This window comes from Calidris pugnax, unplaced genomic scaffold (genome assembly GCF_001431845.1).
Source record: "Calidris pugnax isolate Ruff unplaced genomic scaffold, ASM143184v1 scaffold44, whole genome shotgun sequence".
NCBI lineage: Eukaryota > Metazoa > Chordata > Aves > Charadriiformes > Scolopacidae > Calidris > Calidris pugnax.
Genome location: NW_015094506.1, coordinates 4,458,170 through 4,590,131, shown reverse-complemented (window position 1 = coordinate 4,590,131; position 131,962 = coordinate 4,458,170). Strand labels below are relative to the sequence as shown.

General features: G+C 42.5%; 2 protein-coding genes across 4 annotated transcripts; both read right to left on the bottom strand.

Annotated features, from left to right (window-relative positions):
- Nucleotides 1-11,494: 11,494 nt before the first annotated feature.
- Nucleotides 11,495-33,659, bottom strand: FAM83F (family with sequence similarity 83 member F). Its single transcript, XM_014963229.1, has 5 exons — nt 33,167-33,659; nt 29,238-29,405; nt 21,599-21,720; nt 20,316-21,028; nt 11,495-15,414 (listed from the first exon to the last, which is right to left on the bottom strand). The coding sequence occupies exons 1-5, from the start codon at nt 33,620-33,622 to the stop codon at nt 15,350-15,352; spliced, it is 1,524 nt and encodes a 507-aa protein (XP_014818715.1). The 5' UTR covers nt 33,623-33,659; the 3' UTR covers nt 11,495-15,349.
- A 20,553-nt stretch (nt 33,660-54,212) lies between these two features.
- Nucleotides 54,213-128,297, bottom strand: GRAP2 (GRB2-related adaptor protein 2). 3 transcript variants are annotated; one of them, XM_014963472.1, is made up of 8 exons: nt 128,183-128,297; nt 70,181-70,283; nt 67,032-67,123; nt 64,541-64,660; nt 62,615-62,783; nt 60,868-60,999; nt 57,996-58,115; nt 54,213-55,457 (listed from the first exon to the last, which is right to left on the bottom strand). In XM_014963472.1, exons 2-8 carry the CDS (start codon nt 70,256-70,258, stop codon nt 55,278-55,280), a joined length of 891 nt encoding a protein of 296 aa, XP_014818958.1. In that variant the 5' UTR covers nt 70,259-70,283; nt 128,183-128,297; the 3' UTR covers nt 54,213-55,277. The 3 variants fall into 3 exon arrangements, with proteins under 3 accessions (XP_014818958.1, XP_014818956.1, XP_014818957.1); XM_014963470.1 differs by lacking the exon at nt 128,183-128,297 and adding an exon at nt 95,899-96,009; XM_014963471.1 differs by lacking the exon at nt 128,183-128,297 and adding an exon at nt 75,441-75,498.
- Nucleotides 128,298-131,962: the final 3,665 nt, after the last annotated feature.

Here is a 131,962-nt window from a genome sequence, read left to right as displayed (position 1 = left end):
CCCTCTTCCCCCCGCTACTTGCCCCGCTGGGTCCGTCGCCGCCTGTCCCCCCACACCGACGTGCGAGTACCGGCGCGGCGAGCTGGGGGAGGGAGTTTTGTGTTTCGCCTCTCTCCAGCCGGTAGCCGCGTTCCCTCAGGGCTTGCCCTCGGCTGTGGAGGCTGGTCCCCGGCAGCCTCAGGGCGGCCCGGGAAGTGGCCAGTGCTCCGGGCTCGCCACCCGAAACGCGTGTTACATTTCTTGGGTGGAATCTGGGGTTCTTAGGGGTGAGAGGAGCTCGGCTGTCAGCGTCCACGCAGCAGTGTTCTGCCCTTTGTGCTTTGGGAGCTGGCTGTGGTTTCCCTTGGAAGGAGGCCTGAGGCCTTGCTGGCCACAGCGCTCCAGGCAGCGTGTCTACAGCCCCTTCGTCGTGCAGGCACTCTGGGCTGAAAAAGACTTTGACAGTTTTCAGGTGGAAGCTGTGAATAGCAATCAGGAAAACCTGTGAAAAATGTTTTTGCAGTGGCTACGTTATCATACATAAACATAATTCTGTATCAACAGAGCTGGCTGAGCCAGAAACAGGGCTGTGGGGATGGGGCAGTGGGAGAGTGAGGCGGGAGCTGACCTGGAGGACAGTTTCCTGGGAGGCAATGTGAGGGCGGTGGGGGTGAGGTGCAGCAGTGTTAGCCCTGGGCTGGACGGGCCATGGGGTTGGAGAGTGGGCATGGGGCAGCGCTGCTGGAGCCCAGAAAGGGAAGGAAGAAAGTGAGAGATGTATAAGCAAGGACCCCACATGGGACAAAAAAGGGTTTAGGATTAGCAGAGCAGAAGAGCATGGCCAGAGGAGTGTGTAAGTCTATGAAGCTGACAGTGAGAGAAATACATGGAATAACAGAAACATGGAGGATAAACTATGAGGAGAAAAGGTATTCTTGCTTGTACCAAATTTCTGTGCTCATTCCCCAGTATTTTTGAAGACTGCTGTTATCTTAATGGCTGTCACTTCCTGACCTCACCCAGGGCTGCATGCCAGCGCAATGTTTTCATTTGATCCGCTCTGGAGAATCCTGTTACAACCTGACCAACAGAATAGTGGGGCAGCTGAAAAATACCGTTTTGGTGCTGAACAGAGAACTATAGAGATGTGATGTGCCTGACGTATCAGTGAACAGGTCTATGGAAGTGTTCAGTGAAAACACGATCCGTCTCAGACGAGCCATCGAGCCCTTCACGGGTTGGTCATCACAGGAGGGACAGCCGCCAGCACGGGAAAACCTTGTGCACTGCTGGCACGGACAGCAGACAAGATCTGCTGGCAACACAAGTCAGTAAACAGCACTGAATCCTTTGGTGCCTCCCCTGTTCAGTAATGGTAATTGATTTTTACATTGATTGGTGGGGGAAAGAGCCACATAAATTTGAATATGACTTTTCACTTGGTTTGTACATACTTGTTACTGTAGCGCTTTGAGGAATGCAAAAGGTACTATATAAATCAATATGAAATAGTGGTATAAATCGGGGATGCACCTTGACTCTGTTCCTCATTGTTTATTCACGGAGCAGGAACTGTCTGTATCCTGTCTGTATCCACATGCGTTTTCCTTGGTGTGAGCAGAAATCACTAATGTCCTGAGAGTACAGGTTGCACGCAGTAGGAGAGAAGGATATGTCCAAGATGCCAACCTTGTCTTTGCCATAAGTAAAAAAAATATTAAATAATTTCCCTTTTTAGATTCCCTTTCTGCTTACTGGTGTTCTTTTTGCAGGTTTTGCACAGGGTTTTGGTGCACTTGTAGCAGGACACAGGAAGCCAGGTGAATATGATTTATTTGGCATAAGCCTAGGAAATCAGACATTTTAATTTCAGTAGAACGAAAGATCATGCTCCAATGTCCCTGTACACTAATGCCACAGAACAAATTTGAGCTGTAGAAAGCAAGCAGATTTTGTTGGTTTGCCTGAAATGATAATGGATGACTCGGAAGTTCCCACTTGGGTTCACCTGTGGATTTGGGGGGGATCACAGCTCCCAGGCTAGTTTTTGGCTCTCATAAAAGCCAGACACTTAGGAACAAAATAGTTCTTCACATTTTTTTTTCATACCTCCCCATTGCCACTTCTGTCCAAAACTGGGACCGGGTTGACTGGTGAAATTACATTTTTTCATCCACTGGATGTCAGTGTTACACTACGGCTGTGGTGCAATTCCAGGTACTGGGAAAGGTTTTTTCTTCTTCGGGGTGAGGACTTTTGGAAGACCTTTCCTCTGTGGTGGACAAATGACGTGAAAGACCATTGAAGCTCAGGGGAAACGGTCTCACTGCAGTAGGAATGTGCTCCCTTTGGCTTCTGGAGAAGCAGGCTGGGACCCAGCCTGCAAATGTCTTAAAGTACCAAACCTCACAGGGACTGTAGCTTGAGAAAGAGACGGACGCAATTCCACAACATATTAACTATTCCAATCTCACCTCCTTATACTGTGAAAATACACGGCCACTTCTTTTTTAAAATAAAGTTTACTTGTGATATCAGAGAGACAAAGAATGCTGCACCTGACAGGGATACAGTACACGAAAAGGCTGCTTGAAGGGACTTCTCTGAACAAACGAGGGGTGCTGCCATCTTGGGACAATTCCGAATGCAGGAACGAGAGGGGAAAAAACACTAGAAGCAGCGTCAGGGTTTTTTAGATCTGGTACTGGTTTATTAGTCCCAACTGTGCTGTAGCATCTTTTTTATAGGCTTATTGGATTTTTTTAAATTAATGTACCTGAATGGACTCTGGATAGTCACTAAAAGCTTCTGATACTGAAAAATCGTCTTTGCTAGCCCCGTCCTTTAGCTGCCGCTTAAAGTGTCTGAAGCAGAAGTCTAGTGGGCACAGAAATTAACCAATTAGTTACCTGTGGTACAGTTAAGAGATTTGGAAAGCCACAGTAAAATTCGTGCTGATGCTCTTTATGATACATTATGTTTAAGTGTTTTGGTATGAGATGTGGCGTTTAACATATGATATAATGCTGTATTTTACCTTTTTCTGAAATGCAGGCAGCACTGGAAAAGAAGATGGCTGTTGTTAAAAAGATTATTCGTTAAAAAGTAATAAAAGAATTGATGTTCTCATTATAAATAAAGACAGGCTGATTAGGTTATTCTCTTGCATAATTCTTTCCCCTGGAAACTGCTTTTTTATCTATCCTTTTCCTAGAAGACTTCAGTGAAGTTTCAGCAGGCGTATTACATCAATGTACAAAGGAATAAAACATGGATATTTGGAAACACTTTGATACTGTTTAAAATACCAATTATCCTTATTTAAAAGTATTTATCCTAATAATTACTTGCAGAAAAGATATCCGCTAAGGGTTCGGCATTTCCTGTTCCTTCAATTGAGTGGTGAAAGATTTCTCAACTATTCTCCTGCATCCTTCACGTAGCTTTTCAGGGAACAATCGAGAGAGAGGAAGTAATACTTTGTATGGCTGGGAGCTGTAAAAATGGGGATAGGAAAAAGGAATTTTTATTTAAAAAAGAGACGAGCAGATATCAACCCAATTAATTTTTCCTTTCTAGGTCACCTACAACAGCAGAGAACAAACACAAAAGAGCAGTTTAAGGAAAAAAAGAAGTAATGAATACTAGAATTACATGGAATAACATGAGGAAATTAGGGGGATAATGTCAAATGTAATTTTCAAATTTTTATGTTGGTCAGATGATGAGTCCTAACATTCCTGCTTTACAAAAAACATGAAAAAATATCCTTAATGACTGTTAGTGTTCAGGATCATTCAAGAATCCGAGCTTTAAGTCCCAGTCAGCCACCTTCACACCTATAACTGTTCTTAATATAATAGGCTTATTTTGACATTACCTATTTTTATGTGTCATACCCAGGAAAGACATGCAGTTGCAATAGAAACAAGAGCGGATTATGCATTTCTTGGGCAAAGAGCTCAGCAGAATTTTCAATTTGTTGTGCTCTCGTGCTCACATAATTCTATTAGAAGGAAAAGGGAAAAAGAGAAGGTTGTCAGCCCACAGCTAAAGGGAAAAATTACCAATATGATGGCAATGTTCTTAAATAAAGAACAACTTGTAATAGTATTTTGGTTTGATTTTTTTTTCCCCCTGGAGGCAAAAATAAAACAATGCTTCATTAACATTATTTGAAGCTATTTTAAATATTGCCATTTTCAACAAAACAATGTTAACAGTGGGTTTTTTAAGTGGAAAAAGGCAATTAGGAAAATGTTTTGAATAATACTGTATTCTTCTACCCAAACAGTCTTTTTTGGTCTATTTTTTCACTGTGTTGGCTGAGGAAGATGCCTGCTTTGTGCTTTCAGAGCTGAAAGCGAACCAGTGTGCATATATGACTTATTGGCGAGGAGTGGAGCAGTTATGCTGAGGCTAGAGGTCATGTGGCTCTTCAGATTTTATTTACCTTTTAACCTCCCCGTTCCACCAACTTGGTTAGAGCTGTGAGACTCGACACCAGCAGCAGCCTGTTTTGAGTCACCTTTAGCTGAACCTAAATGAAAACTAAAGTATAGGTGTGTGAAAGCAATTAGAGTATTTTATTGTCACAGGTCCACCTTCATCATCAGGAGAGCATTAGAATTTTACAGCGAGACGTCAGGTAACTGCTACAGGCACTTTCTCCCTCCATTTTCCAATGTTCAGCTCTACACTGGAGGTTTTATTTCTCCCAAGTTAGCCAGTTTCATGTGCAATGCCCATTTATGTACCAATTTATGTCAGCAAGCCCCATCACAACAACACAAAAATCAGGTTGGGAAGAAAGACGAGGGCAGGGCACACTCCTGCCAGGTCCTTCCCTGTGCCACAGGAACGATGGATACGGATGTGCCCGTGCACTTAAGAGAGGGAAATAAGGAACATACATCTGATAATATCATGCATGTACAATCAATACAGATCTTGGGGGAAGCTCCCACCTGTCTTTCTATCCCAAACTCTTATTAGGACAGCAGAAGCGTATTATTATATATATATTTTATTATTATTATTTTCTGGGAGTCGTAGCTGTATCGTAATTCAAGATGGCAGCTCGCCAAGGCTTTGCTGTGGTTCTAATTAATTGGGCATGCTGTTTAATATTTTATTTGAACTCAAGCTTTTCCCCCTGCCTCGTATTCAAAAAGGCTCCCATTGTCCCTTGTTATTAATGAGATCAAAGCCAGCAGAACGGCTGCCGTTTCTCCTTACTCTGCGGAGGCGAGACTCTCCCTAGCAAGAAAAGCGCGCTTCTCAGCAGGACTGAAAGCAGCACCGTCGCCCAAAGTGGCTGCCCTTCTTTGGTCTAGTGAGCTGGACACAGACAGCGAGCAGGAATAATGCTCTGCGAGGAAAACGTTAGGAGAAAAGGAGGAGCAGGGCCTGGAGAAGAGGGGATAGACTGAGGAGCTGCTGGAGGATGGGGCGGTGGAGTGTGCAGACTGCCGGGCAGAAGACCTGGGCTGGGGAGGGAAATCAGTTTCCTTTTCCAAGGTGTGGAAAATTGTGTCTCCTTCAGGCAGCCCAGGTGAAATAGAAAAAAACCAAATGTTGCTGTCAATTTTGGTTAGGGATTTAAAGCTACAATTTCACTGTTTAAATTCTTTCACACTTTGGATGGTGGCTATATTATTCCCCCTTCACTGGCTTCCTTTTCTCCCCAAAGTTTCCAAAACTTGTTCTTGATGGAGAAGCATAACAGTTACATTTGTATTAAATAAATAAAAAAACCAACCCAAACAACAACAAAAAAACCCAACCCAAGCTCCAAAACCAGCACCAAAAATCCCCACCTCCAATGTTTAACTGGACTGCTGACACTTGCACAGGGGCCTGGGGTCAATTGTGGCAGGACTTGAGGACAGAAAGTAAGAATAATTCCAGAAGAGAGCATCATAAGTAGGAAAGAGGAGAAAATCAGCTGAAAGACAGCATAAAATCGAAATCAGTAAAAAAATGTGGTTACTGAAAATGTCAGTGCAAGGAATAATGAGGTCATGGTGGTGGGAAAAACGTAGGGAAGATGTTATGTGCCAGGGAGTGGGAAGCTACATGGGAGGTTTCTCGGATCTAGGGCCAGTGTTGCACACAGAAGGGCGTATTTTGCCTCTGAAGAGACAGAGCTCTCAGCTGCAGTCTCCTCCTCGCCCTTGCATCATCCCTCATCAGCTGCAGGGAGTCCCTGGCAAAGACCCTGCAGAGATGGCTGTGTGGGGATGCAGAAGGGAGATCGACAGTGACAAAGAGATACACAAGTACAAGGAAGAGGAGCAGTGAAGGAAGATGGCCCAAGGTCACCCCACATGCGAGATGCTTGGCCAGCCCTGAGGGAGGCAGCACCAGCCATTCCCATGACTTGGCCTCCAGCAGCTGCAAGAACAAAGAACAGCAAAGCTGGGTGGGCCAAACTCTTTTTCTCTTTACTACTCAAACCTGATGACATGCAAAACCCGTGACTCACCTGCTGTCCCAGCTCTTCTTCTGCAACAGTTGGCAGCAAAGTCAAACCCCGGTTCGTGAGTACAGCCTTCTGGGTCACCTCCTGGATGGAAACCTGCCAGCAGCTTCCCTGTGGTGGCCACGGGATCTGCTGCTGGGAGTTCTGGGTGGGGTTGTGTGGGCAAAAGCCCTTGGGGCGACTCCTGGGAGTGATTATAAGACTTCTTGGTACCAAGAGATGATCTCTCTTTGGAGACACCGATAAACCGCGCAGAGGCACCAATGGAGAGGGCTCGTTTGCTCAGGACCTACAGCAGCATTTGGCCTGCTGTGCCGTTTCCTTTTTGCATGAGGAAGGAAAGGTCATCGGGATTCCAGTGGATTTCCATTGTGCTCAAACAGCCCCTCTCAAAACACCAGGTTCTCTCTCCCTCTCTTGGGAAAAAGGAAGCAAAAATCCAGGGCTTTCCTCCTAACCCTGCCCTAAAGTGACTCCCGGTTTGCTAGAGGAAAGTCAACAGTTTGTTGGGGCTTGCTTGCTTTTTTTTTTTTTCTGAAAGCAAGCAAAATGTTCTTTCTTTCATGACTGCTATTCTGGATTCAAGGACCTCGCTAAAAAGAAAGCGTGTTCCCTCTCAAGAGCCCTCAGCAGCTCAATTTTAGTCTGTTTGCTTCCACTGCTTGGACCACGCTCGATTTTCTGCTGCTGGATTGGAGAAGGTGGATTTAGGCTCTATCAGGTCCTAAACCAACCCTGTTCTCTGTTGTAACCTGCGGCCCTGCTTCCACAGGGCAGTGCTAGCACACAAAGAGCGAGGCAAACACACATTTAAGCTGCTCTTCCAAGACATTCCAGACCAGGGCTGTGTTAAAGATGAGAGGGAGCCCATGTTTATGAAGGGCAGCCCAACTCCTCCAGAAGACCTTCTATTGCAGCAGTTGCTTTCGCAGCAGTGTTCAGTGCAAAGACCCTGCAGCGTTTCCAAAGGTTTCCTCACGTTAGCCAGGCTGCCGTGCATGGGTGAATTCCCAGTTACTTATACTAAGCACTACTCATGTGGAAGATTTTGAAACAAGATGGAGCCTGCCTGGAACGACACCCTCCTTTTGGCTGCAGGGTACCGCATCTGTAGCTGGCGCCTGTGCTTGTCTGCCTCTCTCTTTGTTCTGGTGAGTCTGTCTCCTTGGATGCAAACAGGAAGCTGTTGGTCATACTGTGCTGTCAGGAACTCCGGTGTAAATCCGGCACAACCCCACTGGGCACAGGGAAATTAATCTGGATTAGCAGAAGCACAACTTTAGCTCTGTAGCTGAATCAACATCTTTAAAAGCGGTTTGGAAATTGGTGAGAAACCCGTGGAGACCGCTCCAACTTTTCCTTCCAGAAAACTTTTGATTTATTGATATGCTGCAGTCATAAATACAGAACAAAGGAAGTGAATGTATTATAGTGTCCTCATTGTGAAAGGGCAATGGCAGATGCTTTGATAAACCAGGAGACAGGTCGTTATTCCACTGCAATGCCTGTCAGAACTTCTGCCCAGAGTCTCTCTCCCAAAAGTTATTTTTTAACTTCCTTCCTATGAGATCTATTAGGCTGTGAAGGAGAATCTTAAACAAGGGCTAGAATAATTTACCAAGTCCTAAAAAAGGCACATTGGTGAATTGCCTTGCATTGTAGTAGGGCAATGGACTGGACGACCTAGTGGCCTTTTCCATTTCTAATGTCTATGATTATTGCAGTTATACCTCAGGACACTAAGCAGAGCCATTTTCTTCCTTTCAGTGGCAGCAAAATGTCACTAATGGTCACGCTAAATCAGAGCAACTGATCCTTCTGCAGATGTGTTGTGCACTTAGCAAGATGACTATAAATGATCCCACTTTGTTTAGACTTGCTATTTTCTGTTTCTGCAGTGCTAGTGCTCAGCACAAGGAGACTGCCAGCCAAGGGAAAGAATTTCTGGTAGGAGATTAAGGATAACTAAGGAAATGGTTGCATGACCTATAAAGAGAGGATCATAAATATTGCAACAATAAAACCAATAGCTCTTTCAAAGTTTAAATAGCTTTTCTTTTCAAACACTTGAAGTAAATGCCCTTTTCCCAAGGTTGTCTAGCATCTCCACCTCGAGATTTCACACAGAGTTTCACCAAATATATTGTAATTTTGCAGGGAGCTAGCTTTTCCTTTTAATTATCTTTCTTTGTGGAAGTGTCCCCTCCACAGACATTAAATCCCAGCTACCTGGAGGTTCCTTATTGCTTCCTCTAGCACTGAAGTTTCAGAAAAGCCAGAGCATGATGATAATAATGAAACAGCCCCTGCATTTCTTAAGCACAACACCCACCACACAACGCAAGAAGGGACAAGTATTAATCTGCCCTTTATAACCGAGGAGCAGCACTTACACCTTTTCTTGTCTCCAAGGGGGAACCTCAGACACAAGGGTCTGCCTGCATGAACACTCAGGTATAACATTTGTATTCTTCACAATCCCAACTGTGCAAAAGCCCAGACCTGGGCTGCTGCAGCTCCGCAGATACAGGGAACTGACATTCCTACCCCACACACCCTGTTGGCACACAAAACAGCCTTTGTTTATAATGCGCGGTGGAGGATCCAGCTCCAGAGCAAGCAGCGCACTCTCCTGTGTGCTCATTTCCCCCCGTCCATTCTCCATCTTAACATTAGTCTGTAGCCAGTTCAGAGGAAGCATAGACCAACACGTCCCACCAGCCATATCACAAGGATGCAGAGCTCTCAGAAGTGTTTCTAGTCCTTTGTCACCCCATGGTTTCAAGTTCATTTAGCTAATATGTCTTAGCCCTTGGCTTGGGAGTTCTGCTTTGGGCTCTCTGAAGTAACAGGGTACAACACCTGTCACGGGACAAAGGCTGGAGAGCCTTGATATTACTGCTCCATCCTGCAATCGATCGGCTCTTGGTCCAATTGCAGAAAGCAATATCCTTCCTGTTAAAACCACTCCAGTTTGGTAAATCAAACAGCTGAAGAAACGAGGATGTTCATTCAGCCCACAGCAGCCATGTGCCAAATCCACCCCTGTGCCCCTGCAGAATGCTGACCAGTCCACAGCCCTCTGGTGCAACATACTTTTCTTTCTTGCACGTTGGAAATCCACTACTTTTTTTGCTTTAGATAAATTAAAAAGGCAAAGGGCCCCCTGAATGCAGTCAATACTCACAAGTGGGAAATGTCCTTAACCTGACCTCCCTGATCCTTCCTTATGCTACTGTATGTATATGCATTAAAATCAGCTCTCATTTTTCTGTGCTAGGTTTCAGTCCCTCTAGAATAGCCACAATCCTTATTATTCAAACATTGTACTTTGCTTCTATGCTTTCTGCACAAATTCTTTTTGTTGTGTTTTCCTGGTTATGTGCAATTTCACACATCCAGTGTCTGTAAAATCATGGCTTTCAGCCCTCCCTATCATCTAGAAGTCACTGCTTTCTACCTGAGACAAGCAGAAGGGCTATTTTATGCTTACAGTTTTCCTACAGGTGACATACCTAATGCTTTAGCAAAAGAAGTTGATACTGCAGACAGACAGGCTGAGAAGAGAAAGAGAAGTGGGATTAAAAACATCTCCAAAAATTGAGACATCCACACATTATGAGTTTAGGATAAGGATACAACAGCTACTCTGCCCCAAAGTTCTTGTGCAGGCACTTCTCAGCTACTGTCCCTTACTTCCTGGCCTCGCTGAAAAGCATGACAAATTTGCCCTCACTGGGAGTGAGAATGGAGTAACTGGGGTGCTGTACGTTATGCTGTGGTTTTCTGTACCCTAACTCCCCAAGTACGCGTGCCCAGACTTGCAAGAAAAATCAGAAATAGGTGTTGTGCAAAGAATTAGGTAAACATCTGCCAGCCTTGCTACATGCATGAAAGCCTTACCATTTCATCTACATCCATAGGTTTCTCTTCCAAGATGGTTCCTACAGTCAATGATTGTGCTTTTCCTAAGCCTTGCTTATTAATGAGGATTCCCGCATTTGCATTTCTTCGGCAGGCTGGGGACAGAAGGTCTAAGGACACAAAGAGGTCATTCATTCCTGGACTGCTCTCCCATTTTAAAAGAGCACAGGCAAAAGTGTCAAGAAACAAGAGAAAAGCATAATATTAAAGCAGCAGCAAAGCGGAGGGAAGGACAAATTTATCTTACTTTCTTGCAGAACCTTCCTAAAACAAGTGCAGAAAGAGAAAAGGCACAAAGTGATGTCAGTGCTAATACTATGAAGAAAGAGGCTCAGGATCCACAGAGCCCTGACATACCCTGTGAAACGAGCTTGGATTAGACAGACTCCTCTTAAACACTACGAATGCAATCACTATGTGGACTTTAAACACTGGAAGCAAGATGAAGATTTTGTTTACTGCAAATACTTTTTCATGCACCTTAATGCCCAAAAGTAAAATAGTGGCTGGATTTATTCTGAAACATGGTCAGGAATTTTAAAACAGGCTTTTGTATACACAAACAAAGGGAGCATGGGAAACAAGAGCCTGGGAGTTACTTAAATGTCAAGGATTACATTGTACCAGGTAAAACTGAAATGTAGCAGAGGGACTCGGTTTCATAAATGAAATGTCATTGCTGATGGGTACAAATTATATAAGAAAGATGGAAAGGGAAACAGAGGTGGCACTTTGTCAGATGCATTTATAGCTGCAGCAAGGTACAGTTCAGCCACAAAGCGAGTGGTAGTAAAAAATACAGAAAATAAAAAAAACCTGAAGTGGACATCTGCTTACAGCCTACTCCAGCAACAAGAAAGCAGGAATGAATTAAGTCTCTGAAAGTACTCACAGCCACGTGACACTGTACTTGTGGGGAATTTAGCAGCCCACACATATTTTAACATGCACCACCAAACATTGGCCAAAGATGTTCATGTGTTACACAGAAACCTGCTCTAATCCAAACAGTACAGGTTCCTGACAAATAAACAGAAAAATCCCCCAAGCCCAGGAACCGTAGCTGAGAAATTAAAAGTGACACCAATGAACAAAACTACCTGAATGTAACGTAGTAAAGAGTTTATTCGCTTGACATAGAAAAGGTCTCCAGCATAATTCACTGGACACATATACAAATGCATACCAAAAGAAACCCAGAAGGCACGCATTCAGCCAAGAGGCTCCATTCAGAACCTCTCACCATTTCACGCCAGAAAGAAAGAGCCATGAGCTCCAGCTTCTTTACTCACTGTCCAAAACCAGGACCACAAGTGTCGGCCCCATGGTACACCACACGGATCAGCAAACCTGGGCTGACAAGCCATAGAGTAAACAAGATCTGGAGAACTGGCGTCCTCTTGGGATTATCCAGGGTCAGGACACAGATGCCAAAGAGAGCTAACCTTGTTCTTTAAAATAGCAACAGAACAACAAATGTCTCCCATCCTTCCCACCCCCTTGGGAGGTTAGTGACTTGGTTGCAAGAGGTGGCATCTTGGGCAAGGAACAAATGATTGCTTATTTGAAGACTGCTGTAGGTACTGCTGTACCTTCAGTCTCTGCTAGCAGACCTCCAACAGAATTCATAATGACTGCTCCTTGCCCCTCTGCCCCCAGCACCATCAACCACAATTTCTCTGGAGAGTGACAAGAGCCTACAGGTCACAGCCTCGGGTGTCTAACACTCATCAAGAACCACAATTAGCAAAAGAAGTCAAAATAAATGTGGTCACCTCACCCAGACTCAGATCTGTTGCCATAGGAGCAGCCAAATAGTCCAAGTTCAGCTGATCTTATCTTCAGGGAAGAACAAGTTCCACCAGAGTCTGAAACATCCACTCTGGATCAGCAAGGCTGCACGCATCCCCAAAGAGTCAGGCTGAGTTTAAGGAGCAGATTCATATCATGCAAGAAAGCAAGTTTGCTCTCTCAAATTAAGTAATTAAACAGTGCGTGATAAGCCTACGGAATTCTACGAGCCCCTGGAGTCAAGGCATAAGACTCAACCTCTGTGATGGGGAAAGGAATTTAAAAACACGTGAACACTACCTTTCAGGAACTGGTGTGCCAACAAAACAGAAGAGACTCTCACTGGAAGGGAGATCCTGTTAGTTGACAAGGTTAAAGAAAATCTCACATCCATCATAGGAAAGAGAAAGTAAAGCATGCTAATAAGCAAGCACAGAAGGAAAGGAAGGGCAAGTGAGCTCAGCCTCTTGGACTATTTGTGAAGTCACTCCACCCCAGATGAAGCAACAACGACATAAAAACAAAGAGATAAAGGACTTCCTGGAAAACCTGACCATATATATCAACGTGATACTAATTAGTTAATTAACCTATTGCACAATTAAAAAATAAATAAATATTTTAAAAGTCTGGAAGAACAAGGAAGCACCAGATGACAATGTTCTTATCAGAACAAAAAGTGGAACAATGTTCGCCTTATAAATTTATCTTTTATCTCTGATCTCTGCTAACAAAGTGAAATAAATACAGGGAGAGAAAAAAAATAATCTCACAAACGTCTGAAGAATAACAGAAACATGGCAAAATCAAGCCATTTTAGCCAATCCCACAAACATACTGCAAGTAGTTTTTGGCACATGAGCAGTACACCTGAAGCCAATAGGATAAGTCATATATTAAGTTACTTCTACATCCAAGCGATGGTGTAATTTCCAACACCTCTTTTCTCCCATTACCAGGAATAATTGCATAAAACACTGCTGATAATAGGAGCTGACAGACCCAGCTGTAAAACTACAGCTTGTTCCCAGAAGGCTATATAGAGTAGCTATATAGAGTAACAAGCGTTTAACCCACTGGGTGAGAACGCCTAACAGAGGGCACAATACCTGTGGTATTTTAGGATCTTAAGACACTCTGAAGGGTAAACTCAAGACTAAAACAGATCTGCTTGCCATTCAAGTTAAGTACACTTCCGAGAAAGACAGTCAGTTAATCAATCAATCAATCAATCAACCAATTAATCATATTTTATCTCCATTAACAGGCACCTGTTTCAGTGTAACAACCACTCCTGCAACCCAGCACCTAGAAGAGTCTTTGGAACAGCTTCTTGTGTGTTGGGAGTGCAGCAGTTGCTTTTGCTGCAAATTCCTTGTGAGGTGAAAAAACCCAGATGGTTTCTCTAAACAAAAAAAGAAAGGAAACTAAACCTGTGTTTTTCTGATGTCTGAATAGTTTTTTGGCAAGTAGGTATGTTAGCTTTCAAGTGTCTACTTACAATTAGGATTTATTTTTCTTGTGTATCACAAGAGGGCTTATTTATGACAGCAGAGTATGTAATTTAGATGGCAAGAAAGCAGAGTGAAACATCAATCCATGCACTAAAGAAACAAAAACAACCCACTTCTCTACTCTGTTAGTGCGTAGAACTGGAAAAGGGCCAGTAAACAAGAGGACAGAGGTGTCAAACAGGTCCCATATAATGAGTAGCTACGTATACCATGGACCTGCCACTTGGAAAAAGTGATGACTGAGGACATGATATAGGTCTGTAAAATCACAAGTAGCAAGGAGACAAGGAATAGTGGTGGTCATCACTACATGTGACAGTGGAAGAATTAGGGTAACTCAATGAAATCATCAAGAAAACCATTAAAACAGCCTGAAAACAGTTCTTTTTCATACCACACAATGAGCTCAGGGTTCATTTCCACAGAACACTGTGGAGACCAAAAGTAGAAAAGGATTTTTAAAAAGGAACTAAGTGCATTCGTTAAGGCCAGGTCCAGAAGGAACTGCCAGTTCAGAAAGTTCATAGACTGCTGGAACGGTGTCAGAGACAGACCGCTGTATACAAGCTTTATATTTTATATTTTATGCTTCTGTGATCACCTGTTACTAGCTATCATCAGAGACAGGATAGCAGATTAGATGGTCTTTGGTACGATTGCATACAGCGCTTCTTATGGATCAAAGCTCTCAATTTTGGCATGACTTAAGAGTTTGGAAAGGTTAACAAAAAAAAAAGAAAAAAAGGAACATTTGAAAAGCTTGTATGCCTCCTCTGCTTCCTCCTTCAGCCCTCAAAGATGTGCTCCTTAATCCTTCAGTTCCCATGAATGGTAAAGTATTGGTGAATTAGCAACAAACAGGATTTTGTAACAGCCACTGAAGGCTCCATTATTGCTCCCAGATCCTGCCCAGTCCCCCTTATAAGGCGTTTCTCCTGACCCAGTCTCAACTGCAGGTTAAACATCCTCCTATATTCCATTTTTTTTCTTTTTACTACACTCTTGCTAAATCACTTTGTTCAGCTGCTATATTTATGACATGAAACAGTTAAGATAGATAGTAATCTGTCGGCCTCTGTTAGCTAAAGCCCTTCTCCCCGACCACTCATTTCTGTGTGGATAAGTGACAACAGGAATCTACAGGAAGACTCCTTATGGACAAAGGATCGCTATGTCCTCTGTAAACATCCTTAATTTACCCAGAATTTGCCACTTCGATTTGATTTAGCCTTCCAGCCAGTCAGAACAATACATTTCTGCAGTGCAGTAGAGTAAACAATGCAACACAGTGATTTTGAGTCTGTAGCAAGACAGACTGAAGTAGCAGCACGAGTAAGTCAGAAAATCTCCTGCATTTATCTGGACACAGAGCGAGCTCTGAGACCACTCATCACAGTTGTTTTTATATATAAAATATGTGTGCACACAGACATAAGGACTAATACATTCATCACTAACCCTTATTTAAGGGACCGACCATCCAAAGTTTACGCCTCACCCAGTAAATGTGCTTTAACTGGGGGTGCCAGGTACATCCAGGACCACGCAGTGGCCTGACAGACCATTGCGTGAGGACGTGGCTGTAGATTCAAAAATCATTCAAGAGGTTACTGTTCCAGCTTGTTCAGTCTTCAGGTCTCCAGACAATCCTTCCCAATCAAGATAACACACAGGCGGATGGTTTGTTTTTATCGCTCGTAGTGGAGTTTGGACCCAGGTTACCTGGAATGAAATGAAGTTAAAAGTAATGTTAACGTTAAGTAAATAAATAAAACCTGGATAAAGTTTGGACTGACACTTCAATCCTTTCTCGTTATTTACTCTACACCTTGTGTTAGACCTACATTATTCTGCACTCTCTTGTGGTTTTATTTCCTGCTACTGTGAAATGAAGAGACATTAAAATAAGAGCAAATTCAGAGTATACTGTGGAAAAAACCATTGGAGAAATATTTCCAGGCTTTGGCCTGTACCCAGACCAGCTTCAGTGGTATTCTAAGGTACCAGTTGGCGCTGAAAAACATTCTGGCCATGACTTGGGTGGGAGGTTTTCCAAAGAGTGAGGGATGAAAAAAGTAATTAAAAATAGTCAGGTCATCTCATCCATTTGATCCCCACATTCTCAGTACAGGTTTTATCATGTCCCACATTTTAAACATCTCAAGTGCAAGTACTTCCACCATTTCCTTTGCAAAACAAATCCCAAGGTCTCAGGGTCTGTCACTTAAGTAGCACAGTATGCTGCCCTAATTTTTTATCATCTTCATTTTTTAAATTGCTCACTCTATGTCTTCCTTCTGCTCCCAGTATCTGTACTTTTCCAGGCTTGCACTCCTGCCTGATCTCCTTCGTTTCAGCCAACTGTTGGTCTGGATGCCCCAGCATATATTTTTTCAAGCACTGTACTAAAGTATGTTTGCAGAGGCTTTTGCAAGTAAGGGAACTGTTGTGCTCTGAGCTCAGCAAGGCTTACATGACCTATAGCCCAGGGCAGTACGTACTGAGAGGGGCTGCCACGTGGCTTGCAGTCACTCTGAACAAGGACAGACCCCACTCACATATTTGTACAGAAGGAAGATATATATGCATCTCCCAAGCAGTTGGTGCCAGTGGCCAGCACAGGGTGAGAACCGGATGGAAATACTGCCACATGTTATGGTGACGTGCTACTGAGAAGTCTCAACCTTACTAAAATGAGGGAACTTTCAACCCAAGCACTGCCTCTGAACTGGGCTTCAAGAGAATAATTTTTCATGTCACTCTCTTGCTTGTGGGTATTTGATCAATGTTTTCCCCATCTGTAGGTGACAGGGAAGAGGAGAGCTATCTCCTCTCCCCCTCCTGCTCTCCTTCTTCCACACTGCAATTCACTGCTGTCCACGTGGGAGGCTGCACTGCAAGCCTGCCCTTGCTTTTGTGGCTGCTCTGTATGTTACCGTCTCCCCCCCACATCTCCCTATGGCATTTCATTCTATCTCCTGTCCCTCTTTTGACTCATTCTGTATGTTACTACTTAGTTTACCATTAGTCTTATCTACTCACTACCCCTGTTCCCCTCCCTGTCTCTATCACATTCAAGACCCCCATGTCTACTTTCAAAAGTGTCTGTTCTCCTCTGCTTAATCTCAACTCCCAACTCCTTTATTCTTCCCACTTTCTACTCTTGTCTTCTGACCTTTTTCTACAGATCCTGCTACGGTTAGAGCAAACACCCCCTTGTATGTACCGAACAACATTCCCCTCCTTCTCTTTAGAAGAAAGGCAGAAAATTCCAGCTATTGCTCATCCATGATCCCACTTCAGCTGAAAAACACTGGTGATAACTAAGCAGCTGGTTCTGTGGTATTGCAGTGCTCTGTGTAAATCCCATTTCTTGTTGCAAAAAAGCACCCAAAAGTGAAACATAATTATTAAGTATAATTAAGTATGTGTTCTGCAACCAACACTCATAAGGAACAAAGGCCGATGGATGGAGCAACTTGGGAGAGCAGACTCTTCTGAACAAGCCCACTTTGCTTCTTGCAGGGTAGAAAACAAAACAAAAAGCCAGTGCCTTCCAAAGGCATACAGCTTTCAAATCCTTGCAAGATTTCCCAGAAACTGCACACAGATGTCAGTGTCTTTGCTGATCACGCTCTGCCCAGCAGCAGCTTAAAATTAACAAAATTCCGGTCAGGTTCAGAGCTGCTGCTGTTGTGCTCCTAAGCGGGCAACAGTGAAATTCAGGAGTTGTGTCAATTTGATGACGTGGTTTAAGAAAGCCTTGTAAGACAAAGCACAGCGTGCTAGGACAGCACTTCAGAATGTTCATCTGGACACTTAGTTTGAGTCATTACCATTTGTAGCCCTTGTATTTTCCAGACTCCCAATTCTGACTTGTAGGTATCATTTTCTAGCATGCAAATACCCTGACAGATTTTTCAGAACTGTCCCAGTTCTGTCCCAGAACACACTTTCATCACTTCCCTTCACAGTTTGGTTTCTCTTCATCACCATTTGCTCCTAGAAGACTGAACCTGACCTTTAGTCTGCTTGAATAATGTCTTTCAATTACTCTGCGAGCTACGCAGGGTGTGGATCTGGTCTTTCTATGCATTTGCTAGGTGGGATGCGTCTCTGTGGTGCTACAGAATTAATAGTGACTTTGGAGGATGTGTGCACAGGCAGGCCCACAGGGCTTAAGTGTGCTGTTTAATCTTTACAAAAGGTAAGGGCAGCTATTTCAAACTGTGAAGCTCTGAATAATTGCATCCTAACCTGCCTGCGTACCAAGCACCTTCCCCCTCCTTCTTTTCCACTTCTTACCTCCCTTCTGTCACCCAGAGAATCACAGCGTCAGTTTTTACTACACCTGCTCAAAAACAACTTAAACTAGTCAGTCATACCGTTACCCAAGAACAAAGTGCCTCCTATTTTTATCTTGAAGCTGGAACTCTATTCCACGCCCATGTTCAAGAGTTTTTTATTGAATCCTAACGAAGCATGTCCTACTCATCAAGTAGCTGCAGGATCCTCTGTGGTAACTCTTTTTTTCCACCTTTCTCACGAGTCTCAATCTTTCTAATATGCCCTCTACCATTTCTGTTCACATGCCACTTTGAGACCTCTAGACTAGAGAAGCTTTCTCTCAAGAACAGCGATTCAATTCAAAGCAACAAACAAGCAGTGATCTTCCTCCAGCCCTTTACAACACCAGATGACCTAAGTCCACTTACACCATACTTCAAAAGCCATGGAGTCTCCCATTGCTATCATGAATGAGCATTCTCGACTTGCATAAACAAAAAAAAAAAAAATACTTGCATGGACTCCTTGGAAAAACTTCTCAGGTGAGGAAGAGCACAGTGGGAAGGCTGGTGTGCTGGACCTCTGTGCCTTCTCTGTACCCGTTCTCAATTCTTCCTTCCCCTTTATTGAAAAAGGTGGCAGCCCTCAGGAAGTAGCAGTGGCAATAAATAAAACTTGAACATAATAGCATGATAGTGTCTTTGTGGAAATGGTCCAGAGCAAGCATCAGACTGTCTGGCACAGATCCACCGTGTTAAAAGGAACAGGGACATCCCTGCTGCCCAGACTGTGCAATGCCCCAGAAGGGCGCAACGTCCCACTGTTCAACTAGACCTATCAATGTCTTTTGTGCCTTAATCTGGGCCTAATTTCATCATGACATTGCAGGAATGGCAGGCCGTCTATTTTAAAACAGCTGACAGAGAGAAACGTAGGGAATCTCTGATATTGGAAAGTGCTGACAAACCGGAGATTACACAATTCTCTACTTTTGTCACTAGAGGGTAGTGCAAGCCCTCAGGTCCATTCCTACACCAGGCAAAGCCCGTACATCTCCCTATAGGTATTCACCAATTGTTTTGCTTGCTCTGAGAAATGCGGCCCAGCAGCACATACTGTCTGTGCTCAAGACATAAAGTGATTTGGAGAGAGGACCTCTTTAGACCAGGGTTTACTTCTGCCTCCCCAAATGCCAAACGCACATCCTAAAATGGGTCTACTATAGTCTTAAGTAAACTATCCTTGCCTTCTTACAGTTCCTCTTTCTTGTGTTCATTTCGCATTTTTGAGTCTGTTCATTCAGCCAGAAATATTTCTAAGAACCTAATCAATCGCTGTTGTTGACCTTCCCAATATCTTGCTTTTCTTTTTGGTCTCAGGAGAATGCCTTACCATTTCACATCATGGCAGTCTGAAGGGAATTCAGTCTCTCTACGCCTGCATTCCACATTCATCAGAGCACACGATGGTCTCTGGCCAGACAAGTTGAGGAGAAATTTTCTCCCTGGAACTAGTTTATTTTCCTGCTGGCGCAGGATGTATTGACACCCCGAGAGGGGAAGACAACCAGGCTGAATAGTCCACAGATTTACTTCAATCTGACAAAACATCTAAAACTTTGGGAAGTTAGCTATGAATCCACAAACTGGGAGAAATCTTTATCATTTGTGTCTTCAACCAGATGAAGCCTTGCAAGGACTTGGTGAAAATATCGATCATGTTAGCGAAGAAAGAAAAGTTGAGATCTAGTACTTCTCCATAGCTTCTATTTTCATGACCTTCTTCCCCATTTCAGAAGGTGATAAAGGAGTAAACTAAAAGGCCTTATATTCTCTCCTCCAATCCTTGCCGCCTCACTTCAACATAATCATGTTTTCCACTCTTCTCCACTAGTAACCTTGCCACAGTAAACACACCTGACTAAATCCAAATGAGGAAAGGAGGGATTACACTGGAAATCTGTCTCCACCATGCTACCCACTACAACACTGAACATACTGCTCTTAGGGCGTGCCCTTCAAGAACTGCAAAAGCAACTTGTTTTACACAAGGAGTCATTCACCTTTCTCCCCCTTTGCCCCATACCTTTTTGCTGAGAAGCATCAGAAAACATTTACACGGGAAGTACCAACCTTACAATAAGACTGCCGTTAAATTGCCTTCAGAATTACACTTCATTTGATAAAACTTCTACTCTTCTTTGATCCCACTCATTTTAATACAGAGGAAATAACAGAACCTACTCACAGGTGCCTAAGTTGAGTGTGTTTGAACCAACCAACCAAACTCAGAACTAAAGGGACACAGAAGTAGAATATGCTGGTAGAAGGTTTTACCTGAGATTCCTTCAGTGCTCCGAACACTGCCACGGCCAGTGCTGAGCTGCTCATATTCCAGTTTCATGTTCCCAAGGTCTTCTCCTGAATGTCCTTCACTGGCAAAAGAATTGGCCTCAATGCTTGAGCCGGGAGACCGTTTGGCCTTGCGACTGAAAATCCCACTGGCAAACCGTTTTCCTTGCTTTGAATTGGCCTGCACATCTTCTTTCTTCACATCACGAATAGACTCTCTGGATTTGGATTTATTTTTCAGGTCCATCTGGAGCCGGGACAACAGTTTCTGAGGGCTCCGATTCAGCTTGTTAAAGTTCTCCAGAGGCGGATCAATTTCTGGGAACTCTTGCTCCAATGTGACTAAGTCATTCAGAAACTGATTTAACCGTTTCTTTGACTCACTTGTTTCCTCCTTTTCCATGTTCCCATCATTATCCTGCCTGTGTCGTGAAGCCCAGAGCATCATATCACCACGGGTTGCCCCTGCCACTAAACCATACTTGGGGTTAATGATCTTCCGAGCCACAGTGGAGGAATGAAGGCCCGACTTCCCAGTTCCAGGACGGAATGGGTTAGCAATACCCAGCTCCTTGTAGAAATTAACTTCCTCAGAGATGGCATAGAGTTCACGAAACTCAACGTCAAACATCTCCACGTGCTGTCCTGTCAAGACCAGTAGGATGTTTCTGTCAATGTGGGATGAACTCCATGTGAAGCTGAGAGCAGGAAACAGATCAGACATTAGATTTTTGGGTGCATACTTGACCCAGCCCACCTAACAATACGTAAGACACTGTATGGGAATATATAGCATTGCGCCATTTGCCCATGTGTCCTTGCTGAGATGGGTCAGGCTAGATATGCAAAGCTGTCTTTTATTGTTCTTCATTAGCCATGCAGATCAGATCTGGAAGAAAAGGCCCTAAACCTCTGAAGGACAGTTTACCCTTTTATAAAAGCAGCACTGCATGAACAGGAGGAGTCTCCAGACTGAAAACCTCACTTAAGAGTATTGAACACAGTAGCTAGTGGGGAGTCCTTGCAAGCCACCACCTGATGCAGCATGGAACTATCTCTGGCCCACTGACATGGTCCACAAGCATGGGCATGTTTTGTTCTCTGCAGAACAGCTTGTCTGTCATCCCACCCCAATTTCTACAGTTGTCAAAGAGACTACAGAGGCTAGGGTAAGAAAGGGAATGACATGGGAAGAAGATTCTCAAGCAAAACCACAAGCCATTCTTTACACAAAGAATATGGTTTTGCCTTAAGCAAGAGTGACCTACCTATATGATCCAGTGGCCACCTTTTCACCATCCACCATCAGGAATCGGGATGCCAATGTGCCTTTGATCTTCCCTGCCGGCATGTAGAACCCAACTCCTGTCACAGAACGTATCCGGATATTCTAACAGAGAAGTGAAAAAGAGAAAATGTCACAATAAATAGGGCAGAGAATTAGATAATTGCCAGCTCCAAGTCTTAACATGTCACTCACATTATCTCTCTACTTCTGGGACTAGAGCTCATTTTGTATCAGCCACCAGAAATCAGAAGGGCTGCAGAGAGGAAAGCACAGTGCCATGAGACCTGTTGTCATCCCATCTATGCAAGTTACTCTCCTCCATCAGTTTACAGCCCTGTCCAATAGGTCACCATCTTTGTAACCCTGCCTGCTGTCTTCAGCTATTCATCTTGGCCTACTGGCAAGACAATGGTTTCAAAATCAAATAATCCTCCATCTCCAGTCTTGTGATGTAGCTCAGAAGGCCCAGCCCAGTTCAGGGGAATGAATCAGAGAAGCTCTGAGTCATGTCTGCGCTCCCTGAATTCTGATCCTTATTCCACGGCACTCATGAGCTCTTCTCCAGACTATGTTAGCAGGACCACAAAACCAAGGAATTTTGCAACACCTGGGCAATGCAAAGGACACGGTTACGTCAAGGGTAATGTATACGACAGATCTGTATTACATTCTTTTTGTGCTTGTGTTCTGATCCCAATAACACATGACTTGACAAAGCTGGGCAAATTAGAAGACTGGAGAATTTGATTATTACAGAAGAAAGGAGGAAACAGTTCTATTGCTCAAAACATAGATGTTTTCTGTCTGTTGTAACAAAAGGAGGACCCCAAGCTTTATCATTTTGCTAAGAAGCCCAAACAGTTACAGTGTTCACCCATATTCTTCACTGTTCAACAGGGAGTGAAAAAACACAGAACTTTCTTTGAACAAAAGGAGCAGGATAAGAGCCTCTACTTTCAGCAAAGAATTTCTGAAGAAGAAGGAAAAACCTTTCATGAAATGAACAGAAGTAGTTAGAAAAAGATAATACCTCTCCCCAAACCTCCTGTCTCGTACCCTTTGGCCAGCAAACCTACAAGTAATAAAACAAAGCACTACCAGGGACAGAGAAAACACTGATTTAAGGTTACATGATTTTCTACAACAGATGTGTGCCTGCACATACTGTAAGAACATAACTGCACATTGGACTGAGTGTTATTCTGCTCATGGGTCTTGGCTGCATGAGGTTGAATTGCCAAACAGGTATATGTACTGTCTAACATGAAAAAAAACAACCAACAAAACCCAGAAGCATTGACTGTCAGTGTAAGTTTAGAACAAATTATCTTGTTGCTCTGACACACAAATTTAGACCATTTTATTCATTTCACCATCTGTTTCTGTAAGAATTCTTTAACAATGAAAAGCTAAAAGGTATTGTGATCTGGAGTAATAAATCCAGGGTTGGGAGTCAGATAGTCCCAACTGTAATCCCATTTCTGACACTATTCCCTGTGATGTTCTGGGAAAGTCAATTCACCTTTGCCTCAGTCTTCACCCATCTGCAGAGCAGAAGAATCATGAGGATTTGGCTAACGCTAGCACAGCCTCAGATCCCACAGAGCTATGTCCTATTATTATAAACCTCACTGACAGCTTAAATATTGATAGGCTATAGAAATCAGCATGCAGGAACGAGTCATTATAAGAATACAGATTTCCTTCAAAAAAAAACAGTTCTCTGAATATAACTCTTACCTTTTGAACCTGTTCCTATTTTCCCCACTAAAATACAGCAGTGGCAGTACAAATTCTGACTAACAGTAACTGATGATACTACTATTTTGCATTCATCTTTTGCTTGATCTGTCTGGAGCCCTGTGTGGGCATTAGCTAATTAATGCTCCCAACACTGCTGAAAGTATTATTACCCTGTTTTAAAGACGAGGAGTCTGAGAGAGAAAAAGATGAAGTGACTTGCCCAAGGCCTAGCAGTGAGTCATATGTGTGGGATGCTGAATGCAGGTTGGGTAGAGCACAGGAGGAAGGGTGCCCTTTCCAGTATTTAGAATAACATTTGCAGTTGGCTGGCTGATCACCTGAAATAATTTTTTGCCTTGCTGAGTAAAGTTGGATGTGAGATTTGCCAAATCATGGAATATTGACTGCGAGTCAAGAAGGACCTCTGGTTCTTCAAATCAGTCACCAGCTCTGACATGTCATGCACCTTTGTGAATCAAGCATTACCAGCCTGTGTGAGCAGGAAGTTTCCTACCATGTAACCAGTGTGGATTTTATTGTGTTTGTATGCTATATCACCTTCTTTTGGTGGAAAGAAAGCACATTTGAATTTCTGCAGTAACTGAGCTCCACATAACACTTCGAAAGGCACAGAGGGGATAGAACCAAACAGCCGAACACATAAACCTCCTTGAACAAAGTAGGCACAGGAGTGCATAAATACATCTTGAAATGCAGAAAACAAGCACAAAGTCATATAAACATCGAGTCACTTAACAGGTTATTTGTATAATGTTTTCTGCCTTGAAGGATCTCGGAGCATCCGTAGACTGATATATCAAGCTGTACAGAGGAGGAACAAGCCTGGGTTGATGTGCTGAAGACTACACAACAACAAAATAGGGACTATAAATGAGGTGAGATTGCAGCAATTTTTGGGGGGCACTAATGTTATAGTAGTAACAAATATGTTGGGTGGAAGACAAGTTAGTTCACCAGACAGAAGTTACATGACCCCTCCAGATCTGTATTCTTGCAGAAACCTGCGTAAGGTTTGTCATATCCTGGCTTATGGAAGCTGCAGTCTGCATTAAATTTCCACATTTCCTTTACACCACTCCTCATCATACGCAGTGACTAACGTCTCCCTGGCAGCAACTTAATACGGACTGGTAACACTCAAGCCTGACAGAGCATCCTAATACAAACAGTGAAGGAATCAGTCTTTCTTGCTGTATCGTGACACACTTTTAAAACCTCACCCTGAATCCACAGAAAGTTAAATTAGACCCAGTTTAGAAAGTCAGTAATAGGTTGTGTTGTGACTGACACTTAGTTGTCCCTTGACAGACCTGGGCAGCGGTGCTCACAGGCTGGGGCTGAGTAGGGGGGACATACAAGACAGACCCTAAAGGCAAGCATTGCAAGTACTTCCACCAGGGAATCCTGTGTGTACCTTCCATCCTAGAAAAAACAACTGATATATACGTTTCAAAGCAAGAGGGGATCTTTATCTCAAGTTGGGATGGATGGCATTAAGGACTTGATAAAATAACAGATTTAAAACAGATAAAGGAGAGACAACAGACCGAAGTAGTAGATGATAGGTGACAGTGACTCAACAGTCCCTCATATAGACTATGTTTTTCAAAATGTAGAGATCCCCTTTCTGCTGTCTCTGGAAAAATCAGATCCCTTCAGTCAACAGTATCATCTGCTGAGGTAACTCTTGTTCTCCGCTTTCTTGTACCACTGCTTCACCTGAAAACAGTGCTAAGGGGAAGGCCACACATGCCCGTTACTTCACACTCTAAAATCCTATATGGAGGTTTCACAGAAGAGGGAAAGAGAAGGAGAGATATGGGATTCATGTGAACATGACCACATTAACAACAGACAAGAAATCTTTCTTATTCATGGTCTGCAATGTTCTCATTTCTGGTGATCAGATCTCTAAGTCAGAGAGGTGGGTGGTAGGTGTTTATCTTACACAGAGACACATAAGCAGTCACCAGGTAATGCTGGGAAATATTGTGGAATAATCCTATGGGTTTGCCCTGAACAGTTCTGGAAAAGTTATGTTTGTGACAAAGTCGTAAAACTTTCAGGTATTCAAGTAGAATAGGAAGGAATGCAGCTAGCTGGACCTGGCCTGCCAAGTTCATTACTGGGTATTATTTATTTGGATCTCTGCAAAAAGAGAGCCTTGTAAGCTCCCATTTTTAAAAGGTCACAAGCAGCCTAGAAGAATTCTCTAACAGATAATTAAAAAACTAACAGCACTGCATCACATTACATTCAGCTTCTCCTTCACTTAAGTTAGGACTGGATGAGGAAAGCTCAGAGGTAGAGACATGAAATACTGAAATGAAACTTTAAAAATTTCTTAGGCAGAAACTTCTAAGAATTCCCAGACTGAGGGAAGGAACTCCTTACATGTTGGGAAAATGAATGTAAAAATCAACATGAAGGTGAACTTGCTGCAGATAACTCATTCCCTGGGTTTGCTTGGAGCTCTAGGTGAACTCCTTGTCTTTGTTCAGGAGTGTTTGTTACTGGGATCTTTGTTAGCAGAAGCACGGGGAGGAAGAGAACTCATCTAAAAACTGGCGAGAACACTCACCCTCAGGTCAATATAAAGAGGACTTTTTGTGGGGCTATGAATTTTAGCTCTATGAGAACTTTGATTCATTGTGATCTCCAAAGAACACTCTTGTGTCTAACACAAGAGAAGTCTGGCAAACCATGTCCTGTAGTCTCAGGAAGCCATATGACTCATACACACAAGACACACTCTTACTAACATCCCAGGATGAATGTGCCAATGGTTGAATTTAAATGCATTTCTAGCGATCTCTGGCCTTCAGACAAAAATTGAGGTTTTTCTCATTTCATGCTTGGAGTCAGTAAAGAACGTTTCGTCTTTGCAGGGTGAGATACTGTCTTCTTACAGCAGTTTTCCTCTTGAGAGACTGTCAGCAGATCATGACACCTTGCCATCTCAAAATGATACAATAGCCAGGAATTTTGTGAAAACGCCCAGCACTGTATGTAGACAAAGGGCAAAATCTAGTGCTAACAGTAAATCTCCCTGTATTAGGACCGTTGAAATATTCACTCTGCGTTGGACGAACAGGGCAATGGAAACAAAAGGGCAGGAATCGCAGAACAATCTGAGCATCTGGTGATGACAGAAAACAGAATAAGCATCCTGACCCTGCAGCAATGACAGCCCACGGTAGCGTGTCATCTCTCTCTGTCTTTCCCTGGGATCAGAACTCGCTTCTAAACCTTGAAGCTACAACCCAAATCGCTGCAACTTTCTGAGAAAAAGCCATCCCGTAAATCTTGCACAAGCATTCTAAAGGAAAGATGAAAAGAAGGGCAGGAAGGAAGAACATGCAATTCCTTTGCTGATGTAGGCCGCTGGTGAAAACCTTTTAGAAGCAAGCAAAACAGTTACACAAAAAGACAGTGGAAGGAGAGAATTTTGTTGCTAAAAATCTGTAGAACAAACTCGACATCAAAGCAGATGTCAAGAGGAAGACGCATCATAAATAAGAAATGGGTGAATGATATAGAGTTAACTGCACTAGAGCTGCTTGTTCTTCCTCAGCAATTCCAACATCCTCTGTGATCAAGCAATGAGGACAAAACTATTTTGCCTGAACTAGCCAGAGGACCAGCTTGCTTTCTTGTTTTAAATCTGCGTCTTCAGCACTAATAGTTAAAACCAACCCTACACAGATTAGATCAATGAGGTGGGGGTGAGGGGAGTCCTCCAGGAGAAGTCTAAACCTTGCTTAAGGCTCCTTGGATATCTAAAGCCTGCTGTTGGGGGAAATCACTGTATGAGGATTTCTGCATACTGACCCAAGCAGCAGCATAGATACATCCAAGGCAGCCGTGGGCAGGATACTAAGAGGCTATCTTCTTTGAGAGGCAAATGACCTGTTTCCCCTTACAGGAAGACTCTTCCCAGTCCTTCCATACTACCACAGACAAGAATAAACTACATTGACCTTAACAAGATTAACTAAACCATTAGCCGTACTGGAAAAGGAATACAGCAACCTTAAGGGGAATTTAAGACACAACAGTATGAGGTGGCTGGGAAAAAAGAAGGGAAAAAGTTCAAGGACAGCAAAGAAGGACGTTAAAAAGTTCTTCTCAGTGGACTTCCTTCAGCACAGCTTGTATCTGGACATTTTTTAGTTGAAGGGGTCTAATGAAAAACATAGCACGGGCTGCTGTGAGAGAAGGGAAGCACAGAAGGGACACAGAAGAGTTTTCTACTCTTGGCATCAATTCCAACTCTGCCTCTTTGGAAAAGGTGACCTTGTAACGCAACTAGGCTGCTGCAGGACCTAGTCATTACTGCAGAATGCCACTGTGATGATTGGTTTTGGTGCATAAAGTCTGTGTAGATACCAGCGGATAAAGAGGTAAGAAGAAGAGTAGAAGGGAACTGCTTACTGTTTAACGATGGAGAAGGCAGACAAAAGGCAACTCACCTCTCCAATAGCATTGCAACTTTTTCTAAAACACCAGGGCATCTTTTAATTCACTCTATCCAGGAGTTAAAACATGCAGTACTGAAGTCATCATTCCTGCACATGATGACATGGTAAGAAAAGTACTGGAAAACAGGCACCAGAGCAAATGGAACTACTGCTGTGATTTCACAGTTTTATACCAAAGAGATTCGAGCATAGGCCACAGAATAAAGCTTGAAACACATCTATTAAAACGATGGCTGTGTCTTGCTTTCAAAGACACAAGAAGAAAGAAACCTCCATCACAGTTTTGGAGATAGATGAGAAAGCTGCTCGGCTGGATGTCTGTTTTGACGAAGAAGTCCAGAAACTCAGAGCAGAGTGGCAGTTCACAGGAGCACTGTTCAGATCCATGCAAGTCATTTTCATCCAGATTTAAGATGGATCTCCTAAAATGGTTAATATCAGCTTCCAGCTTCTAAAACCTTCAGAGCTTTTTGAGTTCTGGTTTGGTTTTGTTTTGGTAGGGTTTTTTGTTTTGGTTTTTTTTTTTAAACTATTAATTGAGTGTTTATGGGAGATCTGCCCTTCCCCCAGGTAAAAAGGCACTTTTTAGAAGTTTTTTCATTGCCAGAAGAACAGCTGGATAACAAGAGGGGCGAGTCTTGCATCCCATAGCTTGTCTCCAACCTAGCACCTTTTTCAGTGTTCAGAACAAGTCGTAGTAGTGACAGTGACTAAAAAACATGAAAAAAGCATGGAACTTAAACTATAAACACACAAAGGATTTCACTCTGTATGGAATGGAATGAGATCCTACAGAGGCTGCTTCTGCAAGCTGAGCTAGGCTGACTGCTCTGCTGTGCTGTATGTGCTATATGAAGGCATACTCTGATATGGAACTGGGGAGCAGCTACGCTCCCCAATCCCTTGTGTTCTCAGGCAAAGGAGGGCTGCAAGCTCATTCGCTCCCAGATGATCACTGCTGGATAGGAAAGTCTTGAATTCACAGAGTATATGTGTCCTATAACTGGGATCCATGCAGACAACAACTCAAAGCTACTCTGGACTCTAGTTTGAATCCCTGCATTTCCACAGGAATTTCCTCAGACAATTTTCTTCCCAAACAGGAATTTTTAGGCTATAAGAGCCAAGAAACTACATAGATCCCTGTCTCAAGTGAAAGGCAAAAAAATTCAAATCTTTCCTTTCTTTTTCCTTTTGTATTAGCAAGCCACTATCGTACCCTTCTGTGTTACATCAACCCCTGTCTAAGTGCTGTGATGCGACTTGTAGGTAGAGGAGATGTGTTTGCCTGTCCAAGTGAGTTCCAAGATTTCATTACAACTGAAAAAGGTCACTGATCTGCAGGAGATAATAGTTCAGTATTGAATAACTTACCCGGATCTGCAAGTCACTGAGGTCAAGGCTTTTGCACATTTCCAGGAAGAACTTCACGCCCTCCTCATCTAGAATGATATAGACTGGGATCCAGCGCTTATATGCTGCATCAACTATATCACGGAAGATGTCCCGATCTGTAAATACATCCATGACCACTGCAATAATCTGGAAACAAAAAGACAGCAGACAGACAACTGAATAAAACAGTAGGAACTGAAAAAGTGGCCCATCACACTGGTGCAAAATAAAGGAGGGCATTGATACCACAATATGGAGGAGGAGAATATAGGAGAGACAAAAGTACAAGGATGTACATGCCCAAGCATAACCTTGTAATTTTCTGGCATGGCTCCTGCTGCACTTTGGAAGGAACTTAATAAACGCCTTTAAGAGTTCTTCTTCTAGGGGAAGATGGCTTATTTCAGCAGCCTAAGGAATGCCAAAGCTAAAGTTTTTCCTCTGTATTGTGAAACTTTTGTTGTCTCTGTAAGGATCAACCTAAACAAAGAACATTGAAAATAGATTGAAAAAGACGAGTGAAAAACACAGCTCTAACACTTAATCAGAAGGTGAGTAATGGAAGAACGAATGTGGAGAGGAATCAGAGCCTGAATCCTCAGCTATAGCGCATAGTGCAGACAAGAATAATTTTATCTTGCTTTTTTCCCCAATTCCCCATGAGAAGTCTGCTTTCAGGGCTGGCTTCCCGAAGAAGGTCTTATGGAGCTTAAACATAAACACCTCATATTCATCAGAAAGGGACTGGAGTGTGTATTTGAAGGTAAAATGATCATTCCCTCTTTCACACATACATTTTTTCTGGTATAAAACCAATCCTTCTTTCCAGGCATAGATTCTACATAAAAACAAAAGGCTGTACTGACATGAAACAGACAAGCCTGAACATTCATAGGATGAGTAACAATAAACCCAAGAAGGTTATGGGCAACTGTAATGCTGATCTTGTAGGTTTTGTCTCTCTCTCTCTTTTTGTATCTTTTACACCATTAGGAATAGAAATTCTCTTTTCTGCCTGAAAGAGTTATTCTCCTCCACATTTGGAAGGCTATGAAGGATACTATTGCTTTCCTAGTCCTGCCAGGAAACAACAGCCTGCCAGGTCAGAGCTCTCATGCTGACCATATGCTGGGAATATAGGTCCCTAAATTTTAACTTCCCAGGCGCTGGGGGTCACAGTGATGATCCAGGCTGTGCTGGGGATGGTATGTACAGGTGTGAATGGAGCTGAAGACTGGATCAAACACTAGGGAATTTCTTCAGTTGAAGTCTGCAAGAGGGGCAGCTCAAGTTGCAGGAGACCTCTGTGGAAGGGGGAATAATTCTCACTAGATACCTCTTTCCTTTGAATAAATTGCTTTTGACAAAGGGATGCCACAGCAAATGTCCCCTACTGTGTTTGCTGAGTCTCTGCTTGTACAGACCACAAACACCAACACACCTGCCCCATCAGGCTCCTTCTATCAACACAAGCTTTTCTTTGTTAGAAAAAATTAAAAAAGAGCTGACATTGTGTTTACGCTCATCATTAACATGCAGGTTCCCAATAGAGGTGAACTATTGTAGAGTTACATTATAAACTAATAGTAAGTCCCTTGATAATTTCTGGTAGACAGAACTGGATTTCAGGTCCTGCCTTGGTTCTCACTTCCCAGCACAAATCAGGGACATACAGGGAATGGTACTAGAACCTCTGAAAATCAAAATACAGTGAACTCGTGCCACTTTATTCCTGAACAACTTCATACACAGACAGCTTATAATTAAAGGTATGAAGAGTTCATGCATTAATTCAGGCCTGCTATGCTTCCTCTCCCCTCCACACACTGTGGTAGGGATGTAGTTATTTAGGAGCAAGGATGCCAGATAATACTCATTTGAAGTAAGAACATCCATGTAGGGAATTGATCAAGAACACATAGCAGAAGTATGAATTTGTTTTCTTTCCATCCTCTCCATTTGTAATGAGTCCTATGACTGCAGAAATTACACCACATCCTGGACGAACCATTAATTGTTAGTATTGGCCTTGCAATATGAAGGATGGTTCCCTCCAGGCTTTGAGGCCCTGGTTGAGTTCAGGCTTCTCTACAAGACTGTGAACTAAACCCATGAAAACTGCAGTCCTGTATGAAAAGCAGATGAGCTGCCCTGCAGATGGCACTTCCAAGCCGGCAAAATGTGAGGTGGGTAACCCCGCTGCCGGTACGTTGGTCTTCTCAAACCCCTGCCACAGCTGGTGATCTGTCAAGATTACCTAGGGGTGTTCCCACATACAGCAAGTTGGAGCATGAGTGTCTAGCCCTGCAAGAGGTTTTCCCCATTCCTCTACCCATCCTATGGATAACAACTTATCTATAGGGCCCATAGGTGTGCCTGGCTCTTCACAGGTATTTACAGATTGGCAAGCATTAACTTGCCAATCTCATTGCGGCAAGGTAGCTTAATTAACATCTGTTTGTAAAACACTGATGATAAGCCACCCACAGACATGTGCCACATGTTACAAGTATCTGCTTAGACCCCTCTGCCCTCCCCAAAAAATCCAAAACAACCAAAACCTACTCTCATCTGCTGAATAAAAAGCTGCTGCCTGGAGATTTCTTTTGCCAGGGCCAGCTCAGCTGAATACAATAGTTATCTACGAAAAGGACCATTAAACACTTAAATGGCTATTGAACATGAAACCACCTTTGGGCTGGGAGGGGCACAGTTCGTCCAGTCAGTGAAAAAATAAAAATCTAGAAAGGAATTAATTACTTTCAGGTGCCTGGCACAGCTATCAAAAAGAGCAAAGTTTCCTAGCCCTTGCACAACCTGTAGAGGCATTTGCAGCAGCGCAAGAAGGATGTGAAGTTGCAGTAAATGGGAGTGTAAGCATTTTACAGCTTCTGGCTCTTCTAAAGGACTGATCACACCAGTGGCTGAACAGGATTATGGGGTGTGCACCTATTTCTGTGACCAGGTCGCTGAGGAGATCACCTGCAGGATTAATGCCTCTCTGGAAAGCTTTTTGTGGTTCCCAGCAGATTTGGTTTTAACAAGTCTGCAAAGGTTGTGCATATAGTGTGTGCTGGGAGGGAGCAGGTGGAGGAGGAAATAACTGCTGAACTGGAAAACAGAAAAAACAGAAAGCAGCAAAACCAAGCAGGAATTAAGTGTCTTACACTATTATTCCCTTTCCTCAGGGGGATGTCAGCTCTGAAGGTGATCATTTATTGGGTGGTCTTCCCTGCAAACTTCAGCCTGACCTAGAAAAACCTGGTCATTAACCCCTACCTATTCAACACAAGCTCCTGCAGCATCACGGCTGCTTTGTTTTCTTGCCTGTCACCACTGACAGTCCTTTCCAGCCAAAGATAAATAGGAGGAGCAGCCGCATATTGTCTGGACTCTGGCTGCTGGATGGCGTTGAGACCGCAAAAAATAAACCCTAAAAAAAACACCACCCCACAAACAAACTTGCTGCCCTGTGTTTAAGTAGGGAAACCTGCACGTACAGGAGGGGTGGCTGGCACAGCATCATGACCTGTCTTCCCCTGAGCCAGGGAATTACGAAAAGCAAAACGTGGGTACAACATTTTGCTTAAAAAACGTTTGCTTTTTACGTTAAAACCCCAATTTAGGAGAGGGGCGTGCAGGTGTTTAGCCCCATCCTGGCCATCAGCCTAGGCAAACCCAAAGGTCACAAGGCAACAAGCTGCAGGGAGAGCCCTGCCTGGTGGACGCCGACCAGATGGAGGACCAACACCCTCCTCCTGCTTTGGCGGGGGAAAAGCCCGGCCATGGTGGGGTCTCCCCGGCCTTCCATCCCCACCTGCTCCCCAACCAGCTCCTCCACCCGGGTGTGAAGGCGGGCAGGGGCGGCCCATCGAGGGGCCCTGCTTCGTGTGGCGGCCAGGCCCTACCTTCTGCGCCTGCTGGATCATCTCCCGCACCACCTCCTTCAGGTGGGGCGCGTTCTCCTCCTTGCGGGGGTGCGTGAAGAGGGCCACCCGGCTGATGCCCCGGTAGAAGGTCTTGTCGGTCCAGCCCAAATCCAAGGGGGGCACCTCCGTGTCCGAGCACTCGGGCCAGTAGGCCAAGGAGAGGGCCTCGCCGCCGGGACCCCGCACCACCTTGCCGCCTTCCCGGGGGTCGTCGTAACCCCGCCAGCCGCCCCGCAGGGCCTGCAGCTCCCGGCTGGAGAGAAAATCCCGGAGCTGCTCTTTCCTCAGCGCCTCCCGATAGGCCGCGTCGCCCCGGGTCACCAGCGCCTCCAGGGCCCGGCGCTGCTCCTCGCTGTAGTAGAAGCGGGCCTGGGCCTCCGTCACCTTCTCGTTGACGTGCGAGTCGTCCAGCAGCAGCACCTGGGACTCCGCCATGCTGCCGGCACCCCGCAGTGCCGGCCGGCCGGGAGCCTGCGGAAGGAGGGAGGGAGGGAAGGAAGGAGAGGCAGGGCCCGGCACCGCCTCACCTGGCCTGCCCGAGCCCGCCCCGACGGGTGGAGCGGCCTGCGCCGGCCCCTCACGCTCCCCCGGCTTCCCGGAGACGCGGCTGTCCCCTCTGCCCGACCCTTCTCACGCACCCGGGGGTGGCCCCTCAACTCCGGTGCCGGGGAGTCCGAGGGTCCCAGGCCCAAGGGTGGCCGTCCCCCGGCACAGCTGGCACCAGGGTCCCTGAGCAAGCGCTTGGAGGAGAACCAGGCCTGGCCCACTGGTGTAATTTGGGGTGCAAATGCAACAGTCTCTTTAATAAGAGGGTTTTCTCCCCGTTTTCAGATGTGGCAGCCACCCCAAGGGTGCTCATAGAATCCATAGAATGGTTTAGGTTGGAAGATCATCTAGTTCTCCTTAAAGATCATGGAGTTCCAACCCCCCTGCCATGGGCAGGGACACCTCCCACCAGACCAGGTTGCTCAAAGCCCCATCCAGCCTGGCCTTGGACACCTCCAGGGATGGGGCATCCACAACTTCTCTGGGCAACCTGTTCCCGTGCCTCACCACCCTCATAGTAAAGAATTTCTTCCTGATATCTAATCTACCTTCTTCCAGTTTGAAGCCATTTCTCCTCGACCTATCTCTACATGCCCTTGTAAAAAGTGCCTCTCCAGCTTTCTTGTAGGCCTCCTTCAGATACTGGAAGGCTGTTATAAGGCCTCCCTGGAGTCTTCCCTCCCCCAGGCTGAACAACCCCAGATCTCTCAGCCTGCCTTCATAGGAGAGGTGCTCCAGGCCTTTGATAATTTTCGTGGCCCTCCTCTGGAGTTCTGCTCCCACAGGTCCACGTCGTCCTGGACAAAGAGAGAAAGATGGATACTCGTGGGGAAAGGGGGAACATGAGTGGGGGTGGGGGCTCAGGCAGAGCACCATGGTGGCCACAAGCCATGGTCCACTGGCCGCAGCTGGCTGCTAGCCATCCCTCTCCAAATCCACTTCCAGAGCAGCAGTAGCAGCTCAGCGACTCCCAAAAAGCAAGAGGTGGGGACCCTGTTTACAGATGGGAAGATGAGGGAGCAATTTGCCCGAGGCCACCCAGCCAGCTGGTGTCAGAGCTGGGAATAAAACAGCCCTGCTCCTCATCTCTGGCTGGGAGCGTGCATAAATAACCCCAGCTCAACACACATGTCCCAGCCAAGAGACAAGGGGCTGTAGTCTTAGAGTATGATTTTTGTGTGGCATGTGATAGTTGCTAGGGGCCCTAATCAAGATTCGGGGCCCTAATCAAGATTCAGGCCCCACTGCGGTTTGCAGTGCGTATACAAAGGATAAAAAGCCGTGCTTCCCTCGTGCAGCCCATGGAGAGAGCTGGCAGGGATGAGCAAGGAAACGGGGATAAAGGAAAGGCAGTGGTGAAATACAAACATTCAGAGGCATTTGCAGCGCTTTACATGTGCGATTAGCCCTAAGCACTCACATGCACAAAAAATTAGGGAGAGAACTGCTGAAGTTGCTGTTTGTCTCCTCTCTATATGCAATCACCTGCACTCAGCGTGAGTTAGCTTAAATATCCAAGGATGAGGTGAGGCACTGGTGCTCGTCCTGTGCCTCTCCTTTAGGTAGAAGGGAGAATTTTAGTATTCCAGGCTGTCATCACTAGCTTTTCCTAGCATGAAATTCACTTAAATTTTGAAATTGCACTTTGCAGAGGTCTATCCTCTGCCTATCAAGTCCCCTTTAAAAATTAATTTCCATATAGGTTCTTTTAGCCTGATTTCCAATGGAAATGAGGCTTATATGGTCATGGTGTCTGCATCTGTCTGCCTGTCTGTCCATCTCTCTAATAACTTTTTGAACCCACTGTCTTGATTTCAAACAAGTTTGGCAGAAGTGTAATTACATCCCTACCGATTTTGTGAAAATAAATGGCCTGACAGCAAAAAGAGACCCTATCACAGTCCCCAACATGGAAAGTTGCAATGTGGGTTCATGCCTTATTAAATTTCAGATATTCCATAAAAGTGAAAACACTAATAAGTACCTGATCTGTATGAAAACCTTCAAATGAAGTTTATGCCATCTAAGACACCCTAGTCAATCAACCACAATACACCAATACACCAGAGATGCGGCTTTGTTAGTTCCAGTGCTCACTAAACTACTTGTTGGGGCTTTTTTTTTCTGTACCAGAGGTTGCCATCAGCTCTGCTATTTCATGTGTGGCTAAATAAAATCTCTTTAATCCTAGGTGCTCTATGCAGTTGTAGCTGCGCATTGTAATCCTTTGTGTTCAGCTAAGGCTCCCACATGAAAGCAACAGTAGATTCACAAATATATGTTTAGTTTTTATATTTAAAAGCAAGCAAACATTTCCCACATCCAAGGAAAAGCAGCAGAGATTTCTCAGTTTGTTGTGATGAAACACTTAGCCCCTATCTCTCACTCTAAAAGACAAAGTGTTGTCTATGTGTTGATATGATAAATAGGGGCAAGGAGCCGCGCAAAAGCTGAGAGACCCTTTCCCAGTGCTTGCATGTGTCCCATCCTGTCCCCCCCCGGCCATGTTCCTGCAGCAATACAGTCTGACTAAGCATGTTTCACTGAATTTCACTGAATTTTTAGAGTTGGAAGGGACCATAGAGATCATCTAGTCCAACTCCCCAAATTTCCTATACGGAGTTTTCATAAGGACTAATGATTCAGTCCCTTTTGATATACCCTGACCCTCCGGCTGAGAGCCTCACCTCAAAGACTGCTAAAAAGGGTTGTGCAAACAAACTGCCCTCTCTGCCACAGAGGTGACCCAACCCTTCAGGACTGGAGAAGAAGAAAGGTGGCAGGCAGGGTGCTGGGGAAATACTTGTGCCTGGCCCTACCCCTCTGGCATCGAGGGGTGAATTCCAGTTTCCACTCTAGAAGAGGGTCATTATTGTTTCAGCTCAGGTTTTCCTCTCTGCCCTTAGCACTGGCTCAAGAGAAAAAAGAAAGGGGATGCCTGCTTTTGAACTGGGCTGAGGCAGCTGCAAATCCACACAGAACTACAGTATCAGTCCTTTGATTTATTTTGTTCCTGGGGATTACTCGCTGGAGGGGCTGCCTGTGCGTAGGCAGGGTTGGGTCTCTTTGCTTTTCGCCTTTCTTTGGGTGTCGTCCCAGCCAAGTCCTGGTTAAGGTCTTGCTTATTTTTCTGGTCTGGTTCCAAAACGTTTTCCCAAGGATGTAAACTAACCTATCAGGAAATATTACCTCTTATTGTAACCCTCCCCCAACCCCATTACAGTGTTTTAAATCTTCTGCCTTCAAACACCTCCCACGTATATTCTGGTTACTTGGGCCTAATTGCTTCACTTTCCTTTGCGAGGCAGTGCAGGTTGTGTATTAGATAAAGATATGACACCTTATATTTAGCATTAATTGTAACTGCACTTGTCCTGAGCATACATCTCTCTCGCCAGTCCTTCCTGTGTAATTTCAGTCCCTAAATAGCCCACCTCATGATACATTCTTTGATAATTTTCCCAGCAGTGTTTTTCTTGTGACATAAACTGCTACAAGCTCTTGTTATAAACCTTTGGGTACTCGGCTCTTTAGGAATAAAATTCTGATGCCCTCCCCCTCACCTACATCTTATTTCTCCCATGAGCACGCAAAATAGGAGTCAAAACAGGGGCAGATATTAAAAAGGAAGTATCATTTTGTGATACAGTGGTTGAGAGCTACATTATAGTAGAAGCCTTCTTTTGAGGGGTGGTATCCTCCAAAACAAAACCACCATTTACCAAAATATCTCTGATCAACCATACTACCTTTTAGGTTTCTGTTTTGTTTGGTTTGTTTTGCTTTTGGGTTTGTTGGGTTTTTTTCCCTTCATAAAAACAGCAACTGGTTAAAAATAAGTTTTGCAAAGAAAACAGGGATGGAGGGATGGAGGGATGGAGGGATGGAGGATACAAGAGAGCGTATTCCACTCCTCGGTGTCCGAGCTGCAGATTAGCCTGAGGTGATGGGGCTTTGCTGTCTTGAAATGGAAGAGTAAACAAATAGGTGCCTGTGTCATGGTTGTTATTAAACACTACACTCCTCCTCTGTGCTGGCTGGCACCACAGAAAGGCTTGCAAAGGCTTGGTGAAGATCACATCTTCTTGAGTCTCTCCTCTGTAGCTGGGATCCAGGAGTTTGTGGGAAGACTATTACGTGCTTGTCCCGAGTCTGAAATTTCATTTGGAAGGGCTGCCAACCCGGGGCAGGAATGGCTGCATTAGTCACGTCCAAGTATTGGCAGAGCTAAAAAGCCTGAAACAAGGTGATTTCAGGGTGGAGAGGAAGAAGGGTTTGCTTTCACCGTTCTCCCTCCAGCGACCCACAGAGCCGCCGGCGGTGGAAGGCAGGTGTGTCACTTCTGCAGCAGCAGTGACAGACTGCAATCCGGAGGATGAAGAAATGCTTTCAGATGCTTCCTTTCTGTCATATTACATTGCCTCAGGGAGAAAAACCTAGCTGCTGAATTGGAGAATTGCCGCAACTGAGTCAAGTGGCTCTGGCCTCCCACTCAGTTTTTTGGCTGTTGTTTCCATGTGAGAATAAATAGGTAAGAGAGTCTTCTGAAGAGAGCAGAAAGGAACAGCTGTGATCACGGGCTCATTTCTTGCAGCAAGGTATTTGCTGACAGAGCGAGCGCAGAAAGGCCTTTGGCCATTTTCCCCGGTTGCTCCCATTCACAGGGCGACAGTTTGAGGCAGTTTCCCGTAAGAAATAGTGCTGACCCAGGTCTCTTGCTTCATCTTTCAACTCCCATACAGGCAAGGACTCAAAATTGGTTGCAATTCAGAATTCAGCTGAGCTACCCTGTGGGGCCTTGGCCAATCTGTCTGCTCTGCCTTAGTTCCCTGTCTTGCAAAATGAGGAAAATACTGCTCTACTTCACAGGACTGCTACAGGAAAGAGCTTAAAAAATAAAAACCCAAGCCAACATGACCTATGTTTACTTTGGTTTCTCCTGCAAGGGCAAGAGAAAAAAAACATAAAAAAAATACTGCTGTAGAGTCCCTTTGCATATGAGCCAAGCCCTGAATGGAAGCTCTTGCTAAAGAAAATAGAGAGGAATGAGGAATGCAGTCTCTGAATAGGATGCTTAATTGCAGGTATAATTACGTAGCTCTCAAATCACAGTGTGCTTTATAGACAAAGGAACACCAGGAATAGGGGCGCTGGTAAGTTAAGGCAGCAAGAAGTCTCCAGCACTGTGTGCTTACCTGTGTACTGGCCCCCATCAGTGTGTGTTGCTGCCACCTCCTTGGAGAAGAAAATGCTCAGGTGAGGGTTGACGGGAAGAGGAACGGAGAACAGAGGGAAAGCTGGGGTGGGTGTCCCAGGCAGAGGCCGGAGGGACGGGGAGCAGACTGGCAGGAAGTAATTAATGGGACAATCTTGGAGCAGGCCATCAGCCAGCGCAGCAGGATGAGGTAGGAGATGGAATTACGTGCTGATGGCAAGATGTCCCAATGCTATGTGGTGGATAAGAGAGAGTCAGTGGAGGAGACGCAAGAGAGATGTGTCCAAGAATGAACAAATTCATTTGAAAAGCTGCATAATCAGTGGAGGAAAAGAGCAGTGGGAAGCAGAGATGGGGCTCTGATATCCACAAAGTTTTAGCCATCCCAGAAGAGGGCTAAGAAAAAGCCATTGCAAAATAGGAAGCCCTGTTCTTTATAAGGAGGGGGCAATAATGGAACTGGAAGGCTTGACTATGCAGGGGGAGAAGTTAGAAGTTGGCTCTAAAACTACAAAAATGAACAGGTAGGAAACAGTTCGGCCTCCACAAAAAATGCAGAACTATGTGAAGGGAGCAGCATAGGAAAGAAAAAGGGAACCCTCTGAGGGGAGGTGGCTGAAGCATAGGCTTAGACCTGGAGACGGAACAAGGAGAACTGTGATTCATGAACATAAAGAAAGATAGAGCTAGGTTTTAAGATGTGGCAGAAGTGTGTTTATTGGGTTTGGAAGATGCCCTTTATTGATCAGCATGCATTGGCCTCTGATAACTTAAAAATATCCATAGAGGCAATGGAAGTCAGCTGCTCAGGACCTTATCAGGAGCACTGCCAGCTCCAGATGATCCCTACCTTTCACTGACTGGTGTTTCTGTCTGGCAGTGCCACAGCGAAGGCAGATCGAGTGGGTACAAGTGACTCCCATGAGTCAGAGAAAACAAATAAAAGGAGCCGACCAGACCTCCCTCCTGAAAGGCTGTTTCCAGAGAGACGTGTTGTAGGTGTGAAAGCAAAACTTTCCAGGAAGTTACGCTTCAAATCTGCTGGTTAATTTTTTGCCTTATAAATTCAGAACTAAGGCCATAAAAGGCAGACTAGATGACATCCCCTGCCTCTGTTCTGGCAGCTCTTTCTGTGGACAGATCACCCCTTGGCTCAGCCAAGACACTGCACAGCAGCATTTATCCCAGGTTATCACGTTGCTCCAAGTAGGGGTGCACTCTGGCCACCCCAAAACCATAGAAGGAGCAACCAGCATCGTGCCTATGTTTTGATATAGTTGATACTCCTACCTTGGACTTCAGTGGGGAAGACCTTCTAAGCCAGCCAGCCAGCCTGAGGCATTGGTCCTGAGACAGAGTCACAGCAACAGTGACCCACGGACACCCGAATTCAGGCTTAGAATATCATATTTTCAGATCAGCACTGGGAGAAAGATCTGGTTTTGAATTCTTCCAAAAGCAAAACCCAAATGCATAATGCAGTTATGTTCCTCCAGTGCCTGTTTTTAGATCCGTTTCTTTTGCAACTCAATTAATCAAGATTTCGCTGCTCATTTTAAAATAAGCGGCATTTCTCTTAGGAAGGTTTATAGCTTTCAGTCTTAGAGGTTTAAAAATAATCAAATGGATTCTGAGCTAATCCAGATTCATAAACCATTGTCGTCTGTTAATATCTGAACACTTTGATCATCGTATTTAAGAGATTCCTTTCTCCAGGCGCATATTTTTCTGATTGTCGCTCACTTCTCTTTGGTTTGAGGCTGCAGTAGGTTACCATGCTGTACACCCTCATGCAAGGCACAGAGGAGGAAGGGAGAGGGAGGAGGAGCTGCAGCAGAAGTAGGCCATGGCTCTGAGCTTATCCATATTCCTTTTCCCCCCTCTTCTCCTGAGGATAGATCTCTCCTTGTGTTTAGCCTGCCCTCCTCACCTGCTTTTTCCTATTTGCCCTGCCATCCTTTTGTGGGATCTTTTAAAAGTCCTCCCTTAAGAGTGACCTTAGGCATTTTTCCTTTTACTCTCCCAGCAAAGCTGGCTCAGTGATATGTTTCTGCTTGTCAAACCCTCCCCACCTTCTTCCCCACCCTCCTGTATTTATTTTCTTCCCTTGGAGAAGCAGCTGTATCCCCTGGGGAAGAGTGCAGCCTGTGGCAGATCTCCATCCCTACCAGAGTATTTCTGCCCTGACAAGCAGGATGAGAGTCCAATCTTCATGGCTCTACTTCCACATTGTTGAGGCTGCCAATTAGTAGAGGAAGCAATGATTGGATTTTATTATTTTTTTTTCTTTCACATGCTGACAATTGACCTAAGCCACAGCGAGGCAGGAAATGCAATTAGACAGCGGATGATCTTGGGAAGGACTGCAACTAATAGCTTAGCATTTTGCATTTCTCACAAACATTTAATTTATCCTTCTACTCTTTCCTGCAAGTTGCATATAGGATGTAGTGGGGTCATTTAATCCTCTCATGTAAGATAATTGCCTCGTGACCCTCTTTCAACACTGCAGAGCAATGTGAATAGCAAATTACAGCTCAAATATCTCTCATGCCAATGCTTGGGGTAACACTGTGACAAATAATGTAAGGGATGTACTGGTGGCCATGGTCACCAGGTAGCACAGTGGCTTTCCAGTTAGGCTTCATCTGAAGGGCATCAGCTGCAGCAAGGCTCTTTTGAGCATAAGGACAAATCCACCATGGCAAGGCAACATCACAGCCTCTGCCCACCACCTCCAGGAAGCTCTGTCTGGCACTCAACATTGCAGAATGAGAACAAGAAGCACCATACATGAGTCCCAGCATGGGAGACTGTGTAGGCCTGACCTGGATGATGAAAAATGGATAGGGTCCTGCTTTGGGTGTCCAGGACATGCAGCTGTGTACTGCTGTGGCACTATACAGCAACGCTGGGGAATTAATTCAGTCAGCTGGAAGAGGGCAAGTTTGGATTGGGTTGTTTGTCTGCAGCACTAGGTAACCTACTTTTATAAAGACTGCCCTGGCAAATTAGTTAGATCAAGGTGATTCCCTGCCTTCATTTACTCAGTGGCCTCCCAGTCCTTTTTGTTCTGAGCTCATCTGCGTTTGGAAGGTAAACACAAGGTACGCCCATGGTGACCTTTAGAACTAGAAGCCTTTACAGTTTGCATAACACTGCAGATATATATGCCATGATAATAAATAAGCTAGACTAATTATGGAATAAATCCCTGCCCCAAAGAGATACCCAGATGCGAATGGTGGAGCCATTTGGTAGCCATGCTGCCAAACACAAAGTATGGCTCAAGCAGAGAAGAACATGCTGCAAACAGTCAAGGTTTTTGCAAGAGGAGAGAAGAAAGCCTGGCCAACATGAGCAGGCTCCAAGGTCAAGGTGAAAGAAATCGAAAAGCCAGAGGGGATGAGAAAGAAAGCAAAGGAGATGTTCAACCACTACATGAGGGTGAGGGCCCAAAGACAGGGATTGTAAGAGATTATGAGAAATGCTATGTTGGCATAAAGATACTCATGGAAAGGCAAGAGGAGCTTTGAGTCTGACATCTGTGGCTTTTCCATTATCCTGCTACGCTACCTTTGGGAAATCACTTCAGCTTCATCTGTCTTTACTCCTCACCTTCATGTGTCTTGGCACTCTGACTTGTAAATTCTTTGGAGTAAGACTGTCATTTCTACAGGTATATGAAGTGCTGACTACAACCAAGCTTTGAACTCAGTTGGTGCATCTCTACCTTGAAGGACAGCAAAATCCAATGGGAGATGAAAAGCTGTTGCATATCCCTGAACACAGGCAAATCTCATCTATTAACAGGGTCCAACAGCCTATGCTGTGGGGATGATGGAGAACAGGATGCTGGAGAGGGTAACACCAGCCACCAAGAACACAGCTTGCTCATGGCAGCAGGGTAAGAGAAAGAGCAAGAAGAGAAAGAGATGTTAAAATCACGTGGGTGGAGGTGGAGAAGAGACAAGCAATGGTTCAGTAGAAAAAGGCAGGTGCTATTTTAGTCAGACTCGGTTAATTTCAGCTCTGATGTAACTCCATTTACGTCAATTTTAGTCAGTTGAATTACACAAAAGATTAATTTAGGTCGATGAGTTGAGGTGAGAGTGAGTCAGCCCAAAATAAGTTTTAGGGTGCAAGGAAGAGTGAAGAACCAAGGTGAAGAACTGGAGCCATGCTGGATTTGGAGAGATGTTGAAGGAGGGAGGATGAGAGAGGGCAAACAAGAGGGAGCAAAGGCAAACAGGCCACAGGACCCTGCAGGGATGTTTTCCAATGATTTTCATTCCAACCCAGAACAATTTGCAGAGCAAAGCAGCCTGCTCCCTCAACTCTGTGCTGTAATGGTTTATTTGTCCCTTACTCCTTCTCACGGTCCACCTCCCCTTATCAACTCCCCTGGTCAGCTTGCTCACCAACATACCATACTCACTGAGTGATCATAACAATTAAGCTTTGTTTTTTTATTTTATACATTTTATCACAAACCATTCCAAGTTTAACCTAAAATACACTTTGGATCAAGGTTTCACAGGGCAACAGCTGCATTTAGCAGGGAGAATGGGTCTGATTCACTCCTGGTACAGCTTCATTGGAGTAGATGGAAATGAATTTGTTCCATTAATTCTCCAGAGAATTTTTCATTTGGCATGAAAGCCAAATGAAACTAGACAGGGACATTCTCAGGCTGACAAATGCATCCACACCTTAACTCTTACCAGCCTGTGCATGGAACACATGGAAAAAGTGTCTGAAATATTTGATACCATCTTTAAGTTTTGCAAAGAAGTGCCTCTCAACACATAGGAAATACAAGAATTACACCATTACACTTAATGAAAGGAAAACAAGAAATAATTAAGCACATCTCTTGCTTCTTTCCCACTCACTTTTTCTTTCCCTGCACATGCTTTCCATCAATTGTTTCTGATGCCCCTTTTAAACTGTTTACTTTCTTGTAATTCCATGTACTGAGAAAATTTAACACCATGAATCCCCAAGGTTTCTTTTCCCTGGCCTCATTTGCCCTAGCTTTTATTTTCTCATTCAGTTTTTACATTTTTGTTCTTAGAAATCATGATTTTCAATTATATTTTATTTTCATTCCCTTCCTCCATAGCTCAGCCCTGTTTTCATTCCTCTTTTCTTTTTTGTCCCTTGTTCAGCATCACCTTTAGCTAAGAGAAGAAGGAAGTCAGTAGGCCATAAAGTTAAAGATGAACTTTAACCATCTCTTTGACACCTACCCCAAACTCAGCTCCCCCAGTTTCCCACCTTCCACAAATACTCGGTACTGCACAAGAAATAAACACCCACAAAGCGCTCTTGTCTCATATTCAATCACCCTAATAAATACAAACTCTCTTCTGTAACATTCAATCATTATATTTAGTCTTAATATCATACTTTTCATCTGCAAACACCCACACAAGCATTGGTTAATTTGTCCTTACAACAGCCCTGCAAGGTAGGTAATTACGTGTTATTATCTCCATTTTACACATAAGGAAACTCTAGGAGAAATTATGAAACTCCTAACAAGCACATATGCCCACAAATCTACAGAGGTACTAACTATATCTTCTACAAACGTACACATACACACAGTAGTCTACATACATATTAGTGTACACTGAAAATAAGGGACCAGCAAGCTTGCTGTAGGACAGGAGGGAGGCGCTCGACACATTACATTCATCAAAAAGGAAACTATTTAGAACATCAGAGCAGCCTGGACAGCAGAGGAGAGGTGCAGGAAGCAAACACGAGCTCTCTGCAGCACGCTCTGTATTTTCTGGGCAGCACTTCATGACCTTCCTTTCCTGCAGATGAGCAAACGTGGAAGGCGAACACCTCCTTGCCCCCGTGTACTTTTTCTGAAGCCCCACCAAGGTTTGATTTCATGTTTGCAATTTCACCACTGGTGACCGCCCTCACTCTATCAACACTTGTTTCTGACAAGAAGTTGGGAAAACCCAGTCAAGCACAACCCCCAAGTGAGCTCCTGACCTATTTGAACGCTAATTACCTCTTAGTGCTCTATCCAACTTGTTCTACTGCCTATCGAGATGTCAGGATGGGAAGATAATAGACCTTGTGGACCACAGGCAGCCACACACACAAAACCATAGAAATATGGCCAGAGAATGAAAATGAAGACACGAGTAATTAACTGTGTTCGAGGATGTCAGCAGCCTGTACCAGAGTATCCTGTGTGCAGCAACTCCCCTCCACCGCAGGGACAGGATGCTCTGTTCCCATCCCACACGGTACTCCTGCGCAGCAGCCCTTGCACAGCAGAAGCTCCAGGGACTCTGCAGGGCCCGTTTTGGAGGGTCAGATCCTCAAGTGTAGTTAAACATTGAATTCCCACTTATACAAGGGAGCTCCCCTGCAACTAACGGGCATTAGATGCCATTCATGTAAAGAACTTTGATGCAAAATGTGACTTCCCATTTCATTGTCCTCCATTCAGAGCGACACTGAGGCTCTCATGGACTTGGGAGTCATGTTTCAAGGAAAACTACCCTCTTCCCACTCTGTTGGTCCTCCCATCTTATTTTCTGAACCTGTTACATCCTCTCTCAGCATAGATATATGTAGGCAAATGATTTCAATACTGGTCTTCCTTTCACCCCTTGTGTTTTGGGTGGGACTAGGGACAAAGCTATAGGACAGTTCACCAAGATGAATGTACATTGCTTGTTCCATAAAAACCTAACACAAGGCCCTGTGTTTTCTCTGTACTAATAAAAATGTTGTCTCTGAGTTTTTCCTATTCCAGATTTTCTTAAAATCCCGTACTGTTTTCAGCTTTTCTAGCCAGGGTTGTGTCCTTGATGTATTTGGTTTTCCATGTCAGTGTTCTGCATTTCATAGTTTCTGCTTCAGAACAATTGTGGTCTCTTTTTTTCTTTCCCCTAGTTGGCATATGTTACTTTTTTATTTCTAATTGCTGTCTGAGCTCTGCCACTGAGCCAGCACAGGCTGCTGCTTCCTAAAACACTGACATCGATGCCAAGGCTGAAACCTCTCAGAGCTCTGCCAAACCTGCTGACTCTGGATTCCTGCATCACAGGGGTCTTCTCAGCCTCATCCCTTATTAATTGCAATCAATCATTCGTACCACAGGAGCGATCCAAACTTCTAGATTAGTTCATGACCCGAGTGTCTATGTGCTGTACGGACAGGGAGGGAAGGCCAGCCCTGTCAGTTTGTAGCTTGTTAAGACAAAGTGAGGCAAAACAATGGTTCCAGGTAAAAATTCTGGTCCTACACAGATAAGTGGTCCTTGCTTTAAGGATTTATCTTTCCTTGGTGCTCTTTACCTGGGGGGTAAGTCATTACCAGGGAGCACCAGCAGTGAAGTTACTACTTGCATGGTGGTGCCACTGTAGGTCCTGCAGCACAAACAAGTCTTAAAAGGTATTTCAGGACAGGGAGGGAAATACTTTACTCATGTTCAGACGAGTCAAAAATGCCTGCTGCTTTGGCCATCACAGTGACCTACCCTGCCTCTTTGCTCCCTTGTGTGACTCCTGCCCACTAGGCTGTACCCATCTCTTACCACCAGCTGGAAGCTGCAAGGGCTCTGGGTCACGGCCACAGCACCAGCACTACAGGGCCTTGGTCTTGGTCTGGATTTAGCATTCCCAGGTACTTACGGCAACTTGGGAGCAGTGCGAATAAACACTAAAATAACACTGTCAAAATTGTAAAAAAACCCAACCACCACACACAAACGAAGAGGGAGCGCACTGATATCCACGATAGGTGTAATGAAATGGAAAGCAAATCTACACATCTACGCATTCTTGAGAGATAAGGTGATGGGGACAGTGAACTTGAGGAAAACTGTAGAACAAATTCCAGGATCGTAATAAAGCATTTGAGCTGGGGATGCAGGATGAAGGAAGTAGAAGCTACGACAGTGAAGACAGGAGCTTCCAGCTAACGTGGGAGTGCAAAGGGAGCCAGCGGTGGGATGCAAATAGGAGGCTGATGTGATTGCAGTGCTGAGCCAGCCAAGCCTTGCCTATACTAGCAGTACACCTCCTATTAGAAAGAGTTTTGCACCCACGCTTTAGGTAACAGAATGCTCAACATAAATTTGAATTTTGCATCAACAAAAGACAGCCGCATTAGAAATGGGTTAGTCAGTCTCAGTTAATGCTCTCAGAGCACAACACGTGTCTTGTATATGCCAGGCTTCAGCCTCCTTTGGCACTGTATTCCTCAAAATGTTCTCTCTTCTTTACATGGGATAGCCATTTACGTACATTGACAACACAGTCATTCTTCACTGACTCCCCTGTGAGGTCTGTTACTCTACACTGGATGGGCCTCCACCAAACACAGTGTCCTCTCCTTCCACTGGATGCTTGTCTTGACCACTTACTGTGAAACAGTCATGCCACAGTCACTAGCTTCAGTTATTTACCAAGCTGAACTAGCTCTTAAGTTAACCAGCTGTTTTTCCTAAATGACACATTTTCCCTGTACAAACATGGCTGGAAAAAAACCCCTTTTGCAGCAGCTTTCTCAATAAGCTGGAGGTTGCAGAAATAAGGAAGGTAGAAACAATAAAGCATAGTATGAAGAGTACATTGAGAAGAGCTTTGGAGCTGTGGTCAGCCTTGTCTGAGTCATGAGAGAAAAGAAAACCACAAGGCTTTGACCATATTAGACTGTCTTACACAGGTAAATATAAGGATTCTTTAAATAGATGAAAGATGATGATTATAATTTCAAAGAGGAGTAAATCACTACCCACACCCTTTGGCTCCCTACATGAAGATCTTATCAAATTAAAGTATGATCTCTTTCTGGAATAATGAGGCAGAACCTCAGTTGGTAAAAATCAGAATAGCTCTGTGGACTTGAAATGTACAACAGTGACTTACTCAGACAAAGCACAGTCCCACTCGCCTGCTCAGATGCCTTTTCAGGTCCCTGGCCTCCTCCTCCCAGCATCACACTCAAGTCTGCATGTGCCACAGCTGCACGCTCAAGCGAAAACAGGCAGCTGTTCAGAGACAGCTTCCTCTAGACTCAGGGAAGCCAGCACTTGAAAAAAATAGGCTTCATATTTAAATGTTTACTGTAAGGACAATAAACATGACCAGTCTTTTGTTAGTAATGGTATCTCTCATCATAGTGGTTGGCCTTCAATTCACTGATGGAACCAAAGGCTTCAGAAGACTGAAGGGACAGTCATGACCATGTTCTCCAGCTTCCCATAACCAAGACCAGAGTATTTCAGCCAGTAAATCCAACCCTCTTACCAGGCTTGAGCTGGAGACTGCGTGGTAGAGACCACAGCAAGCTTGCTATGCTGTTTGAGTGGTTATGAACCTTCTCTTTTAAATACGCATGTTTTATTTTTAGTCAGAATTTGTCTAAAGTCAGTGCAAACCACCCATTTGCGTGCCTTGAAGCCTTACCTCTTATTTTTGGCGTCCTAAATTCAAGATGTTTACCACTGGTGTTCCAGAGTGCATTCTGCTGTGTAAGTGCTTGTGAAATATCTGTGCTCTTCAAGTCATGCACATTTTAAATGAGAATATGCAGCTATCATTTTGGTCAGCTGATGCTGAAGATTTAAACTCATAAGCACTGGTGTGCTCTCCAACCTGATAAACACGACTGATAGCTGCACTCCACCCTGAAAGAGAAGCATCAGCAACAAGTGGCACTAATTTAGCTATTTCACAGGGCAGCAAGGTGCCTCTTGCTATTATTTGTTTTTCCTCCTGAAAACTGCTGTGCATGGTCCATTCCCCTCAGAGGTAACATTGAAATAGTTTGAACGACAGAGAGTTTTACTCTTGTGACCATGCGAGGAATTAGGTTTTTTTCCTGTTTTAATTTACATTAAAAAAACCCAAACCCAAACTCTTAACAGCTTTGCTGTGTCAATGAAAAGATTTTCTGTGAGCTTCCATGGAGGAGATGTAGGATGCACTGTTTGTAGCAGATCTGAGTTCTTTCCCCCTTTTCCTGCCCCCACCCTGATCTCCCCAAACAAGCTTTAAAGAAAGGATTCCCTACTCATGCAAAGGCATTATGGCAACCTCAAAGCCAAATAAGTTTTTAATTTTGCTGAGTCTGCAGCCCAGGATGAGGTGATCTAACAGCTCCTGCTGCCAGCACTGGGAGGTTCTGTCTTACCCTCCTGGCTGTGTATTCTCCCACTGCTCACCCTGCGCTGGCTCTGGGCCTCCTTAAGCTGCCCTGGGTGAGCTGACTCAACTCATTAACCTGGCAAAACTCAAGTGGATCGTTTATCTGCAGGGTGGCAGCGAGCTAAATTGACTCACCTGCTCTGACAAAATCATGGCCATTGTTATTAGCAGACCATCTTCATCCAATAACAGCCAAACAGCTGCCATCACAATGGCAAGCTCAGATGTAGAGATACGCAGCTACAGATTCTCTGCTCTGTCTCTCTTATTCACGCCTCTGCCAAGCAAGTTTAAAAGGCTGCTAGATCAGAATGAGCTGTTGGTGGTACGTGTGCATTCAGCTCTGATAAAAACATCTCTAGAAGGGGCAGAGCAAAGGGCAATTCCCCTTGGTATTGCTGGTGCTGGCAGCAAACTGGCAGTTGATTTTTTTTCTCCCCATAAATTTTGATGAGACAAAAAGAAAATAATTAAAAGGTTGATGCAGTCTACTTCTAATTCAGCATTTTTCAACTGAACTTTTGGTGTGCTGCACCTGGCAGAAGACATACAGTGGTGAGAAGGGTCACCATGAACTGGTTCCTGATGTTTGTTACTATCTGTTGGTGCTGCAGTAGTACTGCTGTTAGAATTTGACAAGGGAGAGGGACTGGCCAGTACCACAAGGAAGTTATGGTCTGAGTCAGTACAGCACAGACATAAAAGATACAATGCTAATGACCTTTGGATCAGTTGAGAGGGTACCTCTTCTTTTTTTTCTTCAATTTTCTTCTTTTCTTTATCTGTGGCTGTGTATCACTGAATGGTTTCCCAGAAGTGCCTCTTAAACAGGGAATTGAACTTCAGTCATGGTATCAGGACACTGTCGTCATTTTATAGCTTTAAGTACACAGTACTAGACTCATGTCCTGAACTGCATTTTTTTTCCCTGCAGATTTGCTCTCATTTTCATTTGTGACCAACAGACTTGCCATGGCTATATCTTTCATATATCCTGGTGGAAATGAGCCTGCTCTGACTAGCGGGGAGAAGCCACAAGATATCTGGAGATCTTTTAATTTGTTTGTTTCTTCTTCCTCCTTTTGTTGCCTGAGTTAATTTATTTCTGCATGTCTACAAGGATCCCTGCACGCCTGCCATTTGTGAAATTTTGCATTTTCATGTTAGCAGGCTGGACACCCGCCAAGCAGCTCTCACTTGCACAATGACAGTAGACAATGTACTTTGAATTGTCCCTCCGCACAAAGGTCAGTGAACTTTTCCTACTCACTTGCCTGTTCCCCTGCTGTCCTGTAGCTTGCAGATAAGTCCTTGGCTGTTTCCTACTGTCAGTTCTGCTTATGTAAGAAACTTCTTTCGCGTTTGATGCAAATTAAGGCTCCTGAATTCTGTCACATGAAAGCTGCGTCTAAAAATTGGAGAAATTGGCAATGCTCTGCCCTCTTCCTCCGTGCTATTAAAGGCTTTATCATACACACAGCTCATGGTTCCCCAGCAAAATGCAAAGCTTTCAGCAGCAAGGAGTGGCTGGGTGTCAGAAGCTCTTTAGTCAATGCATATGTTTTAACCAGTAAATGTTACTGCCTGGATCATCTAGGGAACACTAATGGTTTCAAACGATCCCTATAGAGTTTCATTTAAAAGCAGCAAACCCAATTGCTTTGAACGAGTATTTGAAATGAGATGTCTGCGTGCTGCAGAAGACTTTCTGTCAGCACAGAGGCAAAAGCTGGATGATGGGCTTTCTGGCACATCCAGGGACAGTGAGGTGATGCACTGCAGCTGCAGGGAGGTGTGGGCAGGCTCCTTGGCTGCACTGGGCAGGGTCGGGCAGCATTGGGAGGAACAGCATTGCCAAATGCTTCTCACACCTAGTCTGGTGTAACCCTTTCTCCTTGGCAAAGAGCTGCAGAAGAAGAGCAGAAGTTTGAGTATAGCCCTAGCCCCGATGGCCACATCTCTGTCCCACCAGACATCCTTGTTGTCCCTATGATGTGACAATGCTATAATTGAAGACCCGCTGCTTCCCACTCACCTTTCACCTCACTGCCGGACTATAGCTGCTGGGGTGTTGCTCCTGCAATGCAAAATGTCCCAGCTGATACCACCTTTCTCTTTAAGACTGATTTCTCCTGACCACATAGTCTTGGCTGCTGGATCTTTTGCTTCTGCCATCCTTGGTTGCTCTCCCCAGGGGCTGAAGGCAAAATGGCTTTCCAAGAGCCTGCAGCATCAGGATCCCATTGAGGAGGAAGGATGAGATGTGCTGCTGAATAGAAGAGATGATCAACAAGTGCCTATTGTGAGAAGATACAAATTTCCTGCACAGCCCACTGAAACGGAGAACTACTTTCAATTAAAAAAAACCACCAACCAACCAACAATAACAACCCAGTAACCTCTTGTATCCCTCTTGTAGAGGGGGCTAGCAGCCTGTCCAGGTGCTGATTTTGAGGCAGCACCAAGGATCTTCTCCCTGGCACTCTTATGCTGCCAGCAATAAGATGGGAACCAGCCATGTTCCTGTTGTTTCTGCAGCCGCGCTCCAGTGAGTGCAGCTGTTACAGTCAGCATGTACACCAAGACAGAGACATCTCTATTTTGTGGCACAGAAAACTGCCTGGGCAACTTTCACCTGAAAGGAGATTTCCATTTACTGTTTTTCGCTCAGCCTTATTAATCACAGAGACATTTCTAATCAAAATATGGAAGGCGAAAAGTTCATCCAGACAGGAGAAAGCATAGCTCAGCTGTGATCATCAAACTTATTTTTCCATGCGCAAATCCAGCTTCCTCTGTTTCATTTATTATAATAATGTTTGCCTTCCCACATACTTTCCTACTTTTATCTTTGTTTACAATCTCTTTTCTCATGAACTGTCCTTCTTGCTTAAGAAAAATACCGAACAAAATACTTCTCTGGGTTCCTCTTTATTCCTTCCTATTTTGGCTTCACAGGGGCTCTCTCAGCACGTGTTCTGTAGGGTTAGTTTTTCACAAAACATTGATAAAAGTCAGGCAAACTTGGTACACCACGCTGTCATCTTAAGGCTCCTGTCCTACATTGCTAACATGTGCCTCTTGCGTGGGCAGCAGAATTTGAGTTTTTCACAGCACAGGTGTAAGTGAAGCACCACAATATTAACAAGGATTGTGTTACAATTAAAACCTGTTGGAAGAAGGAGAAGGAAGGTTTGCAGGATGTATGCGTGGAGGCGAGGAGTGTCTCTCTTTCTTGCCTCATTAAGTGACCTGATCTATGGGAGATATCATTTCATGGGCAGAGCACAGCAGAAAATGGCACAGGGCATGGAAACGCCTCCATCCTGTGGCTACAGCACCTTCTACCCCAGTGAAATTCCCTCTGTTGCCCACACCTCTCCTTGCATCCAGAGACTCCATTGACTTGGGAAGAGCCACGGTTCTTCTCCGCGCTGCTGTTTTGCTGGAAGGAAAACAACTTCTACCGTGGGAGGGTACAAAAATGCAGGCTGAGGCCCGTGCCTCCCAGGTACTGGCACATACAGCCAATGCAGGGAGAGCAGGCAAGGACAGAAGCGGAGGGAAGCAAGGCTGGGTCTTGAAGACCAGAGCTTGGCCAGCTGCACAAGGCAGTGCAGAGCATGGCACGAGCCTAGTTATCACAGACGCCATGATACCTTTGCCTCCTAATAATTTTGGTGTCATCAGGTGCTGCTCATAATGGGAAATCATGGCTTTACTGTGGTTCTGGTATGTTGTCCATAATTAGCGTGCAATCCCTTAATGCTAATTACCTTAAGTATTAATTCCTTAAACATCAATTAAAAAAATCACGTGAAAATTTACCTCTTCCTCAAACGAATCGTGAGTTAACATGGGGGTACTTACAATGTGCTACTTAGACTTGCTTAATTAGTTAATCTCTGTAAAGGGGTTTCAAATGTGTGAAGAGCTATCAAACTGCTAAGTGTATTATCTCCAATTAATTTTGTGCAACTACATCTTCACTACCAAGAGGGTCTTTAGAGTGCTGAGGAAAGGAGAAGAGACATTGCTTCTAATTTAAAAAGTAACTAATAAAAAGAATTAATTGAAAGATGATTTGACATGGTGGGAATAATGGTGAACATACCATTTCTTCTGTTTCAGCCAGACCTGAATATGAAAGATTAATCATTCACATCCCTCCTCTGCCTTTGCTCATCTTTGGGTTCATTGCTTCTATCTTCCCCTGGTTTTAATCCTCACTGAATATTAACCCTCTCTCTTCAATTTTATATTACCTTAACAAAACCAAAAAAGTTAAAAAGGAGTGAATCATAAACAAAACACTCTTCAAACTGTGGAGTCACTAAAGTTACACCCACCCAGTAATAAAGTAGCTTGTTCCAAAATAAATTTCATGGACTTCACTTCACAAGGAGATGCTAAAGGCCCAGAACAGACCACCTGCAAAAGAACAGGGCCAAGTCCACCCCCCAGAAGTCATAAGGTATTTCTCCATTTCCTGAACCACCCTGGTAGCCAATGGAGATAAGCTCTTAATGTGTCTTGCAAAGTTTTCTATTCTATTTAGAGCTTTTATGCCTTATTAATTATTCTCATTTTACTTCATCCATTAATAACATGCTTTTGGTGGAGTTCTCTCCAAAATTTGACAATGTTAATACTTGGTCTAGCTGGCAGCTTTATTTAGGCCAGCTACATTGAATTGGTCTTTACCAAAACCTATTTCCTGGATTATTTTTCTCCTACTGGGACTAACAAAAGATAAGAACATTTTGCTTGCTGGGTTTGATTTGTTTTTAGAGTTTTTCACTTGCCTTTTCTTTCTTTCCCCAAAATGATAAATCATCACTTCCTTGCTGACTGCGGAGGTCCCACATGTTGAGAAAAATTCAGACACCTTGTTTAATATCAACTTGTCTGAGCAGTGGTTATGCAGCGGCGTCTCCTTCCCAGGGTTTGGATCATTTTTTAATGTGCATCTGCAGTATATTTTATCACATCTGGGCATTCACTCAGCAATGATTTGAAAACCTCTTCATTCACCTTTTTTCATCCAAAAGAAACTGGAACAGAGAACAGACTATTTGATGGCCACAACTTTATTCTCTGCACACTGTAAAGTAACAGCTTAACCTGTTGGATGATGCATTCACTAGCAAGTCAGCGTTGTGTACACAGTGATCCTGAACACCCCCATTTCTCAGAGAAAGAACTTCTGCCACCAAACCAGAAAAACTTCTTCTCTCCAACCCTTCCCCTCCCCAGTTCAGTTTATAAAAGGAAACAGTGAGGGATATTCATTGTTATCTGATCCAGAGGATATTAATTTAGCTGAAGGGCCTGACCTGCTTTAACCAGGATTTCTAACAGAAGTGTAGGTACCTCAGAGAGCAGCTTGAAAATGGGACAAGTCGTTGTTATGAGGTGCAGAAAGAAGAGCAGGACTATCAGAAGAAGCAAAAAAAAGTAGCTTCTCACTCTCCTATACCTCCACCACTGTTTTTTTTTTTGTACAGAAGCTTAGAGGATCGTTTCCCTTCATCTGGCGCATCCATACAGTCCATACCCACAGAAAGTTCTAGAGGGGTAAGCCAGAAACTATTTAGAAAAGTCAAGGTTGCCTTGCACCTCAACTTAAGGCCCCCTCACTTTCCTTCCTTACCTGAAGGATCAATGTGATTACCAATGATTATTTAATTCACCTGGGTGTTCCTCCTGCCTCTGAAAGGAAAGTGAAATGGAGCCTGAAGAGACTATGAGTGCCAAGATCCAAAGGGGAAGGGTGGGGCTACCTGAATACTGAAGCCTGACTTCTCTGAGGTGCATTTCCACAGAACAAACCTAATTGCAGGATGTTATCAATACTTGGCCAAAGAAGAGACAGGGCAGGGAGGATCCAGCAAGGTCTCAATCAACACTCCATGATTTTTGCTTCATAGACGTGAAAAATAGGGGGAAAAATTCCTATCCCTTCAAAGGGTTCCCTTTCTTACCAACACTTCCAAAGATCAATTGCCAATAAATTAAGACAAAACCGAAAACACTGTATGTCCTGGGGGCAAGGGAAGATGCACTCCCTTTCTGCCTCTCTGTCCCTGTCATGTCAGAAGAGCAGCTCCAATATGGCCTTCTGGGGCATATGGTGCCCTCACAGGAGCACTGGTGTAACATAGTTGGCAGGGAAGAGACCCAGTTCCCCACGCAGACGTCCTTTCCACCATGATGGGTTGGAGCTGTCCAGGACCTCTAAGATGTCTCCGCTGCGGAAGCCCAGCTCGTCATGCTCCAAAGCATCGAAGTCGTACAAGGCACGGACCCATAGCGTTCGCTGGAAAGGACACAGAATCAAGCAGGCAACAATGAGCCACAACTCTTAAACTTCATCCTCTTCTCACCCCTCTTATGCCCCAGGATGTTCACTAAGAGACGTCAAGCAATGCTGAAATTCAGACCATCTTGCAATTAAACCAGGAAGTGGCCAAGATGCCAGGAAGGAGGGATCAATTTACTGGGACACCAAAGGGACAGTGTTTGGGTTCTCAGCAGCCTCAGTATATTCATGGGTATTCGCACCACAAGGTGAAAAGTCAGACTGAGAACAAGTCCTTAGGAAATAGCGTTCATGTGGCTCTGGCTCTTCTGCCCTGTTAAGATCAGCCATGGTAGCCATGTTTGAAACCAGTTATGGGAGCACAGAGAAAAGCTCCTGTCTGAATCCTGCTGGGCTGCGTGCTGTAAGTGAATGGCTCTAGGGAGGTGAGCTGGTGCTTACACGGGTATAGAAATGCGTCCTTGGCCAGCAGAGGACTATGATGATTACATAGAATCATAAAACAGTTTGGGTTGGAAGGGACCTTTAAAGGTCATCTAGTCTAATTCCTCCTTCAATGAGCAGGGACATCTTCAACTAGATCAGCCCCGACCAATCTGACCTTGAATGGTTCCAGGGATGGGGCATCTACCACCTCCCTGGGCAACCTGGTCCAGTGTTCCACCACCCTCATCGTAAAAAATGTCTTCCTTATATCTAGTCTAAATCTACCCTCTTTTACTTAAAAGCCTTTACCCCTTGTCCTGTTGCTGCAGACCCTACTAAAAAATTTGTCTCCATCTTTCTTATAAGCCCCTTTTCAGTACTGAAATACACAATGAGTTCTCCCTGAAGCTTTCTCTTCTCCAGGCTGAACAACCCCAACTCTCTCAGCCTGTCTTCATAGAACAGGCGCTCCAGCCCTCTGATCATTTTTGGGGCCCTCCTCTGGACCCGCTTAAACAGGTCCATGTCTTTCCTGTACTGGGCACTCCAGAGCTGGACACAGTATTCCAGGTGGGAGTCTCACCAGAACAGAGTAAAGGAGCAGAATCACCTCCCTCAACGTGCTGGCCATGCTTCTTTCAACGTATCCCAGGATGTGGTTGGCTTTCTGGGCTGCCAGCACACATTGCCAGGTCATGTCCAGCTTTTCACCAGTAGCACTCCCACCTCGGGTCATGTACAATTTGGGAGGCATATTTTGTGGCACCGATGGAGAGATCTGTATGAAGACAGACCAATGTTTGCTAAATCTTCCATTCAGAGCCCTGCTGAGACATGGCTCCAAGTTACTTGGGTGGGCACATAGACTTTCCTATAATTGGGTTTGGTAGCTTCTAGATCACTGTGGGGGTGTGGCAGGCAAGGGCATTTTTATTCATTGCCACAGTCTCTGAGGGATAAAAGCCATTGTATTTTGAGCTGGATTATAATAAAGATTTGTAGCTTTTGCTCAAAGGAGGCATGTCCCTGTTTCTCAGTTTGTTCCAAATTTCCTAATCCAATCTGCCCTCTTTCTCTGACACTTGAGAAAGTTCTGCTGTCCTTCCCTTCTAGCCTTGGATCTAGATTCTGTGGTGGTTCTGGGCTAAGATGTGCATTTCCTCAAGGAATAGGAGCATGCCTTAGGTTACACTCCATGAAGATGATGGAGGTATACTTTGGAGTTGGCAGTGGAATCATGGGCTGAGGCAGAGAAAAACATTGTGCTCTAATGCAGACATTCATATAGTGGGAATTTGCTGAGCAGGTGGTTACTTAAGGTCAACTGCCAGGTACGGATCCAGTTAGGGGAGCAGTCTGACACGTCTGCAGAGACATAGCTGGATCCTGCCCACATACACTGTGCTAAGAGGCTCTGACAGATAAGGGTGACAGGTAAGGAAGTCCCACTTTGATGGCATAGTAGGTCTGAAAGAATGTGCTAGGTGCAGACAAGTAAAACTGAGCGATGACAGGTCTTCTCAGGACTGAAGCAAAAGGTGTTGGAAGAGAAAGTGTGACTACAAGCACGTTGCAACACAGAAACTGCTGTAGAATGGCACACTATCATGAGGCAACTCTCCATAGAACTCAAAGAGTACTGTACATCTAGCTACTGTGCTTAGGAAGGCCTGGCTGTGGTGGCAAAGATACTTGATAGTCCCTTGCATCAGTGGACATGAAGCCCTTCTAGGAAAGATCATTAGGTTTTCAGAAATGTCTTCTGCTGGACTGGACCCATGCTTGATCCAAACCCACGGATGAGCTTGGGCTCATTCACCATGTCCCAGATGCCAACTGTGTTGAGCTCATACTAAGTTCCTTCTTCTACTAAGTCTGCATGTTAACCAAGACTGGCCTTGAGAGTGGTCTTACAGCTGCGCTGATACAACACCAGAGTCCTACCCTGAGAGTGCCTGGGATAGAGTCTTGAGATTCAGAAACATATTCTAAGATATCCCAACAGGCTTAATATACTATTCGTTATGCAGCCTCTGTGCAGGTGACATTACACACATTGAGCTTACACATTGAGTTGCGCAGATGGGGACTTCCAGGTACATCACCTACCGGTGTCTGCTGGTGCAGTGGGTCTGTGTGTCTCCGTTGCATAGCTGCTGCGCTTCCTTGGCTGTGATCCCTCAGTCCATGCAGCCCATCTTTCCTGTCCAGACTCCCACCATATCTATCCTAGAAATACAACAGCAAGAGACAAGTCATGAATATGCCGAGATGTATAAAAGAGCCAATAGTAGCCAGTGAGTCAGATTTCAATCCCAAAGTAAATAATTTTAGATGTCTGCTTCCAACACAGTCCCCGTGTGGAAGTAGTCCTGCAAGCAATGCCCCTCATGGAAGAAGTCACCTTAGACTGTTTTATTTTGGATTTTTCTTCTTAGAAGTTGAAAGTTGACTGTCCTCAGCTGTGTTCCGCAGCTGCTGGGAAAAGTGGTCAGAGAGGGGTTTTTTTCACCTCTGGGACTTTTGGAGGAAAAACTAAGGCTGTTCTAACTCACAGGTGAAAAGCCATGCCTGCCAAGGGAAGTTTTGCCTATCTGGAGTTATTATGCCCCAGTCCTGCCCACTCCTTGCTCTTCCTCTGTCCCGTATGCTGGTGGAATGGCAGTGATGCTGATGCAGCCAAATGTCTATCTGAGGACTCGCTACTTTAACTTTTATTTGGGCTGTTCCAGGCTGTACAGGGCAGGGAGCAAGTCTGAGAACCCAGTAGTCCAATTAATGAAAGAGGAAAGAGACAAAATCAGATTCAAAGAAAAGAAGCCATATGACCACATATCTGAAGTTATACCAATGCAAATCAGCCCAGACAGATAGGGAGGAACTAGGCAAGATCTAGGCAGCAAGTTCTCTTTTGTCTGCACAGTGAGAGGTGCTGAGTGTCTTCATTCCTCCGGGCCCTCAGTGCATGCACTAAGCTTTTTTATAACAGTACGACAGAATCTGTTATCACGTTAGCTCAGGTTGCAGCAGTGCTTCAGTAACACTGGATCTGACCAGCTGTGTCAACAGAGAGAAGGAAGAACAGCAGCTTGTACTTGCTGTTGCTTGTACACGGCTTTTGTCCTCTCCATCTTGCTGCTTCCTTTCTTGCACTCACTCTTCCAAAAGCTTCTTTAGTCTCACTTGTGCTTTTCTCAGCCTAAAGATTGCTGTGCAGTTTGTTCCTCTGTATCACAGAATCACATGGGGTTGGAAGGGACCTCTGGAGATCATCTAGTCCAACCTCCAAGGGGTGATGCTGAGGCTGCCTGAGACTGAAGCACAATTTTGCACCTCACCTGGCCCTGCCAGAAAGTGAGTGAACTCAATCTGGCTTTGCAGCTGCAAGACGTGCTACACGGACAATTCACTCCTATGAGTGTTTCTCTTCTGTATCGAATGTGATTCATGCATAGACCGTGCTCCAAACAGTGAAGACTCTCAGCTTTGTCAGAAGGTGTATTATTCCATCAGCAGCTCCATGACACGCAACGCTGCTTGTTGGATGAGAGAACAGCCATTTGATGATTGTCCCTGGTCTTGCTATATGGGAACTCTTATGCCTTAAGTGATGTGGTTTTGGGTTTCTCCCCTCCAGTAGGTCAAGCCCTTTCCTTGGATGATGCTATGCTGTCTCTAGCTAGAGACATGAGCCAACCCCAGGAAAACTATTTCACCCAAAATTAATCAGGAAGAACTTTGAAGACAGCACCAGGTACTGCTGTTGTCCTCTCCATTCCTATGCAAGCAAAGGAGTAAAGAAACCTCACACATCAGGGATGCAACATGATGAAAGAGTTCAGAGAGAACCCAGAACAGGGAGGAGGAATGTTCTGAAAGAAACCAAACTCTCCTGGGTTACCATAGTCATTGCTCATCTGCGATGTGTTTTGTGGTGCTGAATGTCAGTAGCAAAACTCAGAAAAAAGAAACAAGCAGTAAGGTTTCATTTGGCCTACAGACGAGAGAGGAGTTCCTGAAACCACGTATGTGTGTGCAAGATTTGGGAGTGTTTTTCTGCACTCTCACTGGATGATACTTTATATCCTTTCCTACACAAAGCAAGAATATGACACTATTCCTTGTTGTCCTCGAAGCACCCAGAACTCCCTAGGATTACTCCTAGGTTCCCAGTTAAAGGGCCACTGTACACTGACTTCTGTTTTTTGCTGGTTTGTCAGTCAGTCATGGATCACAGAGTTAAATAAAAGCTCACATATTTATCATGGAATTGTCAGAGTTGGAAGGGACCTCTAGAGATCATCTAGTCTAACTCCTCTACTAAAGCAGGGTTACCCAGAGCACATTACTCAGGAGCATCCAGGTGGGTCTTGAAAATCTCCAGAGAAAGGGACTCCACAACCTCCCTTGGCAGCTCGTTCCAGTGCTCTGTCACCCTCACCAGAAAGAAGTTCTTCCTCGTTTTTGAGTGGAACTTCCCATGTTCCAACTTGTGCCCGTTGCCCCTTGTCCTATCACTGGAAACCACTGAAAAGAGTCTGGCTCCATCATCCTTCAACCCACCCTTTAGGTACTTGTAAACATAGATAAGGTCTCCCCTCAGCCTTCTCTTCTCCAGGCTGAAGAGTCCCAGCTCTTTGAGCCTTTCCTCATAAGGGAGGTGCTCCAATCCCTTAATCATCTTAGTTGCCCTACGTTGGACTCTCTCCAGTAGTTCCCCGTCTCTCTTGAACTGGGGAGCCTAGAACTGGACACAGTATTCCAGTCGTGGCCTTACCAGTATTACATATCAAAAGAGCTCCCCAGGCTGACACCATCATTGCTCCTACTCCCATATGAAGACCTAACTGACTCTGCCTCCTAAAGCAGGTTCAAGGTCGCAGATTTTTGACAAAGTGACCATTCACTTGTTACCAAGTAATTAAGGCAAACATTCCATGTGCCTGGGCTTGACCTCCCAGCCGCTAGTTCCTGGTAGTACCTGTTGCTGCTGCAGTATGGGGATAGGATGCTCCACATATCTCTTGGATGCAGAAGAATGATCTTCTCCAACTGCTCCTCCCAGGTGGAATCCTTCCCGGGCCATCCGTTCCAGGCTCCCACCACGCCTCTCCTAATGGAAGAGAGATCACAAAAGTGAGGTCAAGTTTTGCTTTCCACCACATCCTTGACTGAAACTTAGAAATTGTTGCATACAGATCACTACCACTACACCCTTTACCTTGGAGACTTTTCCAAAGGAAAGCTCCTGCCCCTCTGAACAGAATGACAAATCACAAATCCCCTATTTTAGATCTTTGTCATAGCCGTTACCCATCTGAAGAGTGGATAGTAAGGGGAAGTGCTGGGGTGGTGTGAGGACCATCACAGGACCCAAGCTCTTTTTGGAAATAACTGCCCTTGGACTTCATTTGTCTGTGCACTGAAATCCATATATTACTATCATTCTATCATATGGCTGTAGCATCTAGAAATTTGAATTGTGAACAGAAACTCCGCTGTGACAAGTGCTAAACATACCCTACTAAGCCCATCACCATAACAAATGTACAGAGTGTTTGCCAAAGCAAACTTGACTCCTGTTCTTTCATTTGCCTGTCTGCATCTTGGAGCAAATGCTGTTCCCTTTCCCTTCCCCTTCCTGCTCACAGTCAGACTAAACAGGTTGTTTTACTGATATACATGCATGCAGTCTTCCTTTCTCCTTCCCCAGACAATTCTTTCCTGTGATCTCTCTCATAGCCTCTGTTTTATACCTTACTAATGCATTTCTAAAGCTCTGCATAAGTGGTCTAGAATGAGACAACAATACAAGCCCCTTTTTCAGAATGAAAAATAAATCATCTCTCTTTTGAAGCCAGCATGAATGACCCACATGCAGACTATAAAACTTTACTGCTGCAGTGACCAAGTCACATATTTTCTGCCTTGCCTCTACCTGCACATCCTGGTAATTTAATACCAGAATCCGTTTCCCAGTAAAGCAGGACTTTTGTTACTGCAGTGACCAAGCATGTTCACTCCCAGCACTGTGTGTGCAAGCATAGCAGTCTCTGCTATGTCATTTGCTTGTTCTCCTGGCACAAAACCAGGAGTTCATTGGACTGGGATTCCCCTGCCTTCTCAAACATCTACTACATCTTCCCTGAGTGCACAGCTTGTTCCCATGTCTGCTATGTTCTTCTCAGTAGTATTTTTCAGTTCCTACCAGTCACTGCTCCTGGTTCTGCTCTTGGTTCCTCCACACTCCGTACTGTGTTTGCTAGGTAACAGAAGATGGACAATTCTTCTGAGCAGCCAAACTTTCAACAGCTGCACTCTGAGTACATTCAAGGACACTAGGAAACCAGACTCAAATTCTTCTCAGACACAACCTCCCAGTTGGCTGTGTACCTGCCCTTATGAAATTTAGGCATTTCAGTAAGGATGTGTAAGGCATCTTAGGATTTCAGCTCTGCCTTAGCACACCTTTAGCAAAGCACCTCTATGCTGATTTGCAGCACTGCCTGTTGCTATCCAAAACAGAATCAGAAAATTCTGCTCAATTATATAACTGTACATACCACTGAATCCACTAAAAATCTATATTGCAGGGCCCACCAGCGTAGTGATGTGACTGGGTTTCCAAGAACAGACCCTCCCCCTAACCCCAAGACATTTTCATGGTCTGAATTTCTTCCATGGAAAGGTTTCTTACTGAGAAACTCCTAAAGATAGTTTGTGTTTACCTTCTCTTCTCGGCTGTTGTCCCTCAGGAAGATCTGCTTCTGCCTGGAGATGGAAGTTGTCTTGTAGTAGTCCACCAGCTTGTTTAGTGAGTGGAATTTCTCTGTCCACAAGTAATAGTTACCCTTTGAATCCCTCATAACTTTGAAGTGTTGCACATCATCTTCATGCCTGGATCCAATTGGAAAAGTAAGAGATCATCAACCAACATCACTTTTATCTTTTTTTGAAAAAGGTATTTTTCCAGAAGGGCACCAAAGCTTCTTTCTTGGCCAAATCTAGACATATGGAAAGTAAAGCAATGGCAGTCCTTGTGTGTACTGGACCTAGATATAGCTCTGTATTTCAAAAGACTCATCAACTTAAAAACATGGAGCACTGCAGGACTCCCCAGTCACAAAGCACTACCAGAACAAAGCATAGGGTTTTAAAGCCTCTCCTTTGAAATAAAGGCAAGAGGAGCTTTCAGGGCCACAAAGAACTAATAGCTTTATTCTGTAATTTCTATGAGAGACAAAGGTGCAGTTGTAGCCCACCCACTAGCCTCTGCAGGATCCTGTTAACATCCAGTCTGCACTGACTATAAGAGATGCATTATACCTTTTCACACCACAGGCATCACCACTGCATACAGACACAGTCACATGAAGTCATACACTGAGTTTTATAATTGTATAATATCTAGTGTAGTACCATTACTACTGGTTATTCTTCCTACCCAAAAGAAAAAAAAAAAGAAAAAAGGAATTATTATTTGCTGTTGCAAACCAAATTAAGTCTCAACCTTCTGCCCCTGCTTCCCCCCTGCAACTCCCCTTGTCTTTCCTCTTGTCTGATCGGACAATTCTTCTTTGCATCAGATGTGATCTGGTTTTGGTACACACCTCCTTGCTCTGTGCAACTCCAGGAACTTGTCTCAGAGGCTACATCTGCACAAACTTAACAGGGACCAGGTAGGGACTGAGTGCTCTCTTGGAGTGCTATAGTCACAGAAGTTAGTGTTAGCTTGGCTTTGGTCTAAACCAAAAAGCTCTCTCCTAGATAGTGCTGAGCCACCGTTAGGGGGATAGAGCGGACCAGGAACTGTTTGCAAGGAGCTGCTTGAAAACAGCTGTTCTGTTCTGTTCTGCAGGGTAAAGAAGGTTTAGCCACATGGATCAGAGCTCTGCCACATTTCTTGACCCCAGGGCCAGAGAAAGAGCCTAACTGTACTTAGTTTATTGGTGTTTACTGGTGTAGATGTAGCCAGAATGTTTTCCTGCATTCCTCCCAGATGCTTTTTGAGCTCCCTGAATCAGAAAGTGCACACTGCTTAGAAAAGACATTGCTAAGCGCTACTCTAATTTAAAACTGATTATCAATTCTTTGACTGAAAATTGGGAAACCAACTTTCTGATTTAAGAGCTCTGCTTTGAAGCAAATGCTCTGGGGAAGGGCTGGGCTACAATAAGTTGCTGAAATGCAGCTGGGCTGCAAGCAACTAAAAGCCATTCCTGTCCAATGGCTGTTTAGTGACCTGTGGGAAATAAGTTAACAATATAATAGTCATCTCTTAATGGGTAGTAGTGGAATTCCTCAATTCAGTAACCAGAGCTGTCAGGGAAATAAAACAAATGGAAGGCACATGTTTTGCACTGTGGGAGACATGCCACGTATCGCTCTGCTTAGCTGCAGCTGTTTCAGAGAAACAGGTCACCAAGGGATGCAGCTTTGGAATGGGGCATTCACTGTGTCACTTGAAAAGAGGCAGAAACATTTGGGAAGCAGATGCCTAATTTGTTCTCATTCACAACACAGCAGCACTGCCAGTGACTGGCAGCATGGAAACTTCCCAAGAGGCTACATCACATTAGGAATCCTGTCAAGAGGAGGCCAGGGACACCATTAAACAGGAAAAGCAGCAAGAAAATGCTGTGAGAAGCGGATACCTGACAGAGATGGAGAAGTCACCGTGAGAGTTCTGACTGGCTCGGACGATGAAGGAGCCAACTCCTTTGCTCATAAGGATGTTCTCCGCTTCGTGGCGGGATATCCTTTCATCAAACCAGCTGTCAAGTGGGAAAAATCATGGACACGTGAATAAGGAAGGTGAATTAAGGTAAGGAACAAAAAAGTTGAGGGTAGGGAGAATGTGAATAAGCAGGGTGGAGGAAAGACAAAACAAAAGAGTCAGAGGTGCCCACATGACTACTACTGGTGGCCAGGTAGATGCTAAGGTACAGGGTTTTGATGGGTGCAGACCATTTTCTTTGAGCAGTAAAAGCATGTAAATGCAAAGAAAACAATGTAAGCTTTGGCCTGCTAAGAAGCAGCACTCAGCTGAAAATGTAATTACAGGCATAGTACAGTAAGGTGTTAGTCAAAGGAATTTTAAATTACAAATGCACATGTACATATACATAATTCTCTGACATATATATCAAATTGCTTTTGGTAAACTGATTGAAAATTACTGGACTATGATGGATATATTGCAAGGGACACACATAAATTTTTAGCAGAAGCAAGCCATGAAAGTTTTAGTACTAATAAATTGGTTCCTGCAAGAGTTATAATACCACAAAATTGTAGAAACACTGAATACATAAGCACACTTATGTAAATTTAGCCAGGCATAACAAACAATACTCTAAGGCATTGGACAAATAATGAGAAAGTCACCATAAACAGTAAAATAATACAGTGTCAATAGGAATTTTTCAGTAGAGAAAAAAATCGTGTATACTGATATATGTCCACTCCACAGTTAGTAAGATCTACAATCTGCAGTCTTCCGCCTTTATGTAATGCTCAATTGCCTGTACTGCAATGAAAATTAAGGACGGATAGTTTCATAAGCTCTGTCACTTCCACTTTGGAGTGTTCCTATACTTTTCCTTACTATCATCACACGTACATCATGTGCTAATGATACATCACCTATGTAACATTAGCAAAGGGAAATCAGACTTTAATCAGCGTTGATAACTGGTCTCAACAATTACTGAACAAGACAAAGATGGGAAAAAATGGCTCATCAAAAACAGGAGACAGCTTTCTTCCCTACATCTGGTTCTAGCATCTGGCCTGAACTGCTTCAAAGTGCAGACCTGATACTCTTAGAAAAGCGTCAAAGTGGAAATACTTCTTCACAGCTCTTGCACAGACAAAGCATCACGAGAAAATGTGTGTGAAAAAAGAAGCTACTAGTGTCCCTGCGTGATGCCACAGCCCTGTGAAAGAGCAAACAAGAACAACTATCTGGGAGATCTCGTCCCCTTGAGGCCCAGAAGTACAAGCTCATATTTACAGAGCAAACTAATAATGTTCTTCAGCTCAGCCAAGCAGGCTAGTTTATGTCCTAAAGGGCTCTTAAGTGCCACCTCCACAGGGGACAGTGGCACTTATTTGTACCCTCAAAATCCCTGTATGCTTCCAGTTTGCTTGCTTAGGGCACCAGTGTGTTAAAGCTAGCAGTACTGGGCATGCTCTGCTTGCTCTCTCCTCAAATGCTGCAGCACTTTTTCAAAAGAGGAGACTTAGAGGGGCTTCAGGCAGTGTTTCTGCCAACTGAATGGAAAAGGTTGTAAAAATGCCGTGCATTGTCATATTTATGGCACAGGGCCGTACAGCACATTTAACATGCATTTAAACACCTATCAGTCCTTTCTGAAAGCCCAGGGCCACCTACTCAGTGGGAAGGAAGAAATGAAGGTATGCCTGTCCTCTGGCAGACCTACGTTTGGGTGTGCAGTCACGAAACATGGAGAAGGGTGCGTGTGTGTGTGTCTGCATGCGTGTGGGAGCAGGGCGGCACGTCTGGTCTATCATCTCCGTCAGTCCATGAGTAACACCAGCTGTCACAGTTCGTGTAGCATTGCACTGACCTCTAGTGCATCGAGAGGCACTCACACGCACTTTGGCAGGGGGAGGGAATGCGGATGGCAGGCTTGGGAAAAGGGACTTGATGTAGTTAAGAGGCAGGGGGAGAGTGGGGGGAAGCGGGGAGGGGATCACATTTTTATAATTCATTTTCAGAGAGATCTCTTGCTTTTCCTTTTGTGCTCAGCCTGTGTCTCTGTTGCCAAGACTTCACATCGTGACTATTCTCCTTCTGTCCGAGGAGATCTAAATGCGGTTCCTGCCACATCCCAGCGACATCCCTCTGAGCAACAGTAACAAAGGAGTCACTTGGGAGTGACAGACAGCACTGAGAACCACTCAGCTCTGAAAGAACAGAGGATGCTTCAGGATAGAAATAAGGTGCGCTGGCAGAACTTCCTACAGCATTATGGCAATCCTTGCCAGCCTTAAACTGTAGGATGTTATAACCAGTGCTTCCTCCGTCACGTCATCCTTCGTGCGTGCACACACGTGTGCTCTTGCCAGCACTCTGTGGAAACGTGCAATGGTGGTGCACACAGTTTCTGTCACACTTACGGGGGAACGTGAAAATCAATGAAGTTCTTCGGAACGTAGCCCTCTTGACTTCTGAGCTCGGCCTTGTACCACTCTTCCTGGGAGCTCAAAACCTACAATGGAGAGATGAATGGAATAAACATGTCTCCTGAGAAGGGCAAAAGTAGCCAAGATTCTAGAATTTCCTATAAGAATAGAACTCCACATATGCTTTACTTCCCACCCACCATGCAGCAAGGGTGGTGGCTGATGACCACTTCAGAGCAAACGAAGCAATAAAGGAGGCCAAGTAGAATTAGAGGGATTGCCTGTTAACTTTATGCCTTCATCTGAATGCCTGTCCAGGTGGCTGGGGATGCCATCTGCATTTCTCTGATGCCTGTGAAATGGAAAAATTCAGCTCTGAAGGACCTAATATGGGTTTAAGGAGTTCTCTGTGCTGCTTTTAATAGTTGGCATCTCAGTTTCACAAGGGAGAAAAAAACATCTGTGAAAACTCCGCTGACAGGTATGGAAGGAGATACAGCTATATCTCTCTGTGCGTGCGTTATGACTCCACAGATGTTACCATGTGCTCTCATTTTGCAAGAGATTATTTAGCCACCCTGAGCTTTGCCAAGGTAGATAAAAGGGAGGCAAAAAGTATTTTTTTTTTTTATTACACTTTAAGAGATTGTAGGATAGCAGGAAGCCAGCCCACAGTGCACACTGGAGCAGCTTCAAGTGTGCTTACATTAATGTTGACTGTAACAGTCCTTAGGGACTGCACTGCTGACCAGGGACTGCCCAAATTCACTGCTCCCTGGCTGATGGCCCCTGACACAGCCCTAAGCTAGAGGAGAAAGGACAGGGATACAACCACATTGTGATTTTACTGCAAATGTTGCGGTCTTTGGTGTTTTGTTTGACATTCCAGCTCCTGGGACAGAACTCTACTTTATGAAATAGAACATTTCATTTCTCTCTGGTTTTGGAGAGGAGCCTGAAAGCATGAGCCATGACAGTTTTAAAAGGAGAAAGCAAGTGGAAAAGACTTAATTTCAAATCTATTGTTAAGAATAATAATAGCTGTTTTGCAAGCCAAACACACATTCTAACTGCTTGGTGTTGGCAACAGGATGCTACTGTCTCTGGGGCCGATCCTCCATTGCCTTGCCTGCCATGTAGGCCTTTTTTATGCATTTGGATACATAATGGTTGAGGAATAGAAAGCTGTGGAATTCCCTGCTTGTATAGTCACTGCTTCCCCATCCCTGGGTGCCGGATTAAGACTCTTTTTTGCTGCTTTGGCCAACCAAAGGGGATGATAGCTACTCCCTGCTCACACTCAGGCCCTGCTCTGTTGGCAGCAAGGTTTCTAGAAAGACCCACCTGGTGGTTCTTGGTGCAGGGCTGGCAGGTTTCTCTCAGTGTGTCATCCTCTCAGAGAAGGATGTAGGGGGGGGTGAGAGGGTTGATTTCCTCCTGTCACTGTTGGTTGAGGGCCTCATGTTTCCTGTTTTCTAATCTCTACATCAATACTGTTCATCTTATCTCCTTTATAAATCAAAAAAGACAGCCAGCAGGTTGTGCAAGCAGCAGGAGGGGGCTCATGACAGGGTATGAACGTATGTGTGCGTATGCCAGAAGAGAGATGTTACTCAGGTTAATTTACTGTTACTACAGCTTGGGCGGCTGAAGTGTTATTTTGCTTACCTCAAGGACGTTAAAGCAAGAGGCAGTCTGACTTTTCTGGTAGTGAACTCTAGTAGTGAAGAATAATAATACCAATGTGTGGTGTTATTTGACACTTTTCATCAGTAGCTTCCAACATACTTTGAGGGAAGTTCTAGCTTAAAATGATTTTACAGGAAAGCAAATTGAGGAACAGAAGGAAAAGTGATCTGGCCAACACTATCATTCCAGCCAGGGACTTGATGAAACCACAGTCTCTTGAGGAAGAAGGTATCAGGTAAAGATCATAGGACAATAAGGGTGTGGGGACTACTTCTGACCTAAGGAAGAATTACGAATGAGAGTGTTCATCTACACTGAAGAGAGGCAGTGATTTCCCCAGAACCTTCTCATAGCTCTCTGGAAAAAGCTGGTATTTGATCTTAATGAGTTCTGGATGCCATCAGCTGTGTCTAAGAATCAAGGATTAAAAGGCCAATAAAATAAAAAATGCTGGTGATGGAAGAGGCAAGGTTGAGACCCAATATCTTATTACTAACTGGAATAGCTGGGATTGTACAGGGAGGCAGCAAAGGCTCCCTGGCCAAACAAGGGTTTAAATCCATTGTTGTACATCATCTCTTTGGTGAGTGGAGGAGTTAAGGCCTTAGAGGGGAGTTACACTCAGGCATTTTCAACTGAAACAGAACAGCTATGCTAGGGGCTGAGAAGTGGATAAATAATTAGGGTGGAGCAGTGTGTGACTTCATCTGTGGGACTTTGGTAGGGTTAACAAGAACTGTTCTACCATAACACATGCAAATTGGCTTCAAAGAGACTCTCACATGCTCTGCATTGCCTATGATCAACTCTACTTCTGCCATTCCCCCACTGCTAAATTCCTACAAAGGTGTATATAATATTATTAGCCCAGGACCTCTTAAAGTCTTACATTATGCGTGTAACAGACTGTCTCATAGACTTTTCCTCTTCTATTTGCAATTGCCTAAAACCCCTGTGGCAACTAACAGTAATTACTTACAGTGAAAAGTTACACATAAGTTCTATAATGCATGATAACTATCTTTTAAACAGTTTAAGAGCTAGAAATAAGGAAGACAGAAATCTCTCTGGACCACACTCATCCTGCCTGCCTTTAGACATATCCTAAATGTAGTCACTCTAGACCTGTATAGTCAATGAAAACAGACAGAACCCTCAAAATCTGTCTACTGAAGAACTGGATCTCTGCCTCAGCAAAAGTACTTACCCTTCCCTGCTAACTACTGGAGGACTGTAGGGCAACTAAATCCATAGTTTATGGACCTAATATCAAGTGAAGTGGACAAAGACTCAAGCAACTTGGAAATTGTTTGTTGACTTGATAGCAAGTCCCATGGGAGACGAGTAACCTGCATTTCCATCCCAGTTTATAGGTGTCTGTCAGTTTTGTCAAGGCAAATGGGAGTATAGAACTCTCAGAAATGCTGTTTAGTCAAGTCTGGGGCTGTACTTACCTTCAACATATCCCCAGCCTGGAAGCTCAACTCATCCTCTCCAGAAGCACTGAAATCAAACTTGGCGATGGCTTCCATACTGTGTCTTGATGGAAGAGCAAAGCTGGAAGAAATATATGCTTGTCAACATCTATGAGCTGCTGGGACTGCTGAGTCTAGCCTCTAGAAAGCTTATAGGCAATGCTGTGATTTGTACATGCATGAGCATGTGCCAACTATTGGTAGACATTATTTACTAGACATGGAAAGAGATTAGCAGGTAGAAGAGATGGCATGGCTGAGAGGCTATAATTAGTTCAAGTCAGTAGTTTGAACAACCCATTATGCGTGCTTATTCCAACAGATCCCTTTCTCTGCAGCAATCTCATGGAGAAGTTTGCACACATCACCCAAATAAACTGGTAGCACGGAAAAAAATTTCTGTATAGTCCAACCGCTACTCTGTCACAGTTCCTAATAAAGCAAGTGATTCTGATATGCAACAGAAGAATGCATTTGCCCTCTGCAATGACTTACTCTTTATCTCAAAAGCGAGACGAATGGCAGACAAAATGAACAGCCTGCAATAAATATAATTGTTTCTTGGACAGGGGCCACAATGCTGAAGGATGAAAGAGTCTTTTCTCTGTGATGGCTTAGCATGGGTGACCACAACTTTCAGCTAGACAAACTGTTTGCTGAAAGGCTGTATTCCCTATAATGGAGCAGGCAGAGAGTGAAAACGTAGCACTGACAAATTTAAGGCCTGCACTTAACCCTACCTAAGTGTTGGTAACCCAGGAGCCTCAAACGTACCAGACAGCCTGCGAATCAAAGCCCGCTTTTCATCAGCACAGCAGATGTGGCAGGGGAAGCAGCAACATGAGCATCGCTTCTTCACCACTTCCTGCTCATGTAACTCAGATGTACCCCAGCAGGACCACTTTCATAATCAAGAGAGCTACTCATTTCCCATGGCTGGCTCCATAGACCCTGCAGCCCAGCAATGAGGCTGACAGTGACAAGATAAGAAATAGTTAGGCAGTGCCACATTAAGCAAGTGCACTGCTGGTAGATGCTCTTGCAGCCCAGCTTGTGAAGACCATCAGACAGCTCCAATATAGAAGTTATTTTTATGATTGTTAAGCTAGGTTCATCTGAGAACAATGATCCTGAAGCCAAAGATTCCATTACCTAACTTCACCTCTCACAAATACACCCAGACTCTATGACCTAATTAAAACCAAAAAGCCCTAGAAAGAAACCATATGAACAACCCTAGTTAGGGGGCTATTTCTTGTCTACTGTTACAACTGAGACAAGAACCCCAAAACACAAAGCTCTGATACTGAGCAAGCTCCAAAATTATGCCACTTTAAAATCACAGACTTCTCTGCAATACCTGCTGTAAGCTTCCTTCTTTGACACACAGCCCAGGGATTTAATTACCTGGGTACCAAGGACCCAGGGCTCAGCTCTGATACAGTGCAACTTGCAAACTGCTGAGAATGAGCTGGAAGAAAGTCTGCAGGGCAAAAATTATAGGCAGAGGTAGGGCTGTTGAGACAGCACCGGCAGTAGCTCGGGGATTCAAGAGGAAAAACACCAACATGGAAAGATATAAAATCTCAGAGGAAAAACAAAACCACAGGAAGTTTAATTGGGATAGTCAATCTAGCTGAGGACCAGTCATGCATCACTGGGATCACCGAGTGGTGGTGTCAGTGCCATCAATCCTGACCCAGCCGATGGCAAATGGCAACCATGGAGGCTGACTCTTCCCTCCCAATTGATGCCTGCCTCACCAGCAAAGACTCTTTGGGTGCCTTTACACAGGTGAGGACTATGCTAATACTTAGCCTAATATTTCATTAAATCCTAGCTAGCTTCTCTGTTTGTTAACTGTATAAAGCAGTTGTTTATTGGCTAAATTGTGTCTTTCTTGCTTGCACTTTGCACTTGACTTAAGATGCCCAGATAAAGTGATCCACAAGAGGGGCATCACTGGAGATCAGTTTTGTTACATCTCATTTCCAACTATAAAAAGATCTTCACACGCTTCCTATTGGATTCTGTTAGCACCCTCTTTTTTTGCTGCTTATAGGTGAATTTGCATTCATGTGACTGACGTGAGCTAGGTGGCACCAAGGCAAATTTTTTAGCAGTCCACAGGCAGCTCTGCTTGTTCAGCATGAACCCATCCTATAGCAACTGGGGTTGGGGCCTCCCATGTAGGTTGGAATACATAGCTCTGTTGTGATCTGCTGTGCACCTGCTATTCCAGCCCGCTGCCTTAGGTTTTTGTCAATATACATCAATATTGAATAATACCGTATGTTTTACCAATGTGCTTCATTTCCAGTCTTTCCAGCTATTCCAAACATTTCCACCCCCTTTTCTCTCTGTCAACTTACCAATTCTCCTTAATTCTTACTTTGGATACCCTTTGCAGATTTGCAAATATAGCTTAGGTTCGCCCTCAGATTGCCGCACTCTTATTCCAGGCATTGGTGTAACTCTGTGGATGCAACTCAGTCCTGATTTGAGAACTGTCCTCTATTCTTGCATTGACATTTTTGGAGCTTCAGTCTATAACCTCCCACAGCCAGCGTGAGCCCCTTGCATGCTAACAGAGTGTACGGGTATTAAATTAGAGGGGAATTAACCATTGAGGGAACTAGTTAAATGATGATACTCTTTCATGGAAAAGAACTGAAGAAAAAGACTAAAGGAGAATTACTTCAATAAGGGATGTTTTCAGTGTTTTGTCTTGCAGCGGTGGGCTGCTGCAGAGGGATCAGAGCCAACAGTGCTGATGAATCCTGGAACTCCTAAGTGCAGAGCGTTAATCCCATTTTGAGAAAAAAAATCACACTTAAAAACAATAAACTGTTTAAATACAAATCCTTTCTTTGATTTTTGCCCCTTAATCACAGAAGAGACAGTGGGGGTTCTCTCTGCAGGGGGCAAGAGGGGAAAGAGTCTTTCATTCTTCAGTATCCCAAACGTTAAAGATGCTATTGGAGATTTGATCCCGTCAAAAGTAGAAGGGTTTGTGAAACAGTTAAAATCTCCTCTTTCACCTCCTTTTCAATTTCAGCAATCCCAACCTCGGGGAGAGACCTGGAGACAGATACCTCTTCAAACAATCTAACACATGGATTAAATGTGCTTTTCATTGCCAGCGGCTGGATTTAGAAGTGACTCAAATACCATACACAGTGTTGGCTGTGTTGATAAATCAGCAATGCAGTAATGCTGTGGCCTTAAGCTCTTCCCCCACCAACTACTAAAGCAACACTAGCCAATAATCCTGTCTTTGAACTCCAGCCTGCCACTTTTCATCACCTGAACTTCAAACCAGTTCTGTTTTTCTGATCCTGTTCCTCCCACCATCTGTAACTCGAGAATCCTCACTCCACATGGGTCAGTGCTGGGCCCTCATGAAAACTCCCCTGCCGGGAGCCCATTCTTTCCCTCTCTGCATGTGCATGACTTCAAGTACCACCCCACGACACAGAGAGACAGGAATTCTTTCGTTATTGTCATAACTTACATTTCTCAAGCACCTTTTATCCCAAAGGACAGCACTGCAGTTTGCAGGGAGCCAGATTCTGCTTTTAACTGCCTGATGCAACTCCTTTAAGCTTTCGAGTAACCAAGGACAATTTTAGACCATGCATAATGTTCTGTGTGAAAATCACCTTTGTACAGAGTTTAGCACGAAGTCTATGCAGTGTTCAAAGGAAGATTTTTCAGTTCTGAGTGAGAGTTGACCAATACCCTCCATTTTGTGCTGGCTCTCTGCAGGGAGGTGAATTTTCTCTGTGGTTCCCCATTGTAACAAGGCAGATCCAAGGGGCATAAGGCTACCGCAATTCTCTGGGATCAGTGCAGCAGAAGAGTCATAAAAGGAGAAGTGAAAAGCAGCAGGGCTTTGGGAGCACTAGGTAGGTATTTTAGTTTGGCAGACTGCCATTCCTTCAGCAAGAACATCAGCGTCTCTCTGTTGATGAAAAGAGCCAAGGCCTAAATCATGTCAGCAAGCAACACAGTCTGACCCCATTGTCCCAAAGAGTTTAACACCGTTACCCTACACCAGGTTGGATCAACATTCAGTAATAACAATACCAGGGAAGGTCACCACCTATGAAGAGTTTACCACTCAGGGACCGCTCAGTCTCAACCCTGCTCAAACTCACATATTAACATCACAGAAGGAGGGCATAGTTGCAAACACGTGCCTGCTTAAAGGAGCCATATGAACAAAAGTTTTTACTTTTATACCCGCAACTTGCACATCTGCAGCCTGCAGCTCCATCCAGTGAGGTTTTGCACCAAGATATACAGCGCGAACTACTGTGCCTTTGTTTGGCTCCGCAAGAACAATGTATCTGACTGACGAGCAACCAGGGACAGAATTCAACCCTGAACATCTCTACAAAAACTCCAGATGACATTTAATCAGAAACAATGGAGAAGGGCCCCGTTATCTAGAAGAGCTGTGATAGATAAAAGCTTTGTTTTTACCAGCTAAGCCATATACAAGTGGCATGGGAATATTTCGTTCCAAAAACACAAACCTCTTGCTCCGGAGTTAACGGTGCAGCTCTGCTGACTGTCAGCGATAAGAAGGTAAAATTTATAAGGGAGAACAAGTCACTATAACACAGCACTGTCACATTCAAGTCTTGGCTATCCTGCCAACCAGCGCAATGCACAGCACTTGGGCTGAGCCTCTATGGGCAGACAAGCCTCCTAGGAACGGGATTCACAAATAAACTCTCAGGACTCTATATCCAACAGCAGATGTTAAGAAAGGCCCCAGACTAAAATGGTGCTTAACCTCCCTGGGGAACCTTCTGTGCTACTTCCAGTCATGACAGACTAGAGCTGTGCAGCAACACGGGAAGGCAGTGCAACAGCAGCCCCAAAGAGAGCAGCACGATACCGCCCTGTATTCTGAGAGTATAAAATCATGAATCTTGGCTGTGCTGGAAGGGTGGTGTGGAGGCCCAGGGTGAGGGGAAGCACCTCCTTCTGTTTGCCCACATCCTCCCTCAGTTTCCAGCTGGTCAGATTTGGCTGAGGCACAGGGATTTGTCCTGCAAAAGCACCACCCTGTTGTGGAACCTGACGAACAAGATGGCACTGGGATGCCATGCTCTTCCCGTACCGCGCAGTATTTTACCTCTCCTTTCCAAACCCACCCTTCCCTCCTTAGTACCTTCCCCACACAGCTCCCCCCACCTCGAGTCTCAGAGCCACGCTCACCCCATACCTTGTAGCAGCTCTCCTCTCCTCTGGCACTTTGCTAGAAAGCAGGAGGCGCGTTACCCTCTAAGGGAAGGAAGAGAAGGAGAGCTCAGCCTGTGTCAGGCTCCTCCCTGCAGTGACAGCGTGCCACATCAGTAACGGGTCCACACGTGTGGACGAGGACAGTCAGGAGTGGGCACGGGGGGCAGAGACACAGAACAGTCTCTGTCACAGGACAGAGTGGGGCACTGACAACTATCAGCCTCTAATGTTGGAAATATTTGGTACACCACATATTTAAAATGGTGGTGTCAGTTCAAAAGGACCTGCCCTTTGCTGCTGCCCCAGCCCAGGTTGGTTTAACAGCTGAATAAAGGAGGGTACTGTCCCTCAAAAAGTGCAAGTTCTACCCAAATAAGGAAAACAGAAAAGAGCACAGGTCTGGTAAGTTAAATGAGAAACCATAATAAGTCTGTTGAAACGCATATCTCGAGGAACAAGTAGCTGAAGACATAAAAACATGTAATAAAATTATTTTCAAAGACAACAGAAGCAGGAAGCCTGCCAGAGTGTCTGTAGGGCTGACAGATGATTGAGATGTAAAAAGAGTGCTCAAAGAAGATAAGGATGAAGCACAAAAGCTAAATGAATTCTCTGCATCCGTGCATCTTCCGTAGGGAAGTAAGGAGGTCCCCACACTGGGGTTTTCTTTGCAGAAAAGAGCCAGGGGAACTGTCTCAAGCTGAAGAATTGGAAAAGAAGGTTTCAGGACTAATCAGTAAATGAACAAGAGTAAATTTAAGGATTTGATACTTTAGAAATCTTGACTGAAATCTAAACTGAATGTGAAATAGTAAAGGCTGAACATTGTATGCCACAGCTTAATTGCTAAGACCTAATCCAGCCTCAGTACTTGGAGAAAAAACTGAAAACACAATGCCAAGTTCAAAAACATTCTGAGGTGATGCAAGGGGCAGGAGTTCTAACTTCTGTATGCCTGAAATGGATATAAAGAATAATAATGAAAAAAAAAATTGGCATCAGAGAGAAATGACATAGCAATTACCCCTCGCATAGTGTTTGCAGAAGGAAGTCATACTGCTCAAATCCTGGTTCTTTGAAGGAACCGATGAACATGTGGATATTGGTGATCACTTGATATAAAACTTGCATTTCTAAATCCCTTTTGATGAAGTCTCTCACTGAAGACTGTTAAAAAAACTCCTAAGCTCTCTAAGAATAAGAGGGAAGGTCCTATAGAGGATTAGCAACTGATTAAAAGTTAGGAAACAACTTGAATGAGCTGTTCAACATATTCATAAATGATCTGGAAAAAAATGTAACAACAAAGCTTACTGATGAGAAAAATAAAAATCAGGGTAATACAAATTAAATCTGATCACAAAGACTTGCAGATGATTTTCAAAATACTGTTGAAATGCAAGATGAATCTCAGTGTTGATGACTGCAAAGTAACGGACATGGGAATAAACAACCATAACTATATGAACACAGCAGTGAATTTAAAATTAGCAATTACCACTCAGGGAAGATACTTTTCAGTACCTGTGGATAGTTCTGTCAAAGTGTCAGCTCAGTGGAAGTCAAAAAGGCAGGTTAGGAAATGTCAGGAAAGCGATAGAGAACAAAACAGAAAGCAACATCATGTCGCTGTACAAATCCCTAGGGCACCTGTTTGAATATTTGTAACTTGAATACGGCAGCTAGTTCTCATCCCTCCATCTCAAAAATGGAAACAGTAGCATTAGAAATAGTAGAGACAAAGTCATTAAGGATGATTAAAAGAATGGAAGGTTTCTGAACAAGGAAGGACTAAATTAAATAGACTAGGATCCTTCACCCTAGGAAAAAAGTTGACAGAGGAATAAATCCAGAAGTAATGTAGAAAATAATGAGAATCGTGGAAAACACAAACAGGAATTTTTTATCCGTCATTTCTCATAACATAGCTAATTCCCAAGGGTGTTGGGATCTGGTAGACCCTAGTGAAAAGAAGTTTTGCAGTGTAGTTGCCCTGTTTTTACCCTCCTTCCCCAAATTGCCGTTGCTGGGCACAGCATCATGGGCTGCGTGGAACTGTAACTGGACTCAATTCATTCCTTCTTATGAGCCATGGTACTTCACAAAAAATACCACAACATGCTAGTCTAAGGCAACCGCAGGCAGTGGCAGTCCCCTGTCCTTCCCCACTTTGGGGAGGCAATAATCTCCCTGGCATTTATTTAAAACAGAGGTAGGCTGTAAATTATGAAGTACTCAAACCAGTGAGGGGTAGACACAATGAGAATTCCCTCTGAAAAAGAAAATCCTCAATATATTTTGCTGCAAAAATACACAGGTACTCTCTACAACTACTTGAAAGGACATTGTAGAGAGGTTGGTGCTGCTCTCTCCTCACGGGTTATTAGTGATAGAACAAGAGGGAATGGATTCAAGCTGCAACAGAGTAGGTTTAGACTGGACATTAGGAGAAAATTCTTCACTGAGTTTAAGAATCGTTTAGATGTGGTGTTGGGGGATATAGTCTAGGGGAGAACTTTGTAGAGTAGGGTAGATGGTTGGACTTGATAATTCTGAGCGTCTTTTCCAACCTGGATGGTTCTATGATTCTATGAAAGCAGGGGGCTCTAAGATGAGTACGGCATCTAGGTCTTGTCATGTTGTGAAAAGTTTTACATGTGGTGGTCAACATACACATCAGGAATATAAACCTCTGTACAGGCAGAACAGACACAGGTGAGACACAAATTTTCACAGTCTTCCTGGATTTAAACTATGTTTTTTCTTATGCTCTGTGAATGGCCCGGCAGATTACATTACATTACACACCAGACCAACCTATTTTCTCTGTTTCTACCATGATGTGGTCTAATGGGCCCCCCAGCAAGAGCGCTGCTGTGAGCTGTCACTCATGGTTGCTGCCTTACAATGCTACAAAATACTGTCTGGATTCCTGCTAGGTACCCAGAACTATTACAGGATAATATTAAATCTATTTAATGTCAAGCCATAAAAGATGTGGCTTTCTAAACCATAAACTACATACTCAATAGCGGCACCCCCCCAACAATGAGAAAGGATATGAAATAGGATAGGACAGGAAATAACTCCCATTTCTATACTTCACCATTTCTATATACTCCTCCCCTGTCACAGTTATAGTAGCATGTTAACCACTTCACCACATAGAATACATGTATCAGAGCTATGTTGAAAAATATGAAGGAACATCCAGATACTCCAGCCACAATTAATGGAATCAAACCTTATGGGAAGGGTGTGAGGCTCTATGTTTCCCTGTTTTAGCCAATCTCTATTAGACAACTGACTAAAGCCTAACCCAGGCAGACAGGTTATTCCACAGCTACCTGCTGCAGACTTCTTATGTCATCATCTACTACTGGCACAATCCAGATGGGACAGCTAAACCATGGCTATGATGCAGTCTGGGAAGACCAGGATTTAAAAAAGCTTAATGTAGATAAACTTATACCTGCTTTTACAGTTAGGTGAATGACCCAAAATAGATGTGTCTGCAAACATGTCTGTATTTTATTCACTTTAGTTTCTATCTGGGAAGCATGGGAGCAGCTAGAAAGAAAAGAAAACAAAAGGAAAGAAAAAAGGGAAGAAAAGAAAAGGGAAAAAAGGTTATTTCCAATAAAATGTGAAAATAAAATATTTTACTTACTCTGAATTGTTGGGTTTGATAATATATGAAATATTAAGTAGCTAGGTTTTGTTTGCCCTCAGTGTAAACTACTTCCCCATGTTCTTAATTAGTTTGCCTCCAGAAAGTAACATTGCCAACAACGGAAACGGAAGTCAAGGTGTGGAAACAAGGGAGATTTCAATTGCTATATTTTACTGTAAGTAATACCTCAGCATCTGTGGATTCAGGAGCATCAGGGCTGTAAATCCACATAAAGCTGAATGTTATGAATGGAAGCTGTCTAGTCTTTCCTGATCTCCCATCTATTCCTGTCCCCACATTCAGATATGCTCCACACACAGTAATTCATCCTCTCTCCCTGCTTTGCTTTCTGCAAACAGCTGCTCAGGCTGTCCACGCTGACAGGTCATTAGTGGGCAGTTATTTTTTTCAGGACTGAGTGCACAGGAGTGGCAGTGCTATAAAAGCTCTGCAGAGCTCTGTGAACTGATCTGGGCAGAGCTGTGTCCCAATTTGCTATGCTTCCCGTTAGCAAAGACTGTCTTGAAAGCTCTGCACCTTGTTGCTCACCTGCAGCGGTCCTGTTTGATCATGTTCGCAGATTTTCAAACAGCTCAGTCAACAGTACCAGCTGCGGAGCTATTGCTATTCTAGTACTGGTCTTTTCACCATCACCCTCATAAACCACACTCAGTTTAGCTGGTATGACTACATCCTACCGTGCTTGCACATGTGGGACAACTATTTCAATGAAAGGTGTGAAACCATTTCTCTTACAGGAATAAGCTTTAACTGTAAGAGTACCTTCCTAATTCTACAGTTGTGCATGTACTAGGAGAGTGCGAAACTTTAACTGCCTGTTACCATCAATGTAGCACCATTTATTGCAAGGAGATGTGGCTTTAATCCTAAACAACAGCGTTATTTTGTGATTTGATTCATGCAGTCCTTCCCATCATTCTGCTAATTCATCTCCAAAGACACCTCCTACCATTCCAGCTGATGAGCATCTCTGCGATTCTGAGAGACTTTTCTTTGGGAATATATTGCTATGATCCTCTAGTTTTCTATTCTAAAGAAGTACCAGTGAACTTGATGATATTAAATATTTTCTTCAAATCCCTCCAAACCAGCCAATTTTCTCTTCTACATTCTCCACACCGTAAATAATGATTACTGAATTATTAGTGTCTCACTAGCAGCTTTTTGCATCTAATCAGTTAGCTTCTCCACCTTCTGCATTTGTAGAGTGATTACACTGAGCCATGTTCACGGCATCCCAGATTACCATCTTGACAGCAATTACAAGATCACAAGAACTGAACTGTCACAGAACTGACTGGATTAGCAGACGACGAAGGAGCAGATTACAGTGGAGAAAGGGACTTCTTTTCCTTTACTGCCAAACTGTTCTCCCGGATTTCCGTGTATTTCCTTTAACTGCTGCATTGCTGCCCAAGAGCCCAGACAGAAGCAACTGCCTTACAGCCTCTGTGTTGCCAGCTGCTCCAGACACATAGCCAAAGCACGCCCGCTGTGTTGTGTAGTGCTCTGCATCAGACATTTTCAGCTTGGGCCAATGAACTACATTTTAAGGCTTGGCAGATGAGACTAAAGAAGATCCATCCCACAGCAGTTTGTCCTTTCACTGGGAAATCCGGATGAATCTGCAAGCCTAAAGAAGACTGGAGACCACAGGAAAAGATGAACAGAATGTGCTCCTCCTAACAGCACTTTTTCCAAGTCTGTTCTACATTTATCTCGCCTAAGAGCTAAAGAGGGCCAGGTACTCAGGGCAGGAAACCATGGATCTTGCAGCCCGACCTCTGCTCTGGAGTCTTTTCCCAGCGTGACTAGTTTCTGATCACCCTCAGCACTGAGACAGATCTAAGAAAGCTTTATCCTCCTTCCTGCTCTCTTGGGAGCCAGCACCACCTCTTTCAGAACTATATCAAATTACACCAGCAGCAAATTTGGCAAATCTGACTTTATAATACAGGGCTCACTCATCTTTACAGTGGTCAAATCCAAAAAAACCAGCCTGATGAAGACAAAGAGAGAAGCGCTTCTACTGACAGAAAAAGAAACCTCTTCCCAGTCTTTACAATTTGTTTATTATCATCCCTTCTGAACACTAAAAGGGAGCAAAATAAGGCTGTTGCAAACGTGCCCTGTGTCCCCCTGAAAGATAAACATGACAAAAATAGAGGAGTCAGATATCTAGGCCATTATGACGATAGCTAATTTTGTCATCAGATTATTAGAATTTGAACTACAGATAAGTTAGGCAGGGGCTGCATGCCTATCAAGCTATCAATGCTAATTTTCTTTGCTACATGCAAGCAGTAGAGGGAGAAAGGAAGCGAGAGAAAGAAGAAGAGACTCTTCTTCAGCAATTTGAATCCAGTGCTTGAGTGTTCAACAAAACATTCCTTTCCAGGATTTAAATTCTCCCTTTGATGAGCACCTAGTGACTCAGTGGGATTTGCTAAGCTTCCATTTGAAGCTAGAGAAAAGTAATCTCACTCTTTATTTCTTCCCCCTCCCGGTGCTACACCCCTCTAATCATGATAAATATATCTAAACATGCCTGATTAAGCCAGACAGACAATGTGCCCCTAATCTGAACTGATCAGGGCTCTGGAGCTGCCAAAGTGAACCCGCTGTCTCTCTATCAGACAGAGCAATAAGGGGTCTGTAATGCAGCTCCATTAACTGCTTCCCACAGAATGAATTTTCCCCGACTGCTCCTAAAGAGCAGACACTTGAGGAATGCCGCCTGATGGGAAGTTGCTTCGAATGGTCTCTTCTGGCACAATTGTCGAGCAGCTCCTTCTTGAGCCCTCCAGACAAACAACTAAAGTATGAAAAATGTAGCCACTTCCTTCTGTGCTACTTTTTAAAAAATCTCCTCATACCTTATCTAGCTAACTGCCTCTCAATTTTTCTCATCTTTTCTTGGTAAGCTTCAGCGCTGGCTGACATGCGTTGTACTGCAAAAGTGTGTGGTTATCAGAATAACAATCCTGTTCCCACTGTGCATGTGCGTATGTATGCAAGGGATCTGCTTTTGTGTGCAGGTGGAGCTTGCACTTTGTGGATTCACAGAATTTAGGGCTGTGACAGACCACTGTATCAATATACCATATCAATATATCAACATACCATGTGCGTTTAGCGTATTTGCACTAATACTGCAGGTTCGTTGGAGGATAAATTTTATATAAACCAGAAAAAGTGCAAGAATGTACACCTCTGAATTTGTTCTGGAATCTACATGCCTGTACCTACATCTGCTTTCACGCAGGTGTAGCCCTCTACGATCTTTATCCTACTCTTAGTACTAAAAGACTGCATTCAAGAGGGATCAAGGGGGGACTCAGACCGTGTTTGGGCTCCATGAAATCCTGGGACTACTTATCCTGAAAGTAGTCTTTGGTATAATTACAAGTACCTTCAAAGCCCCTCTGTATCACACCAGCTGTGAACAGCTCCAGAGAACCATTCTGGCAGCAGCAAGTCCCATGGAGAATTATAGTTCTCAAATTGATCATACAAGAGACTGGAATGAGGAGTGACGTTACATTTCAGACATGTTTCCTCTCAGGATGGACTTTCCAAAAGCCACTTCTAAAGCAAAAGAATCAAAACGCAATGAGACTTGACTTGATGCTATGAGACTTGATTAAAAACAACTAACCAACGAACCACAGACCATAAAACCCACCTACAATTAGACCCAGATATTCCAAGGTGCTTTCCTTGTATTTGGGTATCTAAATACGGGAAAGAATACTCAAGATTCATTATCTCCAGCTTTAAGAATCAGAGAGATTTCTGAAAAATGTATAGTATCCAACATACTGTTCCGTAAATCTGAGTGCTAGCAGCTAAGAGCTGAGCAACTCTAGCGTTCATGCAGGTCTGCATATGAATACACACTGAATGTGCATGTGACTGGCAAATTCCCTTTGCCTATGTACGATCACGCATTTCATAATGTGAAATGGAAATCGAGAAAATAAATCTGTAAATATTTGTGCAAAAGTAGGAGTAAGTTCACCTTATGTCTTTGGTTCATTTCAACAGCAGTTAAGAAATGCCTCTTTTCATACATAAAAGATAAAGAAATTATAGCTTTCTGGTACATCCTTCATTTCTGGGAACAGCACAACCTAGAGAATTCATTACATTATGGTATTAATCCAATCTGGTAAAAATACTTTTTAATCTTATATTGGACTCTACTGTATATCAATACATTTGAGTGGGATATGTGAACAAAATGGTATGGAATTCTGCTGGTATATAATGCTGGGTACATAATATTATGTTTCAAATCAGCTACTGCATGTTTCTTTGATCAGGCCAGCTGATAGAATTTTGTATAAAATGGGAAGACCAAGTGATGAAACTGCTATTTCACTTGGTCGTTTTGGTCGTGGTTTTTTGTTTGTTTTTTGTTTTTTTTTTTACGTAAGATTAATCCTGGCAGCACAGGTAATTGTGCAAAATCTGGAACTCTAGTACTAAAATTACATTCTGTGCCAATAGATATGATTTTGCACAAAAGTAGAACTACAGTTAGCTCAGTAAGAAAAGGTAATGTTTCTTTGTCCTTTTAACCATAAATGTGTTTTTGTACAAAATCGAATCTGACTGCACAATTTTGCCTTGCCTCTTTTCTCTTGTATATTTTTCCTCTTGTGCTTTTATGAAAGAATGAAATATAAAAGTCTACTACATTTAAAGTCTATATACATTTAAAACATGATAATCTAAACACAAACATAGGAAATCTGACAATTAGGTTCTCAGAGCCCTCTTATCTTGGACATGTTATACATAATTTCAGCTCACAGACACCTTTGTTCTGAGAAGAAGATCTGGACACTTTATATACAAAGCTTCACTATATTTAGTGAATATTTAAATATATTATATTATACTATATCTAAGTATAGGATAGAGAAATTGAAATGCTGCTACCCGTATCTGCCATGTGATATAATGAGCACTGCTGTGGTACCTTCATTGCATAATGTCACCACTTGCACATTTACCTTCTGAGCCCCTGTGTTGTATTAACTATGTTTTTCTTCTGCTTAATGGATCTTCATGGCTTAACTTCCATTTAAACACAGAACCCCCTTTACAAAGCCTAAGTGCTACAAAACAGCCTTTCTAAAAATTAAAGTCAGCCCATGTGCATCTGCATTTGGGAATGCTTCTGAAAGGGTTTTAAAAGCAAACAATTACAATAATTCATACATTTAAAGATGCAACTCCAACAGTCCATCCAAATTTTCTTCTCATTATAAGGTAAATGTGAATGCCAGCTTGTTACTCTTCCTGGGGTTTATCTCTGCACAGCAATCGTACCATTTTAGGTGGAAGTGTGGAACATATTTCGTGTTTGTCAATGCATTTTTTAGTTCACTTGGATTATGATACCTTTGAAATTCAAGTGCAGCAGCAGTTCCTGAATGATTTAACATGTAGACATTTTTACTCTGAAGCAGGAACAACTCATTCTTGTTTATCTTAATCCAAAATTGAGTCCTATCAAATTGGAATAGGTTCTCACCATCTGGAATAAAAATACCCAGGTCATACCCTGAGGTAGGTATATCAGTTACTGAACTAACCTGCAGACTGAGACCAAACACATTAAGTTCCCTATAGGTAGATCAGGCTTGACATCCTACGTTTCCCGTTCAGGACAGTGTGGGCACCTTCATGGCAATGAGGCTTACTGGAACCTCACTGCGTAACCCCACTACACCCTGCAAAAATAACCATGGTCCCACTCTTTCAGCAAGCAAATGATTGATTGCTGCTCTGCAGCAGGGACCCGCACAGCCTTCAGACTATTCAGTAGATTGCATGTGGCAAGACGGGAACACTGTGCAAAGGGTGTGAATGAGTCATTCGACATTTCAGGTTGACTGAAGTCATTCTGCTACATTTATTTCTAATCTTGATGCGCTATCCACATTTGCATGTTAAGCAGGATGGGAAGATATTTAAATTATTTGCTACAATACACACGTGGAAAACAGCAGACTCTGCATATGTGTGAGAATATGGGATTACATGCATGACTGGGTGAACGCAGCATCATGTGAAGTGCCTCTTCTGCCCTCGTACAGGACTAGTCATTCTGCATGCAAGTCTGAATGCCTCTGAGCAAAAGTATGTTTGAACATGTATATCTCTAGGGATCCGATTAGAAATGAAAGATGTGCATTTGCAGTATGCCTCAGTGGAGGAACGGAGGTCCCACGAGCATAATTCAGGTGATGTGTGTGTTGTGTTTTCTTTGGCAAATACAAATGAGAGCAACTGCGAATGAGGTGGTCTGCATACACTTGGAGGGCAGGTACGTGTGCTGTGCCTGTGTGGGTGATAAGGAGCAACCACGAGCAGGTGTCAGCTGAAGCTGGAATTTATACCGAGTCAAACATCATCAGCAGTGAACCACCTACTTGAAGATTTCCACGGAAAGAATACATGGCAACCTCTCAGAGTATGATCTGGCCTAACCCTATACTGCTTCACTCCTGGTCATAATTCCAGTTTAAAGTGCGACTTTACAGAGAGTCTGACTTTTTATAGCTCACCCTGAAGTCTGTTTGATCCATGCATATTTAGCAATTTTAAGCATTAAACCATTTTGAAGTACACGCTCACCTCTGAGACTTAGGAGCCTCAGTTCAAGCACTTGGGTTTGAAATTCTGGGCAAAGACACCAACTTAGCTCTCATTGCAGAAAAAAACAGCTATCAGTATGGAGACAAAAGATCCTGGTTAAATGCTACACAGAAAATATTTTCCAAGGTTGAAGAGGCAAACATAAAAGATACTTCACAAGATACTCAAGGCTATGTCACAAGAACTCAGCGCTTTAAACTGAAGGTGGAGAATCTCACTGTGAATATGGAATCAGTGGGCCGCCACATGAACTAATTCTTGAGAAGATGAAATATCACTTGGGTGGGGCAATCGGAGCTCTGGTATCTTTCCTCAAGCTCAAACCACTCAGGTTTGGTTTTGCACAGAGCGAATGATATATCTGCATCCAGAGCAACAGAGTTGCAGCATGTCGCGTAGGTAAAAGGCAGTGCCAAGATCTGTGGTTTTTTTTGTTTGTTTTTTTTTTGGTAATGTCCAAATTACGGTGTCCTTCGAATTATTAGGATTTGCTTAAAGCACTGCAGATCCTCTCCCTCCACCCTGCCTCTATTCTGCAAGTTATTGATACTCGATTAACCTTGGTGAGTGAATATAAGATGGACATTGTCTCTCTCAGTTTCAGTCATTCTTGCACACTACCACAGTTTGCATACAAATCACTGAATGGCAGTACTTCAATCTCCAAGTAAAATTGCTTTAATGGAAACAAAAATGCACATTCATGACATTTATATTCATAATAAGCTTCATATGCTTCATTATCTGAAAGCCTAAACACTGGGTCTAGTCTAGGCAGATTCTGTCCTATTAGATAAAGAAGTGAATGCAATTCTATTTGAAAAGTTGAGGGAAAATGTATTCTTACATTTCTTTGGGTGGCAACTGCAGGCGTATTATTGCAATCCTAATTTACACACTGAGCTTGTATTGGCTTTGTACAGAAGATAAAAAGGAATGAGATGGAAATCCAATTCTTATTAGTGACTCTACTCCAAGGCACTTATTGAGGTACATAAAGGTCTAGCAGCCATTGGAACTGGTGATGAAATGATGGGAGAATCCACACAGAAGGGCTCTGTATAACCTGAAAGGGTCTTGAGTAGCAGTAGGAACTCTGGATGTGCTGAGGACACCATAGCATAGGTAATCAGGGCAGAGGCACAACATGATCTACAACAGCTACGACCCAGTTCAGAGATCCCCTGAATATTGGCTTTGGTCCCACCAGCTCACTTAGCGGTGAGAGAACAATCATTTTACCTTGGCTTTGTTCTCAGGCTGAGAAATGAGGGTGTACATATTTAAAGAAGCCAGCTGTGGCATTCAACATCACATTCTGGTTTACGAGGGGAGGACAACATGCTATTTCTTCCACAACACAATAAAATATCATCCTCAGTTATTCCTACAGTTATGCTCCAGAATACACTGTGCTGATGGCAGCAGTGTCATGTAAGAATCATCTCATGCAAAAGAGTTGAAAGGAAAAAAAAAAATAAAAAAAAAAATCAGGGAATTGATACTATATTGACAGTCTGTTGGATTGGTTATTGTGTGTTGTTGTGTTACATCCTTTTTCCTCACTCTTTTGCTGTTTTTCCTATTTGTAAGGCAAACTACTTGAAGCAAATGGTATTCTTCCATACAGGGGAACTTAACCAAAAACAATGGATCACAGCTGTTTATAGAATCATACAATATTTAGATTAAAAGGGATCTGTGAAGATCATCCAGTTCAAGCCCCTGCTCACAGCAGGGTTAACTTCGAAATGATGCAAGATGAGATTGTAACCTGATTTTTCTACACTGACTAACGGAACACCAGTCTCACTCAGGCAATGATATAAATTATGTGCATGTCTACATCAAAGACATATGGAAAATCATTTAGGTAGAAGATCCACATTAAACGATTTGAGATTTCTTTTCAATACACATTCATAACATGATACTGACTTCAGTACTAGACTCCGATTATACAGCGGCTTATCATCAAAACACATTAAAATGAGGCTAGCTCCTGGCTTCTGTGTGCTTAACATGCTCATTATGTTACTATAAAAAATTATTATTCATAGAGGGAATTCAGAAAAAAAGGCAAAAGAGGAAAGAAGGAGAAAATTCCAGAATAGAAAAAAAAAATTACTTTGTTAGAGACTATGGAAAAGAATTACCAGGCTAGACACTGCAAAGTGCTGCACATCATGTACCTCATACAGCCTTCAAGAAGATGCTCCTCTTCTAAATATCTTAGAAAGTCTGCAGAAGAAAGTTTTGAGAGCTGCAAACTGAAGGAACTGTGCAGCTCATACCCTTCAGGCTACATCACAAATGTGGAAAGGGCTCTGCAGTGAGAGACATGCCAATGGCAAGAATTACTTTTCACAAGACTTAAACAAGGCCCGTGCACTGCTACAAAGAAATTTAACCCCTCCAAAGAGGGATTAGTGTCATTACTTCTGTGATAAATAAGGTTAATTTAATCCAATTTGCATACATCTAAAAAACATTTTCAACACTGCAATTCTACTGTTTTCTTGGTTGCTCTGTCTGAAAGTGGTTGGACTTTGCTCATCTCTGCAGCTGGTGATGGGAAGAGGTAGATGTTCAGCCCTTACACAGCTCAAGTCAATTAGACATGTGAGATTGCACAGCAGAAGTTGATGTATTCAAAACCACCCCTTTAAAAAGAAAGGATTGTTTAGACTGAACAGGAGAACAACATTTCAAAAGAACATCCTGCTCAAAAGCTAAAAAAAACCATTGCAAACAAAAAAGTAAAACTAAACACACCAAAAAAACCCTGTTCAAAACGGCAGTAATTCATTAAGAAAATAACCACCCCAAGAGATTCCCAACACATTTCACAAATCATGAATTAAATTCAGACTCACTTTGTATTTCTGGTATCCTGACAGGCTTCCTCAGAGTGGGATGCAGGAGTGTTGGGCAGGGCCCACACACTGCTGTAGTTTCTCCCTGGTCTGTTATAAAGGATCACAGCTGTTCCTCTGGCTTCTCTTGCTAAAACTAACCAGCACTTTAATTAAGGAGCCTTATTATGAGCTCCTTTTTTTGCCACAGCTTTCTGAGATTAACACTACTCTGGACAATTCTGGTACGGGTTACCTGAGCTGCTAAGCCTGAATGTTAAAATACAATGACTGTGTCCTTTGACCCCACCTTTACTCTGGAGTGTATTTCCAGTTGGGCTGCTGCTTTCCCTGATTTTCTATCTATCCCTTCACCTAACAATGAAATCCATCCTCCAGTGCTTTTCAGCCATGCACAGCAGGTTAGGAGCAGAAGCAACAACTGCCCAATTAAAATCAAAATGTCAGATGTGCAGAAGGCAAACTGAAATCTGCCTGGGCAATCAGGGCAAACACCTTTACGCTTATGCAATTAGCTGAAGGATAATTGATGACCACCGGCAATCAACCTACAGTTGCTGGTCTCATGTGCAAGAAATGTGCTAGAGCATATAATTCAGTATTGACTCAGAGGAAAAAGCTTGATTCTCTCTGAGTCACTAACACTGTCTCCTGAAGTGCTGAGGGTTTTCTTAAAAATCTCCCCTAAATTACCAGATGAAATAACAAGGTGCTTAGAAGACTCATAGCAGCGGCTACAAGTGTGCTACCATTCCCAGTTTCTCTGTAGGTTACAAAGAACAGTAAAAGCTCTTTAACTTGCTGCAGAGAGGAAAGGAATCCTTCATTAGAGAGCAGTACCCCTGATGATTTATTACAGCAAGACAGTAATAATACAGGTAAAAGCAGGTGTGGTGAGCTTTGAGGCAGTACCAAAAAGAGAAATCAAGCCAGAAGGAGGAACTCTTATTCTGGAGTACCAAAGGCTATCCAAAGAACTGTCCTGAAACAACTGCCCTGGTACAACAACACTGGCAGAGCTCCTCATTCAAACAAGTCCTTCATCTTTCCTCCCATCTACTTCCTACTATTCATTTACCTTTCTCTTTAGATTGAGAGCTTGCTGAGGCCCAGCTTTTCTTCTGCTATGACTTTGCCTGCACCTCAAAAACTGATGTCTGGGAGTTTTTTGTGGGTTTTTTGTTTGTTTGTGGGTTTTTTAAATCAAGACAGCTGCTGCATAGTAAATTCCCAATGGAATTACTACCTTGTTGTAGCTGTTTGAGGTACCTTCCAGGCAGGTGTATTGTATTTACCACAGCTAGCCACATTGCCATAAAATCACCTGTACTTTCTCTTTCCTGAGATTCTACACTCAGGAATATACCTGGAGTAAACCACCTGAATATTAAAGCACTGCTTGTTTCTGGCAATGCAGACATAACCTCTGTCAGTGCAGAGCATCCAGTGTCAACAGTGTCTGAAAGCCAGTTGATCCCTTTCTCTAAAAGAACTAGTTAATAATAAAGCTCAGGACGCTTAAAGAGCTGACCCTCAAAAGCCCTGGAGATTTGAGAAAATATTTCTAAACCCATTCTGCAGTTGCAGTTATTAATGAATGATTAATTTTTACAGACATCATCTTGTGGTTGCTTCAACCCTGTTTCCCACAGTGACCTTAACAGTCGAAATGAGCAAATCAGAACAGTGTTGAAAAACAGTTAAAAAATCAAAATAAAATTAATTAGTATATACTACAGAGGTACTTGTCATGTCTATGTACTTACAGTTGATCTGAGTTTTGCATTTAAAATAAAGATTAGTTGGTTTGGCTATGGCGTACATTAAGAATTACAGCACTAACTGTAAAGCCACATAATGAATTTCCTGAGAAGCTACAAGTAAACCTATTAACTAGTTTATTAAGTAAAAGTATTCTTAAGTATGGGTTCCTTAAGAAACTTGACACTTTGAGTTTGATCTTTTGTTTCTTTCTATAGCCTCAATAATTAATTAATCCATATTTACATTCTACTTAAAGATCCTCTACGATACTTCTTATAAAAAACCTTCCCTTCAAAAAAACGCTGGTGCTTAATTTATTCCTTCACACCGGGATTCTTGGTAGACAGCAAAGCCTCCACCATTTTTCAACAGGGACACTTGGCTTCACTTCTGTTGGAAACAAAGAGAAGCAGCTGCTGCTCTGAATGATGAAACTCTAACTGTGAGCAGCAGTATCAGCCCCACTGAGAACTGCCTTGTTGTGATGTCGTGGGAAAGGAAAAATATTTTCTTGAACATCATTTAAAGCTAATCTGACAACACAAACATTCAGAGGCTTTGATTATTGAATGGGCTCATTACAGCAGAAGGAGAAGACAGCATTAAACCATTTAGGCATGTGCTACAGGTGTAATTACTTAGGATACAGGAGATAGCAATATACGCTACATCAAATCAGTAGGCAAAGGATGCAACTGCCGTACATGGCCCCTGCTGAAGGTAATGACATGATTATGATGCCTATATGATTTTCAGCAATGTAATATTGCATGTCTATTCATCCCCTTCCACTAAGAATGTCAAAGTACTTGATGACTTCAATGAATTAAGATTCACCTTCTGTTGAAGACATGAAAGTATTTTCAGACTAGATTCAGTTCTCTTCGGCAGGAGAGTAAATCAGTAGAATTTTTGTTTGGTTTGACGGATTTCATCTCAGAGATCTGTTGCACTAGTAGGATTACCAAGAAAGGAGAATCCAAGCACATAATGCTTCAACCATGGCATTACTTCTGTCTGTTGGTGTAATGATAATACAGTTTGAAACTTGATAATACACCCTGAAACCGTAAACTAATCACCCGATTAGAGCTAGAAAGTCCCTGTTCCACCTCTGCATAGACCTCTGCATGCTTGCTTGACAGAGGGTAAGGACACCTTTCTCAGAACCATTATGTTTTGATCATTATGTTTGGGTAGCGTACTGGAGACAGACCGATAGTCTCATCTAGTACAGCCAAATCCCATGTACAGTCTGACAGAAGGCCTCCAGTATCCTATCTGTATACACTATACACTTCTGCATGAAAAACAATTACCAGGGCACATTCATGCACAGAGACAATTTGAGAAGTTTCTCCATATCCTAAGATAATCCCCGTTTAGATTGCAGGGTTATGGAGTCTTTCTCCTGTGCCAGAACTCAGCTGTAGCTTGGAATGGCTATGACCTGGAAATATGACGCTATTTATGTAGCTAGTTTTTTAAAAATAAAGAATGCCAGAGCTCTAAGGGTTAAAGTCTCTACTCTTAAGGATTACTGGTGGATTTGTCATAATGAGATAATAAAAAAAAAAGTTGGGGAACTAGAAAGGGAAGTCTAGAGAACGTGAAGCATACAGTCAGTGCCTCAGGGAAAAGAATGGCTTGTAATTAGTACTGTAAACTGCTCCGAAAAGATAAGGCCATATATAAAAAAGGTTATCAAGTTGGGGAGAGGAAGGAAGGATGGAACGTGGAGCTCCAAGAGAGGGGAAAAAAGAGTTTCAGCACGTATTGTTGTATCCTGTTCATTTAGGCATTCCAATCATTTTCTTTCATCTCATAATATTTTGCAGCACTGACCTGTGATCTTAGTGCCAGGATAATGTATCCATTCTCAGCAAGGTTATTCCTCAAAGATTACTCTCTCCTGCTTAGATGTTATTTAAACGGCACTTTAGCACAATTCTCTGATCAACAGAACAATTAAAAAAATTTAAGGCTACAGGAAGAACTTTCCAAGATCACATTTTTCATTCTCATCTATTTGAAATCATTCTAGAAACAGTATTTACAGCAACTACACTTCAGAAACAGAGTTCTGGTCTAAAGCTAAAAGAAAAATAAGATGCCCTTCTACTTACTCCGATTACGCAGCTGGGTAAGCCTAACAGCTGTGGGATAGTAGTGACCAAACATTAGAAGCATCAACCTGTTAGAATGGCTATATCATGGGAATCAGTTTGTACCTCAAAGCATGAAAACTGTAGTACATACACTTTTAGCCTAGCTAATATCGCTACCAATTCTGCTCACATTTGTGCAAGTCTCTCCCCCCTCTCTCTTTTAAAAAAGTGCTTATTGGAAATCGTATTTAAAATTAAACTGTCACTATAAAATGCAAAATCAAGGCAGCCTTGCCCGGTGGTGAAGAAACAAGATCAAGAATCCTGTTTCGAAGCCCAGCTCAGCTAAAGATTTGCTCTGCATCCTTGGGCGAGTCACTTCACCTCTCTGTAGGATACATCTAAAAAGTACAGTGTAGTCATACATGGAGATACGTAAATGGAATGGGGTACTGAAAACCATGAAGCTGCATTCTTGGAAGGCCGGTTTAGTTTTGCAGATTGTCATTTTAGTCAAGCTAGTACGGCTATAGTGCTTCTGTCATCTCAACGTTGTTACATTCATGTATGTGGGCCTGATTCAGTTATAAATTAAACCAAATGTATAAATATATAAAATAACACAAATATACATAATTAAATACACAAAAAATTATAAATGTAAATAAAAATAAATATATATAAAATATAAATAATATAAATTAAAGTTATAAATGAGCATTCATACTCACCTACCTTAAGGGCAAATGGGGAAAAGGCCCATCAATAGGCAAAAATGTGTGTAGACATTAAGATTAAAGACTTATACAAGAAAGGCAAAGTTACTGCAATATAATCCCTGATGGTAATACACTTCCTTTGCCGCCCAAATGTACAAAGGATGTTGGAAAACTCAGCTGAAAAGACTAAAAAGTCTCCTTCAAGGGAGCTGTGAAATAAAGATTTTTGATAGATATCAAGGGATTTATGGATACCATTTGTGCTGACTGGAATATGGCTTGCAGCCAGCCCTGAGCTTCAGATCAAGCATGTGACAGTCATTATATTGTGTATAGTGATTTGAGGAACTGAAAGAAAACAAAATAACTACGCTCCTCTTACACAGAAACCAGACGCTGGAGAGAAGGGAGAAAGCTAGAGGAAGATGGGGCCTTATTATATTGTAAAAACTAAAGAAACTAAAACAAGCCCCAAAGACATAGGTATATCAAGTCTTGATAGCAATACTTCATTATTGGTAAAACATACGGCATTTTCTCAGCCACAGTGGGTAGGCCATTCAGACTAATATCAGAGACTGAACTTGCCAGTGAGTGTATTTTATGGTATATACCTTACAGCTCCACTAAGAGGAGAATTTCAAGTGAAAATACTGTTAAGGGAAGAAACGTAGTGCAGGGAATGAAGATCATTTTCATTATGTCAGGCAGTAAAAATAAACCAAAAGAGACTGCCTACAGCAGTAGTTCCAGACCTGTGGCTTAATAGCAACCTCTTGCCTGCCAAACTTTCAGATATTGCTTGTGGCCAGAGAGAGCTGCTGTCAAGCTGCAAATTGATGGGGAGGACAAAGTATAACACTGTACAGAGGGCATTACATCCTCACTGCTGTTGCCCTTGAATCAGCAAAAATGGCACTGGTGTATGGCTTCAAAAGTAGAAGTTAAGTGGGGGACAGGGGGGAAAGAAATTCTGTAAAGGAAGACAGTTTGAAGAGAGAAGTGATGTATTTTATTAGAGTAATGGCTATAACTTAACAAAACCAGACAAGATCGCAGACATGCTATACCTTCTGCAAACTAATGTAAGAAGGTGTAAAAGAGATCAGGACAGACAGCTAACTTGAGCTGCAGATCCCTGGTTCAGTGGCAGTTGTGCAAAATTTTATCTTGTGAAAGACCAATTTCTGTTCTGCCCAGGCAGATCCCTCAGTCTTAACAATTTGAGGAGATGTGTGCGGCAGGTAGAGATGAAAACAAATTCTAAATCCAGACAACAAAATTAAGCTTAGATGTGTACATTTCCTATTGCCTATCCATCCATCTCCAGGTTATTCTGCTTTCTTGATAAAAATGGGAATGACACACAGCGCTATGTTGTGTTTTATCTCTTATCTGTGGGGTTGTCAAGTTTGGACGCAAGAAAGAAACAGAAAAAATGTCACTAGATAGGAAAGTAAGAGGAATTGCTTCACTGGGACACAAACAGCATTTTTTCACCAAGCCACTACTAAGGGAACATGTTTTCTCCATATGTTTTCCCTGGCATCTTTCCCCATCATATCAAAGCCAGGGTTTATGTCATATTCAGAGACATGAGAGCAGAGGCCAAAGCACAGGCGCCTTTCTCCTTCCACTTTTAAGTGAATGACCAGCACTGCTACCTGAATCACTACAGGCTTCCATGCCAAAACATAACTGGTGGGCAACACTTTTTCATCCCAAAACCCAGCTCCTTCTGCCGTGCCCATTAACTAAAAACTCAGTCATTATAAAACCTTTCTTCTCCAGACAAATATAAATGTGACAGCTTCTCCCGCTGCTGCTGAGGAGAGTTTAGATTATTATTTTTTCTAAGAAAGTTTTGTGATGATAGCGTGCTACTAGATCATATCTTGGAGACTGATGCCCTTTTTGCTCACAGGTTAACTGCAAGACAAGCCAAGCATTATGAACTTTCTCTATGTACACAAACACACATGAAACACACACAGATCTGGCCATACAGCTCTATAGCACTCCATTCTAAAGAAATGTGTTTTAACAATACTGCCTATTACGCTTACAATGCACCAAAAAACTTTACAACAACATTAAAAAGCAATTAAGGAAAAATTAAATTCATGCCTGTCCCCCCGTGACCCCACCAGATTCCACAGGAGACATTAAAAGGAGGGTCAACAATGCCAGATCTACAGTTGCCCGAAGCATTTTTCTTTCTAGACATCTTGCCCCAGTAGGTATGATCACACTGGGTGTCTCAGAGACACAATAGTTTGATCTCTGTCACAGAAACCTTAAAGTTTCTGGGAAATCTGGATATCTCTTTGCTTTGTGCTTCTGACTGAAAAAAATAATAATTCCCCATTCATTATTTTCTTTGCTCTGTTCCGATAAATACCCTCCTTCTGAGCACAGTCCTGATCCCCCATTGACAAGGAGAAAAACTTGATGCACCTGCGGTGGAAATGAAGACACATTAAATCTCAAGCCTTGCAGCTAAGACCTTACTTGTTTAACTCCACAGAAAATGTGATGCTAATTTAGCCAACACATCTACCCTTAAAACTTCACAGTGAAAGAAGCAAGCAGTAGAGCAGATCTGTACCTTCGAGGCAGGTGGTTGCACTCTGCTGTTTCAGGATCTGTGTTGAGACAAAGCAGTGTGGAAAGGCACGAGCCTCATAACAAGATTAACGAACTCGCCTCCTGTCTTCAGCGCAAGCGCTTAGCAAGGGCTGAAGTCTGCGGAGCCATGCGGGACGCATAAGTCTTCACTGCGGCATCTTCGCCTCTCCCTCGCAAAGCGCAGCCAATCAAGCTGGCAGGGTGCAAACCACAAACCGCACAGGAACTCACAGGCACGGTAGCTCACCGAGCTGGGTGTGGGACTCAGCTTACTGTGGTTTTATTCTCTTACTGCAAGGGTTATGGCTGCTCTAGAGCAGTTTGAATGCTACACAGCTGCTTGCTGCTCCAGCTGCATGTCATGCGCTGGGGCACCCCATAACCTGCTTAATACTCAGATATTTAATATATCTGTCTGGAAAGCACTGGCCCCTTTAGACACAACTAGGGATCCGCAGGAGCAAGCCGTGAAAAGTCTCCTAAAATGTGCTCTCTTCTCTAATATGGAGTGACAGTGGTGCTCATAAGCATTTGAACTTGTGGAGCACATCCCGTTTGCTGTGACAGAGTCCATGGGTGCTTACACACAGCGCACCCACACGTGAAAACGTGTTTGTATCTCTGTAAGCCAACACAGGCAAACACAAAGACCATCTTGTGCCTGGGTAGGCACAGGCCAAGAGGGAGCTGATGTATGAAAGAGTCCAGGATTTCACCAGATTCTGTGGTTAGTGTGAAGCAGGGGCTGTCCTCAAGCTGTGAGAAAAGAGGTATGAAAATCTGATTATTTTAAGAACACAGAAAAGGCAGATTTGCATATTTAGTTGTTGCACCGGTTTAGTCACTAGCAGGGTTACCTCGCAGGAGGACAGTGGCCTGGACTGTGATCTACTCAAAGCCGCAACCACTTGTCTGGCCAACACCTGTGTTATGGCTTTTTCAGATGGCAAAATATTTATAGGCCACATAAATACCGGGAAAAAAAAAATAAATAATTAAAGCTTTCTCCTCAGGTGAGTAAAGGCTGAAAAGACACTATTGAGTTACCACACCAAGCTGACCCCCTCTCACCTTCCTCAGCTCTTCTTCCCGCCAGCCTGACAGAAAATGGCAGGGGTCTCCCGTCCCCCACAGCAGGGGCTGGCGAGAAAGCTGATTGGGCAACAGAAGGAAGTGGTGGGCTTAAGAAGGTGATTGACAGCAGCTCTTCAGGGATGAGGAAGGCTTGGAAGGCAGGGAGGGGTGGGGCTTGAGAGGATGATTGACAGTCCCTTTTGGACTGCAAGGACCCTATGGGGGAAGGGAGGACTGGTTGGAAGCATTCTGATTGGATTAGGTGAGAAGGAGGGCGGGTGTTTTCAGATGATTGGCAGCAGTTTGAATCTCCCAGGGAAAAGGTTACCCAACAGTCAGTACTGTTCAGGTTTCCTGAGGTAACAGGGAGGAGGGAGAGGGGCCATGTAAGTCCACCCATGTGCCCTCACCTGTGTCAACCCCATTGGTAATTAACTCTGCACATTAATTACATGGGGCAGGAGTTACTCCTGCTCTACGCTCATCCTGTCCCTGCTGGGGCCTGGCCTCCTGAAAGGCTGTTTTCCTCCCATCTTTTCTTTCCTGCCCTCAGAGCTCCAGTCCCTCCTCCTGCCTGAGGGCTGCCAGGTGCCAGCAGGGCCCCTGTGGGATAAGGGTTACGGGTGATTGGAAAACTGGTTGCTACAGGAGAGCAGAGAGCCCCCTTAGGAAACACAGCCCTTGCCCTGGCCCATGGGCTGCCTGATGCTGAGCCTGCAGCAGTTACAGCCTGGCTTTTCACAGAAAAGTAAAAAGGAGTTGACATCAAGTGAAATTTCCCCCTGTGAATCACTCTTAGACCACTTAAAATCATAACTTAAAAACATAGTCTAAATTCTGTCTGGTAGATGGTAAGCCAGGAAGGGACCATTTGCTGCAGCTGAAATAGGTTCATAAAATATCAAGTTCCTGAGTCAGTGAGATCCACACACCCTGATTTCTTGAAGCCATTTTCTTGACTTTGTACCAGTTTGAGGATCTCGATGGAATTCCATTTCTTTGAATGTGGTTCAGACCCTGGCCAAATGGTCTGTGCTTTTTCCAGCCTGATACTCAAAAGCAGCAGGAAAAAAAAATATAAAATTAAGTCCTAACTATTGTTGACTTTGAAGAACAAGCAGCCAGGTTTCTCAGGTTTAATCTGTGTCCCTCAAAATAGAAATGGCCAAATTTAATTGATAATATTGAAATGTCTAGTATTGACAACAAACATTCTTAATTATATCTTTTTTAAATCTGTTTTAAATCATTTAAGTACTTTCAATATGAAATATTCTGATTTTCAGCTTAAACAGCTCTTTATCTAAAAATTACTTGGATTTGAATAAAAAGGTAAAAACATCTTAAAAACCCCGACTATTTGGGGGCAAAACACAACTTTTCATTTGGCCTAACATAAAATATTCTTAACTATTCAGCCAAAGATTATTTTTTTTTGCATTAGAGACTTCAATCTTGCAAGCAAACTAAAAATCAGTTATATATGCAGCACTGTAGCGCTAATCACATAGAATTGGCTCAAGAACAGAAGCACAGAATGCAAGAATCAAATGTTGGTGTTTTGTCTACTAACACTAAGACCTAAACAGTGTTCAACTTCATTTATATGACATGATTTGTCTGACATTCACTGACAAACAAAAGCAAAAGGCAGGAAATTAATGTATGGCTATTTCCTGGCTTCAGGCTTCTATAGTCTGAATGGCTCAATTTCAATATTATTTACATGCAAACATCTACCAAATTTTATATTTCAGAGGGGTTTTGGTTTTGTTGTTTGGGAGTTGTGTTTGTGGTTTGTTTTTTTTTTTTTGTCAGAGGATGATCTTTTAGGCTAATAGCTTGTTTTAGTTATGAGTCAACAATATTGATGTATTTTTATCCCTAGCACATCCTAATCTTTTAGTGTCTTAGAGTACTGGATAAACAAGTCCATCTGAGCATTAAGACCATATGATTTCTCAATGTAGAAGTCCTGTGTGGCGTTACCTCCTAAACACTTGTAATGTCATGTCACTGTAGTACATTCTTTTCACATTTCTGAAATATTCCTAAGCTCCTGGAGTGAATGAGAAGTGTATTGTTCATGTTGTTGTTTTTTATGCATACAGGAACGTCAAGCTGTCACTCTTGAACTTTTCACCATTTACTACAACCAAAGAAACAGAAGAAAGCATGGCACGCCCTGCTTGTTGAGAACACACCTCATCAAAATCCTAGACCTACAAAAAACAAACCCAGTGGGGACCCAGCTAAGGAAAACATGGATACTAAGTTTTCTGTTAAGGCAAGTTAGGATTGCAGGAGACTTATCTAATTGACTTGTAAAAACAAGGCAAATCATTGTATGCTGCCATATAACCAATGTCACAGTGCAACTCTGACAGATAGAAAAAGAGACAGAAACATACAAAGGCAAAAGAGGAGTCTCATGATTGAAGTTTTTAATAGCTTCATTGAAACATATGATAAAATCAGTTTCTCTCAGCAGGAGAGAGACAGATAAAAATGGACTCCATTTGAAGTGCAAACAACAAAGAGACACAGGGAGTTGTAAAACATACAGCACCCTCATAAAGATCCCACTTTCTCTCAGTTCCAAGTGTTTGCAACTGTCTCTCCCTGTGAAATCTTAATTAAACCAATATATTTCCCATCTAAGTCATTTGAAGATGCGTGTAGTTTGATAAAAAGGTTAATTAGCTCTATTCTTAAAAAAAATTAAAAAGGTACTGTTTTGATCTTTTGCTTGAAATTCACGCCTATCCTTGCATTAAAAATATCCCTCAATCTGGACTGTGGTAGCTAGCAGACAGGAGAAGCATGCTTGTAAGTGGGGCTGCGTGGAGGGGGCTCAGATGGAAAACAAACATTTATTATGAATTTTAATATTTTTACCTTTTGTTCTCATAACGTGTATTACAGATTGTCTCCCTTCTTGAGGCTCGGTGTTTGTCAGAGCTTAAAATGAAATTGATGCATGATGAAGGCAGACCCTTCTCTGGTGACTCAGCTGGGAATTGCACAGAAATCTACCCAGCCTGATGCTAACTAATAAAAGGAAGGGAGAGGAACAGGAACATCTCATAAAGCTGTGAAATGACAATTCACAAGCATCATTTAAATCATTTGGAGGCTGCATTCCCTTTTTATGCTATTACTGCATTGACTAAAATGCACCTCCCATGGAGTATACCAGCTGTGAAAGCTGACAGATCCAAGCCAATCGGTCTCGAAACACTGTTGTTACAGTTTAGCAGAGCAATTCACAGACAAATGGAAGCTCTTGTTTTAATTCCTTCACCTCTCTGCTCTTGTTTAGAGCCCTTCAACAATTCCATAGACAGAAGGGTTGCAATAGATTGACACGAGACATTTCCTTCCCTTCTCCCTAGTTGCAGATACTGTTCTTTTGCTGTAATGTAACTTTCTCCGGGTCTGACATTTGCATTTGGATCTTGTTACAGGTGTGATCAAAATGCTAGCTACGGTAGCACTGTAAGTCAACTGAAGCTGTGGTTTAATAGTAGAAGGTGTTAGGCTATGTTTAAACAAGCTTACTGGAAAAGAAAATCATCCATTTCTTCTTTTACTTGCTCTCTGTGTTCTTGGTAGACTTTATATTGGGAAGCATCTGAATATGGTGTTTTCAACCTCTAAACGTCAAAGCACTTAATTATTATGGCATACATTATTGAGTAGAACCAAGCCACTTTCCAATTTTTGGTGCCAAATTGCAGTCTCTCCAAAAGGTGAGGGTAGGCATATTCTCTGTATTTTCCCCTTAGGCCTGTCATGGTGGCTGTATTTTTTGTTAAAGACGGCTGAGTGGGACCAAAAGGTTATTGCAGAAAGCAGTCTTTTCTGTCTCCCAGTTCTGTAATTTTGCTGCTCTGGAATCCCAATGTTGGCTGTTTTAGCACAGATGAGAAATGGAGAATGGGATTATTTCTGTCTCTGCTTCTTTCTCCAGAATTTTGAGTGAATGGTATCACGTTTGAGCTGTTACATTTGCAGAACTGTGTTCAGTTTTCTGATTTGCAGAATAGAATAAGTATCACGACAAATGCCTGGCGTCGCTTACTGACTCTAGATGCAAAATAACTTTTTACCTATGGCACTCAGGAGGCTCAATGAAGAACTTTATGAAAAATTATTCTAAGGCCAAAGTCAAAGTCAAGGAAGAATGTGTAACAATCCCCGCCTCCCCTCCCCCAAGTGCAGTGCTGTGAGAGATCAGTGAACTAACACACAGTGTGGTTTCTCTTTCTGAGATCATGGATATGTTATGCCACAGGATGAATGACTGCAGAAGGAAATGAAGGCATGTGTCTAAGTGCCTCGCACGGTTGGATTATTTTATCAATAATGGATCAGAGAAAGTCAGACAACATTGTCAATAGGGCTTCTTCAACATTGAGACATTGAAGAATTTTCATTATATGGATAACACTGGAAGGAATCAAGGATGACTTGAGAAGGCCTGTCAAATAAAATTAGGAAGTTTGGGGGAGATTATTTAAACTAATTGCTCAAGGAAAGATAGTGAGTAATTAGAGGTGCACAAAAGAAGCAGAAAGAGAGAAAGGGAAAACAACTTTTCCTGTGTTAGTTTCAGACAAAAAAATACTTGAAAATACCAACATCTTTGCAAATAAGAAATTAGGAAAAATTACATCACTGCTGACTTTAGGCTTGCATATCAGTGGAAAAGTTTTGAATATAAAGAGAGGTGAGCAGAAATGTCTTGAAAACTGAAAAGAAATTAGCACCAGTTTGGCATTTCTAAAAATTAGGGGCTTGAAAATAAGCAAGACAAACTAATATTTCCTGGCCCTAAAATACATATTAAAATAGATTGTTGTTTATATTACTCTCTCATAGCTATGTTTTCCTAGATTAATGAAGGGAATTGCACCAGAGAAGACAGTTAGGCAGAATCTGTGTATATAAATTCTTAGTTATATGAATACTAATATGAGAGTAGGGTAATTAACATGGCTGCTCAGTGGTATGGTAGCCCAGACAAGTTACTAAGCAGCACCCCAGGTGTATGCCAGTTAGGAAGCAAGTGCTGAAGTTTCAGCCAGCAGGTTTGCTCATTCTGCAGTTTTGACAGATGCCGCTGGTAGAAACAAGTTGGTTTTCAAGCAAATGTGATTTTGCCAAGAAATCATACTAAAGACGCCATAATGCTCATAAGAGCAGTACAGTAGTATACAGGGTCAGGCAAAAGGCCCATCTGGCCCAATGTCCTCTAGCTGAGAGTGCCAATAAGATCTATTTACAGGAAATGGGCAGGAAGAAAAGAAACAAAGTGGGCCTCCTCTTAACATTCCTTCCAGAAATTGTTCCTTGCAACAATCTAGGGTCTTGTTGAGCCGGAGATTCTATTTGAACAATTATAGTTAAGAGCCACTTATTTTCTATAAATTTGTCCATTTATATTTTTTCGCTTCACTACAGTCTATGGCAATAAATGCCACAACTTACTTAATGCACAGTGTGGAAGAATACTTCTTTTTGTTCAAAACTACTACCTGGTAATTTTGATAATGCAGGTTTGTTACTCTTGAAGAAGCTAGGTTATGCTAAATTAATAGACTTCAAGTCAGTAGTCCAATGAAGTTTACATTTAAAGTAAAGTCTCAATGTTTATCACTGACATTTGAGTAGCTTTTTCTATTTAATAATTAATGAAATTGGTAGATAAACTTTGTAGTTTAGGAAGTCTGTAAGAGCATATAAAAGCTGATATCTTTATGTTCAATACCATCTCTAGACATTGTTTTTAGCTCTGAATCTGCAAGTTCTTGATAATTACTATCTAACATCTTTATGGTGAAAAGAAATGGAAATGCCAATCAATTCATAGTAGAAAATATCCACACTACAAAGACAATTATCCAGTTCATATCAATTATTCCACTTGCTGGAAATCCCTGCAGAGAATCTGAGCATAAGAGGGGAAAGTGAACTTCCTATTGTTCATCCTATTGTAGAGTGTTTCTTCTTGCACATTACTGACACACTAATGAAGGAACAAGAGTCATGTTCTATTCTTGCCCATATGATAGCTGGTGTCTGCTAGATATAGGAATAGCATATTTTTTATATTGTCATCTAGCATATTATATGAGAATCCACATTTTGAAAACTACTTTTTATAAGGAACAGAAAAAACGAAGCACAAGCAGAGCACCAACGTTTTCATTCAAAAATAAATCAAGGTAGCCATTGCCTATATTTTCTATATGACAGACTTTTAAAAATTTAAATTCAATACCTTGGAACAATTATCAGAAAGTCAAAGCCAGAGAAACAATCTTCTTTTCCTTCCCCCTTCCACAGCACTCTCAATTAGAATGAGGGTTATTTATATAGGACACAGAATTGCTCATCAAGTCAATTTGCATTCTGGGGAACAAATAGATGGATTACAGCATTATGTATAAAACTTATTCCTGCGGTAGTGATCCATGAAATTGCAGTTAATTTTGCTGAAATGGACCATTATATTTTTAAGTAGAAGTGAAAGAAAATGAGAAAGAAGAGGTAAACTGCTAGGAACTGAACTTCAAATACAAGATTAAATTATTAGTAGGAACGCAGCACTGCTGGGAACAGCATGAGCTGCTAGATGAAGCCGCTGACCTGTTGGCTTTCAGACACAACCAAGTATCTGCCTTGCCGTAGTAAATTAGATGAATTATTGGTAGTGATGGGCCTGTCACATTGCACATTCATGTCCCCAAGTGATGTATGTGAAAGTGAATTCCTGCTGCTACAAGCTCCATACAGCTCCTACTGGCTCTGAAGTGCCAACAGCATGCATCTGCTCTGTGCAACAAAATAATTGCATTGTGACACTTCTATAGTACAGCTGTGCATAATGATTTTGCTTGATTTTATACTGATAGATAAATTCAAGACTGCTTAATGATTGTACAAAAATCTGGGGGCTATGAGATTAGACTAAGAAAAACTCTAACTGTACCATGAGAAATTGCATTTCAATGCCCTTTTTTTCCCTCTCTCAGCGAAAGATGATGGCATGTGCTTCCACCTCGTCACTGCTTGACTTGAAAGTACTATGTGGTTTAATGTGGTTTCAGAACAAGTCAGAAAAACCAATTACCATTTGGTCACTCAGTTCTAAGAGTTGTGTCACTGTCTTAACTAGCTATTGTCCTTCATCTGAGTTTTGATAACTAGCAATGCATGCAACCTTACTCCACCCCATTTGTGAAGTAAAATACCTTAACTTAAAAGCCCTCTGAAAAGCAATTTGAGAGCCCTCTACTCATCTATGGCAAGAAGTAACCACCTGAACTACCAGCTGCAACTCCAATTAATTAGTCCATCATGTCAGTGGATTTAGGACACTCCAGGCCAAAGTTCATCAGTCTGACAGTACGGGGAGACTAAGGGCATTTTCAGATTCAATACTTGAAAAAATTATCAACAATAGAAACAAGGAACGAAAGAGAAAAAGTAGTATACAGAGAAGGAGATCTTGGTTCTGAATTTTCAGGTTTATAATTAGAGGAGCAAGCCAGGGGTCTTTCAGTGTCTGCCTGTCTCTTGAGGCATTCTATGGCATATGTTAATGTCTCTGCTCAGCATGCCAAAACCAGGAAAAAATCTGCCTTATCTTCCCTTTCTTATGGTTCCTGACAGCATCAGAAGAAGTAATATGACACACAGGCATCAAGATAACATTACTACATTACTAGATGTTGTACCTCCTATACTATGCTGTCCCCTTAGAAGGTTAGAAGGCTACTATAAAAGGCTATTCACGAACATTATATTTTTTCAAGTTCTACCAGAATTTCCTGGTTCAGGCAAACTTCAACCTAAACAGCTCAAGCTTAAATTTTAAGAATATATGTGCTACAACTTTAGTTGATTAAAAATGAAAATGCTTTCCATGCTAAAAAAGTGCTATCTGTTAAAAATAAACGTTAAAAAAACACACAATGCAAAAAGTAAAAACTACAGGTCAGTTGTTCTGGAAAAGAGGGGAAATAGAAGCATTTGGGAATAAAGGAATGGGTCTGTCATAGTACTCTCTTGTGTCGTCACAAATAGAGTTGTGTTATGGGTGTTTGAATCTGTTGTCTTAGATGCTATTTGGTACAACTTGGTCTGACCAAAAAATTAAATTCAAAACTGGAATAGCGGGGTCTATTGATGGTCAGTCTTAAAATAGCTTGGCAGAAAGTGCATTGGGATTCCACAACTAGGAAAACACAGAATTGATTTGGGTCAAGTCTGAGGTGCCTGTTCAGAACTAGGAAGAGAGCATCAGTAGGGGAATAACAAGTAGTGAGTTTAATGGACTCTTGTTCAAACTGTGCAATAGCATGGGGACTGAAAAGTACAGAGACCAGAACAGGGATACTGTAGAAACAATAGATTAAATGCTCTGAAATGGTGGGTAGAGATCAATAGAGTGGTTACAGTAGATTTCTAACACAACTTTCTTTATGCTTCATCCCAGCTACAGATGTCTTGCAGATTTTAGAGACTACTGGTTTTCACACAAACTATATAGGATATATAGGTAAAAGGGGAAATTAATACTTTGGATTTTAGGCAGGATTCAAAAGAGTCCTCTGCTTTTCAGGTGGATCGCTACTTTCAGAATAAAACGTAAGATGATATTTTCTGTAAAATAATATGGGAATGACTGTGCGCTAGTGTTAACTAAGTCAATATGGCTCTGTGCCACAAAAAGAGAAATTGCCCACTAGTGGCATATTTTCAGTTATTTTTGTACTGCTTTTACAGATATCAGATATTACAGAGGTCTGAAAAACATCAAGGCTATTTATTCATGAGTAAATAATTCTACATAACATTTAAACTATAAAATGAAATGAGGGGAAACTTGTGAATAATTAATATTGCCAGGAGTTAATTTTGTTCAGATAATCTTCTAAAATGCTGTAAATTTCATTTGAGCTGAAGTCACAGTAGGGAACGTCACTAAAGAAGCCAGTGTTTAATATCAGAAAAAATCTACTCAGAATTTTTGTCTTTTTTTCCTAAGACTTAAATGCCAAATATTGAATACAAAGTTACAGGACATGACTATTCAAGTTGACATACTGTCCAAACCAACCAAAGTCACTGTGTACAGCATTTAGTCTGTTGCTGTACCTTTCACCCTGACCCATCAGTCCTAAATATTTCTGCATTTTAGATGCAGTCAGTATAACATAAATAATATCACGTTGTCTAGTTTCAGTAAGAGAAAAATAGAAGCGCTGCAATTTTTGGACAGGGTGACAACAAATCTTGTGTGAAATGACAAAGTCATTTCAAACAGACACAAGATGATATCTGTTTTTGTCGGTGGGGGCGTATGGTCTACCTGCTACATTTATTGTGGAGAGAACGTATATAAAGTCCTTGCTAGGCCTTCCTCTGCGATAACGTCTAAGATTTATCTGTGTAGCAAATCCAGGTGCAGGACAGCAGGAGGCAACTCCATGTTTATGTCAGCCATAGCGTATGGTCAACAGTTGGCAGGCATGCTGTGTTTAGGCGTTGCGAGGTCATCAAACACGGCTTAATGTTTCCATACCATATGTACTGTAATATCTAATCACCATGGGAGTAGAGTCTAGTGTTTCAGCAAAATTTATTTGTTGGCTGATACTAAATCAGCTAACACTCGAAATGCTATACGTTACTAGTATTTATTTATTTTTTTTAGAGCAACACACAGAAAACCCACTACAATCTACAGCTTTTCTGCTTTCTACCTCTTAATCTCACTTTCTTCTCCTCACCAGATAGGAGCTGTAGCCTTCTCCCTCCTCCAGAAAACTTAAGCATTTTCAGATGAATAATTTCAACTGATCTATTTCTCAAATATTTGGAACACTGTGTAGCTCCTAACAGAAGAAACTTCAGAAATGAATTTTCTATGGGAGATTAAATCATCCTGATATAAAAGAAATTACTAGCAGTGTATGTTGGTGGGGGTTTTTTGGTGTAGTTTTTTTTTTTTTTTTTGCATTTCAATAGTTCCATATCGCACTGTTAGCTTCAAACAGACTCACATGGGAATCACCAGAGTCTTTGATATGATTAGATTTCTTTTTTCACACTAAATTCTGTTTACAGTTAACTGGGGAAAAATAATAATCATACCAAAACTAAGAAACTGAAGAATAAAGGTGCCTCCAGTGTGTGCTCCACAATGCCTTAAAGAATATGTATCTCTCACTCTTAGCCCCATAACTTTTTCTTTTCAAAGCAAATTGATGCTGAAAGATACACCTATGTAAGCTCTTCACAACAGAGCAAAGGGAGCTATTTTTTTTCATTATGATTCCTACAACTATGTGCCATAATTCAAATTTCCAAAGGGAATCATACCACTCCTTTCTCTCAGGTGCAACTATGCACTTGTGCAGGAAGTTGTACACATGCAACTGCCGTGGAGAACCTAATAACTTTTAAAATGACAAATTGTTTTTTGCAGTGTTTTTTTTTAGTCTTAATCTCTTGGTTGAAGCTCTAGGGAAGGCTGGGCATAAATCCATATTGGGGAAGAGGACAGGAGAACTGAAGTTGTGAGGTTGCCCACTTCAACAGCTACCAACCACTGAATGCATTTAGCTGTAGTACAAAATCACACCCTTTTACACAACTCTAGGAATGACAAGACACTTAAAGCATAGGTAAATTGCATCCACTCTAAGAACATTTTACGTTGTCAGTACTATGTGAAAAACTATAGTGCAAATAAAAAGTAGACCAAATACATGCACTGTTGAATTCAGTTACCTATGGCTTCTTTTTATCAACTGCCTCTATATAAAATGTGCTGGATAAGGGCAATTTAATTCTATTTACTGAGAAGTCCTAGAAGGCAGTGAATTTAAACTTTTTGAGCAGTGGAGCCCTAAAGATTGTACAGTTAAGTTGCAGTCTTCTGCAAAGAAAAAGTAAGCCTAATGACAGTAGTCTTACTTTTTTGAGCTCTCATTCCTTAGAAGCAGATGATGCAATTGGTAGACGTACCTTCAAAATTTGGATGAAAGCCTGAGAACCCTTTATTGCAAAAAAGTTAATATAGCTAATAAAAGTTGCATCAGCTTTCTTCAATGTTCTACAGCAGTTACAATATGGATGTGCAAGTCCTAGCATAAGAAAGCTCACTTAAACAGATTGAATGTGATTTCAGAGACATTCTCACTGGCGGTAACGTAATGAGTAAAAGTATTAGTTATATGATCTTAGCGATGTATGGTTAAAAAACAGACTGTGGAAACTATTAAATAATATGAATTTTTTTCTTTGCTTTTAAATATTAGAAATTCCATTTTAAACTCCCCTCAGTGGAATGAAGACGACATTTTTTTCCTTTTGTATCAATCTAAAAGGTTTTAACTTCCTGTAACATAGTTGTTACCATCTTCACTGCCATAAAAGTCTTCTAACTTTTCATAAAATGACCACATGTGGACAAAGCTCAAAACACAGCCTCAGATTTTATTACAAGTAAAGGGTTCTGGCTTTTTTAGACTGCTTCACTATCAGAGATGCCCAGCAAGGGTTAGCTGAAAATACTATGTGTCTTTAACCAAATCTCAAGGATAAAGGTAGATTTTCTCTACCAAAACCAGAATGATACAGTGCTCTTCATGTGTTCTGGGGGATGTCTCTCATCAGCTTCTCTCCTTTGGCCATGAATTATACCAACAGCCCTCCTGTATTGCCTTCTTACCCTGAAAGAAGATTGGATGATTTTATGTTTGAGTCATTGTGCTGGATACAGGCCTACGTTATTATTTCTGTCACAGATCTCCTGTGTAGTCTTGGACAAATAATCTCTTTATTCCTCCAACACTAAAATAAGGCTCACACATCTCAAACTCATAAGGATATTCTGAAGATCAGTCGATTAGTCTTTGTGGATACTCTGATATTAGAGAATAAATGCTTCAAAAAAGCCAATAAATATACAGTGATATTTGATTTCTGGTCTTCCACAGCTTTTTTTTTTTAAAAAAAAGCTTTCCACTTAATAAATCCCAGCTGGATGACTGTTCTTTTTTACTCAGCAGCTCTCACATTAGTTTTCTAAGGTGGAGCCAGTTTTCTTGCCGTGTCCTTTTTGGAGCTCTTTACCCTTTGGTGATTTAGTACAACATATCCTTTCCAAACATATTTATTTGCTGCTTTTTATCCTCATATTCCCAAGTGCCTTATAAATGCATGTATATAAAAAACTTCAAACAAAGAAATAAGACTGCTGCAGGGATACCACATAGCAGACAGATAAACAAGCTATTAAATAGTTAGCTATATTGTCCCTTCATGATCATATTGGAACACCCAACATGGGAGGTATGGGAGAAATACCATATATTCTATAAAAACTGCAGGGAGGAGCTTTTAATTGTGCATAATGTAACATGATCAGGACACTAAAATTAACCTATTCTTTTAAGTGTAATTTTTGATAATTAGCCACTCCAAGTAATAAGGATTTTGAGGTTTATATCTCATCCATAGTTGGCTGCAAGGTCAGCATCTTCTATGGATGTTGGTGTAATAGAAACTCAGAAATTCTGTGTACTAAATTGTCATGACCTGTTTCAACAAAGTTCTGCTTGGAGCCTCCTAGCTGAGAATTAAGAAGGCATCGTCCTAATAGTCTAAGTGAAATATGGAGGCAAGAATCCAAAGTGGGTGCACATGCAATCTATGTCAATTTACAGAATGCCCTGCACTGGCATATATCTCTCTGTTGAACTGGATTCTGCAATGAAGAAGTCTACAAGGGCTTGCTACCTTCTCTAGGAAAGACACTGTGATTCAGGACACTGTCCATATGGAAAAAACCTATTAAAAACTTTCATACAGTATAATTTGAAGTAGCCAACAAAAGAACACACATACACTAAATAACAGCAACATCTTTTCATTTTCCTTCTATGTTTTGTCACATTTGTCTTAAGAATAAAGATTTCTCTCAGGAAATTGCAATCTTAAAAATTAGTTTTTCAACTACTCCCTACTCTCCTGTTTTGCTCCATGTGTCTGGGGCACGTCTGACATAATGCAGTAATAATATTCCTTTTAAAGTAATAACTAGAAATGGGGGAAGGGATGCTGATCCTGGTTTGCTGGGTGTTCACTCATCTGTATAATTTTCACATAAATGAGCAAAACATCCCAGCTTCTTATATTCACGTCTCCCCTGTTAAAAAAGGAAGCATGTTTCAGACACTGGGGATACAAACACAGAAGGCAGCAGGTGAGAACAGGAGGGCTAGGCTGAACTGTGAATCTGTCTGGCTTTGTCAATTATTATAAAGAGTTATAAAATCTGTTAGTATTCAACTCCAGCCATTGGCAGTCGGCATTGCAGTTAATGGACTGAATGATGCCTCAGAGGCATTTTTCTACCCGATTAACTCCAGGAAATGTAACACCTGTGTAAAAAGTATCACCTCTCCCCCCCCAGTAATTAAAAAAAAATCTCAGCTGAACATTTTTCCAAGGCAACATCCATGTCACATCAAAACCAGCTTTCTCCAACACCCAGGCAAGCAGCAGTGGCCCAAGAAAGACAAGTTCTTTGAAAATCTGAAATCACCAGAGGCCTATTTTATAGGTGACAGTGATGTATTTAGAGGGGAAGAGTTGATGGATATCTAACAGATTTATTTTTAATCATCATTCTATTCCCTCACCTTCAAAGTAACTAACAAATAGCAAACAGATGGTGTTAGCAGTCAAATACTCCAAATAAGAATGCTATCTCAGGGGCAGAGTTGTGGGACCCAAACAACTGAAATGAAGGTAGTGATTTATCTGTCATCTTTTTCCTCTGGGATAAATGCAGTAAGTAACCATGTCTTGCTGAGTGTCTACCATATTCCCAAATACAAGGCGCCACGGTATATTCTTGCCTGACTTCCACTGACAGGAATCAAACATCTATCGCAACAAATGTACAAACTGCCATTTAAAAATTACGTTAGAGATAAAACTCCACAGTTTGAGCATTAAAGCATTCTCTGGGTCCTCTGTTAGATCTGCAAAGAACAATGTGGAGCTCAGAATACTTCAGGATACTTTTTACTGGGACCTTGTGGTATCTTAGGGTAGGGTTAACTTTATTTCATATTGTAAAACTATACAGTGAGATCCCAGTGAGATTACCGTTCTGAACTGTGCCATGTACTCACTCACGTTTAATACTGTCTTACATCATGGGTCATCCTGTTTAAATCTATCAGATGCTACCCAGTATGAATAAAAATACCAACATTTGACTCAGGATCATATACAGGGGATTAGGCTAGTTGGCTAAATTGGTCTGTCACCTGGCTAGCAGTCAGCAGAAACGAAGCCCCCTAGAATGTGAAATGCTCTTGTGATTTGCAGGACTACATTTATTAATAGTGAATAAATGCATAATGATGTATATCTGTAAAATTGTGTGGGTATTCTAGGGCAAAACTCTTTACCCCCTTAATGCTGCACTGGATGCCTGGCTACTAGTTTCTGCACAAAGACTGTTTTTAAAGTAGTTAATTAGTATCTGGTTATCAATGTCTTACATCTGTCAAGTGTAAGAAATATTTTGCCTAAGTAGTTAAAATGTTCACTTTGGAAGCTGTTTTATGCATAACTATGCCATCCATATTATTCAAGGTATGTGCATAATGACAGAGTGCCAAAAGATTTCAAAGCATTGAAGAACCAATAGTCTTCAAGGTAAGGAAATGTGCCTGCACTCTTCCCTTAATAGCAGAAACAAGAAAGGGCACTGGTATGACCGATATTGAAACTGGCAAAGTGGAAAAAAAATAATAATCTATGAAATTATCAAGCAGCTACTCATTCCTTAGAGTTTACAGTAGAGAATACAGACCATGGCTGGATCTGAATTCAGCCGCTGGGTAAATGAGATTTTCAGCAATTGAATTGCAGAGCAGCAGGAGAAAGGAGAAATAAAAAAGGAAGAAAATTCAAACCCGAAAGATTTTTATCTGTCCTCAGAGAAGCACTTTTTAAACAAATTGTAACCAGTTATAACTCTACACTGTATGGCTCTGAGGACATATTCTCCAGCCAAGGCAACAAATTCTTTGTGCATTCAGGAGGGGAGGAATATGCCCCCGAATATTTTATGACATCTTATAAGGAAATGGAGGGCAGACTTATCTCTGTCTTATTCCAACCTGTCTGTGATGATTATCTCAGTGGGCTCTGTGAAGACCTGCTGTAACTGGTTTGCCACCTTCTTGAATACAAATAATTTCCCATAAATTGCAGCCCCTGCTTTTCAAAGAGGTTTGGAAATGATACATTTTTTTGTTTTAAAAACATTATTATATTATGGCAATATTCCACCATATTCTTGCCAAGTTTCTTATTAGTATCAGCAGCATCCACCACAATCCGGCTATTCCCTCTGCTCAGCAAGCTGCCTTCTCAGTGGATGATGAAACTTGGCATGGATAAAGAGTAAATCTTATTAGCGATGCCCACACGTGCTGTGCAAGGGCTTGTACGTGATCCATAGTGCTGAAGGAAGACATGCAATCTGATTACAAAAGGGGATTTTGTAAAGGGTTCATCTCTATGGTTGCTCAGTCAGCACAGGCAAAGCTTGCACATCTCTTTTTTTAAATGGTTTGAGATAAAATCTGCTTCGGTCTGTTCTGATTTCCATGCATAGCCCACAGGAATTTAGAAAAGCAAGGCTTTCCTTTTCCTACTTTTTCATGCTTTGTTATACTAATATTTAGCATTTAGAAAGCACTTTACCGTTTCAACTCACTGCCTAATTAAATATCACTGTAAGATACTAACTCCCCTAAAAAGGTAACAGTTATTCAGGCATAGTACTGCACCATGAGATCTTATATTTTACACTTCTGTTCTAAAAATAGGGAACTGCTGTGATTTCTCACAATAAGATAGCAGCAGGGAAACACTGACTTTTTAACAGTAATGACATTAGGTGGTACTCCCTCCCTGATGTTAGGGGCCTAATTCTTATTGATGGGAGCACTGCTGTAAGGCAACAAAGAGGTTTTTAGGTGCTTGAAGACTACCAGGTAGCTTCGTTCCCAATTTTGCATCCTGTACCATGTTCCCCAGTTGCCTGACCTGTCTGCATGTTCCTGATCTCCAGCTAGAACCAAATCCAGAAGTAAGAAAGTCTGAGCACACTTCAGATGTGATTGCAGACCGTGTGTAGAGCAGCCTATTCTAACATGTCCTGATGGTCCTTCCTGGTATGGCTCAAAGCATGCATGAAATGCTGTCAGCAACAAACCATAAAAACACATAAAAATACCAGCTTTACCATTATATGGCCCTCTATTAAAAAAGGGTTGAGATTGGAAGGGACCTCTGGAGACCATCTGGTCCAAATCTCTGCTCAAGTAGGGTCACCTGCAGCTGATTGTCCAAGATCATGTCTAAATGACTTTTGAATATCTCCAGGATGGGAGACTCCAGAACCTCTCTGGGCAACCTGTAGCAGCGCTCAGTCACCCTCACGGAAAAAAAAAGTTTTCTGATGTTCAAATGGAGCCTCCTGTGTTTCAGTTTGTATTCATTGCCTCTGGCCCTGTCAGATAAAGGGGATGGAATAGCCTGCAGTGAGCCAACTAGTAGAAGCTAATCCACATATTTAATTCCTGTCTCCAAATGAAGTGTGTACTGCAGGACTATCCCTTACAAAATGTTTGGTTCCCTTCAGGGAAACAAAGATGCAAGTCTTGCAGCTCGTGGTGAAATGTTCTCAGCACTGTCTGCCACTCCTGGATAGAGGGTTTGATATTGAAGATACTTTACACCTTTGGAATTAAGGACATTACCTTCAGTCACCTTGACAAGCATTTTTATTCCAAAATTTACCCTTTGAACTCACAAATCTCAGTAGCAAGTATTGCGCAAGTCTTTAAAATTGGGCAGTAGCTAGCTGCTGCTTTTAACTGTCTTTTAATTTTTGCTGAGCTGCTGTTCTTTAAATAGTTGCTACAGCTAATTTATTGCCCTTCCCAGCATTATCTATTGTTGTTATTATTATTATTAATAATTTATTTAAATGTTTCTTTTTGTGTGAATGGTGGAACATAATAGCCATGTCATGGTGATGCAGCACTAACCCTGGGAACTAGGCCTGGTGAAGTCAGGGCTGTGTCACAGTGATCAGAATGTTGGCAGTGGCCATGGAGCAGAGGAGTCATTGGCACAGCTTGCTTTTCTTGCTTCTCCAGACACCATAAAAGCATGTGGCAAAACCATGACACACTGCTGTCCTCTCGCTCCTTAGTCACTAAGCTGGAGATGTGTCAATGCTTTACAGGACAGATAGCCCTTATCTATACTGTGTCATGGTCTCATGAGGAACTGGAAGGTCCCCACAGCCCTGGGCAAAGACAGCTCCACATCCTTTCTCCCTGGTTGGCCGAGGGCTGGGCCCCACACGAGGGCCCACACGAATCCTGGCAAGATTCTGAGTGCTGTAGCGGCTATGTCATAGCAGGTAGAGCACTGGTTGTGGCCCCAATCACCATGGAGTTGGTGGTATGGTGGGCCCTCCCTGGTTGGCCGAGGGCTGGGCCCCACACGAGGGCCCACACGAATCCTGGCAAGATTCTGAGTGCTGTAGCGGCTATGTCATAGCAGGTAGAGCACTGGTTGTGGCCCCAATCACCGTGGAGTTGGTGGTATGGTGGGCCCAGTATGATGTCAGGGAGAGGTGGGATGGACAGCCTTGGTGGGAAGCTGGGAGAGCCTTGAGCAGGGAGTCAGGGGCTGCCTGTGGTGACAGTGGTTGGCTATTCCATGTCTTGATTCTCCTGACTATTACAGCCTCATTCCTGAACAGGTACACAACCTGACCATGACGTGATCCATGGCCACTAAGCCAGAGAGCTGTCAACGTTCTACAGGACAGATAAGATCCCCTACTTACACTCCATGGGCAGCTGGAAGGTCCCCACAGTCCTCAGCAAAGGTAGCTGCATACCTGTTCTCCCCAGCTGGCTGAGGTCTGGGTCCCACATGAGCTCCCAGCAACATTCTGAGTGCTCTAGTGGCTATGTCACAGTGGGCAGAGCACTGGTGGTGGCCCCAGTCATTGTGAGGTTGGTGGCATGGTGGGCCCAGGTGTTAAGCTGGGAGAGCCCTGGGCTGGGAGGCAGGGGCTACCCGTGGCAATGATAGGTGGTTATTGTGTTTGTTGGTTCTCATGTCTATTACAACCTCAGCCTTGGTCAGGGACACAATGAGCTCATGGTATGCTCCTGTCCTCTGCCCCCAAGCTAGAGAATGTCGTGACTTTTACAAGGACATCTACCTAAGGGCTATGGAAACACATATAGCCCTGCTGCTGCCCTGTCATCATCCTACAAGAAGCTGGACAGTGCCTGCAGCCACTGAGAGGGGAGCTCCACACCACCCACCATCTCTGTCTTAAACTTATCTCAAAATAAATTTTCTGGTTCATGTACCCATGGGCTGTTTTTGGCTGTCTTTTTTGGGAAACCTTTTGGGGCTTTTCCTTTCTCATAAGGATTGCATAAGCCTCAATTTCTTAGGAAGCTGGGCTAAAATAAATTCAGAGCAGATTAAGTGTCATATCTAAGATTAGAGTCTGCAAGCATGGATATGTAAACCAGTTTGCTGCCTTTTTTGAGCAATGTAGCACATGTGTATGATAAAGGGAAGAGCAGGTCCTTCAAGCAGCGTAAGTGAACCCAACTGGCTCCTTGGGAGCTTGTGAGAATCCCTTTCACATCTAGACTTCACAACTCTGATGGGCAATCTAGGATGCACGAATGAACAAATCTTAGGTTTAGCATCAGAATAGACAGACCCTAAGTAAGGTAGAATAAAAGCTGAAGGACTCACTTGATTTATAGGCACCAACTGTTACATCCTGTAATACTTAATTTCACTTATAGGCCTGAGATCAGCTTGTCCTTACCAAAAAAGCGGAAGGAAAACCAAGTGAAACATCCGAAAATCCTCTCATTACAAGTCTAAAATACCTAGACTGAAAAGTTTTTTGTTACCATCCTGGTAGGACTGCTACTGTCACAAGAGCAGCTGAACCACCCTGCTCTAGCAAAATAAGCTTTCCTACTGGATGCACGAGTGCAATGTACCGTGAAGTTGCATGTGAGCACCTGTGCTTTTAAGGATAAGGAACATACTGCATGGCAGCCAGCTGACCTGCGTTTACAGCTGAAGACCTAAAACTACAGCTACCCTACCAGCTAACATACAACACAGAAGGAGTGCTAGTTAAACAGATCATGTCTTTTAAAGTGATAAACCGAGCAGAAACCGCAGCATGGGGACAGGTTTGTTCTACTGCCTTATGTAAGAAGTAAACCAGTTTCAATATAGCATGATGAGGCACTGCTGGCAGGGAAACACAACTCAGAGTAACTCCTACCTCCTCAATATGCTGTGCTGTGGGGAGAAAAGCACACTCTTGGTACGTGGAGGCAAACCCAGGCTTGGGAGTGCTCCCTGCAGCAAGTGAGATGGCAGTGTGGGCTGAACTGGACAAACTAGGTGAGTGCTGGGGCCTCGATGCAGGCAGGAAGGCTGCAGCAAAGCCAGCAGTGTTGTGATTTCACTGCCACCAAGCCCATGGCATCGGAGCTCACGCAAGCAGCAACAACCAGCCACAAACACAGCTTGCCACGTGAGCACAGATAACCTTCAAATAACAGCAAGGGGATAAAACAGTGCATTTGTAGGGACGCTGGGTCATGAAGAGAGGAGAGGAGGAGACAAGCAAAACCTTCCCCAGGCTCAGTGGTGATAATTGAATCAGCATACGGAGAGAATCTCGCACAGATGGGACCAGATTTCTAACCCCCACCAAATGAAGAAGCTCAGTTGAGATCAGCAGCAGAGTGCTGTTTCACACTGTATGAGGATCTCCCTGTTGGCATAAATTAGCCTTTAGAAAAACAGACTCCCATTTAGTTTGCCGAGTCCTGCCCCAAATACACAGACTTTTTTTAGCTCCCTCTGTGGAGCTGCATGGTCATATGACCACTAAGGAGCACATGAGCAATTACTGCTACAGTGGAAAAGGAAGAGATGTAAAAGAAAAATTGAAAGTTACTACAAAACAAAAATACATATCTTAAACCTGCCTATTAAAGACAAACTGTTAATTAAGCCACCTTGCCTATAGTTAAATTACATCACACTAACATTTCATCCCTGGCAAGCATGAGTGACAGTTCTATACTTTGGAGTTTTATAAGACAAAAAAAGAGCTCAATACTCTTTTTTTTTTTTTTTTAGAAATCTAATGATCTTCTTTCAAACCTTCACACAGACAAGACTTCCTGGGACAAGCAGCTCCTACCTTGCTCAAGACCAACGTGTCTGGTCTGGCAAGATCAAATGGTGTCAAAGAAGACAAAGTCCAAATCTCCATGAGATAAATCATTCACTACACTTCAATAAAGGAAGAAGTGTCTGAGTTTACTGCCAAAACGACATCATTCAGAGAATATAAGAATAATTGTACAAAATCATTCCAAGGGTTCCTTCAGTTCAGTATCCTCTGTTCAACAACAGGAGAACATAAGTACCATCTTGGGAAGGACTACAAGAAGCAGGAAAAATTCAGGGTGATCTTTTCCTGGAACAATCTTCTAGCTTCAAGTCATGTAATAACTTGAAGGAACTGACATAAAGGGTGTATGTAGAGCATCATGTTCAGTAGCCACAAATATATTTATCCTCTGAATTTTTTCAGTCCATTTTTGAACCCCTTTCTGCTTGTGGCCTCCTCAAAACCCTGTGGTGCTGACTTTCACAATTATATGCTGTGGGGAAAGCGGTTGCTTTTTGTATTAAAGATAATTTATTACAGCTTATAAATTCACTGAGTGCCCTTTAGTTCTTGTGTTGTGAGAAATAACAAGTAGTCATTTCATATTCCCTTGCTCTGCTCTGCACATCTTTTATAGATCTGCATAGTATCTCCTGCTTTTTTTTTTTTCCCCAAGCTAATGAAACCATTTAGTACTTCCTCCTGTATAAACCACTCTATACCTTAAATCACACTTGCTCTCCTTCTCTGTAATCCTTCTAGTTCTTTGCAATATTCAAGGTTGAAAATGCACCAGGAATTTATAGGGTAGTACAATGATGCTTTTCAGCTTAACCTGTTCTTTTCTCAGTAACTCTTAAACATTCCCTTTGCCTTTTTCACCTCTGTGTAACACTGAGCTGATGTTTTCATAGATCTATACAAGACAACTGTAAGATGTCTTTTACAAGCTCTAATAACTAATTTAGAACCAGTCACAGAACGGCAAAGAACACTGAGAAGATAAAGATACTTAAAGTCTGAAAGGAGGAGGATTTTGACAATTCTAGCAGATTCAGTGAAAAGTAGCAATGTGGTAATTTTGCAGTAAGCTGGATTGATTTCTTGTGAGTCATCTTCCTACATAGTCTTAGTTGCTATAGAGTAACATGGAGATTTCCTGCGTTGTGGCAAAAAGGGGATAGGTGAGCACTGGATCTGAATTGCGTGGATCAATGAAACATGGATCCAACTAAGTGATTTTGAAGATGCATTTAAGACTGCAGGGCCTAGAAGAAGAGATGGAAACCACATCCTCGTCAGTTTCCACATCCTCATCAGGAATTGGGAATTTGGGGACAAACGACCCTTTTTGATAGTAGGTGTACAGTTTTGCATTGTAACACAAGCCACTGGAGACTGATGTTCCAGACCATTTATGATTGGACTAAAAATTATGAACAAAGGAAGAGGTGGAAGATCAGAGAGGAAAAAGAAATCATGGTGGGAAAGGTTTCAAGAGAAGAGATTATTACAACAAGAAATAACACAGAGGACATTTTGGACAAATTGTTTACATGACACTGTATCTTTAAATATGTTCACCAGGCAGGATGCCTAATTAGCTGTTCTTCCTTCTGTAAGAAGTAAGATTTAAATTTTTCTTGATGCTTAATAAATGAATGGAAGTCCAAAGCATATTTTACAGAGAAAATGATATACAAGCAATGCAGAGACTGAGTGAGTGAAATCATAATGTTGCCTAAACTACCAACACCAAGCCATAAAATACACTTTTTAAAATATCTTGGAGACACTAATTGATTTAGCATAGAATCCCCCACTCCACACAATGCAGGCCTCAGAAGACAAGTTGGGAGAGAAAGAAAAAAAAAAGCGCATAAGCAACACAAATTGTTCAGCTTAAACATTAAGTTTTGAAGCAATACATTTCACCCGCACAGTGCCAGACCTCCAACATCACCCATGCAGATGCTGTATTTTGAAGCAGATTGGCCCTTTTTCTTAATCTTTTGAAAATGCCTTTGCTTTCTTGCTGGAGACTTCAAAAGTAAACGGCTTCAGAATCTCTCTGTTGATCAAGGCCAGCACTGAATTTTTTCTCAAGTGAATCTAGCACTCTCATTCACCTTTGTGTTTTGTGTGAATTCTAATCTATCTCCTTAGTAACTCTAACTGAAGGTGGCCTTCACGCTGGATTGGAATACTAGACCAGAAGAGAAGGTTATTTTGCCACATGTGCTGAAATAGCATTTACAGGCTCATAGTTATTTTACTGGTAGCAGACATCTTAGAACAGAAATGCGTGTGCCACCTAGATTGAGAGGGAACACAGGTACATGCAGAAACATGAGCTTGGACTTTGCCTTCTCAAGCCTGAAGAGGATGAGATAAGCCATAGTGGAAAAATAGGAAGGCTTCAGGGAGTAGGACAGAAATAATGCAAGGAAAGTTTTGGAACAAGAGAGAAATGCAAACACTGACCAGGCAATTCTAAAAAGAGACTTTGAATAGATACGTACAAGTTTAAGCAAAACAAACTACAGTATTGAACTCAAACAGTTCAATTGTTGCCAAATGCATCAGTCTAAATGAAGGCAAGGCTTCTTAATGGATGACAATGTACTCCACAGCTCTTGACAACCTTTTCACTCCTTGACAAGATCTTGGAAAGGAGAACTGAAATTGCAGGAAGAAGTCCTTCTGAACATGGGAGATAGCGTTGCTATTGATCTTCATTGTTTATTTTTGTAGCTGGCTTTGCAGCTTCTCCATACTTAAAAAGCTCTAAGAATCCTTTTGCTGGCTTCTAAGAATTCATCAAGTCAGAAGGAAGAATCAGAAGTTTGGATTTAAGGTCTAGAGAGTTAAGCAACTACAAACATTCTGCAAATGAAAAATTTAGCCATTGGGCAAAATATTGATTAAAGATGTCTACTATCCATTGCTTTGTTATTACATCAGTTCTTTTGATTGGTTTAACTACAACTGCCCTGCACTAAGACAAACCTTGAAATACAATGCTATTTAGATCTGAAACATTGTTAATTTACCTTCTTTAGTCTTTCATAGAAGTTGCAGTCTCCTTCAGGTTTTTTAGTTCCAGCTGATCCTAACATGATCAGGCATGGATATTGGAATAGCATGTCTATCAAGTGGAGCCTGATTCTCATTTAGAAACAAAGCAAAATAGCAGGTCATTGTCTTAATTTGGAATCGAACCTAAACAAATAGTTTTAGAGACTTGAGAACAGTCTGTCAGTTTTTCCAGTCATTTTTCATTTCAAAGTTCTCTATTTTCTTTTCAATGTGAAACAAAACACAGAAATGTTGAAAGGAATTACGCGTCATCCTCCCCTCCCCCGCTCCCCATCAGTAATTCTGGTCTAGTTTTACAAGTCTAAGGAGGGGTGAAAACAAACTTCAGCCAAACATTTGGATGCTTACATGAATTAAACTACCAAGACTTTAAAGTTGTGCCAGCTCTGAGAAGCGTAAAAGGATTTGGACTTCTCTGATATGCTCTTTCTTTGTTGTGAGAAAAAGGAGCAAACATGGATGTGGGCTATTCTTTTTTTTTGTCTACTTTTCTTATTGTTGTTGTAATTGTCTCAAAGAAATATAAACAAAGACAAGAGAAGTATGAATTTCAGGGCGCTTCCGAAAGAGCTTTGTGTTCAAACTTTCATCCTGTGCATCATCAAGCAACTGCTTTTCACTTCTCCACGTCTGTTAACCCACCCACATTGCAATCCTATAAGATCATACACATTTATGTCACTCACTGTTACTGCTTCCAGTCATATGTCAATCAGAGTTACTCCCTGTCTACCCTGGGTGGTTGTCAATCTGTTATCAGGGCAGAATCACTTTAACTTGCTCTAAAAATTTATGTCTTTTGTCATGACTTGTAGGACAGAAATATCCTCTGCTAATAAAAAGTGTTAGCAGCATAGAATGGTTTGGGTTGGAAGGGACCTTCTCCTGATATACGCAGATGTTATTCAGCATTTTTCACCTGTATTTCTTCTCATCTTCCTCCTTTAAACAAGTTACTTTTATTCTAGTACAGAAAAAAAAGACTTAGGTCCCTGTTGAAATGCTTTCAGCCGTCCACCGATAAACCCAACCTATTTAAACAATTGCTCTCTTGCTATACTTTTTAAGCCTTTTTTTGTAAAGCGAGATAAACATCTCAAGTATTACATGCTTGGATACTATTTTGTGTGTTATCAGCCAGTATGCAAGCATAGAAGCCTGTTATCAATTTCTGATTTCTGCTTAAAAAAATCAAACCAACTTCAAGGGAAAGTCAACTGGAATTTCACCGTATGAAAACAGACATCAATCAACTCACTTCATAAGGGCAATATGCAATCATTTCACCTGAAGACCTGTCCAACCTTTTTGACAGAGTTAAGAGATATAAGTCCTCTTTCCACATGACCTCAGATATATTTCACTGGCCTGTGCCAAAGTTTCCATGCCTAGGCAGACATATCAGATGTGAATTTCCTAATAAGAGTGATGTCCAAACAGGCTATATTCCCACCTGGAGTACTGTGTCCAGCTTTGGAGTCTTCAACACAGGAAGGACATGGATCTGTTGGAACAGGTCCAGCGGAGGGCCACGAAGATGATCAGAGGGATGGAGCATCTCTCCTGTGAGGACAGGCTGAGAGAGCTGGGGTTGTTCAGCCTGGAGAAGAGAAGGCCCCAGGGAGACCTTATAGCGGCCTATTAATATCTTAAGGGAGCCTATAGGACAGCTGGAGAGGGACTCTTTGTCAGGAAGTGTAGTGAGAGGACAAGGGGTGATGGTTTTAAATTGGAAGAGGGGAGGTTTAGATTAGATACTAGAAAGAAATTCTTTACAGTCAGAGTGCTGAGACACTGGAACAGGTTGCCCAGGGAAGTTGTGGATGCCCCATCCCTGTAGGTGTTCCAGGCCAGGCTGGATGGGGCTTTGAGCAACCTGCTCTAGTGGGAGGTGTCCCTGCCCATGGCAGGGGCGTTGGAACTAGATGATCTTTAAGGTCCCTTCCAACCGAAACCATTCTATGATTCTATGATTCTCTCCTTTAGGTACTTGGGAATGCTCCAGGTGTGGTTTCACAGTGCCTTCTCCCATTCCAGATGTGTCTAGCCCTTTTATAGCCTATTACACAACAGTGCCATGCAGCTCATTTAATTTAATCCTTAAGTGCTTTAACACAAAGGATATGATAAAATGCAAAGTATTAGAAGCACTATCAACAGAAATAAAACTGTCACCTGGATAAAAGACAGCCCTTTGTAAAACATATCTTTTCAATAAAAGCTATGGAAATGCAGTATGAAGATTTATTTATTTATTTAGAGTGAAATTTAGTCTAAGCATGAAAGTTACCCTTTAGTATATCAGGTCTACTAAATAGGTCCTCTGCATTGTTTTACAGGCAATCAGAGAAGCCTGTGAGGGCTCACTGAAGGGTGCTGTTTTCTTGCTATAACGACGCAAAGGAAGAGCAGCTCTCGTTGCAGGAGAAGCACTGCTGATACCACTACCTGCAGCAGGGGAGATATTCTACTCTCCCCTAGCCCCTGTTGCAGACAAGAGAAACAAGCATTCAATTATTTTTGGTGTTAAATATCTGCTTCTAATCACCTGAATTTCTCATGGTCACACATGCAATCATCTGCTGTCTTAAATATTTTAAAAATATTGGCACTTGAGCCAACAGTTCAAATAGATTGCAATTTGTAACCACCTCACCCTTCCTCCTCCTCCAACTTAAAATGCATGAAAAAAATAAGCCTCATAATGATCAGAGTGGCTCGCATATGGACATTCACTCTTCCTTTTATGATTTCTTTATTTCTTTTTCATCATGACTTGATAGTGTTCAGTGAAGATAAGCAGATACCCTCCACTACCACTTTATCATCATGCTGTTTTGCCAGAAGCTCCGTAGATGAATGGCTACCAGTGGTTAACAAAAGAGCAAAAGTATGATGCTTAAAATGTGCACAGCTTGAACAGGGCATATATCCTGGTCAACTTCAACTTCCTGAAGTTTGTCAAAAGAAGTCTGTTTTGAAAATTATTGCTTAATGAAGTATTAGTACAGAAACCAAAACAGGTTCTACCCCATATATTATGATATCTTGTTAAAAGTAAAGTCCAGTCCACCAGGAAGAAGTGGTATGAACAGGGATTTCAGCAGAGGTTTGGTTTGATTCAAGCAACTATTCACAAGTGCAGATGCAGAGGTTAACTCCTTTTTCGTGAAATTTCTACCCCATGGTGTTAAAGTTAGTTAAAGTTGCATATAGATTTTTACCATCTTTGCTTGTTCATAGATATCGTTTTCCTTTACATTTTCCAGCTTCTCATGTTAAGAAGCATATCATTACATTACCTATTGCAAAACAGAGAACAATACAGTGGAGTACCAAACTCAGCCTCTAGAGACATTCAGCACTGCAAGGGGGGCATTTTTAAAAGATACAGAAGAGTGGTTTCGGCAGGACGTGTAGCAGGGGAGCTTTTTTGGAAGCAGACAGATGTAGGAAAAGAGGAAGATGAGGCAGAAAAATAGAAACAAGGATCAGAGCCAACTGACATGAAAGGGGATTTCAGGCCAGGAAGCTTGAAAGCAAAATTCTTAGGTTTATTGAGAAAAAATTATTGTTAATATTTTTCAGATCCATTTTGCATAGTGCTAGTGTAATGGAAGCAGTCCCTGAAACAGTGATTTCTGTATATGGATTTCTAACAGCTGACATGAGCTTAAAATACCTTTTTATGTAGGAGCAGTTCAACTTCCCCCCAATATGTTCTGTGCTTTCCTTCCTTCTATTTCACTGGGACTAAAATCAGCTCCTTTGAGGACAGTCCACCTCTTCCTTCTGCTGCCTCGTCTCCTGCATCTCCAATGAGAGTCCTCTGCAACGTCACCATTGATGTCACAAGCAGAGGGCTAAGATGGTAAATATAAGACATGGGGTGAAAGAAGAATCAGTAGTGGGAACAAGTGAACTGTCAGAAAACCAAGAGACTATTTTCATGGCAATGCTTGTTTCCTTAGAGATGAAAAATGAGGAGGAGTCAGATGAAGGAAATCTCAGTGATTAGAAAGTGAATTGGATTTTGATATTTTATGCATTCAGTGGGATTTCAGTAACTCTTTACATACAAAATGAAGATGTGAAATGAAAGACATGAAACTTAAGACTTAGTTTAGCTGTAAAATTGTCTTTAGGTATGCATATAGGAAATGTATACAGAAGAAAAAATCCTGTTGAATTTTATTCCTTGCCTTTGACTACAAAAACATAGGAGAATGTCTTACTATTAATTGTGCATATAAAGCAGGCCATAAATTTCATTCTAAAAAGCCTGTGAAAAGTCTGGGGGTGGGGGTGGTGGTAATGCAATGACAAAAAGGTTCATTTTTACTCCTGGTGATACAATAGGTCACCACAAAAACTGCTGCAGTAAAAACCAATTAAAGAGCCAAAAGAATAGAAAAGCTTAACTATACACAGGACTGCAATCTCCTTGCATTTATCCTGAAGAGAGAAATAGTCATTTTATCATATTAGAAAGCCTCAAATAAATTTAAGAGACTTGTACTCTTATGAATATAGGGTCTGTCCCACAAACATTGGAGTAATGGACATAAATATTTTCACAATGCCTTAGCAAACACCTATCTTAAAATGCAGTGAATTTAATGCAGGAAATTGCCACTCTGTTTTCTATATTGTTGCTTGTCTTGGTTCTTATCAATTTGACTGCATAACATACACATTCTTGCTCTTACCCCACGTGTTAAAAGCATAGAATAGAGTCTAGCCAGAGGAAGGAATTCAGCATAAATAATCTAACAAAATGATAAAAAAGCAAGGCAGTAACAGAGCATCAGCATTATACTTCTCCTCATACCTCTCATGCATCCCAAATTCTATATGTTGTCTGGTATTAACTGAAGAACATATCATCAATCTCATGTATTACCAGTTATATTATCAGCATCTAGATAGCAAACAGCTCTGTCTCCAACTGCTAGATCACATTCTCTTGGCAATAATCTCAATTAAATCAAGACACTATCTTCTCTAAACTATTTGTTACTGTCTTTTTGGTGGAGATTATGACCTGTACCTTTGAATCTTGTAAAACAAAACATATGAAATATTTTTCATGTGCTTCAGCATGAAGTCAGCTCATTAGCTTAAGTAGGTGATGGTATTTGGAGGTAACTTAGCTGACTTACGAATATCCACAGGTAGAATGTGAAAATGTATTTTTGCATTCCTAGCAATAAGGAGATCATTATTTTTATTATTTTGTTATTTTTTAAATTTAAAAAATTGCATTTTATCAAGTTATTATAAATTAGGCTATTGGTCTTGACTTTCTATTCTGAAAAACTTTTTTCTATGCATTTTGTTCATTATTACTATTACATTAGGAGAGCAAGGACAGTAGTAAAAGGTCCAGTGATGAAGAAATGCATTTTTTAAAAATAATTATTTGTACTGTTGTAGTGCCTGGAGACTCCTATGAGGTCTTCATTTTGCTATGAACAAAACCAGTTTAATAAACAGTCTTTGAAGAGCTTAATTTTGTTTTGTGAGAAGGCAACAGTCAAATCATAAGTGGAGGGAGCAAGTGACACAATTTTGCTTAGAATTGTCTGTGGCTGCCTGAACTGTACTTGCCTGAATTGCAGCTTACCAGCAAGTAGTTAATTTCTAGGAACAAAATTACTAGAAACAAGGCTACTTCTTTTTCAGTCCAATTTTTCTTGGGGACAAAATGGTGGAAAACTAGCAGTGTTCTCAGTTAAAGTCATTGTAGCTTTGCAAAAGCAGCCCCCAATGCTTGTTTTGCTCGTGCAGTCTAGGAAATGCCATGTGTATTTCCTACTTACAAACTCAATTTCAGAGCTGCTCAGAACCTCAGCTATATCCCTTCAGAACAGAGAAAAGGTATAGTTCAATTTTTAATAAGCAGCGGCAACCTGAAATTGGTGCAAGCTGCTTAGCTCTAGATAAAGCTACGACAGTTAAACCACTGTTAAAACCCCAAAGAGAGAACGTCTGGGAATCAGGAGCGCTTCCAAAAAACCTGCAGCATTTAATTGACTCTTGTGATACACAGCAAGGTATGACTACAGTCATATGAAACTTAAGAAATCTTCATTTTGTTTTCTCAATCTTCCCTTTCTTTGAAAACAAAACTAATTTTGTTGTTCACATTTCCCACTCTGGAAGCTTGGTTACCTGCAGTGCATTGCAGTAAAATTTGAGGCTAGCCTCTCTAATGAAACAGAAGATGGCTTATAACTCAGACCATCGTATTTCCCTGCGGTAACTTTTGAAACGGATCTAGCAGCTTAGTTTTGCCTTTCTCTGGCACCAGCTGCAGCCAAAAAGTGCTCCAGAACACAAGTTCCTCTGCCCTTATACTAGAAGAGCCATAGCAAAGCACTTGAATTTTAGTTCCTTTTAAACTGCCCTGCCCCACACACACACACACACACACAAAAAAAAAACCAAACCGTGGGCACCAGAGTCAGCCCACAGGCATGGTACAGTGACAGCATTTTTTGATTGGTTATGTCTAAAGAGGAGATTTCTCTGCCTCTAATTTTTTCTTCAGCATCTTCAGAGATTGCTCTGTAAAAATAGCCCTGAGTTTGCTAGGAGGCATCTCTTTGAAGGGAGGAATAGACTTAAAGCATGGGGCTTGGAATAGAGCTGCAGGGAGAAGCCATTCTCTCAGCTGCATTTATAGATCCATTTTTTTTCACATACCGGGACACTAAAGAAGCAATTCTGTGTTTGAGTATCAGATTCCTACCCACTACAAGTGAGAGCAAGTCACACCTACAGCCCTTCCTATAACTTTCTGCTCAGACTTAACACAGATGAGGATTATGGCAGTCAGACCACTGGTCTGGTCTTCCAAGCGTTCTCCAAGAGTACACAAGTGTGATGCTCAAGTGCTGTTCTCTTCAAGGTAGGCAGTGACAACCACATTATTTTTTCTCATGTGTCTAGATGTCTAGAACAACTTGACTTCTCTCTAGCTTAAACCACATTTAGCTCCTGAAATGTGTAGTCTAAACAAACCTGCTGCCCTACCATTCTCCTTGACCTGGTCATGCTTTGATTTTCTATTCTTTTAAAAGCTACCCAAGGATCTGTTAAAAGTTTTGGCTTTATTGAGACAATCTGTGAAATTTGAGTATGTAATTTTTTCTAAATTCATTTTCCCAGCCCATGAGAGGTTAAGCACGCTGAAGTCTCTTAAGATGGTATCAAGTTCATTGTCCCTTGTCTTAATGTACCAAAGCTGCCCACGGCTTTAGGAGCAAGAAAAACAAGTTTAAGACACTCAGGCCCTAACTAGCAGGCTGCACTGCAGTAGTGCAGCAATAAGAGAACTGCATAAAGCAAAATTATATTGCTTTTAGCTTCCCTATGTTCCCTCGCTGGCATCCAGCCCATTTCTAAGCTATGTCAGAACAATTTCTATGGGTTAGTTTTCCTTGATGTCAGAGTAGCAGCTGAGCAATTAATTCTTCTTTACTTCATTTGGAAATGAAAAAAGGCCAGTAACAAACCCTTCAACTACATTACAGGCAGTTTTTGCAAGCAAAGTAATCAGATCTATTTCTGTTTAGATAAACCAGCATATATTTCTTCTGAGGTACAGCAATGAAAACAGAAAATAAGTGATTTTTAAACATTAACTGCCTGACAGCACAAGCTCAATATGCTGCTCTACAACTTGCATTATGAAGCATTTAAAATAATTTCCATGTACCTTTGAGAGACAGAAGTAAGAAAGACTTGTCTAAACAGCCAAATGCTTCCGTCCTCAGTGTCAGGGCCAAAGATGAATTTTCAGATCACATCCACAGCACTGTGCTTCTCTGAGAAAGACTCTCCTCAGCTAACCCTTTTGGTAACCCGTTTGTCGTCTTCTTAAAAAAAAAAAAAAGAAAAAAAAAAATTAAAAAAGAAGTCTAAAACGACTGAACTGGGAAAGTTCACAGCACAAAGGCTGAGCCAAGCCTTTGTTTAACAGATCTGTTAAATGTACAGATCTGGTCTGCAGAAAACATTCCTTTGGCCTGCTGACTTCCTGTGAGTGTTTGGGTATCTGCATCAGAGCGCGACGCGGGGAGCCCTGAGCTGCTGCCCAGGCAGGGCAGGTTCACCGAGCCCAATATTGCACCACACAGACGAGCTAATTAGGATCCAGAAGCAGCATGGTCCTGTCCACAGAAAGCCGTCTCAGGGCTCAAGAGCCCAGCTTTTTCCAATCTCCTACGCACGGCTCTGCCTCTTCTGAATACGAGCTGGTTCACGCAGTGTGGGGTGTGAGGAAGCAATTAGGACAGTAAATAAAATCCAAATGCGAGTACCAGTGCGGTTTCTTTCTATAATCTCTGTCCCTGCTTTAATGAATTTTTGCTATACAAATGGCAGGCCATCGGAAGAGGCCTGGCTCCTAAAATATATTTGATGCCACGGATCATGCCAAGTCACCACTAGCTAAGAATCTTACAGTCACAGAGGCTTTAGATCATTGAACATGAATAAATCTTGTTCTCCTCTCTTTATTCCCCCCCAACGGGCTAGCATTAGGGTTGTATGAACAATTTCCTCCAGCTGTTTCAGCACGCAGAAGAAAAGTACTTTCCTTTGTCTGATCCAAACCAATTTTTTTCAATTAAGAAAAAAAAAAAGTTCAATCCAAACCAAGATATGTTTTCCTTGTTTCAGGCATCTTTGACTGAAAACAAAGCAAAGGAAGTGAACTACCATGAACCTTACCAAATGTGTAAAAAGCTACAGCTTACCAAAAAATGTGAGATGCAGTAGCTTTAAAACTATTGACAAAAGGTGCCTTTTTTTTTTATAAGAGAATGCTTTAACTATTTGCTTAGAGAAGATTGCAATGTAACTCTTTTCTCACTAATAACACTGCTCACTTTGAATTAAACACTTAAGTGTTCACAACTAGAACACAGATATCCCACTTCCCAAATGTCTTTAGTAATTTGTCCCCAGTCTTTGGCTCAATGAATACGTTAAATTCCTCCAAATTCTCTTCCCAGCAAATTCAGTGTTAATTCTCAAGCTGTTTTGAAAAGACTAAATAAATTACTGAACAAGAAGGTACTGAACCTTTATCTCTGTACTAACTAGACAACAAGAAAAGTCACCGAAGAGGAAAAGTATCCAGGAACTAATATTTGTAGCATATATTGTTGATAAGATTAATTTTATAACCTGTGGGAAAAACAGTAATTTATGCCAGCAGCCATCCAGATTTATGTTCAAATAACATGCATATTGTAAAGAGTAACTTTTATTCCTGGTCATGGCTAGGGTTAGGCCGTGGCAGGCTGCCCTTGCCCAACACAATACCCACCACGCTTTGTGGCTGGTTTCAGCGAGTGCTCATCTCTCAGACAAAAATATATGACCCTTTCTTAATCCTGTGGATTTCAGTCAATGACGTCTGCTTTATTTCAACACACGGACATTCAGTTTTTACAGCACCTGTGATGTGCACGCCACCAATCTCCAATGTTAACCACGCTGTTACAAAGGCTACGCTTCTGTTCGCCTCAAAGGGGTGCAAACAAACTGAATTGTCACTTACTACCTCAGTGCTGGAACCTCTTTGTTGTGGTTTCTAGCCCTCTGCCCATTAGACAGCTTTGCACGGTCAGGTTGCTGATTCAGGCGGGTAATTTGGGTAGAAAACTACTTAGTTCAGCAATCCAGGGAGTCTTGCCTTCACTCCTTGTTTGTGAGTAAAGACAAATTGACAATGACTTTGATGTTTTGTTAACACAAATTGTATTGCTGGGGAACTTCAGCTATAACGCAATCTGGAGAGTGTATGTTTTTGTTTGTTGGGAGCAAAGCAGGCCGCTCTGGACACTTCAGAAGTTGCCAGGAGACTCTGCTGAAACCCCACTAGCCTTTGTACCTGCGACAACTTCAAGGGCTGCTTGAGCATGGTGCTTGCCTTCAGGGCCCATGTGGGGAGCTGCGCTAAAGCAGGAGGTGATGGCAACATAGCAGCTCGAGGAAAGGAGGCAACACTGGCAAGGTCCTTGCCCAGAGAAAGGAGGGCCCCACGTGGGCGAGATGGCAGAGTGCAATTTACAAGCACTTTCACACTCCTGGCTTGTGATAAACAAATGAACCTGCGCTTCTCACGAGTGGGGAGCATGTGAACATACTTGAAAATAGCATCTGAGGCTTCACGTGCGGCGGGAGGCTGACAGCCACTGCCTGAAAGCCTGCCGCAAGCACTGGGTAAGGCTCTGATAGCATCCTCTCTGTTAGCAGGCAGCAGGTCTACCCAGCTCCTCCTGAAGTCTCCGGCTTAAGAGGAGACCTTTTCTAATCATAGGGGCAAAACATATTTCTTTGGTGAGAAGAATTGCATCCCTCTGAAACAACTTCGTATTCTCCCTCAGTTATTTGCTTCTTGGTCCCAGAAGAGGATATTGCTTGCAGGACCAATACCGGAATATTTTCAGATTGTTACATAGTTTTTCGTGTACTACAAAATACACCTCTCTCCTGCTTTGTATTAAAAAGGGTGCGCTCACTGCTATATACACATTTTTTTTTTTGTTTTCACTGCCTATTGTTGTTTTCAAATGCCCCATTTGCTGGCTTGTGCGCCTGCCTTTAACAGAAAAAAATACACATCAATCTGATAGCCCACTAATCTTCCACTGCAGCACTGCCCACCGTGTCCCAGAGACTCGCATTTTTTGTTTATGTTGAGTACACTGCCAAAATTAAACTCCTGCCAAACCATGGAATTTGTAAGAACCATGGTTGTTGTTCTAAATGCAAGGGATTGTCTTGGCTCATTTTCCTTTTCACAACACAAATAGCTTTTTATGTGGAGATTTTTTTGTGTGTAGACTCTGCCTTTTACATTCTCTCTGATATCTTTTCTTACAGCATTTTGAATTTTCTAGAAGAGGAGTGCCCAACCTTTTCTTAGCAATGAGACATTAATTTTACGACTAGCTATTGCATATATAAAGAGTGTAACAGAGCAGTTTCTGCTCCAGTGCTCCATAGATATATATTTAAGCCTGTCTAGGTACCTCTCTCAAACCACGTAAAATCAAGTATATCATCCATAAGCTGTTGTACGGACTGCCATATTTCTATTTGGCAAATTCTTCTCTTTCTAACCAGTAGCTTTGATTCTCTAGTGGCTCTCTTTTTCTTGGCCTTGAAGCTTTGTTACTGCCTGATTTTTCATGGTGGACATCAGGAGACAGCAAGAAGTAGTGAAAACATGGTTTGCCTCTTCAAACCATTTGCAGCCTAACCTAGGATATCCCAGACTTTCCATCTTTGTACAAACATAACACCTTTCAAATTTCTGTTACATGGTTTCATAACTGAGTTTTACTGTTTCAGTTAGCAGAAAACTACTTAATACATCTAGTGCTTCAAAACCAGCCATTGTCAGAAAATAAAGGTCTGTTCTGAGTGCCTGCCTTTTCCTGTCGTCTATTCTTGCAGCAACAAAGTTCTGTTTAAGTCCTTT

Bases quoted from the DNA above. Each gene is read 5' to 3' on its own strand.
- FAM83F (XM_014963229.1), bottom strand. From the start codon at position 33,622: ATGGCGGAGTCCCAGGTGCTGCTGCTGGACGACTCGCACGTCAACGAG. The intron at 29,406-33,166 runs GTAGGGCCTGGC...TTTTGTTTCCAG, and splicing joins TGATCCAGCAGGCGCAGAAG to ATTATTGCAGTGGTCATGGA. The intron at 21,721-29,237 runs GTAAGTTATTCA...CTTCTCTGTTAG, and splicing joins TCAGTGACTTGCAGATCCGG to AATATCCGGATACGTTCTGT.
- GRAP2 (XM_014963472.1), bottom strand. From the start codon at position 70,258: ATGGAAGCCATCGCCAAGTTTGATTTCAGTGCTTCTGGAGAGGATGAG. The intron at 64,661-67,031 runs GTAAGTGTGACA...CCCACTTGACAG, and splicing joins ATTGATTTTCACGTTCCCCC to CTGGTTTGATGAAAGGATAT. The intron at 62,784-64,540 runs GTATCCGCTTCT...AATTGGATCCAG, and splicing joins GACTTCTCCATCTCTGTCAG to GCATGAAGATGATGTGCAAC.